Source organism: Maylandia zebra, linkage group LG20, assembly GCF_041146795.1.
Source record: "Maylandia zebra isolate NMK-2024a linkage group LG20, Mzebra_GT3a, whole genome shotgun sequence".
Taxonomy (NCBI): Eukaryota; Metazoa; Chordata; class Actinopteri; order Cichliformes; family Cichlidae; genus Maylandia; species Maylandia zebra.
Genome location: NC_135186.1, coordinates 33,145,534 through 33,277,177, shown reverse-complemented (window position 1 = coordinate 33,277,177; position 131,644 = coordinate 33,145,534). Strand labels below are relative to the sequence as shown.

The 131,644-nt window shown below is 38.7% G+C and overlaps 7 protein-coding genes and 1 long non-coding RNA gene across 16 annotated transcripts; 1 reads left to right on the top strand and 7 right to left on the bottom strand.

Moving 5' to 3' along the window:
* Nucleotides 1-1,690: 1,690 nt before the first annotated feature.
* LOC106674598 (uncharacterized) lies at nucleotides 1,691-5,787 on the bottom strand. 3 transcript variants are annotated; one of them, XM_076878647.1, is made up of 7 exons: nucleotides 5,473-5,787; nucleotides 4,417-4,752; nucleotides 4,058-4,198; nucleotides 3,396-3,497; nucleotides 3,038-3,075; nucleotides 2,818-2,955; nucleotides 1,691-2,369 (listed from the first exon to the last, which is right to left on the bottom strand). In XM_076878647.1, exons 1-7 carry the CDS (start codon nucleotides 5,510-5,512, stop codon nucleotides 2,181-2,183), a joined length of 984 nt encoding a protein of 327 aa, XP_076734762.1. In that variant the 5' UTR covers nucleotides 5,513-5,787; the 3' UTR covers nucleotides 1,691-2,180. The 3 variants fall into 3 exon arrangements, with proteins under 3 accessions (XP_076734762.1, XP_014262886.3, XP_076734763.1); XM_014407400.4 differs by having other exon boundaries at nucleotides 3,396-3,443; XM_076878648.1 differs by having other exon boundaries at nucleotides 4,058-4,141.
* Nucleotides 5,788-19,996: 14,209 nt separating this feature from the next.
* Nucleotides 19,997-28,258, bottom strand: LOC101468633 (uncharacterized). Of its 2 annotated transcripts, none has more exons than XM_076878611.1 (7): nucleotides 27,959-28,258; nucleotides 24,346-24,690; nucleotides 23,979-24,143; nucleotides 23,345-23,389; nucleotides 23,080-23,114; nucleotides 22,851-22,997; nucleotides 19,997-21,221 (listed from the first exon to the last, which is right to left on the bottom strand). In XM_076878611.1, the coding sequence occupies exons 1-7, from the start codon at nucleotides 27,999-28,001 to the stop codon at nucleotides 21,045-21,047; spliced, it is 957 nt and encodes a 318-aa protein (XP_076734726.1). In that variant the 5' UTR covers nucleotides 28,002-28,258; the 3' UTR covers nucleotides 19,997-21,044. The 2 variants fall into 2 exon arrangements, with proteins under 2 accessions (XP_076734726.1, XP_004568185.2); XM_004568128.3 differs by having other exon boundaries at nucleotides 23,345-23,455; nucleotides 27,959-28,254.
* A 251-nt stretch (nucleotides 28,259-28,509) lies between these two features.
* LOC101468161 (uncharacterized) lies at nucleotides 28,510-34,601 on the bottom strand. Of its 2 annotated transcripts, none has more exons than XM_024798218.2 (7): nucleotides 34,561-34,601; nucleotides 32,794-33,120; nucleotides 32,393-32,581; nucleotides 31,529-31,630; nucleotides 30,478-30,515; nucleotides 30,251-30,394; nucleotides 28,510-29,855 (listed from the first exon to the last, which is right to left on the bottom strand). In XM_024798218.2, the coding sequence occupies exons 1-7, from the start codon at nucleotides 34,598-34,600 to the stop codon at nucleotides 29,667-29,669; spliced, it is 1,029 nt and encodes a 342-aa protein (XP_024653986.2). In that variant the 5' UTR covers nucleotide 34,601; the 3' UTR covers nucleotides 28,510-29,666. The 2 variants fall into 2 exon arrangements, with proteins under 2 accessions (XP_024653986.2, XP_024653987.2); XM_024798219.2 differs by having other exon boundaries at nucleotides 31,529-31,576.
* Nucleotides 34,602-39,211: 4,610 nt separating this feature from the next.
* Nucleotides 39,212-48,252, bottom strand: LOC106674612 (uncharacterized). The gene is made up of 8 exons (XM_014407464.4): nucleotides 48,137-48,252; nucleotides 47,392-47,582; nucleotides 46,496-46,546; nucleotides 44,852-45,250; nucleotides 44,289-44,723; nucleotides 41,624-41,737; nucleotides 41,439-41,479; nucleotides 39,212-39,956 (listed from the first exon to the last, which is right to left on the bottom strand). The coding sequence occupies exons 2-8, from the start codon at nucleotides 47,429-47,431 to the stop codon at nucleotides 39,837-39,839; spliced, it is 1,200 nt and encodes a 399-aa protein (XP_014262950.3). The 5' UTR covers nucleotides 47,432-47,582; nucleotides 48,137-48,252; the 3' UTR covers nucleotides 39,212-39,836.
* A 6,992-nt stretch (nucleotides 48,253-55,244) lies between these two features.
* On the bottom strand, nucleotides 55,245-60,046 carry LOC101488078 (uncharacterized). The gene is made up of 7 exons (XM_076878728.1): nucleotides 59,996-60,046; nucleotides 58,667-59,023; nucleotides 58,266-58,472; nucleotides 57,708-57,809; nucleotides 56,427-56,464; nucleotides 56,192-56,347; nucleotides 55,245-55,781 (listed from the first exon to the last, which is right to left on the bottom strand). The coding sequence occupies exons 1-7, from the start codon at nucleotides 60,033-60,035 to the stop codon at nucleotides 55,626-55,628; spliced, it is 1,056 nt and encodes a 351-aa protein (XP_076734843.1). The 5' UTR covers nucleotides 60,036-60,046; the 3' UTR covers nucleotides 55,245-55,625.
* A 7,084-nt stretch (nucleotides 60,047-67,130) lies between these two features.
* Nucleotides 67,131-108,077, top strand: LOC101487806 (uncharacterized). The gene is made up of 50 exons (XM_024806504.2): nucleotides 67,131-67,159; nucleotides 68,214-68,256; nucleotides 68,522-68,554; nucleotides 70,079-70,156; nucleotides 71,171-71,215; nucleotides 71,306-71,444; nucleotides 71,547-71,650; nucleotides 72,567-72,611; nucleotides 72,699-72,837; nucleotides 72,934-73,037; nucleotides 73,244-73,288; nucleotides 73,377-73,515; nucleotides 73,624-73,727; nucleotides 76,038-76,082; nucleotides 76,171-76,309; nucleotides 76,418-76,521; nucleotides 78,730-78,774; nucleotides 78,863-79,001; nucleotides 79,110-79,213; nucleotides 81,423-81,467; nucleotides 81,556-81,694; nucleotides 81,803-81,906; nucleotides 84,149-84,193; nucleotides 84,282-84,420; nucleotides 84,529-84,632; nucleotides 86,842-86,886; nucleotides 86,975-87,113; nucleotides 87,222-87,325; nucleotides 89,535-89,579; nucleotides 89,668-89,806; nucleotides 89,915-90,018; nucleotides 92,228-92,272; nucleotides 92,361-92,499; nucleotides 92,608-92,711; nucleotides 94,954-94,998; nucleotides 95,087-95,225; nucleotides 95,334-95,437; nucleotides 97,646-97,690; nucleotides 97,779-97,917; nucleotides 98,026-98,129; nucleotides 100,339-100,383; nucleotides 100,472-100,610; nucleotides 100,719-100,822; nucleotides 103,065-103,109; nucleotides 103,198-103,336; nucleotides 103,445-103,548; nucleotides 105,299-105,343; nucleotides 105,432-105,570; nucleotides 105,680-105,783; nucleotides 107,904-108,077. Coding segments are annotated over exons 2-50 (4,461 nt in total). The 5' UTR covers nucleotides 67,131-67,159; nucleotides 68,214-68,228; the 3' UTR covers nucleotides 107,906-108,077.
* Nucleotides 68,643-69,285, bottom strand: LOC143414417 (uncharacterized). Its single transcript, XR_013095039.1, has 2 exons — nucleotides 69,010-69,285; nucleotides 68,643-68,912 (listed from the first exon to the last, which is right to left on the bottom strand). It is a non-coding gene; the product is annotated as an uncharacterized LOC143414417 (long non-coding RNA).
* A 1,962-nt stretch (nucleotides 108,078-110,039) lies between the features above and the next one.
* LOC101466171 (scavenger receptor cysteine-rich domain-containing protein DMBT1) lies at nucleotides 110,040-126,679 on the bottom strand. 5 transcript variants are annotated; one of them, XR_013095038.1, is made up of 16 exons: nucleotides 126,602-126,679; nucleotides 122,247-122,324; nucleotides 121,058-121,492; nucleotides 120,430-120,750; nucleotides 119,066-119,485; nucleotides 118,429-118,749; nucleotides 117,933-118,271; nucleotides 116,579-116,998; nucleotides 115,942-116,262; nucleotides 114,577-114,996; nucleotides 113,948-114,268; nucleotides 112,947-113,068; nucleotides 112,649-112,771; nucleotides 111,711-111,824; nucleotides 111,272-111,315; nucleotides 110,040-111,127 (listed from the first exon to the last, which is right to left on the bottom strand). XR_013095038.1 is itself a non-coding variant. In XM_076878724.1 (15 exons), exons 1-15 carry the CDS (start codon nucleotides 126,639-126,641, stop codon nucleotides 111,086-111,088), a joined length of 4,056 nt encoding a protein of 1,351 aa, XP_076734839.1. In that variant the 5' UTR covers nucleotides 126,642-126,679; the 3' UTR covers nucleotides 110,040-111,085. The 5 variants fall into 5 exon arrangements, 4 of the variants coding, with proteins under 4 accessions (XP_076734839.1, XP_076734840.1, XP_076734842.1 ...); XM_076878724.1 differs by having other exon boundaries at nucleotides 112,649-113,068; XM_076878725.1 differs by lacking the exon at nucleotides 117,933-118,271 and having other exon boundaries at nucleotides 112,649-113,068.
* Nucleotides 126,680-131,644: the final 4,965 nt, after the last annotated feature.

Genomic DNA, 131,644 nt, shown 5'->3' with positions numbered 1-131,644 from the left:
AAACTGGTATAAAGTCCACACTTTTTCCGTCAATTTTTCCGTCTGTCCTGCTCACATCTCCAATGGTTGTACACGTTGTCATTAACGTGGCTTCACTCCACATCAGCCACACCGCTTTGCTCGCTAAAACACCGGTGTCGGCGCATAAGGACGCTGTCATAGCCTGTCAACGACCTTGATTGGCTGCATATATAGGCATCATTGGCTGGACTATGGGATAAGGTGGCATCGTTCTAATCCCATATGGGAGCAGCCAGTCACTCACTGACTAACACTGCAAAACAGAATTGTTAAAGTTTTAATTTTAATTTAAATTCAGGTTAGATTTTTTTTGTGCACAACGCAGAATTTATGTGCGCAGAGACCGTGCCAGCAGTGCGCAATTGCGCACGTGCGCAGCTTAGAGGGAACATTGCTTGCATGCCATACAAATGTGATAAACACACACACACACACACACACACACACACACGCACACACACACACACGCACACACACACACACACACACACACACACGCACACACACACACACACTTGCGTTGTATTGTAGTTCTACAGTATGATAACAGGTCCTGTAGTTCCAACAGCTACATTGGAGAATAAATTGCCTTTCAATGCAGACACTGAAGAAATGTGTATCCAGACTTGGAGTATTTTTATTGAGAAAACACATGTTATGTACTTCTTTTGATCGTTCATTTCCTTGAAACACATCAAAATATTCTTACATTTTATTTATTTAAATAGTATAATCCTTCCAGTGAAATATTATTTTACAGCAACACTGTAAAAAATACATTAACATTGTTCAATAAAACATAAATCCATCCATCCATCCATCAATTCGCTTCCGCTTATATTGCGGGGGGCGCTGGAGCCTATCCCTGCTGTCATAGGGCGAGAGGAGGGGTACACCCTGGACAGGTCGCCAGTCACACAGGGGCAGACAACCATTCGCACTCACTTTCCCTCGCACATTCACACCTAGTGGCAATTTGGATTATCCAATTAACCTATCCCCACATATTAAAACATAAATATAAAACCAATTTTAAATAAGAAAACGTATGTGCAAATGCAATATCTCAGAAAAATAATAATGTAATATTATTAAGATTATATAGTAATACGTATTTAGTTACTCTTAGTATGAGTGAATGATATGTGAGCCTTATTTAGACTGATTGGGACCTGATGAATGGAAAATCAAAGAATTACCTGATTATTTTTTTTGTACCTGATTTTTGTTTCTGAGAATAATGAGATCCACATAAGAGGACATTTGTTTTAAATTTCGATAGAACAGCGGCAGTATAATGTCCTCGTAAGTGGATCTCTGGCCCTTGTAGAGCAAAATTGGGTATTTTGGTGTCGACAACCCAAAATGTATTTTCCACATATGTGGATGTCAGGTCCTTGGAGGTTAGAGAATGTATATGAAAGATGGATGTAGCCACCATGACAGCTTGTCAACCACCTGCTTGTAGCAGGTCACAGTTTATTTCTGCTGTGATTTTATACACAGGTAAAAGTTGTTTAGGACCAGGATGGCTTTGGTGAGAGTAAACTGGAATAATAACATAATATAATAACAATTTCTTTGCTTTTGTTTTGTTTTGCAGCTTCCTTAATTTGTTTCTTTTTAGTATCAGTTTTTTCAGGTCTGGTAAAAAACAAACAAACTACTATTTGATTAAAATAAATGCTTTTAAAATGATTAACCATGCACACCGTTAGCCAAAGTTATGGAGCATGAGTTGAGACAGAATGGTCTTGAGGTAAACCTCTATCCAGACTGTTAGCCACAGTAAAAAATACAATTAGGGATCTCTAATAATGCTGCATGATTACAGACACAGGCTTGGTTATAGGATTACTATCTGGAAATCCAACAGCTAAATGCAATGTACTACTCACAGGTCAGTTTGCAGAGCTTTATGCAACTGTTTCATTAAATCTGTCCTACAGAGTTTCTATGGAAATATTAATGGGAATAACAGGATTAGTTTTCTGTTAAGTTAAACTAAACTATCAACTACCATAAAGAAACATTTTTAACCTGAGATTAACTGATTGAAAGCACATTAATATTTGCAATAAACAGAAAAGAACATTCAGTTTTGTCTGAATTATAATCACTTGTTGATCTTTGTGAGAGGTAAAGTGCCATCAACAGCATTAATACTGTTTCTTAACTGCAGAGTACAGAGGAGGTGAAGCATCTGTGGTGAGGTTGGAAGGGCTGGTATGTACCAGAGGTGTGGAATAGACAACTTCATCCGTTTTACTACAGGATGTGTTGTTGGTGGCAGGAATGTTGGAAAAATCCACTTCAGCATAATTAACTTTATTCATGTCGTCTTCAGCCTGAAAGAAAAGTGAGATCAACCTTCAGACCCTTAAAAACGTGTTTGTAATTAAATAAAGGTTTATGGAGCTACAGCCTGAGACATCATTCTTTCTTGTACACATAAGTTGTACCCACATTTTGAGTGTGAAATCTTTAAAAACATAACCCTCAGCCATGTTTTCTGAATTGCTCTTTAAGTTATATCTAAACAAAAAGTAAACAAATGTCTCGTGAATAAAACGAAAGTGTTTGTACCTAATAAACTGGACCCAAATCCTGTGCATTGAATTTGGCCATTTCTAGTCATTGCTATTAGCTGGCAGAAAGAAATGCAACAGTATATCCACAGGGCATAATAATAGTATAATATCCATCCATGACTACTGATGAATTACTTCATTACTCAGACTGGTTTGTCCTGGATTTGGACATCAGAGTTTAAAATAAGAAACGAGTTGTATCTACTTTGTTCTGAGAACAGGTGGTGAGGTTGTAGAGGTCGATGTTTTCAGCTCCATCTGGTTGGGGGCCTTTTGCAGTGGTGTAAATTGAAGACACTTCCACCTTCCTCTGTGGGGCCCCCTCTCTTATTTCTTGCTTGGCCTGGAGAAGGAGAATAAACCAGATGGTGGATACAAATAAAGCGATAATGAAACTCAGGTGTCTCACAGTTCCTAAAACTCACCCGTGTAATGTTGGCATACTCTGTTTCCACAGGAGGTCCTGAAAATGCAGTTCATAAAACAAACATCATTTAACATAATTGATAGTCTGACCTGTTTAAAGCCAGGCTGGAAAACTACTGACTTTGTAAGATATCTCAGCTTTTTCGTTAAGACACAATAGAATTTAAACAAAATGTACATGAGTCAGTTTTTTTATTCTGTCAGCAGCAGAGATCAGTGGGTGTTAAGTTCATACCTGATGACTAGGTCTGCAGCATAAGTTTAGATTAACTGTAATGTCGGGTTAATCTCCAGGAAATTAATGTGTGATGTGCGCTGTAAAGATGAAACACTGCTGTGTGTTTATTGTAGGCTCACCTTTGGGTTTAATGGCCTTCCTGTTCTTGTAGAAAATCAGCAAAGTTGCTGATAAGACGATGATCACAAGAACCAGAGTCAGAATCATGTAAAGCAGCTTATCTGCACCTCAGCAGAACAGAGTTTTAGTGTTACTCTCTTAATCAATAAAGGTTAACTGATGCAACTAAAGACACACAAACTGTTACACTGATACTTGTATAAATTCATGGAAAGAAATCTGAGAAACTGCTGAGTGATGGACCAACAACATCTTTGTCTGCCACTAAGAACTCATGTAGTGAAACTCTAATGAAGTCAGGCATGTTCTCACTCAGCTTTTAATGCCCGGTGGTTTAAACTTCTTGAGTTCTTCATTCAGATGTTGTGCCATACTGCACTACTTTTATTTGATAACTTTGAAGTTTAGCTTAAAATAAAATGACTCTTGTACTTTACTTTTTGTACTTTAATTCTATTTTAATGTGAATACTTTTTTTTCTTTTACTTTTAACAGAGTTGTGTATTTCTTCACCGCAACTGTTTTTAATTATACTTCAGGAATAAATCAAAGTGCTTCTTCCACTCCTGCTGATGTGTCATTAATGGACATGGATGGAGGTTGTTTGATAAACACGAGACTGATTCACACTCACACATTCACACGTGCATATATGATGTACCTGAGCCTGATGATGGTGTTTCAAGAGAGGTTGATGAAGGTGTGAAGCTTCCTGAACTGAAGTGTGTTGTTGTTGTTGTGGAAGCTGATAAGAGAAATGTTGATGTTGATAAAGGCTCATGAGGTGCTGGAGTGTCTGAAGCTGTGAACAAAGAAACAATCAGAATAATAACAATCCTGCTTGAAGCAGCTTTTCTGTCTGCTTGTGAGTAATAGGTGTTAATGTGTATTTACAGCACAACTCATGAAACTAAACGTGTAGTGTAAATATGACACATGTAGGTTATTTGAAAGATATGGAACTGTGATCATTGAGACTTTCACATCTTCAGGGACATGAAGAAGATTTTTTTTACTCACCTCCTGTGATGACAAGCTGGACATCACATGGTTGAAAACTCGTGTCCAGTGTGCAGCTGTACCGTCCTGAATCAGACTTGTTCAGCTGTGTGATGCTGGCATGCACAATATCCTTTGAGAAATAATTTTTTTCATATTTGATGCTGTATCTGCCTCTCTGGGCTGTGTAATCAGCTGTTTCAATGAGAATGTTTCCAGTTTCACATTTGTCTTTGCAGAACAATGTCTTTCTTCCAAGGATATAAAATTTGCATTCGACTGTGATGTTTCCTCCTTCCACTCCTTCATAGACGAGAGTTTCAGCGTTGGCAAGTCCAGTGTTTCCATCCTGCAGGTCTGTAGAAAACAGGAAGAATCAATTCTTACCATCATGTAAAACACTGCAGTCCAATGATAAAGTATTTTAAATAAATAAAACTGGAAACAGATACTTATACACTTTATTATAGTGCAACATTTAAAAGTACATCAGTTAAATTACATTTTTACTTGTCATTAGACTTTGTACAGACTTACACAGACCATCTGCTGAAAAAGACTCAGAATTAATCTCTTGAAAACCAACCTTTCATTTGTTTATGAGTTTATGGCAATTTGACGATGCTGCGTAAGTGTTGCCCTGTTGTTCTTAACTAGCTTAATAAAAACGTCATGGAAAAATGATTGTTGCATTACAAGCTCTGAATAATTCAGAAAGAAGGAAGCAGCACTATTTACTTCCATACAGATATATTAGTATAAGACTACAGTCTGCATTTTAACTGTCTGCGTGAGAAAAGGCAACCTTAAGTTAATTTTTTTAGACATTATAGAAAAAACATTTGACTGGAAACAAACTGAGATAAAACATTTCTGGGCAAGGCAGTGGGACGAAACAAAATTTGAGTGATCTTACACTATGTGTAACCACAGGAACAGAGAAAGACAGAAACAGTTTGTGGTTAAAACGGTTCAACAGGGAACAAAACCTAGAGGTCAACTTTCTTATAAGAAAGCAACCAAATAAACACCGAGAGGAGAGAAAATTAAATATGAAGAAGAAGAAAATTTACTTACGGAGGAAGATGACGCAGAACAAAATGTGACAAACTTTCATACTGATGCTCCGAAGAGTTCAAGCTGATTCTCTCCCTTCTCTATTTACAAGCTAGGAACTTGTCACTTCTCTTATTAATGTGCCCCTTCCTTAAAATAAACACTCCTCCTGTCTGCAGTTTTTCCACAGAGACATGATAAGTGTCTGTTTCCATTTAAATTATCCTCCAAAACTTTACTCTTTTGGTTTTCAGAGTTCTTTTTTATCTCTACCAAAACAGACTGTATGGACTTCAATGACAATTTCTTTTAAATAATTGTCTGACAGTGTACTACTGCTTCCCTCAGTTCCTCCTCCATCCTCTTTCAGCTCACCCCTCCGTTAAGACCAGCCTTCATTTAAGTCAGCTTTCTCCTGATTGGCTTGTAAGCATGAGTTTGTAACGGCAGGTGGGTGGAGCTTCCTGAGCTGTGTGTCAAAGATTGCAACATCTAAAATATCCCCTCTAACTGACGTCATACACAGAAAAGAAAAGAAAAGAAAAGAAAAGAAAAGAAAAGAAAAGAAAAGAAAGACTGTCTATCAAGTGAATGCTTGGCTTTGCTTCACAGTTAGGGTGATCAGATGTTCCTCTCTTTGTGGGACTCGTAAGACTTTTATTATAGTCAGAAGACTTTCACGTGAGACAGTCTAGTGACCTGTCCACCTGTCCACTTGTGTCCCTGTGGGACATGCGAGGCTCAAGAATCCCGGAACCAATGAATAGTGCAAGCAAATTACTATCAGGAGGGGCTATGCGCTTACCTGCTGCTCTCTGGCAGGTAGCTCCATGCCCCCTGGGTTTTAAATCACCTTAGAACACACATGCATCAACACTACATATGAGCGGGTGGAGGGAGGTATGGCGTCTTCACACCCCCGTTTTCTGTTGCCTGTTGGGCGGGGGTGCTGGGAGGAGGAGTTGGCCGTCCGATTGGGGTCTGGAATGTGGGGCCTCCCTGCTGCTGCAGAGTCGGGCGGTCTGCTTCTCTCCACCCCAGGGAAAAGGGTAACACCACCTGGGTCTGGGTGCAGTTTCCCCCTCCAGGAGCAAGGGTAAGTAGACCTGGGGCTTAGAGTACGCGTGGGGAGTGCGATTGTGTGTACAGTGTCTATTTATGTCTGTCTCCATGTTGGGTGAGTGCTGAGTAACTGCATATGAGAGCATGAGGGTGGGAATAGATGTCTGTATCTGTGTGTGCCTGTATGTTTGTGTCTATATGTCAGGTCGGGTATCAGACGCCACCTCTCTGGGGACATCTCCCCCCACCACTCCCCCTGCCATTGGCAGACGCCCTCAGACATCGGTGCATTGGTGGTTCTTTGTGTTCGGGGATGGGCATCCAGGTACGCACCAGCTCACTCCTTGGTGGCTTCTTGTCAGGGCCTGGAGCCTGGGGCTCGCTCGGGCTCCTTCGGGGGTGGGGTGCCCTCAGCCTCTCGACCTGTGGCTCGGTCACTCTGGCACAGCTGAGTGACTGGATGACTCCCCACACCCTCCAGCAGATCATTACATGAAGGAACCTTTTAAATACAAGCGCGCTCATGCTCACAGGTGTACACACGGGTGCTCACACACACAAACTACACCCTTTTTGGCTCCTACCTCAAAGCACACTGTGTTCTGTTGATCTTACGTGCTGCACAATAATATTTAATATTTAGTATTTACTGTTATATTCACATAGATCATCACAATGATGTTGTTTATTATATTGTTCTTTTTTTTGCTTGTTTTCTCTTTTTTCTTTCTCAGCAGGTGATCCAGGTGATTGATATTTGTATTTTCTGTCTGTTTGTTTTGTTGGTTTTTGTTTTTTGCCCTTTATCACCGTCCCTCTTCCCCGCTGTTTTTCTTTCCCTCTTTCTTTCTCCCCTTTCTTTCCCCCAGTCAAGTCTGTCCCGTGTTTAGCAAGTGAAAATAAAATAAAATAATCAATTAAAGCAAAGGTGAAACAAATAGACCAATACGGCAAGGCTGGGATGGTCCATTTGGTAAAGTAAATCCGTTGGACTTCTTTCTTTGCCTTTAGACAACAATTCTGATGGCAAAAGAACCAATCAGGACAGGTGGGAAAAAAAGGCAAATGAATTACATCCAAAATTTTCATGATATTACAGGTTTTATTTTATGTTATTTCATTTTCGATATCTTTGTCCTTTTTGATATTAGAGAGTATAAAGTCACTCCCCTGAGGTTCAGATTTGTCCATTATGTTTATGTTTTACTATCTGGAGGAAAGTTACACAGATTTTAAATACAAAACATTTTGAATGCGTGCTAAGGCTGCTGGTACATCCTTAAAAAACTAGGAATAAATCAAGTGTATGAAAATAAACCAAGATAGTGTTACGAGTTCAAAATTGGGGATGGAGACAAGAGAAAAACCACAATAACAACACTGGTCCGGCCGGGTTAAGTCAAACGATGATTTTAATAGTCACACGCGTGGGAGATGGACACTGATGCAGACAGCCTCAGATCTCCAAATGATGGAGCATTAATCAAACTCTTATAGCCTCTGGTGCCCCCACCTTATCATAAAAGCCTAAACATTCACATGCTTTTCTCTCACACGGCGCCTAAGCTACGACCTTGGCTCCCTGTTTATCTGCTCCTGCTGAGTTGGGGCAGAAAACTCCAGTATGCTCTGTTCTCTTCTAATCAGACAAATAAGGCGATGACTTTCTGCAAACAGTATTTCTTATAACATCATAAAACAATATCATTCATCCACAATAAATCAGCAGTCTAATGTAATGTAAATCAGTTTAACTAATGCAATAGTTATCAGCTTCTTCTAATTCAGGAGAATAATGCAAACTAAAACTACATAATAATTCACAATCTTTAACTAGGGGTATGACATGGCATAAAATAATATTATAATTTTACAATAGTCTCTGACACTACTCCGTTACATTTCCTTGAACTCATAGTTGGTGCACTGTAGAGGAGTTTCCTGTCCTCTGCAAATGACTCATATCTGCCATCATTAAAAGTTGGCAGGCACGTGGACGTCTGCACAAAACCTTGAGCTCAAAGTCTGACGACAAAATCCACGTCACTGAGCCTGGTAACGTAAACAATAGAAGTACTATTGCCATGTTTCATGCAGTCATTCAGTCTGACAGGAGCTCATGTCTGAAAACTGGTTATTGTGTCTGAGTGTAGAGTAGATTTGGTCGTGATCTCTGCTCGCCATATTGAGGCTTTGGTAGATCGAGTCTTCACATGAGGAGACTGGATGATAGCGTTCACTGAGACTAATCTGGGAAAAAAAACAACAATAAATTAACTGAACTGAGAAGAAAAGACAGAAACACAACAATAGCAGTGACACAACAGACCTAAAGTTGATGACATACTACAGGTCTTTAGTGTCAGGATGGAAACAGAAGCTGTGTGTTTTATACTTGCTTAGTATAAAGAGAAGTGGTGTAAGTGGAGTTATTTATTTATTTATTTATTAGCAGTTTTTCAGTTTGCTCAGCTTCATAAAATGAATTTATTGTAACACAGCAGAGTCATTGAAACGCTGCTTTTGTTTTACCAACCAGACCTAAAAAAAAATCAATTTCAAATGTAAAAGTATACGATGGAAAATGTCACTATTTGAATGAAAGCTGATCACTGCTGCCCCTGTGGAGGACAAATATTTATACAACCAAACATGTAAACAGTGAAAAACAGTGAAGTCTTAACTTCTCTGTTTTTATTTTGAGTTTAGTTTCATACATATCCAGAAAAAACACATCTGCTTCTGAAACTACTAAATATGTTACTTTCTTGTAGTGTGTGGTTGCTGTCAGATTTCGTACTTGGGTTGATGGAAACAGCAACATTGTGACTAAAACACTAAGCTGCACGGCACAAAAGACCGAGATAAGCTGAGTGGGATTTAAAAAATCAGGTGATGATTCTTTTGGATTATTAATGTTCAAATTACAAACAAACAGTTTTTTAGTGTAGTATAATGTTAATGCATATTAGGCACATGCTGAAGTGCAATATTACTTAAAAGTTTCCCATTAGATCAGCACATAAACATAAATTGGAAATCCTGATCTTTTGTTTCTTTCCAGCTCAATAGTACAGTTTTTTTTTAAGATGACAAAGAGAGTAAACAAGTAACTGATAAGTCACCTCAGTCTGGCCTTGTTCTGAGTGTCTCCTGCTGTTCAGACCTGTAGAAAAGACAGAAAGTTACTATTAACTTTATTCACTGAATTCTTACATGTTTTTTCAGAACCTAAAACATTTTCAGCAAAGTGCTATGTGAGTGCTTTTGCCTGTTGGATATAAACTGTGACGTAACCTGGGCACGTCAGCAACCAATCAGTGGCAAAAGAAATATTTTGAATTAATGAATATCAAATGTGCAGATAATGTTGGAAGGTAACTCACCGAAAGAGCCACCAGCCCATTTTCTGTAGATAAGCAGCAGAGCAACAGGCAGCAGAACCACCACCACAGTTATACTTACAACCAAATGCAAGGAGAAACCTGGATGAAAGACAAGAGAGGCGGAGACGCACAGTTCCTGGTAAATCCTGGTGAAATATAAAGTGAAATACTATCATCCCTGATCACATGTGTAGCATTTGTGTGTGTGTGCATTTGATGCTGCCTTGCTGTTAGCAGTGATGTAATTATAAACAGTCTTTGTAAATAGTAAATTGTACACACTGATCATAAGCTGTTGCAGACTGGTAGAAGTGAGAGGCCTCATGTTTACTGGTTAAGAGCTTCTGTTAAAGAAATATGATTTATTTTCCTTTTACTCTTTTTAAGGAAGAGCACAATTCAGTAAAAACCTTATTGTTCTGTGTATGGATCATCTGTTAAGCAAATAAATTGCTGCTCCATGTCTTGAATTCTGTTCGATAAAGGTTATCGCTAGGAAACAGAAATACATTACAGGAAATAATCTATAAAATATAAAGTCCTACAGGAGCTCGTGAATCTTTCGTGTTAGACACATGTTTTTAGACACAAACGATTTTTCATGTTGAAATACTATCGTTGAAGTTCGGTGAATTTTCGGTGTACAAAAACAGCTCTTTCTTGACACTTTCATGGTTTAGAACTGAGCACTAATCAGAATAAATGTTCTGAATCCTCTAGATGTATGAGGAGAGGCAGAGCGTAATCAAGTGCTGCATTTCAGTAGGAGTAAATCCTAAAGTATTTTTTTATAGTAGAGTCTAGATTTAAAAAAAAAAAGACCACATTTTATTTTATTTTTTTCCAAATACAGTATCAATATGAGTTGAAGTGAAATAAAATGACACTTATATGGTTTAGTTTTATCTGCAAAGAAAACCTTATAAAGATTTGTGAGAGAATATGATTCCTCTGAAGGCAGCTTTTGCAAAAACAAAAACAAAAACAAAACAAAACCATAAAAAACAAAGAAACCAAATAAGTAACTGTATCTAAACTTCATGTGTATAAGACGCAGTTGTGCTTGAAACTGGTGCTATCTATCAGCAGGATGATGCTTCAAACTCTCTTCTGCTTTTGGGTTCATGCTTGAAAATACAGCCAAAAATAAAATAAGTGTAGTCACTGTTTCAACACCAACAACATGATAGAAATTGCCACAATACAAGAAGATTACATTTTCTAGCTGTAGATGCATATAGCCCTGACAGGACTCAGACCCACACTCACTCACTTGAGCTTTTCCTTTGTCTGTGACTGTTGTAGTGAAACGTGTATAATTATAGATAGAATTTATTTTTATCTTTTATCAAGACCACATGTAGTGATGCTCTGAGAAAGTCCCTCAAAGCTGTTGACATTTCATTTAACTGTTGTGCTGTTCACTTCATTACATCTATGTCATAACTTTTCTTCTTCTATAGTTTCAGCTTAATGTTACGAAATGTAATTTAATCCCACAATCCTAGAAAATTAGAAGCAAGTCCATTTTATAGTTAACAGACGTTAAAGTTAAAATCCAAAAAATATAATGTCCCTGTTTATGAAATAAATTGTATTTTTACTTTGATAATTCTGTTTTAGTGCCAATACTTTCATTTTCTGTTACTTCTAACAAAGTTGTGTATTTTTGTGGGGCGATCGTGGCTCAAGAGTTGGGAGTTCGCCTTGTAATCGGAAGGTTGGCGGTTCGAGCCCCGGCTTGGACAGTCTCGGTCGTTGTGTCCTTGGGCAAGACACTTCACCCTACTGGTAGTGGTCAGAGCAGCAGCCGCGCCTCTGTCAGTGCGCCCCAGGGTGGCTGTGGCTACATTGTAGCTGCCATCACCAGTGTGTGAATGACTGAATGTGTAAATCCTTAGGGACTAGTAAAGCGCTATACAAATACAGGCCGTTTACCATTTCTGCATTTTCAGTAATAAATCAGACTGGTGCTTACACAGCTGTTGATGTTTCATTCATGAACATGGATGAGGTTCTTTGACAGACATATGGATGGATGCACACTCCATTCACACAGACATGCACACATGACGTACCTGAGTCAGGTATTGTTGTTGTTCTTGTTGTTGTCATGGAGACTGAAAAGAGAAATAGTGATATTGGAAAAGGTCGTGAAGTGTTGTTTGATGGTGACGTGATTAAAGCTGCAAACACGGAAGCAATCAAAACTATAAGATTCCTGCTTGAAGACTTTTTGCATGAGAGTAATGGGGGTTAATGTGTGTTTTGCATGTGAAATGAGGATGTGATACTTAACATTCAGAGACTTCAGTGTGTCAACATCCATGCATCTCTTATTATCACAGATATTTTAAAAATGCTGAGAAAACAATGTTTAAATTTAGTTTGTTTAAATATATTTTGTAAATCTATTTTAATCCTCGTTTTTAAGACTAGTTTCACTGCATTGTGGTTGTGACATGGAAGTTCAAATTCTTTCCTGTTTTTGTAGAGCCTGAAAAGAGAAATACTGATGTTGAAGAAAGTTGTGTTTGATGCTGAAATGATTGAAGCTGTGAACAAGCAAGTCTTTTGTCTGATTTTTTCCTTGTTTGTTTGTCTGCATGCAAGTAATAACATATGGAGTTTATTTAAATAGAAAACAAGCTACTACTGAGAAGTAAATGTTGGTTCAGAAACATGAAGAAGATTTTTTAGTAGAGACTCACCTTCTTTGACAAAGATCTTGAAATCACATGGTTGTAAAGTTGTGTCCAGTGTGCATCTGTACCATCCTGAGTCAGACTTTTTCAGCTGTGTGATGCTCACGTGCACGATATCCTTTGAGAAATAATTTTTTTCATATTTGATGCTGTATCTGCCGCTCTGGGCTGTGTAATCAGGTGTTTCAATGAGAACGTTTGCTTTTTCACATTCATCTTTGCAGAACAATGTCTTTCTTCCAAGGATATAAAATTTGCATTCGACTGTGATGTTTCCTCCTTCCACTCCTTCATAGACGAGAGTTTCAGCGTTGGCAAGTCCAGTGTTTCCATTCTGCAGGTCTGTAGAAAATATGAACAGTTACCTGCAGTCTGAATAAATATTTTAAACTAAATTGAAAAGATGTAATTATTTAAAACAAAATAGCTCAAATTAGTTTCAATTCAATTTTACCTAAAATCTCTACTTTTATTTTTGAATTTGTGAACAGAAGTCTTCCAATTCTTCCTTACAGCTGCAAAAAGACATCAGCGTCAGGCTAAGCTCGAAAGCTTAGTTACAGGCTTAGTTTTGTTTGTGATGACTTCTTTATTTGCTTTTTGTGTATTTGTCTGTCAGATGAGGTTTTTGAAATTGTTGTTTAACACATGTTGTAAGGTTTTCAGTTTGTCACCATGAGGTTGTGCTGTTCCTTTTTAGCTTGAAAAAATTGTTGACACATTGACTTAAAAAACATGAATTTTTTAAGGCTTCATAAGGTCTAAATGGTGAGTCATTCAAAAAACTTTGAAGTTCTGTAAAATACTTGTAGCATTTAGTGATTTAAAAATACTGTTTAAGTCCACTTTAATTTTAATGACCAATTTACATTATTCATAATATATATGCTAAAAGTGCATTAAACTGTGTGCCTCTTGTCTTTATCATTTCATTTTTAACAATGCTGCAACTGGCTTGAACTTATTTTCAGGATGAAATATGAAAACAGAACAAAGCTGCCTGCAACTACAGAACAGGTGGTCCTCTCATTACGCCAAAAAGAAAACAGGCAACCAGGTTTTAGAAAACAAAATCAGTACACAAATAAGAGGGAGATGGTTATTTCTGAAGTTAGCATTAAAGATGAAAACATTCTGGAACAATAATATTCTTCAACATATCTGTGGCCTTAGAGAGACTAGGATCTGAGTCTACCGGTTCGTATTTATAGCCAATTCAATGAGTTGAGACAGGTTCCTCAAGATTGGGCAGTCCAGAGAAATAACAAGAAGAAAAATTAAACAGAATTCAACAAGGCTGCCTTGGAAAGATGTTTCCCTTCATAGGATTCATAGGATCATATCATCGTGTGATCAAATAAGACCTGATCTCCACTTCAAGGGACAGAAAATAATAAATAAATAGATAAATAATGATTCTGAAAAGAAATTTGCAATGCTTACATTTTTTAAAATCGAAATATCAAAACATTTTTTCTTCTGGATCTCAGGAGGATGTTTTCAACTTTAAACACCACATTGAAAAAAAAACGCGTGAGTGATGAAACAGTATGCAGACAAAACTGTTTATGAGGAACAAAACTTACAGACGATCTCCTAAAAAACAAAGATAAAGGCCAGCGATGACGAGAACAGAGAAATGAGAGAAATGTGAGGTTAATTTACTCACTGAGGAAGATGAAACAGAGTAAAGCTTGACAGACTTTCATATCGAGGCTTTGGTGGGTTCATGCTGCTTCTCTTCCTTTTTCACTCACAAACAGGAACTTGTGTTTTTTGGGTTTTTTAAAATGATGACACTTCTCCTTCAAACACATCACACACAGATACACAATCTTCCCTTCTTCATTTAAAAAAACATGGTCCTACAGAATCCATTTATTTATCCTTTTGGGTTACTTAGCTTTATTTAGTTTCTACTGTTTGGGTTTAATTAAATTACATGTATGAATTTACTGGATGGCAGTATTGTAGTTTCATCGGGTCAAACAATGAACACAAACCCGTCAAACTGCAAACACTGCCTAGCAACTGTTTTTACTCTACAATCAAAGTTATTCTAAAGCCGTACTCAGCTGGATTTCTGTGAGTCTCAACACACAGTTCCTTAACTGTGCTGTAGGATATAAAATTCTGATATTTATACTGTTCAGCATTAATGGATTTCAATTCAGTCAAACATTTCTTAGAACCAAAGGGTTCTGCACAGAGAAAATTACTCCTGATATAGTTTTAATGAAAGTCTTTGTTTGTTCAAGATATAAATCTCCATATTGCAAAACTTATTGCTAGTTTGAGATGACGGTGCACCGCAGGAGACAGACATGCATGTGGTCAAGACGAATACTAAGACAGGCTGTGACATTAAAACCATGACTTAAGCAAGTAGGCCAACCTTCCCACAACTGCAACACTACCAGCAGCAGCCTCTTGACTTCTGCCCATACCAACCAGAGATTAGGCCGACACCGTGGAGCTGTGTAAATTACACTACTTTTATTTTTACCAGAACTTTAAGCAATATGTGTTGGCTTACCCTTAGAAACCTCTGCTACAAAAAATCTGATTTAACTGCGTGCAGCAGGTAAGAATAAGGACACTTCCTTCTTTTGTGACACGTCTGCTTGAGAATTTTCCTCATTTACTCAATAGCACAACTTTGTGGCAGGAACTTTTAGTCCACAGAGTTCTTATGGATCAGTATTTACATTCAAATTGCAGAGGTTTCTCCAGGGGAAAGCCCTTTTACTCGGCAGCCATACTGAAACATATCTGGGTACTTAGATGGGCAGTTTGGGCAATTTGGGCAGTTATTTGGAATCATTGGACATGAACAGAATATCCAGTTAAATCTGAGAAAAGAAATTACTGCCTTCATACAGGAAAGAAAGAAAATAGAACCGGGTAAACAAGTTTGAATTTATTCTGGATTTTCTACACAACATCAAAAGTATACATACAGACTCAAATATATACTTACACTGACTTTAATTTTTTACCATCCAAGAAGGAGAAATGTATATTTAGACGAACTGGGAAGATCTCTTGGAACCATTTCTAAACAACTGCAGATTCCAAGATTATCAGTTCAAATAACTGTATGTAAGTAAAAGTTATTCGGATGTGTCAGCACTTTGCCAAGTAGCATCATGGTCTGGGGCTGTTTTGCTGTGGTACTGTACATCGCACAAAGTGGATCGAATAATGAAGACAAATGACTACATCCAAATATTTCAGCTTCACCCAAATCAACAGCTCTGCAGTTTAAACTTAAATTAGACTGGGGTGAAGCTTCAGGACCGTGATCCCCAACACAATTCAAAACAAGTTTTGGAAAAAAGCAAGCTAACATTACACTTCTCAAATGACCCTGACCTCAATCCTACCAAATATTAGTGAGGTTATTGTGTACAGATATTATAGCCTGCAGTCTGTCTCAAATGACCCATGTATGGTCCCGTGTCAGACTTTTTCAGTTGTGTGATCCTCACATACAGAATATCAGATGACAGAATACATTTTTTTTACATACTGAATGCTGTATCTGCCATTTTTAGCTGTGTTCTCTGTTGTTGCAATTAGGATATTTGTTTTTTCACATTTTCCCTTACAGAAGAACTTGTTGGTTCCAGAGTAAGAAAATTTGCATTTAACTCTGTTTTCTCCTTCCATTATTCTATAAGTGGGAATTACTCTATTGACTTGACCAAAGTTTCCGCCGTGCAGTGCTGTAGAAATGATGAACAATCAATAGTTAATATGTACCCTGTAATAAATATGTTGTTGAAATATTTTTGTGTACAATATGTGAAAAGTCGTAACTTGTTCAAATTAGTTCAGCTGAACTCCCAATTTCTTACTTTACTTTGAAGGAGGACAGGGACAAGTTGCTTTGATAAACACGTGGATGGATCCACGCTCACATCACACCTACCTACCTGAGCCCGATGAATGACTCTCTGTCATGGTTGAGTCATGGAAGTTCAAATTCTGTGTTATTGTTGTTGTGGAGACTGATGTTGAAAAAGTTGCGAAGTGTTGTTTGATGTTGAAATGATTGAAGCTGTGAACAAAGAAAATATCATCTTTGTCATTTTTGTGTGTCTGCATGAGAGCAATGGGAGGTAATGTGTGTTTTACAGCAGAGCTTCGCATGTGAAATGAGGATGTGTTGCTTAATATTTAGAGACTTCAGTGTGTCAACATCTATGCAGTGCTATTTCTCTCATTATCATTCACATTTTAAAAAAAGTAACATTGTTGCTGCATCAGCTCCAAGCAGAAACCGGTTTGACAAACAGAGCAAATGACATTAACATTTAGTTTATTTAAATATGTTTTCTAAATCTATTTTAATCCTTGTTTTTAAGACTAGTTTCTAAGGTATATTTCAGTGGAATGAAAAGCCAAGTACAGGGGTGGATATTTCATTGGATATTCAACAACAAGTTAACCATTTCTAGGCAGAAAAACGAGCACGAGAACCACAGAAAATAACAATATACATAAGAAACAGAATATAATAACAATATATTTAAAACTATATAACAAATATATTAAAACAGTTTACCATTAAAATGTTTCATCAACCATGCAAAACTTAATGATTAATTAAAAGAAAACTAAATGACAGGGGATTTCTTTAGATCACCCTGTAATTCTTCAGCTAAGACACCTGAGTTAGAAAACACAAAGACTGCAGTCGTTTTTACACGCGTGGGCAGCAACTTCTGAGATCGGCACTCTGCGTCTGCCTGCGTAGTTTATTTATAGGTCTTATGTCTGTGTGTGTGTGTGTGTGTGTGTGTGTGTGTGTGTGTAAAAATAACAACGTCACTCAGAATCAACAGGTTCTTGCCCTTTTCTACAACTGCATGTTCTCGGAAAGAGCTGCGGTTTATCTTCTCTACATCTATTCTCTAAAAACAGGAAGTAACACCCAGAAAGCACAAAATTACAAGATTACAGCGATAAAGCAGAACAAAAAGTGACAGGCTCTCATGTTAAGGTTCTGATGGTTTAATGCTGTTGTCTTCCTTCTTCACTTGTAAACCAGGAACCTTTCACTTCTCTTAATGATGAGACCCATTCGTCAGCTCTGCATTTCTACTTATTTATTTATATTATATCTCATGTTTTCTATACCCTGAAAAGATCTCACGTTGTTATCCTCATCCAAAATCACACATGTACCTGAGTGCTGAAAACTAGAAATTGACTGTATATGTACAGTACAGAGTACTGTACTCTGTACTGTACAGGGGGTTGGGAAGCGCATCTGTAACTGGAAGGTCGCCGGTTCGATCCCCGGACTCTCTGTCCTGGTCGTTGTGTCCCTGGGCAAGACACTTTACCCTACCGCCTCCTGGTGATGGCCAGAGGGGCCGATGGCGCGATATGGCAGCCTCGCTTCTGTCAGTCTGCCCCAGGACAGCTGTGGCTACAACCGTAGCTTGTGATAATGTGAGAGAATGTGAGAGTGAATGAATAGTGGAATTGTAAAGCGCTTTGGGTGCCTTGAAAAGCGCTATATAAATCCAATCCATTATTATTATTATTATTACTGTTTTAACTATAATGATAATTATATCCATAGGAAACAAATGTCATCAGTGATATTTCAGAAAAATACAAACCCTTCATTTGTGTGCATTTTGTACTATTCAAAAATATCTCTGTTTCTGTATATTGAGGCCAATGCACAATGTTACTACGTCCCTTGGCTTATGTGTCATCTCATGGAAATATGATGGACATTTAAAGACACTACACAGGGTAGTTTGTGTGTCAAATGTAGATAAAAATAGTGCAATGACAAAAACAAAAGTAGTAAAGTAAATGGTGAATAATTATTAAACTATTAAGAAGAAATTCTAAAGAAAAATAAGTTAACAAAGGAAGGCGTGATGTGGTTGTGAAGATAAACGTGATTAGGTGGAAATAGCACAGAATCAGCTGATTACGCTGTAGTACAAAAAAGTAGCAATGCAATAGTGAGTTTTGATTAGTCCTTAGCTCTCATTAATAATTTGCTTTTCTGAAAAGTGAACCCAGGGCTAACCTGGATGAGATGAAATCCTGCTTCACAAATTAATCGTTGGGTTTCAGAGAAACTTATTTTAGTGCCAGTGAGCTTTTGTTCTGTTCACCAGATGAAGCGTTACTTAAAATAACAACAAAATAGAAAACATCATGATGCAATCTCATAAAAGTCAAAACTAAATGTAGCCTTTTTATCAAAACAGCTTTTTTTGCCTTCGAGTTGTCACATTCTTCTTATGTTGATGTAACTATATTGGATTTCACAAGGAACGTTGCATTAAAACAATTCCCAATAGGAAGTTTGAATAAGCAGTCATCTAAAAATTTGCATGAAGTGAAAATATTACTCCAAAGAAAAAGGAAAAATATATGAAATTCTCTGATATTAAAGTCACAAACTTATGTGAACAATATAAAAAGTCAGTATAAAAGTCATTGCAAACAACACAGTTTATAATAAATTTTGCTGTCTTGTTGTCTGCACTATTATTAGACAGTGCTGTGGCTTTGTGATGCAGTTTGTAGTTTGACATTTGAAGGCAAACCTTTTTTTTCTCTTGTTCTTTCTACGCAAATTTGAAAGCTTGATTTTTCCCCCTCCTCTTTTTGATTTTAAAAATTAGATTACCTGCACCAAACACGTATTCTATTTTCCAACTTTGCTGGTCTCATTCAGTCAAACTTGTGGTGCAGACAATTCATTTTTGTTAAAATTATGAATGCAGAAAAGGTGTGTTTGCATCCATTCATGAATAAAGATGGAAGTGAAAATTTGTTTTACGACACCACCGTTTCTGAGTTCTCATACATCGCCACTAGGTGGTGCCTTTTTGATCCATCGACTATGATGTAGTGCTTCCTCACTGGGAAAAAATACCAGCGTTGTAGATGCTGGTAAGGTTTATAGCTGGGTTATCACCACATAGAAGAGGGAGGTCTTGCAGTACAACACTGCACAGTCCTCTTCCATCTGATTTCACACAGAACCAGACGCTATACCATAAATACGTTTACAATAGCAATAAAAACTTCACCATGTGTTACAATACAGCTGCAGAGGGGAAAATAACCAGGCACAACAGGACCTGTACTACTACATTTGCACTAGAGGACAGTTTGTATTTATGAATTAATAGCAGAAACATGCATAAGTATAAATGTGTGTAAATGTTGGATGGAAACAATTTAGATGTAGAAAAAAGAATGAATGTCTGTGAATGGGTGAACGAGGCGTGTTGTATAAAGCACTTTGAGTGTTCAAATAGAGTAAAAATTGCTATATAAGAACCAGTCCATGTACCTTTATATATAAAAATATTCTGCAATCAAGACCATACAGTTAAAACTGTTGATGTTCATGTTTATTTTAATTAAGATTTAAAAATCAGGTTGAGCACAGTGAAGCAAACTAAAATAAGAACACAAAGATCCTTGTGCAAATCCAATAACCCACAGAACTGTGATATTGTTAAGATTATAAAAACAATTAACACAGTACTTTCAGTGTCTGTGTCAGTACAAAATTACACAAACAAGCAGGTTTGTGAGCAAAGCTGGGGGCCTATAATTCAATTTGGTGTTTTGCTCATTTATTTGTTTTTTTATGGTGGGTTGCATTTTGTTTCATCTGTGGATTTAGGCATCTTCACATTAAAGTCTAACATGTGGTTGGATTTGCTGGATTTGTTGAACCTTCCAAATCAGCTTCACTTTCAGGCCTGAACAATAAGACTGCGCCATGTATTATAGAGATTATGGGAGCCAAGTATGATCGAAAACACTGGATAATGAGGCAAGAAGAGCACAGTCCCAAAAGCTTTATTAAAAGAATATTTTAAATCAATTCACCCATTTTTTTTTTTGGTTTTTTTTGCTTGTTTACATTGCCAACAGAAAGTATACAGAAACTGTCTCTAGTGAACTTGTCTTTAGGGTTTTCTGACACAATGTTTTTGAGTTTTCTGCAGCTTTTCATGCCATTATTCACTTTTCAGTCTCAGTTTTGTTGGGTTTGGGCAAGAAAGACATCACTTGAGGTAAATTTCTATATGTGAAAGAAGCTGTTTTGCTAACTCCATTTATGGATGTTTCTCCAAGAACAACCTGCTGACTGAGCTGAGACCACTGCATGCTCTCACACAGCAATGGATGTTCCATGTCAGTTGGGTTTTCCTGTATTTGTTAATGGAAAATACTCCAGTTTCCAAGAAGTATGCATGCAATTATCTGTTAAGTTAAAGTAGATATTACTAAGTAATTAAATAAATTAATCCGAGGCTAATAGTTTGAACATTCAGTTCACTTAAATAAGCAGAAAAGAACCTCATTTTCTATGAATTACGAACACCTGTTGATCTTTGTGAGAGGGAAGGTGCCATCGGCAGCATTAATACCGTTTTTAAACTGCTGAGTACAGAGGAGATGAAGAATCTTTGGTGTGGCTGGAAGGGCTGGTATATACCACAGGTGTGGAGTAAATAGCATCAGTTGCATTACGAGATGGAGCGCTGTTGGTGGCAGGAATGTGGGAAAAATCAATTTCAGAGTAATGAAGAGTACTTGAGTTGTCTTCAGCCTGAAAGAAAAGTGAGAACAAACTTTAGTTTCTTAAAAGCAATTTGAAACAAATTATTTTTTATAGATTTATTTAAGATAAGATAAGATAACCTTTATTAGTCCCACACGTGGGAAATTTTCTTTGTTACAGCAGTGGACAGTGCAAAGTTGCATAGAAAAATTAGAGAACAACACTGGAATAAGATATCAATAAGATACTGTACACAATAGAATAGAATAAAATAAAATAAAATAAAATACTACATACAATCGAATAAAATAGAATCCAAATGCTATATACAATTCAGTATAATACAGCGATGCCAGAAAAAGAGTAATGCACTTAGTGTTATTGCTATTGCACATGTGTGGGTTTGTGTGTGTTTGATCAGTGGAAGTCTTTGTTGTGGAGTCTGACAGCAGAGTGGACGAAAGACCTGCAAAATCTCTCCATCCCACATCGTGGGTGCTGCAGCCTGCCACTGAAGGAGCTGCTCAGTGCTGCCAGAGTCTCCTGCATGGGGTGGGAGATGCTGTCCAGCAGGGATGACAGCTTAGCCACCATTTTCCTGTCACTCATGCCTCTGGGTCCAGAGGGCATCCTAGAACAGAGCTGGCCCTTCGGATCAGCCTGTTCAGTCTCTTCCTGTCCCCGACAGAGATGTTGTCGCCCCAGCAGACCACACCGTAAAAGATGGCTGAGGCCACCACAGAGTCATAGAAGGTCTTCAGGAGTGGGCCCTTCACTCCAAAAAGACCTGAGTCTCCACAGCGGGTACAGCCTGCTCTGCCCTTAATATATGCATAAACAGTAAAAATCCACATTTTGTGTCCCAAATCTTTCTAACATCCTCAGTTATTCTCGACATTGTTGCATATACAAAAATGGAGTGTACAAAACAAGCTAGCTACTTTACTGATGCAAAACAAATCCACAGCAACACTAACTACTTCCTCCAAAATCTTCGTAAATTTGATTAATCATCTCTCGAAATACATTTTGAACAAATAGTGAACATAATTTCATCAGTGAAGGTTTCATCAGCTGCACATCTCTTTCCCATTGACATTCCTAAACTCAGTGCAGCGAATGACCCAATTAAAGAAATTAAATGGTGAACAAAGTTTACAGAAACTACAGCTGATCCCAAATGCAACAGTCAGACTTCTTACTTCTCCGGTGGCGCCAGTGTCCGGCAGCCTCGCCTCTGTCGGTGCGCCCCAGGGGCAGCTGTGGCTACAGTGTAGCTTGCCATCACCAGTGTGTGTGTGTGTGTGGGTGAATGACTGAATGTAGTGTAAAGTGCAAAGGGGTCCATAGGGACTAAGTAAAGCGCTGTACAAATGCAGGCCATTTACCATTTACTTCTTACTTAAAACCAAAAATTGAGAACACATGAGCCCTGTTTTAGCTTCTTTTCACTGGTGACCTGTTAATTTGAGAATTGACTTGAAGATTTTTTTTGTGAATTTTCCAAGGCCCTATGTAGCCCCGTCATCAAAACGTATTTCTAATCTGCTGACGCTGTACTTGCTCAGCCATAACCTGAGGTCCTCATTACTTTTTTACTCAAACTGTTACCTAATTTAATATAAAGATCCAGATTTCTGACCTCAAAGCTTAAAATCAGACCACAATTTTACTTACTGTGTTCTGAGGAGGGGTGCTGAGGCTGTGGAAGTCTATGTTTTCAAATCCATGTGATTGGGAGTATTTGGGGTACGTGTAAGCTGAGGACACACCCAGGGGAGGCAAAGTGTCCATTTCTCTGATCTCTTCATAGAGCTGGTTCACCTGTAGAGAAAGAAGAACCCAGGTTATTCATACAAATCAAGCAGTAATGAAGCTCAGGTGTCTCAGAATTCCTGTAACTCGCCTGTGTGATGTCACCATTTTCATTTTCCAAAGGTCCTGAAAAACATGCAGGTCAAAAAATAAGCCACATTTGAAGAATTAAACCAGAAACTCTGTTATTTTCATTCATTTCTGCTTTTAAAAACTTTTTCTTTCTTCCACACACAGACATCTCCGAGGTAGATAAATAATGCATTTTATGTTTTTCGGTACCTTTTAAAACCAGGTTTTCTGTCTGTGTGCGCGCGTGTGTGCGTGTGCGTGTGTGTGTGTGTGTGTGTGTATACCTTTGTCTTTACTGGCCCTCTTGTTCTTGCAGAAAATCAGCAAAGCTGCCGAGAAGAGGATGATCATAATGGCCAGAAACAGACCCACATAAGGAAGCATACCTGCAGCAGCTTAAAAGAACACATTTGTTTTACTCAGAGAGTCTAATGATTTTTTTCATTATCTACTCGGATTGACTCGCAATGTCTCGCCAAAATTTGACTCAGATTGACTGGTTTTCCATGACAGTCAAGTACTGCCTAATGTGCGTGGTCATTGTTATAGCAACATGACGCGAGCATCCCATGATGTAATTATGCAACATGAAGCAACATTGGATGTCAACACACCTGCTGCTTGGTCTGTGGCTTTTCGCCAGAGTCGGGGGACCACGGCATCATTTTTTGTAGCCATTTCCCTCAATGTCGGGTTTCAAAAATGGTGGTTTTGATTTTTGTGAACAAGGTGCTATCATAACTCATCGAGTGATGCCAAGTTCGGATCTCTTGGAAACCCGGCCGAGCAGGTACTATTTTAGTGCCTGGTACCTGAACCGTAACAAGTCTGTGCAGGTACTAATGGAAAAGGGTCTGAATAACCGAGATCATATCTACATCAGTATATTACATATTAAACATAAAATGTATAATGTACCTGAACTTGCAGGCGATCTCTGGGGCTGTTTTGAGGTTTCGGGGGACACTGATGAAACTCCAGCACTTTCTGAACTGAAGACTGAAGTCTCTGTTGTTGGTATTGCTTTTGTTGTTTTTGTTGTTGATGTTGTTGTTGTTGCTGTTTCTGTTTTTGTTGTTGAGCCTGATGACAGAAATGTTAAAGTTGAAGTATACAAACAACATGAACAATGAAACAATGAGATTAAATCTTAAAAATTATGCTTAAAGCAGATTCAGTGTTTGCATGTAAGGTTTAGTTTGTGGTCATCAGTGGAACTTATAAAAACTAAATTTTAAGTTTATGTAAAGCAATGACATAAAAAAATATTTTTGCTGGAACTCACCTTCTGTGACAAGAATGTAAAACTCATGGCTCAGATCACCAAGCCAGGTTTTACTCAAACACATGTATGGTCCTGTGTCCGACTTTTTCAGCTGACCGATGCTCACATACAGAATATCAGATGACAGAACACTTTTTTCTACATACTGAATGCTGTATCTGTCATTTTTAGCTGCGTTCTTTGTTGTTTCAATTAGGATATTTCTTTTTTCACATTTTCCCTTACAGAAGAACTTCTTGGTTCCAGAGTAAGAAAATTTGCATTCAACTCTGATGTTTTCTCCTTCCCTTCTTCTATAGGTGGGACTTCCTCTTTTGACTTGACCAGTGTTTCCATCGTGCAGTGCTGTAGAAATGATGAACAGTCAATGGTTAATATGTACCCTGTAATATGTTATGAATAATACATTTTTGTACATTTAATTTAATTTAATTTATTCACTTTTATTCACTTCATGTGAACGATCATAAATGTTTAGTTGAATTCACTAAATTCTTACTTTACTTGCAAAGTAAAGTAATTTTACAAACAGCAAATGTCATGTTTTTTCCCTAATATCTCCACAAATCATCAGCTGAAGAAGACTCAGAGTTGAAGTTTTGTGTAAAAGCTAGAATATCATCTTGAGTTTTACTTGCTTCAGAATCCATCTTCATCCGCTTTTCCGACCTAAACGTAAAATGAAGATATGTTGTTGCTGAACATTCAGAGACTTCGGGATATCAACACTCACGCAGTGTTGTTCCTTTTATGTTTCATATTTAACAAGTATGGAAAAAATAACATTGCTGTTGCATCATCTTCAAGCAAAGAATGGTTAAACATAATTTACCACCAAACTGATCCACCTTCGTGTTCCCCTTGCCAAATGCTCCTCAATCAAAGATTTCCTCACAAACAGACCTCAGTCAGTCAGACTGCCACCAACTCTTCGCCCAACTGTCACTCAGCATCAAGTCTCCGCAGGGCTGTACTCTCAGCCCCCTAATTTACTCCATGTACACACATAATTGTGCATCAATCCAACCAATGAACATCATCTTCAAGTATGCCGATGACACCACCATGAACAGGCTCCTCTCTAATTGAGATGAGACAGCATACAGGGTGGAGGTAGAGAATAATTCCTGCTGAGGCTCAGAAAATAACCTGAAGCTGAACATCCTTAAAACAAAAGAACTCATAATGGACTTCAGGAGGCACAGACAGATCCCCAACCCTTTGATTCTAAATGTTGAATGGGGGGAATCTGTCTCCCCCTTTCTGGAAACCCACATTTCCACTGATCTCACCTGGACCCACAACACCAGCGTTCAGGTGAAGAAGGCCCAACAATGGCTGCACTTTCTTTGTGTCCTGAGGAAGAACAACCCCCGACGAGAAACTGCTGCTGGCCTTGTAACGCTTTTCTGGAGAGAGTGCTCTACATATGGGCCATAACTGAGAAACAACTTTCATCTGCCACCTCTGCAGGCCATGCAAGCTCCAGCTCACGAAAACCAGGGCCATCACAGGTGACCCCTTGATGCCCACGCACCATCTGCTTGCAGTGGGTCAGGTCAATCAGGTCCCACACCACCACACTCACAAACACCTTCTTCCTGTGGGCCATTCAGACTGTTAACAAGCATCGGTGTTGAACATCAGTGTAGATCACAGGTGTCGAACTCCAGGCCTTGAGGGCCGGTGTCCTGCAGGTTTTAGATCCAACACAGCTGATTCGAATGGCTAAATGACCTCCTCAACATGTCTTGAAGTTCTCCAGAAGCCTGGTAATGAACTAATCATCTGATTCAGGTGTGTTGACCCAGGGTGAGATCTAAAACCTGCAGGACACCAGCCCTCGAGGCCTGGAGTTCGACACCCCTGGTGTAGATGATGCAGCACTACGGATTTGTACCACCTGTGGTCTGTCTTTCAGGAAGTCCAGGATCCAGTCCCATAATGAACCACAGATTCCAAAGCTTCATCGTGAACCTGGATGGAATAATAGGGTTGAAAGTGGAGCTCTAGTCAATAAACAGCTTCCACACATATGTGTTCTTATGGTTCAGGTGGGATAGGGCAGTGTGCAGAGCAGTGCTATTGCGTCGTCTGTGGGTCGGTTTGGCCTGTAGGCAAACTGAAAAGGATCGAATGTAGCAGGCAGTGAAGACATAATACTATGTCTTATAATACATAATACTGTGTCTGTGACACACATGTTGCAGCTCTTCTTTTTGTTGCTGCTTTATCAGGAACAAAATTTAGATCAGGGAGCATTTCCCAGTAGATGGCACCTGGGTTGAAAAGAAATAAGATTGTATGTCCTGCACAACAGTAACAATCATTTGTGTTAACCCTGATTATGCCATCTTTGCAGCAACGCTGAGTGGTTTCTTCCTTATTTGAGCAACGATGCCCACCCTGAAGGTCATGGTGGGCAACCTTACATCATCTGCTATCACCATTAACACAGGAGTACCGCAGGGCTGCGTTCTTAGTCCAGCTCTTTTCACCCTATTCACACACCACTGTAAACCCATCCACCTCTCTTCTAACATCATACATAGTTCTGTATTTGCCAGTTACTGATGTGGTTGTTTTGGAGCGTCTCATGTTCACCTTAAAACTTGCTGTAAGACTCTGATTAAACCATCTTGCTATAACTGGTCCAGCAGAGTCCCATGTAACAAAGACTGGACTCTGGATTTCAGGTGGATTTCTTCTTCATCATCATCTTCAGTTCTTCCTTCTTCTAAAAATCACTGTTGTTGTCTGACAGATAATCTTTCTGTCATCTTGATTGATTAAGCAAAGCTACATGTATTTATTTGTTATGTCCTACCCCTTACTGTCACACACACACACGCACGCACACACACACACACGCACAAACTAGAATAACACACAAACGTTAAGACCAGTTTCCCTTGTTTCCTTCCTTTGTGTTGCAAAGCGGTGAGGTTGAAACAACAGTGTGTACTTGTCAACTATAAATACATCCTTAAAATAAAATAAATAAAAAACAAGTGTATGCAGATATTTGGCTGTATATTCAACAACAATACAAGAAAATCAGGATAATTTCTTTAAAAAAAATTGAAATTATTGAAAAACAAAATAAACTGAAGTCGTGTTTAAATAAAAATGGGGAAGTTAAGTTGTACTTTCAGAGGCTCTTACACCTCTGAACATGTTTAACCACAAACACTCTGACAAAGAAACACTGTTAAACTTTACAATTGTTCATCAAAGGTGCAAAACAGCTCCAACAGTCCAAATGTTAAGTCCAGTTTTTTTAGTTTTCCCAGTGTGTTGCAAAACAGTGATACTGTAAACTGTCGGTTCCCCATAAAAAAACTCAACTATAACACTACTCTTTAAAAAAAAGTATATACGTGGAAATTTTATTAAGTATTGAAGTGCAATACAAAAACATCTGGAGAATTTTTGGAGAAAAAAAAGATAACCTTAGGTAATAAAAAATGGTAACCTTAAAAAAGGTTCCTGCGTGGTTTATATTTGGGGAAGTTACCTCATATTTTTAACAAACGTCATGTTCCAGTAAACATATTTAACCACATAAAGCAATGATATGCAAGAAGGAGTAATAATACAAAAATTTACTCACCGAGAAAGATGAAACAGACCACAGTGCCACATACTGTCTTCATATTGCTCGTCTTACAAACCAGGAACTTCTCACTTCTCTTAATGATGGACTCCCTCCCCCACACACATCATACAGCTCTACACTTCTCCCCTTTGCTTTAACTTCTTGAACTGCAGAGTGAAGGATTCTGTGTTGGTTTAGCTTTTGTGTCTCATCACTTCTAAAGCTGCGTTAGGCTGGATTTACATCCTTGGAGTCTAAACAAGCCAGATGGCTAGCAAGCTCAACACAAGAACGTGACACACTGCTGTAGAAATAATGATGGATGGATATGAATAAAACAAATAATCAAAAGAGAAAGTCACAAAGATTATGAATTCAACCTTTTTTCTCACTGAAGATATTCATTTACAACGAATATTTAATAAAGAATACGTAAGAAAGAATTTATAGATGCAAAGGACAAAAATAATGAATTGAAATAGAAAGAAAGCCAGCAAAAATAAAGATTAAGCAAAGCCTTGAAAATTGGAATACAATTGAGTATTTAGATATATTCATATGTAAAATAGTTTTATTTTTTTCAGTTGCGGTGTCGGTGGTCTTCAACTGTCTGAGAGCAAGGATTAAAATAAAACAGAGTTCAAAATGAAATGCAGAAGAACATGAGATGACAGGTGACTCAACCTTTAGCTGAGTCATCAGCTTCCTGTTTTAAAGAAGGACACCTCTCAATACATTCCTGAAGTTCACAAAAACAAAAAGTAAATAAATGCATAAAATTGTTTGTAACCAGTGGGGGGATTAAAATAAGCATAGTCATTAGGGAAAGAGGATATTTTAAAATGTGTACTGGTAAACTTACACTCATCTTTCAGCAACGGTGAAACCAACATCTGTTGAACTGACTGGTCGTTAGGGAATTATTTCATATCTGATCAGCTCTAGAAGAATACCTGCTCCAGGGCAGGTTAGGTTTAATACCAGTTACCATGGTGATATACCCTGGTAAACTTTAAGAAGTGAAACTTTGTAGTACAGGAAATCCTCTTTTGCACTAGAGGCCTTTAGTAGGAGGCAAAAGTTCAGGAACATAGTGTAACATTCATTAAAGTACTGTGTACTGTGCAAGGTTAAAGAAGTAGCCACCAGAGGGACACAAAGGTCAACATCGATACTCTGTTATTAAAAATATTTATAACTCACCGCAGGTTTATAACAAAAATATTTTGATGACAATGACTGCATATTTTAGATTTAGATAATTTTTTACATAGTGAACATAATCAATCAGATAAACTGGCTTTTGAATTCAGCCCACTGTACAATATGTTTCCTATGAAATAAGAACAGTGAAATAAGAATACAGAACCAAACTGAAAGAAGACAGTATAGGTCGTTTTTCAAATAAAACTACTGTTAGTACAAAACAACATAAACAAACAGCTTTTACTGAGAACAAGCTTCGTTCCAAAAAACTAAACATCCAGTCGGATAAAATTTACTGCATACAAAGTGTAAATAAAACATAAATATTCTGTTCCATCATCACATCATGTGAAGTCTTTTGTTTCACACTGCATTCACCGTGGCTTCCAAGTTAAACTTTGAATCATTTGTGAAAAAACCCTTCTCAAACACTTTGTTACGCCCCTCTGCAACCTCTATTCTCTTTGCAGTGACAGTGCAAGACTCTTCAGGTGTTGCGCTTTTTTCAGTTTGTATTTTATTTCAGTTTTGGTTTTATAGAGTACAGAGGAGGTGAAGCATCTTTAACATGGTTCCTGGGGCTAGCATGTATCTGAGGTGTGGAGTAGACAACATCACCTGATTTTCCACAGAGGGTGCTGTTAGTTACAGAAATGTGGGAAAAATCCACTTCAGTGTAATCAACTTCATCTGTGTCATTTTCAGCCTGAAAAATAAGTGAGGTTAAACTTGAAATGTACTTAAAAAATAAACCCATCCAGCAGATAAAACAGGAGTGGAAAAAAACTTTTTTGCTTTACTAAACTTGGTTTACTGAAACTAAACAAATCACTACAACCTTCAACCTCAGCTACTGCATTAAATTATCACCTCACAGAAGCTGAAAATTATAACGTTTAGGAACAAAGGATTTGTCCTGGACTTAAAAAAAAACTAGCCACGCCTAATAACCCTGAACCAGAGCGTGTTCACTGAATTTGGACATTTTTTATTTTTTACTATTAGCTGGCAGAAAGAAAATATCCTATCGATGATTACTAATGACACTACTCAAACAGGTCTGTTCTGGTTTCTGACCAGTCAGACCGCAGTTCTACTTACTTTACTTTGAGAATAGGTGATGAGGCTGTAAAGTTCAAGGTTTTCAACTCCAGCTCGCTGGCAGGTTTTGGGAAAGGCATCAGCTGAAGACACTTCCGCAGGAGGTGAACCACCGTCTCTTATCTCTTCACACAATCGGTTATTCTGGAAAAAAGAGAACATACTGGCCAACTGATAAAAATCAGAAGGTAATGAAGACTGCGTGTCTCATAATTTCTAAAACTAACCTGTGTGATATTGGCGTATTCTGTTTCTACAGGAGGTCCTGAAAAATGCAGGTGAGAACACAAACTTAAACACCTTCCAGGAACTACAACCAACTACAAAAAAGGAACTAAACTTGGGAACAATATAAAGAATGAAAACTGAATATCTTTCAACTTAATCTTAAAGATGTATTCAGTGCCACAGCCAAGTCACACTTGACTTAATTCATGCCTATTGTAATCTGTTACATCTTGCATCTTTTTTTCCAGCTGTGCAGATGTTGTGCTTCTGAAATTTTCAGCTTTACCGGGACATCTGTCAGCTTTCATATATCCTAACATCTTAATAAGTCAACCCAGTGAGTATCAGTCTAGTACTTCTAGCTTCTAGTGTAGAAGCATCTGAGAGTCACAGACATGGATAGGTCTACTGAAGTTAAAACCTCTGTCACTACATCATTTTTCGTTTTTCTTTTAATGAATTTGAATTTTCCTAAGTCGATGGTTTAGCAATGTATGAAAACTGGTCAATGTGACTCTGTGCTGAACACCTTTCAGTCAAACAATCAAATGTTGTCACAGCAGTTTTTTCCAGATCAGAAATCAGTTTAACAACAATTTTATTTTTCTATAAGCATTTAACCATCCTAAAACTCGACACCAACATTGTACTTTGTGACCTGAATCCAATTTGTAAACTGACTACGCCTGAATTTTCACTTGTTCCATTGGCAGATTTTTTTCACTTAATACAATAAAAAATAAAATAAAATTGTAAGAAATAAGTGAAAAAAAATCTGCAATTGGAACAAGTGAAAATTCTCCAGATCCAAGATGCACTGTCTAAAAACGAGTTCATATATCTCACTGAAATGTTACTGTGTAGCTGATTGTGTCTTATTTTAACTGCGATGAGATATTTTTGACTTGAAATTAGACAAATATACTTGGTAAGTTTTTGAATTTTTGCAGTGCAGCATAAGAACTTAATTAAGGTTAACCCTGAGGTTAATCTGCAGAGTTGCTCTGAAGTGGTAAAAAACAGAGGTTTCTCACTGTGCTACAGACTCACCTTTAGGTTTAATGGCCTTCATCTTCTTGTAGAAAATCAGCAAAGCGGCTGATAAGAGGGTGATCATAATGACCAGAATCAGAATCACATAAAGCGGCTTATCTGCACCTCAAGAGAACACATTTCTTTTTACTGTCACACTCGTAATATTTGGCGATGAATTATGCAACCAAAACACAGATAGTCTGAGTTACATTTCATTTGTATGAAATTACTTTTGGTCCTCCTAATTTATTTTCAGATGAAGTTTCAGTTTCGACTGTTGCACTTGAATCCTCCATCACATGCAGTGCCAACTACTCAAATGAGGCTGTCCTGTGTGTGACTATCAAGTCTAACTTTTTACGTTAAGCTTGCATGCACATCATGAGAAATGTAACGTAATGTCAGGTCGACGTAGCCCACAGCTAATGTGATTGGCCAGTTCTGTGCAGTCTTTTCCCCACTGCATTTTTGTCTACTTTTTGATGGCATAATAGTCATAGGATCACATATAGAACACTGAGATATGACCACACAGTAACAGGTAACGACACAGAAGTGGAAGTCTATAACATCTGTCATCTAGATCTCATGTCATGGTGCTTTAAGGAAGTCAAACGTGGTCTCACTCAGCTGTTCATGTGCAGTTCGTGAGTTCTTCATTTAACTCTTGCACTGTTTATGCACTGCATTTGTTTGAAAACTTTACTCATTTTGTACATTGTGCTTAAAATTTCAAAATCAAATAGCTGACAATGCATCATTAGTTAATGAATTAAAGTTTACACGTTAAGTTTACACTTTAGTAATATGACCGAGCGATGTTTCTACTGCTCTTGAATGTGGTTGAGGTTTTTGATAAATACACAGACGAACCCATACCTGGACCTGCAGGTGTCTCAGAAGGGTTCAGGATTTCAGTGGAGGAGGATGTAGATGTAGCGCTTTCTAAACTGAAGTTAAAACTTTGTGTTGTTGTTGCTGCTGTTGTTGCTGTTGTTGAGGTTGATAGGAGAAAGGTTGATGATGAAAAAGCCTTTGGAGTAGAGCCTGGTGTTGAAATTTTTACAGCTGTGAACAAAGAAACAATCAGTACAAAAACAATCCTGCAGTTTGTATGTCTGCATGCGAGTAATGTAGGTTAACAGGTGTTTTATGGCAACGCTAAGCTTATATTCAAAAAATGACTGAATGGAGATCAATTGAAAGAAATGTTGTTGCCAATGAGATGTGAATATGTTCACATCTTCAGAAATATGAATATAATTTTTGTAGAGACTTACCTTCAGTGACAATTATCTCAAAATAATCTGGGTTCAAAGTGCTGTCCAAAGTACACTTGTACCTTCCTGAGTCAGACTGTTTCAGCTGTGTGATGCTCACATACATAATATCATAACTAAATTTTTTTTTGAAATATTGAATGCTGTATCTGTCGCTCTGAAATGTGTCAGCAGTTGTATTAATCAGAATGTTTCCCTTTTCACATTCTTCCTTACAGAAGAGCCTCCTGCTTCCACTGATAAGGAACCTGCATTCAAGTGTGACGTCTTCTCCTTCCATTTTTCTGTGTCTGGGTGTTTCTGCATTGACAAGACCATCCTGCTGTGCTGCTGAAAAGATTAGCATTCAATAGTTACCATCATCCTATAAAGACAGATCATTATGTGCTTTAATTGTACAGTTAAATTCTTCATATTGTTATTTAAATATTTAAAAAATTAAAAAAAAAACTTCCTGATTCTGACATCTACACAAACATCTGCTGACTGAGAGTTACTTGAGTGTCATTTGCTTCTAATGATGTATTCATCTCCATATTTTTTTTACAGTGTATTGAATAATAATTGTTTCTATTGTGGAAAATGTTTTGGGATTGTTGCTTAACATTAAAATTTTCATTTTTTGAACATGCATGCTGTGGTTTTTCTTGTGAGCCTAAAAAAACCTGACTGATGCCTCATTAGTTCAAAAAAGAGGAACCAGGTGCATGTGGGGTTTCGAAAATGCTCATAGAATTTAGTTGTGTCTAAATATACATTTCCTGCTAGATTGCTTGGATACATTTGTATTTGGCAAAACAGTGAGACTGTCTATACATGAAAAGACACCTGCAAGTTTTAGTATGGGCAACGTTCACAAAAAATACAACAAATAGCCATTTCTGCATATGAGATTAGGATGAACCTAACAAGAACTAAGGAGCAAAATGCAGCTTAAAGAATATTGTTTACGTGATTTTTTTTTTTTATTCTAAGGAGTTTGGAAAGAAAACCGTCTGGACTTCTTTAAGTTGCTTGAAGACGTTTCACCTCTCATCCGAGAAGCTTCTTCAGTTCTAAGGTCAAATGGTGGGGAGTCCCAGATTTAAACCCAGTGGGAGTTTCCCCCCAAAGAGGGACAAAGGACCCCCTGATGATCCTCTACCTAATCACATGAGCCAAGGTGTGAAAATGAGTGTGGGTCACAATCAGCCAGGGTTTCAGGTGAGCTCATTGTGAAACCTGGCTGATTTCCTGAGGTCAGATGGCCCAGGATGTGAGTGGGCGTTAAGGCGTCTGGGAAGCGATATCAAAACCAGATTAACTCCCACTGGGTTCAAATCTGGGACTCTCCACCATTTGACCTTAGAACTGAAGAAGCTTCTCGGATGAGAGGTGAAACGTCTTCAAGCAACTTAAAGAAGTCCAGACGCTTTTCTTTCCAAGCTCCTTAGACTACGATAACCTGGATGACTGAGAACCTTCACAGACATTTTTTTTTATTGTTTTAAAACTTCTATTTTCAGTGACCTGCATGTTCAAGTTACATGTTTCCAGCTATAAACACCACAAAACAAACATGTAAGAGAAGAAAATTAAGAAAGACTGAAACAGTTTGTGGTTCAACAGAAATCAATGATTCAACATGAAAAACCAATAAACAAACAAACCTGGTGATTGATTTTTAATAAACAGACACCATTTTCTGTTTTTAATAAACAGAAAATAAAGATGCAAACAACAAAGAAAGAAAGAGAACACGGAAATTAAAATTTAGAATTCACTCACTAAGTATGATGAAGCAGACCAGAGTGTGACAGGCTTTCATCTTGAGGCTCTGATGGTTTAATGCTGTTTCTCTTCCTTCTTAACTCACAAAACAGGAACTTCACTCAATAATGAGGACACACACACACAAACACACACACACACTCCCCTTCTTCTAAATGTGTCATAGGCTAATTTTCATTTCCATCAACGTGTCTTTTAGACCCCATTCCTACAAAACTGCTCAAAGAAGTCCTGCCATTAATTAATTCTTCGATCTTAAATATGATCAACCTATCTCTAATGATCGGCTATGTACCACAGGCCTTCAAGCTGGCTGTAGTTAAACCTTTACTCAAAAAGCCATCTCTAGACCCAGCAGTCTTAGCTAATTATAGGCCAATCTCCAACCTTCCTTTCATATCAAAAATCCTTGAAAGAGTAGTTGTCAAACAGCTAACAGATCATCTGCAGAGGAATGGTTTATTTGAAGAGTTTCAGTCAGGTTTCAGAGCTCATCACAGCACAGAAACAGCTTTAGTGAAGGTTACAAATGATCTTCTTATGGCCTCTGACAGTGGACTCATCTGTGCTTGTCCTGCTAGACCTTAGCGCAGCATTCGATACTGTCGACCATAATATCCTATTAGAGCGATTAGAACATGCTGTAGGTATTACAGGTACTGCACTCCAGTGGTTTGTATCATATCTATCTAATAGACTCCAGTTTGTGCATGTAAATGGAGAGTCCTCTTCACACACTGAGGTTAATTATGGAGTTCCACAGGGTTCAGTGCTAGGACCAATTCTGTTTACATTATACATGCTTCCCTTAGGCAGCATCATTAGAATACATAGCATACATTTTCACTGCTATGCAGATGACACCCAGCTCTATCTGTCCATGAAGCCAGATAACACACACCAATTAGTTAAACTGCAGGAATGTCTTAAAGACATAAAGACCTGGATGGCCGCTAACTTTCTGCTTCTTAATTCAGATACAACTGAGGTTATTGTACTCGGCTCTGAAAAGCCTAGAAATATGGTATCTAACCAGATTCTTACTCTGGATGGCATTACCTTGGCCTCCAGTAACACTGTGAGGAACCGTGGAGTCATTTTTGACCAGGACATGTCCTTCAATGCACATATTAAACAAATATGTAAGACTGCGTTCTTCCATTTGCGCAACATCTCTAAAATTAGAAATATCCTGTCTCAGAGTGACGCTGAAAAACTAGTTCATGCATTTATTACTTCCAGGCTGGACGACTGTAATTCATTATTATCAGGATGTCCAAAAAACTCACTGAAAAGCCTTCAGCTAATCCAAAATGCTGCAGCAAGAGTACTGACAGGGACTAGAAAGAGAGAGCATATTTCTCCTGTTTTGGCTTCCCTTCATTGGCTTCCTGTTAAATCCAGAATTGAATTCAAAATCCTGCTCCTCACATACAAGGTCTTAAATAATCAGGCCCCATCTTATCTGACCTTGTGGTACCATATCACCCTATTAGAGCACTTCGCTCTCGCTCTGCAGGCCTACTTGTTGTTCCTAGAGTATTTAAAAGAATGGGAGGGAGAGCCTTCAGTTTTCAGGCCCCTCTTCTGTGGAACCAGCTTCCAGTTTGGATTCAGGAGACAGACACCATCTCTACTTTCAAGATTAGGTGTCACAATACGGCTGTGTGCAGGCAAGAGTAGGACCCAAACGCAAACTCACAGAGTCAAAAGGTAAACTCAAAAAACACAGCTTTATTGCTGGCGTGAAGTGGGACACAAAAAAACAATACAAAATAAACTAAACTGGGAAAACTAAAGCACACAGCGCCACAGGGAAAAATCACACAGCTATGAGGGAGGACGCAACACTGACAAAAAGAAACATGGGGCTTAAATACACTGAGGGATAACGAGGGGGAATGAGCCACAGGAGGAGAGCACAGCTGAGAGTAATTAAGCAGGACGAGGCAAGGGAAGCAAAACTAGAAACATTAACATAGAACAGACTGTGAAAGTAAAACAGGAAACACACTGACGGAACTCAAGACATGTGAACTTAACAGACTGGGGGAGACAGAACATAGGTGTTAGGGAGTTAATAGGGACAATAGGGATCTGAAACATGGAACAGAAAGGCACAGTAGATCAACATGAACATAACAACGCCACAGGGGAAGAGTAAAACTGAACACGATGAACACAGAAACACCAGACCTCTTCACAATAAAACAGGAAACATAATGAGACGTAGACATGACAACCCGAACTTCACAATGTAAGACACAGACATGAAACGCATGAAGAGCAGGGGAGATTTACCATAGTTGGAAACACGAGGGGGAAATAATAAGAACTAGAAACACCTAGGCATGATAACAAATGAACTTAGGAACCTGAAGGGCTTACATAAACTAAAACATCAAAATGAACTAAAACTCAAAACACTGGGTCATAAGACCCAGGATCGTGACATTAGGCTTAAATCTTTCCTTTTTGCTAAAGCATATAGTTAGGGCTAGACCAGGTGACCCTGAATCCTCCCTTAGTTATGCTGCAATAGACGTAGGCTGCCGGGGGATTCCCATGATGCATTGAGTTTTTCCTTTCCAGTCACCTTTCTCACTCACTATGTATTAACAGACCTCTCTGCATTGAATCATATCTGTTATTAACCTCTGTCTCTCTTCCACAGCATGTCTTTTATCCTGTCTTCCTTCTCTCACCCCAACCGGTCGCAGCAGATGGCCCCGCCCCTCCCTGAGCCTGGTTCTGCCGGAGGTTTCTTCCTGTTAAAAGGGAGTTTTTCCTTCCCACTGTTGCCAAAGTGCTTGCTCATAGGGGGTCATATGATTGTTGGGTTTTTCTCTGTATCTATGAAGCGCCTTGAGGCGACTTATGTTGTGATTTGGCGCTATATAAATAAAATTGAATTGAATTGAATTGAATTTCATTTTCTGCCTAAAAAGCATCTCATCTGTGTTGCTGTGTTTATGAAATTATGTTTATGCCAAAGTTTAAAGCAGACACTCTTGTGTACGCACTGGCATCTCGCTGCATGTGGCTAATGAGTTTGATGCAGACAGGCTGTTGAATTGGCGTACAAGATATATAATTGTTTTTTTCTCATACAAAACTTTTGCCATAAAGCAGTAAAACAGATGTGATTGCAAACTGACACACAGTGGTTGGAGCACTTGCACGGCATGATGTATATAAGATTCACAAATGCATGAAAAATTCAATCCTTTCTTTTTTCTGAGTAATAAAGATGTTTCTCACAGAGAAAATAATGAATCCTGCAATCGAGGTTCTTCAGATTTTGTCAGCTGGAAATTTCTGTTTCACTGTATCTTTAAAGTGTTCTGGTGATTGAAGCTTAACAAAGTGTTAATGACACCAGTTTGAGATGACTTTTGCTTTGTTGAATGGTGCTTTATTCTCCTGGAAGTCACATTACAAGTTGGTAAACTGACGCACATCATCAGGAAAAAGTACTCAGAAAGGATGTGGCAATAAAACCTTGACTGCTTTGTTATCAAGGTACTTAAACAGTGACCACAGAAGACTCCTACCATGAGAGCATCAGCAGCAGAAGCATGGTGGCTTCAAACTTTGAGTTTGTTGTAGGCAGTGATTACAAAACAAGTAAAAGGGCATTCACACAGGAAGTGACTCACATTGTGCATCACTTTGCCGCTAACATTCAGCCCCTAGTGGAAATTACAGCTTCTGGTTGCCTAATCTATACTGTCATAGGTCAATCATCAATATTTTAATTTCTACTCTCATTGGTGGTTGCTTTAGTTGAAGTTTAACTCATGACCCACTCATTTTGCATCACCAGGAGGTATTTTGCTTGAAGTTACTGAATGTTATTGATGTTCTTTAAAAAGTCAAACGCTTTTTTCTCTAAAAATGATACCTTTACTATCATATTTGCGGTTGCAAAAATAATTGATTTTAACCTTAAACAACATATTTTGTTTTTTTCACTAAATATATAAACTTTGATTTACTGCTGCTGTGTAAATTGCTCAGTGAATCTCATTGTCTGAGGCTCAGTTATCAAGAATTGCCAAAGCTACAGGTGAACATGAAAAACTCCCTACATCGAGCATATTAAAAGGTCCAAAGGTGAACACTGACTTTAAAAAACTTAGCCAACATCTTTTAAACTGATAATGAGAAAAATCCTTCAAATATACCAGTAGGTTAAGTGTTTGTTTAGCTTTGTCTGACCAGAGGGGTACACTATGAACACAGACAGGCTTTCTTTGAATTACCTGGCTCGATGAAAACTAAAACCTCATTTGGAGATAACGGGTATCACATTATCAACTTCCTCTGTAAAAGCCAAGATTTCTGCTTCAGACTTTTTTTTTTTTGAAAATATTTTTATTGAAAAAAAGAAAACAACAGCACTTGCAGTTACCGAAATACAATCAACCTTTCTTCATTTTCCTAAGTAAACAAACATACATATATATATATGAAAAAAAAAAACACAACGCCCCCCCCCCCCCCCCCCCCCCCCCCATCCCCAGTCCCACACAGATCAACACAACCATCAAACATAGAGGAATATAACAGTAACAAAAGTAGATGTAAACAGGCAATACCTCTAGACTAGCAAAATAAGAGATAAAGGGTTAACACTTGTGAAAAAATTTGGCTGTGCAACCTTTCAACGTATATTTAATTTTTTCAAGTTTTAAAAAAAACATGACATCTTTAAGCCACCGGGAAACAGTAGGATACTTAACAGACTTCCAATGCAACAATATTAGACGTCTCGCTAATAGGGATGTGAAGGCTATAATATCCTTTTGTGTGGAATCAAGTGTAAGTGAGCGAACAGGAATCCCAAATACAGCAATCAGAGGACAAGGATGAAGAGTTACCCCAAGAACAGTTGACATAATAGCAAAATACCCTGTCCAAAACCTTGTAGCTCAGGACACAGAAAAAACATGTGGCTAAGGTGACAAGGAGAACCGTGGCATTTATCACATTTATTTTTCACTTCTGGATACAATTCAGAAAGTCTAGACTTAGAGAAATGCACCCTGTGTATGACCTTAAATTGAATAAGTCCAAGACGAGCACAGGAGGTGGAAGATCGTACCCTCGCTATAGCCTGTTCCCAAGACTCCTCATGTATTCGAATTCCCAGTTCTCCTTCCCATGTACACTTAAGCTTAACATTAGTGGTTCAGACTTTTTGTGCACGCACATAAAAATAAGCATTTTCTGTGTCATATGAAATGATCTGAATGCTTTTCTGAAACTGTCTACTTTGAGTGCGTGAGACTGCAGTAAGTTTGGTCTTGGTCGCTGCTGGTGGGATCGAGGCTCTGGTAGATTGAATCGTCACATCTGGAGACTGGACAAAAATTTTCATAGAGGGCAATCTGGGGAAAAAAGAAAGCAAAAAAAATATTTAATTAATATTCAAATGAAAAAAAAGAAAAGAAAAATAGAAAATAACACAGGTGGCTGTAGTTCAGGAGACAGAGCAGGTCTAACAATTGGAGGATTGGTGGTTCAATCCCTGGCTGCTCCAGTCTGCATGACACATATCCCGTGCCAAAGCTGATGGTTTGAGTGCTCCGGTAGAGTAGAAAAGCACTAAAAACTATAAAAAAATTATAACAGCTGTAAGGCCCCTTTTAAGAGATACTAAGGAATCGTGTGTCTGCGGTTGCACAAAAAAGATTAACGTTAATGGGCCAATGCTACCACCTACTGTCTCAAATGTCACCCTACATTGGCTAGGAATTGCAAAGGACTGTGGGTAATCTTCAGAGTAACAGGGGATTCACGCAGAGGTATGTGCTTGTGTGTCATGGACATAAATATGAATGCAATTAGAAGTTCATCTGGCTGTGTTAAATAATAGCTTTTGTGGATTTTTAATGCTTTTGTTCATTCCAGTCTCTCCACCACCATGGGTGAGACCAAAGAGCTGTCAAAGGATGTCAGGAATAACACGGCAGACCTGAACACAGCTGGAATGGCTACAAGACCATCAGAAAGAAGCTTGGTGAGAAGTTCACCACTGTTGGTGCAATTGGTGCACTGTTGGAAATGGAAGCAATATAAAATGACCATCAATCATTCTCAGTGTAACCATCCTCATGGGGTAAGGATAATAACTAGAAAGATAGTGTATCAGCCCAAAACTTCACAGGAGTTTGTTAATAAACTGAAGGCTATTGGGATCAACTGGGAGTGGGGCAAAATTCATCCTGATAAGTGTTTTTAATTTATGTGATTTTAGGTAATTTTTTTTTCTAGATTTTTGGTTGATCTTCAATAAACTGAAACTGCCATAAAATGACTTTAGAGACTGTTCATTTCTTTGGAAGTGAACAAACCTACAAATTTAACAGGGGATCAAATAATTTGCACTGTGGCTAGATAATTCTGATGTGATGCCATCTTTTCCCACAGAGATCACTCCATGCATTTAGAGACATAACCATCCATTCTTGACATAATGTAATTACAGGGGATTGTGAGTAATGGATGATTCATGTAGTGAGCTTACCCTCTGTCCTCGAGAGATAAAATTCTTTTTTGTTATCCTTTGTCATGTAGATGCTGAGGGGTGTTCCTCCAAACTTGACCTGCCTCTTATCATTCATTCATATGCCTCTGACAGATTGTTAATGTTCAAACTACACAAAGACATCTGATACATTCTTGGTATAAATCACCAATTAGGAAAGTGAATTTGAATGTTAATTGTGGAAAACCATTTGTTCCATTAGGTGAGAGAACATCTGTATTTACTAAATAAAAAGCAAAAGCCTGACTTTTTCTGACCTACAAATTCACACTGTGCTTTGTTTTGTTACAGAGTAATAGTAAAGCAAATACAGACGAGTCACCTCAGTCTGGTTGTGGTCTGAGTTTCTCCTTCTGTCCAAATCTAGAAAAAAGATATTGATATTTTACATCATTAGATTAAATTAAGTGTGAGTGAAGTTGGTGTCTATCCTGTTGGATAAAAGGTCTGAAGATAAATAATTTGAATAACTGTTAAAGGTACAGATAGTGGTAGAAGTTTACTCACCAACAGAGGTCTTGGTCCTCCTTTTGTAGATCAACATCAGAACAGAGAACAGCATTAGTACTACCATGACCACAATTATAACAACCAAAAGCAGGGGGAAATCTGGGTGAGAGCCTGGATGAGAGAGGAAAAAAAGAAAGAAAGAAATAATCTAAACTGTGAACCAGTCTTTGTTTATATGACATGCATAATAATAATAGCATTAATACTTTAAATGTGAAATGTCTTCTTCCCAATGAACAATTACATACATTTCAGTAGTCGTGGTAAAAACTATTACTCAAATCCATAAATTGCCTACTGCCAAATCCACGAAGTGACAGCTAAGTCGATCCCCAGCTACATATTCGGGCCTGCATCATTCATCTTCTGTTATATTGGTTTGCCGGCTTATAATAAGATAGTAATTCATTGAAATTTCAGTTAAGCAACAAAAAAGGACTTTAATGTGGTATATTTCTTATTTTCATTGTAATATCAGGAAACTGACCCTCTTAAATTTAAATACTCTTTGTGTATTTATAGTAAACACTATTTGCATATTGCTATAAGGTGTTAGGAGTTTATGCAATGGTCCTGTTAGCAGTATTCTCAGTTTATATTGATTTTCTGGGTGTACTTTAAGTTGCATAGTCTTGATTTTTCAATACATACTGTATTATGAGAAAAGAAAGCAAGGTCTCAGCTACATCAGTATGAATACTTGGCCAATAGGCTACACTCATAACAGGCAGGGCTCCAACGATTCGTTGACATAATCAATGATGTTGACTATAAAAATTTGTTGACATTAAATTTTATTGTTGATGCGTCATATTTTAAAACCACCTAAATGTGTTTTTGTAACTGTAATACATTACAGGAAGCTACGGGGCAGTATCACCTCTCGTCTGCCAACACTGTACTCAATACTAATGAAGAAGAACGTAGCACGACCAGGAGGGCAGAAGAAATTGGAAAAAGACATTTAAAAAAAAAATGTTAAAGTGTTTCATAGAAAACAAAGTTAAATGCAGACTGTACAAAGTGGAGCTTTCCTTCCACGACGGCACTACTACAGTGCACGGCAGCACCTGTGACATCTACTCTGAATAGATCAGTTTTAGAGAGTGCGTTGCATTGATACCTTGTTTATGTTAATGTCTGTACAGTAATGGTTTTCTTAATGTTTCTACAGTAAATTGTATGTTAATATTTGAGATGAGATGAGATGAGATGAGATAGCCTTTATTTGTCAGTTGCAGGTCTTTTGCTCACAACAGTAATGTTTATGTTAATGTTTGTACAGTAATGTTTATCTTAGCTTACCTGTTGGAAACATCTAATAGATGATACTTGCTGAGCAAACACAATTTCAGTTTTGTTAGCTAATGAGAGAAACGTGATAGTAAACCATTAAACAGGAGTAGCCACACTACCAGTCAACAGTTTGGACACACCTTATTTAGTGTTTTTTCACGTAACCATTTACATTGTAGATTCTCACTGAAGGCATTAAAACTATGAATGAACACATAGGGAATTATGTAGTAAATAAAAAGTGTCAAATAACTCAAGACATGTTTAATATTTTAGATTCTTCAAAATAGCCACCCTGTGCATTGATTACTGCTTTGCACACGTTTGACATTCTCTCCATGAGCTTCATTGAGTCTTGAAGGAGTTCCCAGAGATGCTGAGCACTTGTTGGTCCTTTTGCCTTCACTCTGCGGTCCATCTCATCCCAAACCATCTTGATTGGGTTTAGGTCAGGTGACTGGAGACCGGGCCATCTGGCGCAGCACTCCATCACTCTCCTCCTTTAAATAGTCCTTACACAGTCTGGAAGTGTGTTTGGGGTCATTGTCCTGCTGGAACTCTGTGTGGCATTTATCTGGGCTCTAAACTGAGATGCTGTTAACTTGTGATTTCTGAGGCTGGTGACTCTTGACTCTTTGTCATCCTTTCCTGGGGCGGTCCTCACGTGAGTCAGTTTTGTCATAGTGCTTGATGGTTTTTGAGACTGCACTTGTGGACACATTTAAAGTTTTAGCAATTTTCCAGGCTGACTAACCTTCAGTACTGATGGACTGTCGTTTCTCTTTACTTGGCTGACTGGTTCTTGCCATAATATGAATTCTAACAGTTGTCAAATAGGGCTTCAGCTCTGTACCAACTTGACTTCTGCGCAACACAACTGATGGGTTCAAATACATTAAGAAGGGAAGTAATTCCACCAAGGAACACCTGTGAAGTGAAACCCATTTCAGGTGACGACATCATGAAGCTCATTGAGAGAAGACCAAGAGAGAAACTATAATGTACAACCAAATTTGTGATTAGTAATGGTCTTTTTCAAATTCTGTTTTGTTCCGTCTTACTAGGATTAAGCACATGCATATGAATGAATTTGTCCTGAAAAGAGACTCATGCACCTCTCAAATGGCTGAAGTCATTATAGAGAGCGTCTTTAGAGTGATTATTAGCTGCTGGGGACGTCATCTCAAAAGAGTCAAAAGATTAAAAATATAGACTTTATTTCTAATAATTCATGATGAAAAGACAAAATATTTTATGTTAAAATCATGTGGTTATAATACCGTAAAATTCAAAAATATAATATTTCTATAATTGTTAGTGATTGCAAACCTCTCGACTAAACAGACCTCCAGCTGCACAAATTTACCTTCACAGATGACCCCAGCATCCTCATGGTGGCTGCAGTTGTGGGATCCAAACCCTGAGTGATGGCACTCAGAGAGCTGTGTTTCGCTGCCTGAGCATGTGACATTGTCCAACCAGATGTGTCTTTTGCCCTGTTCAAATTCTGCATTTGTTGGTATGGAGAGGAGCCTGCCACAGCCCAATTGTCTACACACCACCTGCGCTTCCCCTAGGCTCCAGGCATCATCACACACTGCCCCCCACTGTCCACCATGGAAGATCTCCACTCTGCCAGAGCAGGAGTCATTACCTCCATTAACCAGGCGGACCTCCCCCTCAACTGCTGTGCTGTTATCCACTGCTGTTGTAACATTGATATGGACCTGATAGGGTGACAAGACCTTTGGTGTTGGAGCAGGTGTGGTAAAAGGAACTGCAGGATCTGTTATGTTCACCTCTGTTTACAATAAATAAAAAGATATTACTGCGTTAGTGTTGAAATCATTTTTGTTATAAACAGCAGAATTTAAGGACAAGGTAGAAAATTTTTTTTACAGTGCAATCTTATTTAAAGCAGAACAATACCTGCACAGTATGCAAGCTGGCATGTGGCTGGCTTCACAAGTTTGTAAACATAGTAGTTTCCATAGCAGTGTTTGACATGGATGATGTGTGACTCAAATTTGCAGCAGTTGCCTTCCCAAGAACTGCACACAGTGCGAGTTAGAATTTCACCCGACTGTGTGGGATGAGGTTGTGTTATCCACAGTGGAGCATGAGTTCCACACCTGTTGGGGTCTAGACACCTCTCTGGAATATGAGCACCAGATTCCCCCAGAAACAGGCGATACCAACCTTGCCAGTCAATGTTTTTATCACAGTGTAGGACCTGAATATCTGTGTTATTCGTTGAACGCCAGTCATCATTCAGTACAGTGTAGTTATGACAGGGGTCAACACACTGGGAATTACTGCAGTCCATCCCTGAAAGACAAAAAAGACAAAGGCTTTTTACTGCAAGCCAAATTCACCCATATTCATACAGCACTTTATTCTGTGCTTCAAGCACTTTTCTAGCATACGCACGGGGGGCTGCACGGCATAAACATGTTAACGAGCTAATCGCGCCAACGCATTGATGGCGTGCAGCCCTCTCACAGGGCGATTCCCGTTAACTCCCTAACGAAGATTTGCTGCCTTAATGCAGTTATAGCGTTAACGTCATTTTAACGAGATTAACGCTGACAGCACTCATTTATATTAAATATCCTCCTATGCTTCTTAGTTTGTTTTTTTCATTAGTTATCTTTAGATTTAATTCCTTTTAAGTTTTATTATTTATCGTATCTTCTATGTAAAATATCTTCTGGGTTCTGTTCTTGTATTTTTTTGACACTAGTCTCCTTAGTGTTTTCTTTTTATTGGATCCCTGTCTCTGTGTTATGGGTTTTTTTCAATGTATTTGTTTAGTTTGGTAGTCTTCTATCTCTTGTGCTCCATATTTACTTTTTCTTCCTTAGTCCCCTGTTCCCTGATAATTCCACTTGTGTTCCCACCTGCTTATTCTTTTCCCTCATTAGGCATTAATATACACTATATTCCCAAAAGTATTCACTCACCCATCCAAATCATTGAATTCAGGTGTTCCATTGCCACAGACATATAAAATTAAGCACCCAGGCAAACAGACTGCTGCTATAAACATTTGTGAAAGTAAGGGTCACTCTCAGGAGCTCAGTGAATTCCAGCATGGTATCGTGAAAGGATGCCACCTGTGCCACAAATCCAATCATGAAATTTCTTTACTACTAAATTTTCCACAGTCAGCTGTTAGTGTTAGTATAACAAACGGGAAGCTATCAGGAGCGACAGCAACTCAGGCACAAAGTGAAAGGCCAGGTAAAATCACAGAGTGGGATCAGCAGATGCTGAGGTGCATAGTGCCCGGAGCTTGCCAACTTTCTGTTCAGTCATTGGCTACAGACCGCCAAACTTCATGTGGCCTTCAGATTAGCTCAAGAACAGTGTGTACAGAGCTTCATGGAATGGGTTTTCCATGATCACCAAGCACAATGCACAGCGTCAGAGGACTCTAGAGCATTAACGTGATCTCCGGAGTGACAAATCACACTTTGTCATTTGGTAATCCAATGAGTCTTAAGAGACACACACGAGCATTCTCCTTCAAGGGATAACAAATCTGCATTCGCTTGTGATGTTTTCACTTACCTGTATGGATGGAACTTTCTGCGTTGGCGAGGCCAATGGTTCCATGCAGGCCTGTGAAAATGATAAATATTATACACTCACTATATTCCTGTAAAATACAGCAATATGTTTTATGTTCGTTAAATTCAAAAGAGATGAACTTCCTGATTCTTCCTGACATGTACCCAAACCATCTGCTGAGGAAGATTTAATTAAGATCCAGCAAGAGAGAAAATGGATTTAATTTATTGGTCTGGGATGACATCTTAATTTCCTTTTAGTGCGTTTCTTTGTCAAATGACATTTTTTAAACTGTTGGCTAGCACTTCAAGTTCTAAGTTTAACACTTGAACGATGTTATTCCCCTTGGTGTTGATAAATATGCATGCAAAAAAAGATTGTTGCTTTGTAAACATTTTCTAAACGGAAGAAAAAGGAGGAGGAACCAACTTTCTGGGTAGTTTTGAAAATTATGGTATCATTTAACTGCTTATAAATATCTGAGCCGAGGTCTCTTTTAAGACTCTTTTCTCTGGTTTGTTATGAAGAAACAGTGCAGTTTAAGTAGTTGTACAAGTTAAACTGCACTTTTTGAAATAGTATGGAAGAAAAACATCTTCATATATTATAAAGATTATTTCTAGGGAGCAAAGTGGGAGGAAACTAACAAAAATAAGCTGCAAACCGTGGTTGTGCTAAAAGATGCTTGTGTAAATTCCACACAGGTTTATATTAAGGAGTTAACGTGTTTTCAGTAAACTGCAGTGTAAGTGTATTTTTGAATCTGAACAACATGCTTAACCACAGGAGATAGATGGAAACTGTTCAACAATGAGCAAAATTTACCAATGAACTCCAAATAAAAAAAGAAAACAACTAACACAGAGAAAATCTGAGAAATAGGAAGATTTACTCACTGACGAAGATGAAGCAGCTCAAAGTGTGATCGACTTTCATATTTAATGCTCCCTCTTTACCGTCTTCACTTGCAAACCAGAAACTATCTTCTCTCAGCAATGTAGTTCTGCCTTCAAATGCGTCACTCTCTGTTCTGCACCCCCCCAATGCAAGAGCTGACCACAGGCTTGGAGGTCCTAGTAGTCAGGGACTGTTTAGGGTTTGGAACAGATTTTGTGTAATTATAACAATATGTAATTTATGACCTTGCAAGAATTGCACAAAATCCCAGTCTCATTACATACTCCGATGCAGGAGACAGAACCAACAGTATGGGTCCATTTTCAGAAGTGTCAAGGAGTTAAATTCCATAAAGAAATACACATTAAATAATCACAAACTATCACAGAGTTCAAAGACGATTTGCTTGATATTTTTTAAGTCACAAATAGATGAAAAGTCAATTATTATTTCTTTTTCTTTAGCATCAAACAGGGTACAGACTGTGAGAGGAAATCATCAATACAGTGAATTCCTCCGGTACACACTGTAATCTGGTACACACATTGAAAAAGTGAAGCGTTAATAGACACAGACAAGAGGCAGAATAAAATATAACGGAGAGAAAGAAAAATCTGCAACAGATAATCAGTAATGATGGGATTTCAGCAGCCAAACCCAACTTGCATAAAATGATTTGTTTGAAGGAAATAGACCGCATACTACTAAGGCTGGCCCCCAAATGGCCACCTCTTAACCACTCACCTCTTAGCCAAATGGATTCACCTGCTGTGTGGATTGGTGAATGCAGCCAGCTGTGCAAAGCAACAGAAAATTTATTGGTTTTGCAAAAATTAATAGCATGCATAAAAGAAAAAAGCAGAAGCTTTAACATGTATTTACTGTATGATGACATACAGTAAATACACCCAGTAACAGTAAGTGAGCCTGGACGGAAACAGAAGTTGTGTGTTTAAAGTGTTTAAGATATGCTAATTATGTATAAAAAGGAAGTGAACCATGCATTTGTGGTGTGAGAAGTTTCGAGGGACATCTTGTTTCCCTTTTCTCTGACAAAATAAGTTATAGAAACACTGGGAAATGTCTTTTAGCCAGTTTGCTGGTGTTTAAACAGCTATTCATTATCTTTGTATTGTACAATGTTTAGTTTTTACTCTACTAAATTAACTTTTACTGTTCAGGTTTTATTCAGATTGCGTTGAGTTGACAAATGCACAACAGACTGAACTTAAACAGTAACAACAAAGAGATAAAAACACTAAATGCTCTATCATCAGTTGTACAGAGGAACCAAAGGTGAAGATAACTGAAAACTGCCTTTACAACAATCCTAACACCCCCCCCCCCCCCCCCCCCCCCCCCCCCCCCCCGACAAGTTACAGACACAAAAAAAGGAAAAAAACATGCTGACTTATAAAAAGGAAAAAGGAAAATTTTGTCCATGTACATGAACAAAAGGGATACTTTTTCTGCTTATTTCATGTTACGAGACAGGCAAAAGAAAAAAAGAAAAAAGAAAGAAAAGAAATTCTTTGATTATTGTTATTCCTGGGTTTGTTTATCTTGTCTTTAGCTTTTCCTGATCCCACGTTTCACATCTAGTCACCCTTGTTCCCTCTGTTACCGAGTCTGTTATGTTGTTGTGTGAAGCTCTGAGTGTCTGTGCGTATGTGTCGTATTTCCTGTTTTACTTTGACAGTGTTGTGTGCTATGTCAGTGTGTCTACTTTTGCTTCCCTTTGTCTCTCCAAAAGTTGAATCTGTTCATCTGGACGTAGCGTTTTGTGGGAGAAATGTTTCGTCACTCATCCAAGTGACTTCTTCAGTCTCAGCTGACTGCAGGTTTCAATCTTATAAACAGTACATTTGCATAATGACTGAAACCAGCCCACATATATTCAATGTCTCCCCAGGACATTGAAAGAAACTCCGTCCCGGGTTTGGTCCGTGGATCGGGTTTCTCCGAGGCGTGGTTTTGTCTTTACTCTATAAGATTCAAAATTATTCTTAAGTAACACTCAGCAATATTCTCAAGTAGCACTTAGATATGCCGTCAGCGGGTTAGTTACGACGTCGGGAGCAGTTAGGAGAACAAAATGATACAGAGACTGTTCAGGTTGCATTCCCAAAATCAACTCAAAGATTTATTCTTTTGTGCAGGGTTTTTGTAGGCGGAAGGGTTCGTGTGTCAACAAGTTTCAAGTTACAACCATATAAGGAAGTTCCCCCTAGCTCTGAAAGGGGCCTTCTATAATCTCAACATACCTTTGACAGGTCCGTTAAACACTAGACAGTTAGAATCCTTTAGTGATATAAGTTTGCACATGGTAGAATACTGCATGTAGTTATTTGCATTAGGAAATGTTTAACCATGTATACCTAGAGGCATATAATCAATTGTGTGTGATCTTTAGCAGGATGCAAGCTTGGTGTGCACTCCAGGAATGCACCTTGTCCTATTGTTCCACGGCAGGATCAACGCAGCTATGCCTGTTCCAGTTTAAGTGCCTTCTTTACATATAGATGAACTGTTGGATTTTCCAGACCAGCAGGCCAAGGGAAGTCGCCCATGGGGTCACACTCTGAACACACCCACACATACACACGCTCAATGGAGCACAAAATAAAGACCAGGGGCAGTGCTCAGCGCGAGTCTGAGAGACTGCCCTTGCTAGCAAGTTCTGTGTTTCTCTTCTCTGAGTCTTTACTGAAGAAGTGTTTTATAATATTTTCCCTAACATTGTCTAATATCATCAAAAAAGGTACCCAGTACATGCTCCCATAATAATAAAATATCTAACAGACATAGCTTACATATTACTGTAATATTCTTGTCTGCTTGTTTCAGAAAAGTGAAGAGACGGGTATATGTCCATTTCAAAAAACAGCCACTCGCTTCAGCCGAGTCCGACATCTTCCGCTTTAGAATACGACTATGCAGCAAACTGGCGCAAAATGACGTGCACCTGCACTGCAACGATGTTAAAGCGGCAGAGTTTACTTCTACGTTTAGAAGATAAATTGTTGAAATTAAATAATGATATTCAGCAAGTTTAATTATTTTACAATGTAACGCAAGTACATTGTAAGTAATTGTAATTAAAATACCTAAAAATGAACAGTAATTAGTTACTCTAATTTTTCAGTGGAAAAGTAATTTAATTACAGTAACGCGTTACTTAGTAACACATTGCACCCAACACTGGTCGGGGGACTCTATCCTTGGGGTGGACCAATTTTTGGCGCAGTGTGTTTTGGGGTTTAAAAGCCACAGAGACCCGGTGTTTAGAAAAAATGTCTCAACTGTTCCGATACTCCTGACACATATGGGATCACTGCAGGTTTTCGCTTGGGCAGCGGTTGTCCTTCTCTCCTGGATCGGCTGGAGCTTTCTTTAGGTGTCTTTCCAGCTTTGACAAAAGTCCAGGTGGGATAACCACATTTACTTAGGGCCTTCTTGATGTGCTGTTCTTCTGCATCCCTGGCCGCTGTGTCATTGGGGATGGTGTTTGCTCTGTGTTGTAGCTTTGAGCATGCAGCGTACTCAACCTCTGGGCGACCACTATGGTTGCAATGCAAGTCCACAAATCACCTGGGATGAGGCAACCGATCCTGGTGGTGCAGGTTTGCAGTTAATCACAATCTAATTTATAAACACAGACAGATTGCCATCATATCGTAATCACCTGGGATCAGTTTGCATGAAGAGCACAGCCCTATTGCTGCATCAAAAAGTGACACAAAACTGTGAGTTACCGTGAGGTTTGTGACAGGTAGTTTACTAAAAATATATAGTTGATATATAGTTACAATGACCATATCTCCGCTGTAGACTGCTCCACTATCTTCCTCTCCCTCAGGAACAGAAATCAGCTGAGGAGGAGTTCACAGGATAACAAAAAGCCTGTTTGATTTGTTTTCTTTCGACTCAACCTTTATGGATACAACTGGGGGAAAAAAACAATAATTTAACAGAAAGTATAAGACAAATAATGCCATGATTGTAACTCTAATGTAATGACTGAATTGGGTTGGTAACATGTTACATTAAATGTTACAAAACAGATGTTTTCAGCAGCACTGAATTATTATTATTAATTACTAATAATAATAATAATTCAGTGTCCAACCTGTATGGCTAATTGGACCATGTACATTGATTTTGGCTTTTTTACATTTTCGAATATTAATGCAATTAATACAATATTTCTTATTTTACTTAGACAGATGTCTGCCCGGGATCCTAAAGTGGGAGCTCACAAAGAGCTAGTGTGTCCTCCTAATTGGCTGGATATGCCTGACATACACGAACACGAACAGTGCACAGGGCAGCCTGGCGCTGATCCCTGCTTCAAGCCCTCAGTGGGAGTTATTCGTAGCCTTTGGCATGAACGCATGGTTGGGCTGGAGGATCACCCCTTTCCTGTCCGGCAACCACCTGCAGCAACGCCTGTGGACCTACGGAGCATGGAGTTCACTAATCTTTTTGGTAGATATTATACCCAGCAAGAAGGCAATTTCAGGGACAGACATTTCAGGTCAGTGTCCTCAAGCTGTTTGAAAGATGGCACTGAGGACAAGGTCCAGGTACCAAGGGGTAGCCAGGGCACAGGTATGTGAATTGTAAGTTGCTGGGCACCCCATCTATGTCAACCATCTTTCATGCCCGTCTCCTAGAGGCATAGAGAGGGATGTCATACGTTTATGAGACATTCGGGCTGCCGTACTCACACAGGGCAAAGACAGCCATAACATAGAAACCAGAAGACAACACACAAACACACTCACTGGGTTTCCCATGTCTCAACGGGTAAGACACGAAGCATCGCCACACCACTGCTCTTATTGTTTATCTTATGGTGTGAATGAAATGCTTGATGTTACATGTTATGAACTGGGAAGCCTGAGACTGAAACTTGCGAGAACAAGCTGGGTTCCTCTAGCAGGCCTCTAGCAGGCCAGAGAAGCTTTTGCTTGCTGAGCTAACGCGCTAGCCACAGCCAGGTCCTGCTGGCTATGTAAACCCGCAAAACCGTGGGCAATACGCCAGGGGATACGACCGGCTGTAGGACCCTAGGCGTGCAACAGTGCTACTGTGCAACCCTCAAGACCGTGAGACAAGGTGCCAGCAACTAGTCTCACTGTAGCTTATAAGCTTTTAACAATCTAATATTTTTTTTTTATAACAGAGACAGGCTCCCAACCACAAAGGTAAACAGACACACCCTGCCTCCTAAACCACACAGTGTGCCACACAAAGTACATGCATGCAACCAAGTGGAGATCAAACAATCACCAATTTGATCTCTCTCTAGAGAGCTAGTCTCGATATGATAACGAACACATTTTCTTTCACTCTACACTGAGCTCACCATCTTGGTAACAGCTCAGCCTCTTTGCTCTTCCTGGGGCCCGTTCTTCGTACGTCGCTTACTACATCCAAGATCAAATGACACATCCAAGATCAAATCATCGCGCTAACCGTGAGCTCGCTAATCCGGTTCCCCGAACACACCTGCTGTTGACGATTACTACAGCTGGACGCAGTAATGTGACATCACTGGGTGTCGTAAAAGGGGCTACGCATCGATAGTAGAAACATTGATCGGCAACCCTCTGATTGGTCGGCGAAAATGTCGACGGAGCGCGCTCGGCTCGGTATTTTTCGGCAGCAGAGCAAGAACTCTTGAGTGAGGGATTTCAGGAGTTTCAGAGTTTAATCAGAACGCAAGGGAACACTGCAAAGGCTGCAAAAGCAAGGAGCGAGGGCTGGCAGGAAGTTGCTGACAAATTAAACTCGTAAGTAATTTAATAATAACAATAATAATGGAGTGGATTGATATAGCGCTTTTCAAGGCACCCAAAGCGCTGTACAATGCCACTATTCAGTCACTCTCACATTCACACACTGGGGGAGGCAGCTACAGTTGTAGCCACAGCTGCCCTGGGGCAGACTGACAGAAGCCAGGCTGCCATATCGCGCCATCGGCCCCTCTGGCCAACACCAGTAGGCGGTAGGGTAGATTTATTATATTACACTATATTATCCAATATTATATTACATTATATTATAATATGTTATATTTTATCCTCTGTCACATTAGAGCCACGACAGGACCCACTAGAACATGGGAACAGGTAAAAGTGAAATATAAGAATATTCTACAGAATGGTAATATTTATCACTTATATTGCTTTTAGTCTCTTGGAAAGAGACCCTGGAATAATCTGTTTGTTTATAACAGCAACCAAGAAAAGGGCAGAGCAACAAAAGACAGGTGGTGGTCCTGCACCCCCTCGTCAACAAGTTGGTTAAGTAAATAATACCCTCACGGGAAAATCGATATCTCTCTATGAGCACACTGTCGCGCTGAGCTAAAGGATCCTGTCTGTCCCGCAATATACGCTGAATTCTGAGGACTCTCCTTATCAATCTTGCACCTTCCGCAATGGGTGGCTCGCGTATACGGACAGGACATGGCTGCGACAGACTTCCCAAATCCACCTTCGCTTTTATAGCCGTGGTCTCTCATCTTGATTACACGAAGTAATTTACAATTACTACTCTGAAATATGAATTAAATCTGTAATAATCACATACATGTAATAGAATGTTAATAGTACATTTCCCTTTTTTAGGAAATGACCTGTGTGAAATCAATAAATGGATCAGGTGCTGCATTGTCTTTAGTTACATTGATGTTATTTATTTATGGTGAAACAGTGGTGGAATATCGCTGTTGCTTTCGTATGAATGACGCGGACATACCTGCGTGGCCGCGATCTAATCCTGTTTACATAAAGTAAACCTGCTCCCGAGCAGGTTTACGCTTACGGCTCTGTTGCTATGACAGCAAGTCCCGGATGAGCTTCGGGGAACCGACTGATCCAGGATCACGCGAAATCGTCAACAATCTAATCCGGCTAACCTACTTAGCGAGGTACGAAGAACGGGCCCCTGGTGTGTAAACAGAATCCAGCTTCACAATAAAATGTGCCAGCGTCATCATTTCTGCTGCCAATGGTTTTTATGTTTAAAACTGAGGCTGCGTCTGCTTAATGTTGTCAGACTGTTTATTCATACGCTGCTCCTAAATACATTTGTATTGCAGGTCTGTGTTTCATAGCAAATGTGGGTGAAACACTTGCATTTACATAGTTTAACACATCGGTGCACCACAGAGCCCCGCATCACACAATGCATTGAAGAAAATACATTTTGTCAAGAATTTTTTTAAATGAAGTTATTTAATTGATGAGTCGTTGCAGCCATAGTTGAAAGTTATGTCCAATTTTTTGGGTGGTCTTTGGCATTCTTCAGTACATTCTGTGCAGTTTACCCAGAGCAAATCATATAAGATGCATGTTAGAGAATGTAACACCACAAATGTGTGAAGAAAAAGTAAAAGATTAAGTATCAATTTATTTCTAATGTTCTGTTTTCAGCACTCCATTCAGCATCTGCTGAAACTGTCACTAGAGATCAACTAATCCCGCCTATTATTTATTTATTGCCTGTAAGGACTGCAGTTCCATCATAAACATACAGCTTAAATTGTGCCCCAATCTGCATATTTACATTTTGCGAACTGAAATCGGCTGTTTTGCTTTGTAAAAACAGCTTACATAAAATGTGTAGGAGATGACATTGCTGCTTGTATGCAAATTCAATTCAATTCATCTCAATTTTAAGTAATAGCCCAAGAAAAAAAAATGGTGAACAAAATACAGAAATTCTCAAAGATTATGTAAAAAACGGGCTTTAATATAAACTTCACTGGAAATGTTATTTATAATTTTACTGTTTTTCTTATTATTTGATAATCATTAGTCATTGAATCATCAGTCAATCATCATTGTGTGAACTACTTTATTACCTTTGATCATTGATTATTGTTCGTGTATTTTTTTTCCTTTGCACTAAAACAGAACTTTTCTTCATGTGCAAAGTTGTGTGAAGTTAGTACCAACTACTTTTAAGTAGTTATCAACTACAGGCTAACTTTCTATAAACTCCTCAGCTAAATACAAAGGTGGACTATCCAATGGACTATGATCAGGTTGCTACAAATCAGTTATGCCTGTTGATCCACTATGAAATCCATTATTTCAGCAGTTGCTTGTTTCCCTGACTAATAAAAATCACAATGGCATGATTAATGGAAGAAAGTTTGTGTTACCAGTTGGTCTGAACAAACTACAACTATCATAGCAATAAGCCTGTAATAACATTACTACTGATGGTTTCCAACAGTAGAATACAGAGGAGGTGAGGCGTCTTTGGTGTGGTTGGCTGTGCTGAAATGTACATGAGGCGTGGAGTACAAAACATCTGCATGGCCACAGGGGGCGCTGTTGGTGGCAGCAAGCTTACTCAAGTTCTCTTCACTCTGGAAGATACAAATCAGTCTTTAGAAACTATTTTCTAAACAAATTAAATTGTACAGATGCACAAAGATTCAAATTTATATAGTACAAATTCACATTTCTTTTTTTCACAGTTTACATCATTTAAAAAAGGGGGTTACACCCAGCTGTGCCTTGTTAGTTAAAAAAAAAAAGGGAAAAAAAAAGAAAAAGGAAAAGAAGAAAAGAAAAAGAAAATAGGTAGAAATCACAGAAATAGATACTATAATGATGCAAAAACAAATTGCAGCAACACAAAGTGCTTCTTATGAAATCATCCTGAATCCTTGACTGTAAGAGGACCATGATCTTTATATGGATGATTCCACAGTTCCCACTACCTGATAAAATCCAAAAATACTCTGGCATGAAACCTGAAAAATCAAGTACTTACTTTGTTCTGAGGACAGATGACAAGGCTGTAGTCATCTGTGCTTTCAACTCTGTTTCCTTGGGGGCATTTGGCAGTGGTGTAAATTGAAAATACTCCTTCAGGAGGTAAATTGCTCAATCTGTCCTCCTCTCTGATCTCTTCATACAACTGACTGGCCTGGAGGACAAAAAAAAGTTAATTGAAATCAAATGAAGCTAAAATCAAGTTCAGGTGTCTTGTAATTCCTAAAACTCACCGTTGTAATGTCAGGGGGCTCTGTTTCCACAGGAGGCCCTGAAGAACATGCAAACAGTAAACATCTGTCTTTAATATGCTGCTCCAACGCTGTTTAAAAAAACCTAAGGGAACACTTTAAAAACACATCAGATGTCAATTAATCTCATTTGGCAAATGTCAGTCAGGCTCCACGGTGCCAGGTAATGAACAGAGGGCCCACTAAAGTACATTGGCAACTCAGGCCACCCTCATGAAGTCTTTTTCTGATTATTTAGTCAGAGACCTTCACACTAGTACACCTTTTGGAGGTCATTTTGCACAAAGTAGCAAATACCAGCCCTGCTGATGTTGCTGAGTTGGACTATCTATGCAACCTGTGTAAGGTCCAGGTATCACCTCATTCTACCAGTAGTGACATTAGTCAAAAATACAGAAGACAAAAGATGGGGAAGGTAAAATTGTCAGTGGTCTCCAGTTGTAAAACGATTCCTGTTTGGGGGGGTTGCCTCATTGTTGTCATCAATTCATTAACACCAAAGGAGTTCAAAGATTATTATCCTGATTAAAATTTTTCACTCATTATTCTAATAAGAAACTGCAAAGATTACTGACTTCACAACTGTCAGGAGTTCAATAACTTGCTGTGACTAGTCACGGTTCTGAATCCTAAATGAACATCTGGTCGTGTGGTTAAAAATAGAGAGGCATAGATGGGTGTTAGAGTTGCATTCACTGCCACAGCAAAATCACAAGCCATGAAGCTGCCACATCTGGCTGCACCTCAGATGTTGTGTTTATGACTTTAACTTTAAACACTCATCAAATATCCAGTTTTTTGATCCCCTTTTACTGTAATAATGAAGTGATGATAAAACTTTGTGGTTTCTTTGGTCATTCAAAGCTATATATATATTTTTACTTTGACTCAATCTTAGATCTCTAAATGTTTGTTCAACAACATAGTGTATAACAGTATCATCATTAGGAGTCTAAGAATATAAGGTGTTAAACAGAAACTTTATGGTAAATATGGCAGAGCGATGATACTGTTATGCAACTTGCGACCCTTTTTTTAAAGTGAGAAAGTTGCCATAAGTCGCCCTCATAAGCCTCAAGCTTCGATTAGGGAGCTGGGGAGGAATCAGGGTTCATGATGCAGAAGCACTTTTAAGAATTACCAGCTACATATATTAATACATTTTTGCAAGGCAGCTTGTTTAAGGTTGGCGATAGACATCAATACCGTGTTTGCTGAAGTGATGAAGACACTGTCTTATGTTCATGTTTACTTTAGGCTCACCTTTAGGTTTACTGGCCCTCCTCTTCTTGCAGAAAATCAGCAAAGCCACTGGTAAGACAGTGATCAGAATAAGAGCCACCACAGGCAGCGTACCTGCAGTAACTTACCACAAGATATTTGTTTTAGTCAAACAGTGTAAATATATGGCCTAAAGGCTTTACTCACTTTTCAGAAAAAACTGCATACACCCAGTGTCATATGGACTGGCATACTTACCACAAATATTGAAACATTCACCAGACAAACTGCTTATCAAGCATGACTGAAACTTTTACAGCTGCTCAGAGCAGTTTAGTGTAATATTTGCCTGATTTTACATGTTTTATTTACACTTATTGAACTTTTTACTTAAAAGAACAGATGCGTGTATACTATTCCAACCATTTACTCGTTTAAAGGACGTGCAGGTGGCTCAGTTATAAACACACTTGAAATTTAACAGGCCCGGAGGACATCCTAGTCCACACACACACACACATATATATATATATATATATATATATATATATATATATATATATATATATATATATATATATATATATATATATAATGTACCTAAATTTGGAAGAGGTGTCTGTGTCTGTTTGGAGGTTGAAGAGGAGGCTGGTGAAGGTGTGGTGCCTCCTGAAATGGAATTTAAACTCTGTGATGTTGGGGTCTTTGGTGATGTTGTCACTGTTGCTGTTGTCATGGGGGCTGATGAGAGAAATGTTGAAACTGGCGAAGGTTGCACAGTAGACTTTGGTTTTGAGGTCACTGAAGCTGTGAAGATGAAACATCCACAATCACAACAATACTACTCAAAGAAGTTTGTATGTGTTCATGCGAGAAACAGTTTGGGGTTGTTCTGTGTTTTACAGAAGAATTTATAAAACCAATTTTGTCTAAATATTATGAGTCACTTGAAAGAAAATAATTCTTCATGTCTTCACAAACATGATATTTAGTCAACTCACCGTCTGTGACAACAATCTCAAATTCTTCATTTGAATCAAATGGCAAAATTCTGTCCAAAGAGCATCTGTACATTCCAGAGTCAGATCTTCTCAGCTGTGTGATGCTCACATTCAGAACTGTCTTATGTAATGGATAAAATCCTTCTTTATATTTAATGCTGTATCTGCCATTCTGCGCTGAGTCATCAGTTGTGTCAATGAGAATGTTTCCTTCTTCACATTTTCCCGTACAGAAGAGTCTCCTTCTTCCAGTTAAAGAAAATGTGCATTTAACTGTGATGCTTCCACCCTCCATTTCTGTATAGATGGGAGTTTCTGCATTAACAAAACCAGAGTATCCTGCATCCTGCAGTCCTGCTGAAAATACAATAAATCACTAGTTACTTTCTTCTCGTAAAATTTTGCAGCCTAAGAAGATATATTAAAATGAAAGAAGACAAATCTTCACTTTAACACAACTTTTCAAGTTAAGTCAGCGTTTTCAGTATGTTTAACTTATGTTTTAGTTATTTGAATTTGCAAACCATGGACTTCCTGGTTTTTGTTGGCATCTACACAAACCTTTTGCTGAGGAAGACTCAGAGTCACAAATTTAATGATAAACAATTCTAATTAATCGAAACAGTGGGAACCGGTTCTTGTTGAGAGCCTCATTTACCTGGCAGGAAACATGGCGCCTAAGCGGCTCAAACGCTCAAAAGTTTGGTTACACTTTACGAGAACAGATGACAACAGGGCAACTTGCAAAGTAGATATTTCATTTAAGGGAGGAAGCACTACGAATATGCAAATTTACAAACTTGCAACAAATATAGACAAATGACTGTGAATTTCATTTATTTATGACGACATCTTAATCTGCTTTTTGGATGTTTACAGGTTAAAATTGTCTTTTTTGTTGCTTAACATCCAAAGCTTTCAGGTTGTCAACACTTGTTCTCTAATGTTTTGCTTCACAAAAGATGAGAATGGTATAGCAAACAAGGAACCAACTCTGAGTACCTTTCGAAAATGATGGTAACATTTAACTGCTTTACCTATCATTTCAAGGGTTTCTTGTCTTTGCTAAAGCAGTTTTTAGTTCTTCACAGGTTTAGTTGTACTTCCAGTGAACTGCATGTTTGACTGACTCTTTCCAACTCTGCATTTAACCACAGAAACCAATAACATGTAAGAGGCAGAAGAAAATGAAAAAATGCTGAAACAGCTTATCGCTACAACTGCTCAACAAGAAGCTTAAACTTACTGATCAACTAGAAATAAAAAGGAAACAAAGACAAATAATACTGAGAATAACAAAATTAAAGAAATATAAATAAATTGACCCACCAAGAAAGATGAAACAGACCAAAGCACGGAAGACTTTCATACTGAGGTTCTGAGGCATACTGATATTCAGGTGGCTTCTCTTCTGTTTTCACTTTCAAATGAGGACGTTTTCACTTCTCTTTTATGATGTGGTCCCTTCTTCAAACAAACCTCACTCACACACATGCATACACACACACGCACACACACATACACTTTTGGTAAAGTTGTTAGTGAACAGCTGCTTATTTACAGAGTCATAGACCCAATGGAATTACAACTGTGTGAACTCCAAGTAACTGGCTCTGGTAGGTTGAGTGTTGATGTTTAAAGAACAATTCATATGACAGTAGACTTCAAACCAAGTAGTTCTATGTGCATTTTTACTTGCCTTTCCTATTTGAAAATTGTCAGTTAAACTCTCAACATCACAAAAGTACCAGATGAATAATGAAGGCGTCATGGCCTTGAACACAGTTTAAGGTACAACTACATAACAATAAGGCAGAGGTCGGGAGAGTTGAAACAGAAATTTTCCATCATCGTATATTTATTTTGAATCATTCCATCAAGACCCTACCATAACACAGAGAAAACCCCTACAACCAGACGACGCACCTATGAGGAACCACTTGGCAATAGTGGGAAGGGAAAATTTCCGTTTTACCAGGTAGAAACCTCCACAAACAGAACCAGGCTCAAGCAAGGGCAGCCATCAGCCATGGCCCATTGGGAGTGAGGGGAGGAAGACAGGACAAGAGACACAATGTGGAAAAGAGCCAAAAATTAATAATAACAAATGAATAAATACAGAGTGGTGCATAAAAACAAAGAGTGAAAAAAAGATCAATGAAGAAGAAGAAAGATGCAGTTGTCATAGTTTAAAATGGAGCTGGTTTCTGTCTACACATAAATGACGAGGAGCAAAGAGGAGAGAGAAGCCATTACCAAAGAGTTGAGGTCAGCTGTCTGTGCGTGTGCATGTGTGTGTGTACACAAGGTAGCCCAGGAGATAGAGCTCCGGGCTCCAATCTGCATGCCTAAGTATCCTCGAGCAACATACTTAAACCCAAGGTGCATTCATTAGAGTGTGCAAATTTTAGATAGAAAGCATTTATTTGTAGGAAAAGGTGCATGTATGAATGGCTGAATGAGGCTTCTTACACAGAGCGCTTGAATGCTCAAGTAAAGAAAGAAAGTCCATCCATCCGCTTCCGCTTATCCTTTTCAGGGTCGCAGGAGCCTATCCCAGCTGTCATATGGCGAGAGGCGGGGTACACCCTGGACAGGTCGCCAGTCTGTCGCAGGGTTAACACACAGGGACAGACAACCATTCGCACTCACTTTCATTCGCACATTCAGACCTAGTGGCAATTTGGATTATCCAATTAACCTATCCCCACAAGTTGCATGTCTTTGGACGGTGGGAGGAAGCCGGAGTACCCGGAGGGAACCCACGCAAACACGGGGAGAACATGCAAACTCCACACAGAAAGACCCCGGCCTAATGTTGGAATTGAACTCAGGACCTTCTTGCTGTGCGGCAACAGTGCTAACCACCGTGCCACCGTGCTGCCCAAAAACCAGTCCATTTACACACATAGACAGTCAAATCTGAACATGAATATGAAAAATACCATCTGCTTTGTGGAAGCAGCCATGTTCAAACCTGTAGAAAAGAAGAAAGTTGACAAATGTTTGTACACCACTATTTTTACTTAGTAATTCTGAAAACGTCATACTAACAAACATAGCTTGCAAAAAAAAATTCCAATAGCCCAAATACAATACAGATTACTATCTAAGACCAGATAGATCTAAACAAAGGAGTGAGTACGGATGGGAATCGAAAACCGGTTCTTGTTGAGAACCGGTTCCCACTGTTTCAATTAATTGGAATTGTTTATCATTTTTGCAAACGATTCCCTTATCGATTCCAGTCACCTCGACGTTGCCACGTTGCAGAGCCTCATTTACCTGGCTGGAAACATTGCGCATAAGCGGCTCAAACGCTCAAAAGTTTGGTTACACTTTACGAGAACAGATGACAACAGGGCAACTTGCAAAGTAGATATTTCATTTAAGGGAGGAAACACTACGAATATGCAAAAGCATTTGCTCACAAAACACACGATGACCTTAAATGAATGTCGTGTTTTTAATTCCGCTCCTGACTCGTGAATCTCAACCCAGCAGCAGCGGTAACGTTTGCACGTCTTCTCCCGTTAATGCGGCAGGTAAAGAATCAACTAACATTTCATATTACGTTAGCGCGATCTGCCTTATTAGAAAACCTGCCATTACTGTGCATTTAGGTGACCAAGATGAGAGAGACAGACAGAGTCTGGCTGGCTCAGATGCTGGCAGTTCTCGCTGCAGTCTACCGGTAGCGTCTCCTTTTAGTCCAGGATAGACGAATGTCACCGAGCAGTGACTAAGTTTGTGGTCAAAGGCTTGCACCCATTTGCCACAGCAGATGCCCCGATTTTCAGTAAGTGTTTAATTGTAGGCAGGGACATTACTGGATATTCTTGTGTAATTGCTACAGAATAATTTATGTTATACTTTGTTATTGCTACAGAAGAATAATTATTTTATTAATATTTTACATTTACAATTTTTTTTTTCTGGGGACCCTGTGACACCCCACTGAAGAGCCGTAGGCTGTGGATCTCTTAAGATCTTACTGTTGGGTTTGTAAGGCCATGTTACTTCTAAATTTCTATCTTGTTCAAAGAGAAGATATAAAACAAAGTTCTAAGCTAATCAACCTTAGTGTTCTCCTTTTTTAAAAATAAGAATCGATAAGAGAATCGATAAAGAATCGAATTGTTAAACAGAATCGAAAATGGAATCGGAATCGTGAAAATCTTATCAATTCCCATCTCTAGGAGTGAGGCAGGATCAAGACAGTAGTGTATCCCAGATGTGTTCAGAGCAATTATGCTTTGGTTTTAGCTAATTGCTGTTTAACACTAGGGTGGCTCAGCTAAGTTTTACATGGATCAAAGCTACAGTTTATATTTTGTGTGCACCTTTGTTGTGCTTACCTAACATTTACACAACATGATGATGATTTTTTCTTTTGCACACAGGACAATATTGTTTCCTAGACAATCTTTGTCATTCAGTGTACAAGGAATTATTTTTTGTTGCAGTTAAACAACAACATAAAAATATAAATACTATTGTGGCAGCACGGGGGTTTAAAAAAAGAGTGATTCAGTACTTTGCCCTTTAAACTCACTGTTGTCACGATAGCTAGGACAGCCAAAGGTTGCCAACAACCACCACACTAGCTGTGTGTTCTGTTGCGAGTGTTGCGAGTGTTGCGTCTCCTGCTCCAGTTTAGTATTTCTTTTCCAGTGTTTCAGTCCTCGGTTCCTCTGTTCAGTTTGTTTGGCTTTTGGTGAGTTTAGTTAGTACGAGGTTTTTCCCAGCAATAAAGCTGTGCTTTAAGTTTCACTTCCGTGTCTGAGTTCTGCATTTTGGGTCCACCTCTCCTGCTTGCTCGCCTGCCACACAGCCAACCATGACACATACTCCATATAAGAGTTGTGAAAGATAATCAATCAGAGGTGATCGTGTTGATGGAAGAATAGTTTTAAGGGAACAGGGATGCACTTCTCAAACAGATGAAGGTTTTTCATAGTGGAGTACAGTAACCAAGACACTGGTGTCAGCCCCTGGAATTCTTTGTGTTAGCTCATTTGTCTTAGATTATATGCACATAATAACCACAGGCTCTGTGGTCGGCATTAAGCTGGACACTCTGGTGACAGTGGCAGAGAAAAGGACATTAAAGAAACTGCTGGACATTATGGACAATGCTGGGCATCCTCTGCACACAATCATAAACAATCAGACGAGCCTATTAAGCGACAGGTCGCTTCTCCCAAAGTCAAAAACCAACAGACTTAAAAATTCCTTTGTCCCACTCGCCATCAGACTGTTTAACTCCTCACTGGAGGGGACAGGGAGGGGAAACAGGGTCAAGGGAGGGCGTAAACAACTGAGCTGTAGTGCTTATTTACACTCAATATTTTTTTCTTAAATTCAATTGTGCAATAATCACTGTGCAATATACTCACTCAAATGTTCAATCCTATTTATCCATATTATATGTTCTGTATTTATATATGTGTATATATGGTATATTTATGCTTACTCTCATTCCCCTTATTGTATCTGTAACATGCAACTTCTGTCGGTGCTGTGCTACTGGAAACTGAATTTCCCAGAGGAACCCACCCGAGGGATTAATAAAGTTTCATCTTGGGAATAGTTAGGCACCTGTTTATTTACTTAACTCGTGGCCCAAAAGTCGTTGTTTTTTAACTATGAGGCAAAAAAATTTAATTTCTCATTAAGTAATTGCAGGAAGAGGGAAGATGCCAAATGAATTTGCTCAACAAATGAGGGTTTTACACGATATAAGTGGAAAGCCACTGAACTATGTCGTTTTTTGCTATACACAGGTCCTGTGGTATTGAAAACTGTTGTCCCCTAAAAGATGCAAACATTTCTTGTCCTTGACTGTATCCATGTCGATAATGCTAGAGTCAGATGAGTGGATTTGAAATGCTTATCGTCAAACTTTTTGTTATGTGCTGTGGTGACCTGACAAGACCTTTCCTATAAACAGTGTACATGGAGTAATTCATCTCCATGAGGATGCCAGCCACTTGAACTGTTCCTTAAATGGCATTTCCTGTTTCCTATTTGAAAACTACCTGCAACAAATCAATAAACATGTGAGGAGTGTGAGAAACCCCCTGGAACAAGTAACCAGGTGTTTGTCTGAAACTGAACATTCAGAAGTGGACGATACCCAAATACACCCGAAAGTGCTTGATTCTGTTAAAGAAAGGGACAGTTGTTTTCTTTTGAGCAAAACAGCTTTTGTTTTGCTCAACAGAAAAATGCAGACGGGCCTTTTGCTTGTAAAATTCTGTGCAAGCGTCACACTTCACCACTATTTCACCAACCATGTGGTTCTGGACATTTGAATAGAGTGTGCATGTCAGGATGAAAAACTACTGTCAGGATGCACTACTGCTAGACAGGGATCTGTTCCGTAGGGTGGCCTGCCTCCCACAAGAAGCTGGTGGTTTTGTCCTCCAGGGATCATCAACTGATCGTCTTTTCCATCTGTCTGTTTTCTGTATCTTTCATTGTGACTCCTGCATGTCCTTTCTCACTACATCCATAAACCTCCCAGGGCCTCTGTGTCTTTCCTCTTGCCACAATATCCTACCCCCAGTCTAACCCTCATCGCTCTTCTCTGCATGTCCAGACTCTCTCAACCTCTCCCCTTTTACTCGATCCATTAGCTAAACCTGTACTGCCTCTCTAATGTAGTTATTAGCCACTCAAGTCGCTTATTTATGTCTGTCACCTCCACCTCCGCATTGTCTCTTTTAACATGACAAACTGTGATTGTTGATTAGGGTTTGTGTCATTTTCTCTGCAATTGAACTATTTGCTTTGTATACGTCTGCTACATTGGTACTCAAAATGGGCTCCCTGTGCTATTGTAATGTATTCGGTTCTAAATTGGATGCTAACAGGTTTGTAACTGACAATGTAAAAATGGAAGGCATCGAAGGCGTTTGGAAAGGGAGGGGGGATGAGTGTGTATCAGTGTATGTGTATGTGGGTGTGTAGAGTGTCCTTCGCCCTGCCAGGCTAAGTAAACAGTCTTCCAGCCTACCCAGGTGACATGTGTGCGTGCGTGTGTGTGTTTATCCCGTATTCAGCTGAGAGAAAGCGTCACCACGCCCAGTTAAGCAAAGGTTCACAGTCTTCAGTGGACCCAGGAGGCCTTGAAGGAGGGACAAAGAGATCTGACAACAGTCCTGTTTTCATAGGAGAATTTTTGTTGTTCCAGTCAGCTTCGACCTTGTCAGGCCTTTAGCTGACGCCAATGGGATAGCTGCATTAGTGATCATGGTAGTTGTTTTGGTTAGTGCGAACAAACTGCATCCAGTTTTACAGTTTTGTCTAATGTCCGTCACTGGTCACCAGGTGTCAATTCCCGTTCTTCTTCTCCAAGATCTTATCCATAATGCCATAATGGCACCGGTTCTGACATAAACAGTAGTAACCAGACCGAAAAGCAGCGCACATTTCGGTGCTTTATTTCGGTCCTTTTTTTTTCCTGAGATGTCATACACTTCAGATTCTAGCTAATCATTTTACGTTTCCAAGGATAGTAGGCGGGCCCAGGTGCGTATGTTCTTTTAGAGCAGAGCTACAGATTAAAAATGCCCAAGTCCAAGCGGTCAAAAGTCTGGCTGTACTTCACAGCTGCATGTACTGCATGTACTTCACAGATGCAAACTCAGCAGCCTGCAACAAGTGCTTTAATGTGATACTGTGCAAAGGAGGTAACATCTCGAATCTGATAAAACACCTGGCGACGCATAGCGTCGCGATCGTGGCTCAAGAGTTGGGAGTTTGCCTTGTAATCGGAAGGTTGCCGGTTCGAGCCCCGGCTTGGACAGTCTCGGTCGTTGTGTCCTTGGGCAAGACACTTCACCCGTTGCCTACTGGTGGTGATCAGAGGGCCCGGTGGCACCAGTGTCCAGCAGCCTCGCCTCTGTCAGTGCGCCCCAGGGTGGCTGTGGCTACAATGTAGCTTGCCATCACCAGTGTGTGAATGTGTGTGTGTGTGAATGGGTGGATGACTGGATATGTAAAGCGCTTTGGGGTCCTTAGGGACTAGTAAAGCGCTATATAAATACAGGCCATTTACCATTTACCATAGCGGGTATAATTTAAAGGCAAGAAATGCACCAAACCTACTACAGGTGTGGTGCTTGTTATCGGTACCGGAGTTAGCAACATCCCCCAAGAACCCGAAGAGGAGAGTCCTGGCCCCTAGCCCTGCCAGTGTAGCACAATCGATGACGGATGATGATGGCAGCAGCAGCTTTTCTTCTCTGCGTGAGTAGCTCAATGTTGTTCGTGTGTAATTTACATTGAGTAGGCTAACCACGTTAATACATTAATGCATGCTACAGTTAAACTATTTACTAGTTAACACCCTTGTTTTCTTAACTAATATTTACTTAGTTGCATCCGGGTATGTCATCCGGATATGTCATCATCCCAAAAAGGTACTCATAAACGCTGCGTGTCCCAGATACTGGCTGTGCATCTTTGCTGGATCGTTCTAACAAGGTAACGCTTAACTTCTTTGTTCGTATCACAGCATAAACAGAATAAATAATTTTCTACTATAATTTGTGTATAATAGTAGATGTTGTGTATAAATGCAATAATTATAGTGCGTGAATTTAAAAATATAGTTGAAACTGCATTTTGTGTGTCATAAAACTGAACATTGAATCATATTCCTTAATAATATTTACATTTAAAACTATTAATCTAATTTTACTTAAAAATTCTCAAAACTGTTACTGTTGTAAATTAGCTATGTGATTATTAGCATATGAGGTTTATTTGTAAAGTTTGTGTCAGGATTTAGTGTTCATCAGAAACAGCAGCTACATTATTTATATGTCGCTTCCCTTTGGTAATATCTGTAGAAAACAGTAAAAAAAAAAATCATATTAATGGTCTGATAAAACAATTATTTTAGATTATAAGATTAGTTCAACTACAGGCATGGGTTAAACACATGAAAGTGACTATGGATGCCCTAACTTCGGCTTCCAGTGAGAAATATGTAGAGCTGACTTCTTTCGTATACACATTACTGCTAAAATAAAAAACTTTGCGTCTTGGAGTGATGTTGAAAAACAAGTTGATACATCTGTTAAAAGCATGAAATTGTTTTTGGAAAACCTACCCGAAGTGCTTTCAAGTTCATCCAAAATACCACAATGAGAGTACTAACAGCAACCTATACATTTTTGCCAGTGTAAGTTTTCAGTCAGCTAAGCCACAGAAATCTAAGGAGCTTGGAAAGAAAAACGACTCGACTTGTTTGAGTTTCTTGAGTTTCTTCTCGACTCAAACAAATCCAGTCGCTTTTCTTTCCAAGCGCCTTAGATTATTCCTTTTCCTTCACGTTTTTATAGTTTTTGTTTTTTATGGTTCATATTTTAGTATGGTTACATGTAATCTTTCAATTATTACTTTTTAAAAAAATATTTGTGACGTCTGATAAAGCAAATATTTTCATTTTTGCATTGTGTGTTTGTCTTGCATGCACATAATATTTCTTAGCCAAGCAGTAGAAATACACAGGTTCTCTGTTTTATCTGCTCAGCTCTTCACTAACATCATGCTCTCTGGACTCAGCAGGATGTTCTGTGAGTACAACAGACTGATTATTTAAATATAGAGTTTTTCATAAAGTCAGAGGGAAAGATTAAGTGTCACTCTTCTTAAGCTTTTTATCTTTAAGAGGTACTTGAGATGAGGTGCTTTCTAATCTTCCTTTATAAAAGACTTCAAACTTTTCAAATCTAATTAAATGGGTTATTAATTATTTACAAGTTACTTGTAACAACTTTTAGGTTGGATTTTAAATCATTCAAACTCAATAATAGTATTTTTTTCTTTTCTGATTTTCAGTTCTGGGAGTAACATGTTTACTCATGAGTTCAGGTAAATACACGTTTCAGTCACTTTTGTCCTAATGTGCCAGTTTTTAACTTTATGTAGCCTGGCTAAATTAACCAGCCCAGAACACAGATTATCTTTGGGGTTCTTTTAATCTGAATGATAAAGTAAGTGCTCAGAAGAAAATAACAAGGTTGTAAAAATAAAGAAATAAAATTGTTACAGACAGCTCCTATCCAGTAACAGCTTTGTGCTCTGGTAACCCACTGCTACTGCAGGTTATTTCCCCAACTTTATCAGCATCTGGAACTCAAGGACATCTAGCGTCATTTCGTGTCTGATATAAACCCAAACATAAATAAAACAAAACTTAGCAGTGCAAAAATAACTGTAGTGGCTTCTCCTGCATAGATACAGAGCCAAGATTAAACAGTTAACACGGTACATTTCCCTCTTACCCACAGAGATAGTATAATACAAGTGTGAACTCAAATACATACAGTGCATTAATCCAGCAGAAAACGGAATATGGATCCCTCTGAGACGAACGGCGAAGTTGGTGGCAGCTACTCCTGGTGCCTTAACTGTTGCACACTTTGCGTTCAAAACAGATCACGCAGCGAAAAAAGGCATTGCACACCCACATAACACCAATGCAAGCTAGCACTCGTGCATGTCTCCGTAGATCCCCATGATCCCTTCCGCTCTCAGAGGTACCCCAAAAGAAAAACAGTGCCATCCAGTGGCATGTCCCATAATATCGAACTTCCACCCGGCTACATTTATATTGCCACCTTGATCCGATCTAATAGATTTGCTGAACTTGTGCTTTCACTCTGATTACATGGGACCTTTTATTTACATCCTGTCTGTTAATTCTAAACCATGTAAGAAACCCTGAGTGTAAACACAAGCATCAAGCTGTTACGTGAAATTGCGCAGGAAGCTGCCTGTGTTAACTGTGACTATCACCAATAAACGTGAACGTGTTTCCTGAATCAACAGCAGGCCTTACCTCCTTTGTCGCTGGATTCTGGATTCTGATACCAAGTACTAATACTGATAACGATTTGCAGCTGATGGATCCTGTCCTGATTTAAGACGTGAATCTGTCATCAGATTCACGTCTTTAATGTTTTTTAATTACAACCAAATGATGTGATTGGGTGTCAACTTGTATTCTGTGAAATGTGCCATACAAATAACTGACAGTAAATGACAGTTAACACAAGATGGTTATTATGCTCATGTCATACGCTGTGTGGCAGGATGTAGGACCCAAATGCAGGACTCGCAGACACGAAAGGATGAACTGAAAACGGCAGATGTATTGCAGTGTTGCAAAAACATACTAGAAACCAAAAGCGCTTTTCTACTGTAAAGCACTTTGGGTTTTCAGTTACTATATATAACATTTATTTACTATTGTGTAAGTAAATAGGTGGATTGTTTATTTGGATATTTATTTGCTTAAAAAAGGCAGGAACAACTAAACTATTAAATTGTGACTATAAAATTAGCAATACAGCACTTATTAATACAGCAAAGACTCATTATTTTAAATTTCAGGCTATACCAGAGCTGAGACCACCGTGTCCCCACAAAGAAAGCCCCCCTGTGACAGCCAGATCTGCCGCTTGAGCCACGGTAAGAAAAGCATACTCTGTATATGAAAGATGTACAGACCTCCTGGGTTAGAAAAGTGGAGCTAATATGGAAGTGCCTTAAGCCAGCAAAAGAAGTCCATGTTGCTTGAGTCTAAGCAGAGATGCTCAGACGTTGGGTCCAAATTTGTGCTCGTAAGTTCAAACACACACACAGCCAGGGAAGTTGAGTGCAGAGTTTTACAAACACAAATCTTTTTACACACACACAAATTCTCATCTATAGATACACAAACATAAAAATTTTCACATATTTTGGTTCACAAGGTTACAAAACCCAGTTCACAAGTACACATTTGATTTACAAGTACAAAATATTACTGACCAAAATTTGAGCCCATACCAGCAGAGTTCACACAACTGTAGACACTGCATTAATCCCTGTGTCAACTACTTCTCCCCTTTTCCCTCACTTGGAAACAAGACCCAGAGTTACTTAAACTCCTCCTACTAGGGGTCACCTGTCCCATTGAACCAATCAGCCAAAAAGCCAACGCCCATAATAATGGAAAATTTATGCTTTCATTAAGCGTTTAAACTGGTCTGTTAAAAAAAAATTAACCTCACACATATAATTGTTTTAAAAAATTGTTATTTAAATAAACAGTAATAGAGACCAAAACAGTTTTACTTCTGCTGCCATGTAAAGGTGGACCTTTTATTATGGCAGTGACTCACTGCGGGAGACTCCGGTGGATGTTCAGGGAACTGCAGGTTTTAGGATTTTAGCACTGGCTTCAACTTTTAAGGTTAAACTTTCTTTTTTTGTTTTGTTTTGTTTTGTTCATCACCTCTGTCCAAATAACAAAAAATAATAAATTTAATCTACTAATAAATACTGATTCGATATCAAAGACAGATGTTAGTCTGTGCCATTGAGCTCCACTGTTAGCACTGAACTCTTAAAATCACATTTGTAAGTGTTATGTCACTTCTTTTTTGTCAGAGAAATTCAAAAAATTGCTGAAAATTAAACAATTTATGTCTCTTCTTTTAGTCCAGAGTGTAACATGCGAAGGATTTCAGGCAAACCTGCAGTGTGGTGAGGGTTATTTTTTGTTGGTTTGTCTTTTTATTTTTGAAATAATTTGTTTGAAATGAAAACATGGTTATAGTTTAATGTCTCCCTCAGGTGAAGGGCAGGTTTTAGTCATCCACGGAGCTAATTATGGACGCCGTGACAAAACCACATGCTCTGCTGGACGTCCGGCCTCTCAGCTCCAAGTTGTCCAGTGCTCAAGTCAGACAAGCACCAATGTTGTAGCTGAAAGGTACAGATTGGTTGTCTTTGTTTAGTTTTACTTTTTTTTCCAGATTACACAATGTGCAGTATGTTAAACATCTGCTGACTCACTTTTTATCTGCATTCAAAGCTGTAATGGGAAGAACAGCTGTACTATCTCAGCGAGCAACTCTGTGTTTGGAGACCCCTGTGTGGGCACCTACAAGTACCTGGAGGTGGATTATACTTGTCAGTGTAAGTACCTCAAACAGTAGTGCACATACAACTCCAAAAAAATGCTAGCAAACAATATATTCACAAGAACCATCAACTTTAATTTCATCCAGCGGAGTCAAACCTCTGTACCTTAAACAGTAACGTACACATGCTAGCGACCAAAGGACCATTCTTTTTGATTTCACTTAGTGCATAAATACACATTTCGATTTAATTTTTGGATTTCAAGATTGTGCTCCAGAATCAAACTCAACTTTATTCCACTTTTAAAAGCTAGAAGGTGAACAATCAAAAATTTAAAAATGTGAGGTGGAAAACACAAAATCAAATCCAAACCAAGAAGGAAAACGTTGCAAAACTTACAAATTAAATCTGTGATCATGAAATAATATTTAGTGTGAGAATAAAGAAATTATTTTACTGCTACAATGTAGCTTTCATCATTAATATTGCATTAAAATGTTTATTAAAGCTACTGGCATCATATTAACCTTTTTATTACAGGTGCAGCTATAATCATTGTATACACACATTTTATGTTGCGCTCATTAAAAGAGTTGATGTTCGGTTTATTTAAGGTCTTAAGCTTCGGTGGGCGCGATGTCCCAGCCGATCTATTATGTAAGTGACTTGGACCAATGGAAGGTTAAAACAGCATTCACGCTTACAGACATATATGATTTAAACATAGGCCAGGCCGAAGGCCAGGAATTCATTTAGCTTCTAACTGCATTTGAGCTTGCCTAGTAACAAGTGACAGAAGAAGAGTCAAGAAAGTGTAAATCCCCCGGGGAGTATTCGGAGAATGAGTTTAATTACCATGTATGGAAGAATGATTAGAAAGAGAAATGTCTCTGTCTATTTTAGCTATTTTTCTCCACATTAATTTTTAAAGTTTGTGATTTAATGAATGTGATTTACGCTTTTCTCTCAGTCCAGACTGTAACATGTGAAGAATCTGAGGCAAACCTTCAGTGTGGTGAGGTTTTCTTTTTTGTAACTTATTGAAAACATTTCATTGAAATGCAAACTTGTTTATAGTTTAACGCTGTGATCTCGTCCTCAGGGAAAGGGCAGATTTTAGTCATTCACAGAGCTGATTATGGACGCCATGACCAAACCACGTGCTCTAACTTACAACCTCACTGTAGGCTCAGAGATGTCCAGTGCTCAAGTCCAGAGAGCATTGAAGTAATAGCTGCAAGGTAGAGATGGTTACTGTCTTTTTTCAACTTTTAATTTTCTCCCAGATATGCAGTATGTCAAACTTCTGCTGACTCACTTTTTATCTCCATTCAAAGCTGTAATGGGAAAAACAGCTGTAATATCTCAGCGAGCAACTCTGTGTTTGGAAACCCTTGTTTTGGCACCTACAAGTACCTGGAGGTGGATTATACTTGTCAGTGTAAGTACCTTATTACAGAGGAAAACAAGTATAAAAAATCATACTACGTTTTTATTTTATTCAAAGACAGATTGCAGGATGCAGAAACGATGAAACAGGAGGAAAAGGATGCAAAAGAGTTCAACTTACGAATTAAATCATGAACTAATAATCAGTCTGCACATGAATTATTACACTTTCTAATGTGTTTTGTGTTTTTCTCTCAGTCCAGAGTGCAACATGTGAAGGATCTCAGGCAAACCTTCAGTGTGGTGAGGTTTTCTTTTTTGTAACTTTGTTGAATTTCATTTATTGAAATGTAAACATGGTTATTGTTTAATGCTATGATCTCTTCCTCAGAAAAAGGACAGGTTTTAGTTATCCACGGAGCTGATTATGGACGCCATGACAAAACCACATGCTCTGCTGGACGTCCGGCCTCTCAGCTCCAAGTTGTCCAGTGCTCAAGTCAGACGAGCACCAGTGTTGTAGCTGAAAGGTACAGATTGACTGTCTTTGTTTAGTTTTACGTTTTTTCTTTTACCAGGCTACACAACGTGCAGTGTGTTAAACCCTTTGCTGACTCACTTTCTATCTGCATTCAAAGCTGTAATGGGAAAAACAGCTGTACTATCTCGTCGAGCAACTCTGTATTTGGAGACCCCTGTGTTGGCACCTACAAGTACCTGGAGGTGGTTTATACTTGTCAGTGTAAGTACCTTAAACCAGGGCTGTCCAGCTCCAAACCTCAAGGGCCGGTGTCCTGCAGGTTTTGGACATCACCCAGGGTCAACACACCCAGTGTAAGTGCCTTAAACAGTAATGCACATACAACTCCAAAATAATTCTGCTAGCGTCCAAAGCAGTCTCAGGGACCATCCTCGTTGATTTCACTGAGTGGGGTCAAACCTCTGTGTCTGAGGCTTTATAATGGACATTCACATCACGATAACCAATAGGACAGATTCTTTCTTATACTTTTTTACTTTTGTACAAAGAGATTTTGGAGAATTCGCAGCTAGTACTTCTTGTTCAAAATATCAGTGTATTGTGTTGACAAGCTGAAGTTGAACTTTGGGCTAAGTTACCCTTTGTATGCCAAGGCAGTGCTGCAAAATCAAACGAAACTTTATTTGAACTTTAAAAGTTTAAAGATGAACAAACAAGAAACAAAAAATGTGGAAATGCAAAAAAAAAAAAAGGCAATAAAAATATGGCATTGGACAGAAAAATAGATTTTAAACATGGATTCAAAGACTCAAATACAGATTACAGGACATGAAACAATTTTAAAAAAGATGAACTTCAATAGCTGATTTGAAGATTCACAAAAAAGTCGGGTTTTTTTTTTTCCTTTAGTGGATAGAGACGGTGTTGATAGACGTGAAAGCAGGATGAGAAAGGAGAAGAGATGCAAACCTGGGCCTATTGCTCTCCAGCCATACGGAATACGGTTGCCTGCTCACCCACTGAGCTAAACCGGCACAAGGTTTTTTTTTTAATTAGTTGTTTTAATTTGCAAACAGAGGGTTAAGTGGGAATTAGACACCCCTGAGCAACAAGACATGGGTGCATGTAATTAACACAGCTGAGGACAACCAAACAGTAGCATATCAAAACCCAAATAAAGACAGAACTAAAAAAGGCAATGAGCAACCAGTACTAAATCAAGGAGACATTGAAACATGAAAATAAATACTGAAAATGGACTTGAATGGAGAAATTAATGGAGAACAGAGTAAGGGAAGGTTATAAGAGTGTGGACAAAAAGCAGAGAGGAAGGCAGCAAAACTTGAACTTCAAGATATTAAAGAAAAGTTTACTTTAAAGTAGAGATGGACCGATCCGATATTACGTATCGGTATCGATATTACGTATCGGTATCTGATATTACGTATCTGATATTACGTATCGGTATCTGATATTACGTATCTGATATTATGTATCGGTATCTGATATTACGTATCTGATATTACGTATCGGTATCTGATATTACGTATCTGATATTACGTATCGGTATCTGATATTACGTATCGGTATCGGTCCGATGCTGACGTAAATTACTGGATATCAGAGAGAAATAAAAATGTAATCCGATCCATTAAATATCAAAAAAGCACCTCACAAAACTTGCGACACGGCATAACTCGGCTCATAACGACGGAGCACGTTGGAGCAGTGTGCTCACCTGATAGAGCGGCTGTGTGTATTTGGAGCCTCGCTACCAAACCAGCATTTCATCTCCGAGGAAGTGATCCCAGAGAGAAGTAAAGCAAGTGTGTAAGTTCATCTCTGAATGTTTGTAAAGCATTCCCGCGTTAAGCTTAACAACCGATATAAGGAGCGAGTGCCTCTTCTCTCTCCCTCCCTCTCCTGCTGCTACTTCAAACGTGAAACTGATCAATGATCAACTGATCGCCTTTTCTGTCGCGAGTCAAACCTCTGTGACTGAGGCTTAATAATGGACATTTAGCCACTGAATCATGACATTTTACAGAACATCCTCTTTTTATTCTCGTTTTCTTTAAAAAACAAACAAACATCAATATAATGTGGAGCATTCGCAGCTAGGACTTAATCCGAAACATCTGTTTATTGTGTTGGCTTAAATACACCTTTGTTTTTAAGGAGGTTCTCCAAAATAAACTAGTTTTCTCTTTATTTTTGTAGGGTCTTTAAGGGTATGAAATGCCTTGACGTGACTGCTGATTTGGCAATATTTAAATAAAACTGAAATTAATTTTAAAAAGGTAAAAAATGAACCAAAAGGAAACTGGGGAACATGTGAGATGCAAAACATAAAATGACAGTAAAAATTCAAATGGACAGAGGAAAACAAAAACAATAAAATCATACTACGTTTCATATATATTATTCAAAGACAGATTGGAGGATGCAGAAAAGATGAAACAGAAGGAAAAGGTTGCAAAAGAGTTCAAGTTACGAATTAAATCATGAACTAATAATCAGTCTGCACATGAATTATTACACTTTCTAATGTGTTTTGTGTTTTTCTCTCAGTCCCGAGTGCAACATGTGAAGGATCTGAGGCAAACCTTCAGTGTGGTGAGGTTTTCTTTTTTGTAACTTTGTTGAATTTCATTTATTGAAATGTAAACATGGTTATTGTTTAATGCTATGATCTCTTCCTCAGAAAAAGGACAGGTTTTAGTCATCCACGGAGCTAATTATGGACGCCGTGACAAAACCACATGCTCTGCTGGACGTCCGGCCTCTCAGCTCCAAGTTGTCCAGTGCTCAAGTCAGACGAGCACCAGTGTTGTAGCTAAAAGGTACAGATTGACTGTCTTTGTTTAGTTTTACGTTTTTTCTTTTACCAGGCTACACAACGTGCAGTGTGTTAAACCCTTTGCTGACTCACTTTCTATCTGCATTCAAAGTTGTAATGGGAAAAACAGCTGTACTATCTCAGCGAGCAACTCTGTATTTGGAGACCCCTGTGTTGGCACCTACAAGTACCTGGAGGTGGATTATACTTGTCAGTGTAAGTACCTTAAACCAGGGCTGTCCAGCTCCAAACCTCAAGGGCCGGTGTCCTGCAGGTTTTGGACATCACCCAGGGTCAACACACCCAGTGTAAGTGCCTTAAACAGTAATGCACATACAACTCCAAAATAATTCTGCTAGCGTCCAACGCAGTCTCAGGGACCATCCTCGTTGATTTCACTGAGTGGGGTCAAACCTCTGTGTCTGAGGCTTTATAATGGACATTCACATCACGATAACCAATAGGACAGATTCTTTCTTATACTTTTTTACTTTTGTACAAAGAGATTTTGGAGAATTCGCAGCTAGTACTTCTTGTTCAAAATATCAGTGTATTGTGTTGACAAGCTGAAGTTGAACTTTGGGCTAAGTTACCCTTTGTATGCCAAGGCAGTGCTGCAAAATCAAACGAAACTTTATTTGAACTTTAAAAGTTTAAAGATGAACAAACAAGAAACAAAAAATGTGGAAATGCAAAAAAAAAAAAAGGCAATAAAAATATGGCATTGGACAGAAAAATAGATTTTAAACATGGATTCAAAGACTCAAATACAGATTACAGGACATGAAACAATTTTAAAAAAGATGAACTTCAATAGCTGATTTGAAGATTCACAAAAAAGTCGGGTTTTTTTTTTTCCTTTAGTGGATAGAGACGGTGTTGATAGACGTGAAAGCAGGATGAGAAAGGAGAAGAGATGCAAACCTGGGCCTATTGCTCTCCAGCCATACGGAATACGGTTGCCTGCTCACCCACTGAGCTAAACCGGCACAAGGTTTTTTTTTTAATTAGTTGTTTTAATTTGCAAACAGAGGGTTAAGTGGGAATTAGACACCCCTGAGCAACAAGACATGGGTGCATGTAATTAACACAGCTGAGGACAACCAAACAGTAGCATATCAAAACCCAAATAAAGACAGAACTAAAAAAGGCAATGAGCAACCAGTACTAAATCAAGGAGACATTGAAACATGAAAATAAATACTGAAAATGGACTTGAATGGAGAAATTAATGGAGAACAGAGTAAGGGAAGGTTATAAGAGTGTGGACAAAAAGCAGAGAGGAAGGCAGCAAAACTTGAACTTCAAGATATTAAAGAAAAGTTTACTTTAAAGTAGAGATGGACCGATCCGATATTACGTATCGGTATCGATATTACGTATCGGTATCTGATATTACGTATCTGATATTACGTATCGGTATCTGATATTACGTATCGGTATCGGTCCGATGCTGACGTAAATTACTGGATATCGGAGAGAAATAAAAATGTAATCCGATCCATTAAATATCAAAAAAGCACCTCACAAAACTTGCGACACGGCATAACTCGGCTCATAACGTCGGAGCACGTTGGAGCAGTGTGCTCACCTGATAGAGCGGCTGTGTGTATTTGGAGCCTCGCTACCAAACCAGCATTTCATCTCCGAGGAAGTGATCCCAGAGAGAAGTAAAGCAAGTGTGTAAGTTCATCTCTGAATGTTTGTAAAGCATTCCCGCGTTAAGCTTAACAACCGATATAAGGAGCGAGTGCCTCTTCTCTCTCCCTCCCTCTCCTGCTGCTACTTCAAACGTGAAACTGATCAATGATCAACTGATCGCCTTTTCTGTCGCGAGTCAAACCTCTGTGACTGAGGCTTAATAATGGACATTTAGCCACTGAATCATGACATTTTACAGAACATCCTCTTTTTATTCTCGTTTTCTTTAAAAAACAAACAAACATCAATATAATGTGGAGCATTCGCAGCTAGGACTTAATCCGAAACATCTGTTTATTGTGTTGGCTTAAATACACCTTTGTTTTTAAGGAGGTTCTCCAAAATAAACTAGTTTTCTCTTTATTTCTGTAGGGTCTTTAAGGGTATGAAATGCCTTGACGTGACTGCTGATTTGGCAATATTTAAATAAAACTGAAATTAATTTTAAAAAGGTAAAAAATGAACCAAAAGGAAACTGGGGAACATGTGAGATGCAAAACATAAAATGACAGTAAAAATTCAAATGGACAGAGGAAAACAAAAATAATAAAATCATACTACGTTTCATATATATTATTCAAAGACAGATTGGAGGATGCAGAAAAGATGAAACAGAAGGAAAAGGTTGCAAAAGAGTTCAAGTTACGAATTAAATCATGAACTAATAATCAGTCTGCACATGAATTATTACACTTTCTAATGTGTTTTGTGTTTTTCTCTCAGTCCCGAGTGCAACATGTGAAGGATCTGAGGCAAACCTTCAGTGTGGTGAGGTTTTCTTTTTTGTAACTTTGTTGAATTTCATTTATTGAAATGTAAACATGGTTATTGTTTAATGCTATGATCTCTTCCTCAGAAAAAGGACAGGTTTTAGTCATCCACGGAGCTAATTATGGACGCCGTGACAAAACCACATGCTCTGCTGGACGTCCGGCCTCTCAGCTCCAAGTTGTCCAGTGCTCAAGTCAGACGAGCACCAGTGTTGTAGCTAAAAGGTACAGATTGACTGTCTTTGTTTAGTTTTACGTTTTTTCTTTTACCAGGCTACACAACGTGCAGTGTGTTAAACCCTTTGCTGACTCACTTTCTATCTGCATTCAAAGTTGTAATGGGAAAAACAGCTGTACTATCTCAGCGAGCAACTCTGTATTTGGAGACCCCTGTGTTGGCACCTACAAGTACCTGGAGGTGGATTATACTTGTCAGTGTAAGTACCTTAAACCAGGGCTGTCCAGCTCCAAACCTCAAGGGCCGGTGTCCTGCAGGTTTTGGACATCACCCAGGGTCAACACACCCAGTGTAAGTGCCTTAAACAGTAATGCACATACAGCTCCAAAATAATTCTGCTAGTGTCCAAAGCAGTCTCAGGGACCATCCTCGTTGATTTCACTGAGTGGGGTCAAACCTCTGTGTCTGAGGCTTTATAATGGACATTCACATCACGATAACCAATAGGACAGATTCTTTCTTATACTTTTTTACTTTTGTACAAAGAGATTTTGGAGAATTCGCAGCTAGTACTTCTTGTTCAAAATATCAGTGTATTGTGTTGACAAGCTGAAGTTGAACTTTGGGCTAAGTTACCCTTTGTATGCCAAGGCAGTGCTGCAAAATCAAACGAAACTTTATTTGAACTTTAAAAGTTTAAAGATGAACAAACAAGAAACAAAAAATGTGGAAATGCAAAAAAAAAAAAAAGGCAATAAAAATATGGCATTGGACAGAAAAATAGATTTTAAACATGGATTCAAAGACTCAAATACAGATTACAGGACATGAAACAATTTTAAAAAAGATGAACTTCAATAGCTGATTTGAAGATTCACAAAAAAGTCAGGTTTTTTTTTTTCCTTTAGTGGATAGAGACGGTGTTGATAGACGTGAAAGCAGGATGAGAAAGGAGAAGAGATGCAAACCTGGGCCTATTGCTCTCCAGCCATACGGAATACGGTTGCCTGCTCACCCACTGAGCTAAACCGGCACAAGGTTTTTTTTTTAATTAGTTGTTTTAATTTGCAAACAGAGGGTTAAGTGGGAATTAGACACCCCTGAGCAACAAGACATGGGTGCATGTAATTAACACAGCTGAGGACAACCAAACAGTAGCATATCAAAACCCAAATAAAGACAGAACTAAAAAAGGCAATGAGCAACCAGTACTAAATCAAGGAGACATTGAAACATGAAAATAAATACTGAAAATGGACTTGAATGGAGAAATTAATGGAGAACAGAGTAAGGGAAGGTTATAAGAGTGTGGACAAAAAGCAGAGAGGAAGGCAGCAAAACTTGAACTTCAAGATATTAAAGAAAAGTTTACTTTAAAGTAGAGATGGACCGATCCGATATTACGTATCGGTATCGATATTACGTATCGGTATCTGATATTACGTATCTGATATTACGTATCGGTATCTGATATTACGTATCGGTATCGGTCCGATGCTGACGTAAATTACTGGATATCGGAGAGAAATAAAAATGTAATCCGATCCATTAAATATCAAAAAAGCACCTCACAAAACTTGCGACACGGCATAACTCGGCTCATAACGTCGGAGCACGTTGGAGCAGTGTGCTCACCTGATAGAGCGGCTGTGTGTATTTGGAGCCTCGCTACCAAACCAGCATTTCATCTCCGAGGAAGTGATCCCAGAGAGAAGTAAAGCAAGTGTGTAAGTTCATCTCTGAATGTTTGTAAAGCATTCCCGCGTTAAGCTTAACAACCGATATAAGGAGCGAGTGCCTCTTCTCTCTCCCTCCCTCTCCTGCTGCTACTTCAAACGTGAAACTGATCAATGATCAACTGATCGCCTTTTCTGTCGCGAGTCAAACCTCTGTGACTGAGGCTTAATAATGGACATTTAGCCACTGAATCATGACATTTTACAGAACATCCTCTTTTTATTCTCGTTTTCTTTAAAAAACAAACAAACATCAATATAATGTGGAGCATTCGCAGCTAGGACTTAATCCGAAACATCTGTTTATTGTGTTGGCTTAAATACACCTTTGTTTTTAAGGAGGTTCTCCAAAATAAACTAGTTTTCTCTTTATTTCTGTAGGGTCTTTAAGGGTATGAAATGCCTTGACGTGACTGCTGATTTGGCAATATTTAAATAAAACTGAAATTAATTTTAAAAAGGTAAAAAATGAACCAAAAGGAAACTGGGGAACATGTGAGATGCAAAACATAAAATGACAGTAAAAATTCAAATGGACAGAGGAAAACAAAAATAATAAAATCATACTACGTTTCATATATATTATTCAAAGACAGATTGGAGGATGCAGAAAAGATGAAACAGAAGGAAAAGGTTGCAAAAGAGTTCAAGTTACGAATTAAATCATGAACTAATAATCAGTCTGCACATGAATTATTACACTTTCTAATGTGTTTTGTGTTTTTCTCTCAGTCCCGAGTGCAACATGTGAAGGATCTGAGGCAAACCTTCAGTGTGGTGAGGTTTTCTTTTTTGTAACTTTGTTGAATTTCATTTATTGAAATGTAAACATGGTTATTGTTTAATGCTATGATCTCTTCCTCAGAAAAAGGACAGGTTTTAGTCATCCACGGAGCTGATTATGGACGCCGTGACAAAACCACATGCTCTGATGGACGTCCGGCCTCTCAGCTCCAAGTTGTCCAGTGCTCAAGTCAGACGAGCACCAGTGTTGTAGCTAAAAGGTACAGATTGACTGTCTTTGTTTAGTTTTACGTTTTTTCTTTTACCAGGCTACACAACGTGCAGTGTGTTAAACCCTTTGCTGACTCACTTTCTATCTGCATTCAAAGTTGTAATGGGAAAAACAGCTGTACTATCTCAGCGAGCAACTCTGTATTTGGAGACCCCTGTGTTGGCACCTACAAGTACCTGGAGGTGGATTATACTTGTCAGTGTAAGTACCTTAAACCAGGGCTGTCCAGCTCCAAACCTCAAGGGCCGGTGTCCTGCAGGTTTTGGACATCACCCAGGGTCAACACACCCAGTGTAAGTGCCTTAAACAGTAATGCACATACAACTCCAAAATAATTCTGCTAGTGTCCAAAGCAGTCTCAGGGACCATCCTCGTTGATTTCACTGAGTGGGGTCAAACCTCTGTGTCTGAGGCTTTATAATGGACATTCACATCACGATAACCAATAGGACAGATTCTTTCTTATACTTTTTTACTTTTGTACAAAGAGATTTTGGAGAATTCGCAGCTAGTACTTCTTGTTCAAAATATCAGTGTATTGTGTTGACAAGCTGAAGTTGAACTTTGGGCTAAGTTACCCTTTGTATGCCAAGGCAGTGCTGCAAAATCAAACGAAACTTTATTTGAACTTTAAAAGTTTAAAGATGAACAAACAAGAAACAAAAAATGTGGAAATGCAAAAAAAAAAAAAGGCAATAAAAATATGGCATTGGACAGAAAAATAGATTTTAAACATGGATTCAAAGACTCAAATACAGATTACAGGACATGAAACAATTTTAAAAAAGATGAACTTCAATAGCTGATTTGAAGATTCACAAAAAAGTCAGGTTTTTTTTTTTCCTTTAGTGGATAGAGACGGTGTTGATAGACGTGAAAGCAGGATGAGAAAGGAGAAGAGATGCAAACCTGGGCCTACTGCTCTCCAGCCATACGGAATACGGTTGCCTGCTCACCCACTGAGCTAAACCGGCACAAGGTTTTTTTTTTAATTAGTTGTTTTAATTTGCAAACAGAGGGTTAAGTGGGAATTAGACACCCCTGAGCAACAAGACATGGGTGCATGTAATTAACACAGCTGAGGACAACCAAACAGTAGCATATCAAAACCCAAATAAAGACAGAACTAAAAAAGGCAATGAGCAACCAGTACTAAATCAAGGAGACATTGAAACATGAAAATAAATACTGAAAATGGACTTGAATGGAGAAATTAATGGAGAACAGAGTAAGGGAAGGTTATAAGAGTGTGGACAAAAAGCAGAGAGGAAGGCAGCAAAACTTGAACTTCAAGATATTAAAGAAAAGTTTACTTTAAAGTAGAGATGGACCGATCCGATATTACGTATCGGTATCGATATTACGTATCGGTATCTGATATTACGTATCTGATATTACGTATCGGTATCTGATATTACGTATCTGATATTACGTATCGGTATCTGATATTACGTATCGGTATCGGTCCGATGCTGACGTAAATTACTGGATATCGGAGAGAAATAAAAATGTAATCCGATCCATTAAATATCAAAAAAGCACCTCACAAAACTTGCGACACGGCATAACTCGGCTCATAACGTCGGAGCACGTTGGAGCAGTGTGCTCACCTGATAGAGCGGCTGTGTGTATTTGGAGCCTCGCTACCAAACCAGCATTTCATCTCCGAGGAAGTGATCCCAGAGAGAAGTAAAGCAAGTGTGTAAGTTCATCTCTGAATGTTTGTAAAGCATTCCCGCGTTAAGCTTAACAACCGATATAAGGAGCGAGTGCCTCTTCTCTCTCCCTCCCTCTCCTGCTGCTACTTCAAACGTGAAACTGATCAATGATCAACTGATCGCCTTTTCTGTCGCGAGTCAAACCTCTGTGACTGAGGCTTAATAATGGACATTTAGCCACTGAATCATGACATTTTACAGAACATCCTCTTTTTATTCTCGTTTTCTTTAAAAAACAAACAAACATCAATATAATGTGGAGCATTCGCAGCTAGGACTTAATCCGAAACATCTGTTTATTGTGTTGGCTTAAATACACCTTTGTTTTTAAGGAGGTTCTCCAAAATAAACTAGTTTTCTCTTTATTTCTGTAGGGTCTTTAAGGGTATGAAATGCCTTGACGTGACTGCTGATTTGGCAATATTTAAATAAAACTGAAATTAATTTTAAAAAGGTAAAAAATGAACCAAAAGGAAACTGGGGAACATGTGAGATGCAAAACATAAAATGACAGTAAAAATTCAAATGGACAGAGGAAAACAAAAATAATAAAATCATACTACGTTTCATATATATTATTCAAAGACAGATTGGAGGATGCAGAAAAGATGAAACAGAAGGAAAAGGTTGCAAAAGAGTTCAAGTTACGAATTAAATCATGAACTAATAATCAGTCTGCACATGAATTATTACACTTTCTAATGTGTTTTGTGTTTTTCTCTCAGTCCCGAGTGCAACATGTGAAGGATCTGAGGCAAACCTTCAGTGTGGTGAGGTTTTCTTTTTTGTAACTTTGTTGAATTTCATTTATTGAAATGTAAACATGGTTATTGTTTAATGCTATGATCTCTTCCTCAGAAAAAGGACAGATTTTAGTCATCCACGGAGCTAATTATGGACGCCGTGACAAAACCACATGCTCTGCTGGACGTCCGGCCTCTCAGCTCCAAGTTGTCCAGTGCTCAAGTCAGACGAGCACCAGTGTTGTAGCTAAAAGGTACAGATTGACTGTCTTTGTTTAGTTTTACGTTTTTTCTTTTACCAGGCTACACAACGTGCAGTGTGTTAAACCCTTTGCTGACTCACTTTCTATCTGCATTCAAAGTTGTAATGGGAAAAACAGCTGTACTATCTCAGCGAGCAACTCTGTATTTGGAGACCCCTGTGTTGGCACCTACAAGTACCTGGAGGTGGATTATACTTGTCAGTGTAAGTACCTTAAACCAGGGCTGTCCAGCTCCAAACCTCAAGGGCCGGTGTCCTGCAGGTTTTGGACATCACCCAGGGTCAACACACCCAGTGTAAGTGCCTTAAACAGTAATGCACATACAGCTCCAAAATAATTCTGCTAGTGTCCAAAGCAGTCTCAGGGACCATCCTCGTTGATTTCACTGAGTGGGGTCAAACCTCTGTGTCTGAGGCTTTATAATGGACATTCACATCACGATAACCAATAGGACAGATTCTTTCTTATACTTTTTTACTTTTGTACAAAGAGATTTTGGAGAATTCGCAGCTAGTACTTCTTGTTCAAAATATCAGTGTATTGTGTTGACAAGCTGAAGTTGAACTTTGGGCTAAGTTACCCTTTGTATGCCAAGGCAGTGCTGCAAAATCAAACGAAACTTTATTTGAACTTTAAAAGTTTAAAGATGAACAAACAAGAAACAAAAAATGTGGAAATGCAAAAAAAAAAAAAAGGCAATAAAAATATGGCATTGGACAGAAAAATAGATTTTAAACATGGATTCAAAGACTCAAATACAGATTACAGGACATGAAACAATTTTAAAAAAGATGAACTTCAATAGCTGATTTGAAGATTCACAAAAAAGTCAGGTTTTTTTTTTTCCTTTAGTGGATAGAGACGGTGTTGATAGACGTGAAAGCAGGATGAGAAAGGAGAAGAGATGCAAACCTGGGCCTATTGCTCTCCAGCCATACGGAATACGGTTGCCTGCTCACCCACTGAGCTAAACCGGCACAAGGTTTTTTTTTTAATTAGTTGTTTTAATTTGCAAACAGAGGGTTAAGTGGGAATTAGACACCCCTGAGCAACAAGACATGGGTGCATGTAATTAACACAGCTGAGGACAACCAAACAGTAGCATATAAAAACCCAAATAAAGACAGAACTAAAAAAGGCAATGAGCAACCAGTACTAAATCAAGGAGACATTGAAACATGAAAATAAATACTGAAAATGGACTTGAATGGAGAAATTAATGGAGAACAGAGTAAGGGAAGGTTATAAGAGTGTGGACAAAAAGCAGAGAGGAAGGCAGCAAAACTTGAACTTCAAGATATTAAAGAAAAGTTTACTTTAAAGTAGAGATGGACCGATCCGATATTACGTATCGGTATCGATATTACGTATCGGTATCTGATATTACGTATCTGATATTACGTATCGGTATCTGATATTACGTATCGGTATCGGTCCGATGCTGACGTAAATTACTGGATATCGGAGAGAAATAAAAATGTAATCCGATCCATTAAATATCAAAAAAGCACCTCACAAAACTTGCGACACGGCATAACTCGGCTCATAACGTCGGAGCACGTTGGAGCAGTGTGCTCACCTGATAGAGCGGCTGTGTGTATTTGGAGCCTCGCTACCAAACCAGCATTTCATCTCCGAGGAAGTGATCCCAGAGAGAAGTAAAGCAAGTGTGTAAGTTCATCTCTGAATGTTTGTAAAGCATTCCCGCGTTAAGCTTAACAACCGATATAAGGAGCGAGTGCCTCTTCTCTCTCCCTCCCTCTCCTGCTGCTACTTCAAACGTGAAACTGATCAATGATCAACTGATCGCCTTTTCTGTCGCGAGTCAAACCTCTGTGACTGAGGCTTAATAATGGACATTTAGCCACTGAATCATGACATTTTACAGAACATCCTCTTTTTATTCTCGTTTTCTTTAAAAAACAAACAAACATCAATATAATGTGGAGCATTCGCAGCTAGGACTTAATCCGAAACATCTGTTTATTGTGTTGGCTTAAATACACCTTTGTTTTTAAGGAGGTTCTCCAAAATAAACTAGTTTTCTCTTTATTTCTGTAGGGTCTTTAAGGGTATGAAATGCCTTGACGTGACTGCTGATTTGGCAATATTTAAATAAAACTGAAATTAATTTTAAAAAGGTAAAAAATGAACCAAAAGGAAACTGGGGAACATGTGAGATGCAAAACATAAAATGACAGTAAAAATTCAAATGGACAGAGGAAAACAAAAATAATAAAATCATACTACGTTTCATATATATTATTCAAAGACAGATTGGAGGATGCAGAAAAGATGAAACAGAAGGAAAAGGTTGCAAAAGAGTTCAAGTTACGAATTAAATCATGAACTAATAATCAGTCTGCACATGAATTATTACACTTTCTAATGTGTTTTGTGTTTTTCTCTCAGTCCCGAGTGCAACATGTGAAGGATCTGAGGCAAACCTTCAGTGTGGTGAGGTTTTCTTTTTTGTAACTTTGTTGAATTTCATTTATTGAAATGTAAACATGGTTATTGTTTAATGCTATGATCTCTTCCTCAGAAAAAGGACAGGTTTTAGTCATCCACGGAGCTGATTATGGACGCCGTGACAAAACCACATGCTCTGATGGACGTCCGGCCTCTCAGCTCCAAGTTGTCCAGTGCTCAAGTCAGACGAGCACCAGTGTTGTAGCTAAAAGGTACAGATTGACTGTCTTTGTTTAGTTTTACGTTTTTTCTTTTACCAGGCTACACAACGTGCAGTGTGTTAAACCCTTTGCTGACTCACTTTCTATCTGCATTCAAAGTTGTAATGGGAAAAACAGCTGTACTATCTCAGCGAGCAACTCTGTATTTGGAGACCCCTGTGTTGGCACCTACAAGTACCTGGAGGTGGATTATACTTGTCAGTGTAAGTACCTTAAACCAGGGCTGTCCAGCTCCAAACCTCAAGGGCCGGTGTCCTGCAGGTTTTGGACATCACCCAGGGTCAACACACCCAGTGTAAGTGCCTTAAACAGTAATGCACATACAGCTCCAAAATAATTCTGCTAGTGTCCAAAGCAGTCTCAGGGACCATCCTCGTTGATTTCACTGAGTGGGGTCAAACCTCTGTGTCTGAGGCTTTATAATGGACATTCACATCACGATAACCAATAGGACAGATTCTTTCTTATACTTTTTTACTTTTGTACAAAGAGATTTTGGAGAATTCGCAGCTAGTACTTCTTGTTCAAAATATCAGTGTATTGTGTTGACAAGCTGAAGTTGAACTTTGGGCTAAGTTACCCTTTGTATGCCAAGGCAGTGCTGCAAAATCAAACGAAACTTTATTTGAACTTTAAAAGTTTAAAGATGAACAAACAAGAAACAAAAAATGTGGAAATGCAAAAAAAAAAAAAAGGCAATAAAAATATGGCATTGGACAGAAAAATAGATTTTAAACATGGATTCAAAGACTCAAATACAGATTACAGGACATGAAACAATTTTAAAAAAGATGAACTTCAATAGCTGATTTGAAGATTCACAAAAAAGTCAGGTTTTTTTTTTTCCTTTAGTGGATAGAGACGGTGTTGATAGACGTGAAAGCAGGATGAGAAAGGAGAAGAGATGCAAACCTGGGCCTATTGCTCTCCAGCCATACGGAATACGGTTGCCTGCTCACCCACTGAGCTAAACCGGCACAAGGTTTTTTTTTTAATTAGTTGTTTTAATTTGCAAACAGAGGGTTAAGTGGGAATTAGACACCCCTGAGCAACAAGACATGGGTGCATGTAATTAACACAGCTGAGGACAACCAAACAGTAGCATATCAAAACCCAAATAAAGACAGAACTAAAAAAGGCAATGAGCAACCAGTACTAAATCAAGGAGACATTGAAACATGAAAATAAATACTGAAAATGGACTTGAATGGAGAAATTAATGGAGAACAGAGTAAGGGAAGGTTATAAGAGTGTGGACAAAAAGCAGAGAGGAAGGCAGCAAAACTTGAACTTCAAGATATTAAAGAAAAGTTTACTTTAAAGTAGAGATGGACCGATCCGATATTACGTATCGGTATCGATATTACGTATCGGTATCTGATATTACGTATCTGATATTACGTATCGGTATCTGATATTACGTATCGGTATCGGTCCGATGCTGACGTAAATTACTGGATATCGGAGAGAAATAAAAATGTAATCCGATCCATTAAATATCAAAAAAGCACCTCACAAAACTTGCGACACGGCATAACTCGGCTCATAACGTCGGAGCACGTTGGAGCAGTGTGCTCACCTGATAGAGCGGCTGTGTGTATTTGGAGCCTCGCTACCAAACCAGCATTTCATCTCCGAGGAAGTGATCCCAGAGAGAAGTAAAGCAAGTGTGTAAGTTCATCTCTGAATGTTTGTAAAGCATTCCCGCGTTAAGCTTAACAACCGATATAAGGAGCGAGTGCCTCTTCTCTCTCCCTCCCTTTCCTGCTGCTACTTCAAACGTGAAACTGATCAATGATCAACTGATCGCCTTTTCTGTCGCGAGTCAAACCTCTGTGACTGAGGCTTAATAATGGACATTTAGCCACTGAATCATGACATTTTACAGAACATCCTCTTTTTATTCTCGTTTTCTTTAAAAAACAAACAAACATCAATATAATGTGGAGCATTCGCAGCTAGGACTTAATCCGAAACATCTGTTTATTGTGTTGGCTTAAATACACCTTTGTTTTTAAGGAGGTTCTCCAAAATAAACTAGTTTTCTCTTTATTTCTGTAGGGTCTTTAAGGGTATGAAATGCCTTGACGTGACTGCTGATTTGGCAATATTTAAATAAAACTGAAATTAATTTTAAAAAGGTAAAAAATGAACCAAAAGGAAACTGGGGAACATGTGAGATGCAAAACATAAAATGACAGTAAAAATTCAAATGGACAGAGGAAAACAAAAATAATAAAATCATACTACGTTTCATATATATTATTCAAAGACAGATTGGAGGATGCAGAAAAGATGAAACAGAAGGAAAAGGTTGCAAAAGAGTTCAAGTTACGAATTAAATCATGAACTAATAATCAGTCTGCACATGAATTATTACACTTTCTAATGTGTTTTGTGTTTTTCTCTCAGTCCCGAGTGCAACATGTGAAGGATCTGAGGCAAACCTTCAGTGTGGTGAGGTTTTCTTTTTTGTAACTTTGTTGAATTTCATTTATTGAAATGTAAACATGGTTATTGTTTAATGCTATGATCTCTTCCTCAGAAAAAGGACAGGTTTTAGTCATCCACGGAGCTAATTATGGACGCCGTGACAAAACCACATGCTCTGCTGGACGTCCGGCCTCTCAGCTCCAAGTTGTCCAGTGCTCAAGTCAGACGAGCACCAGTGTTGTAGCTAAAAGGTACAGATTGACTGTCTTTGTTTAGTTTTACGTTTTTTCTTTTACCAGGCTACACAACGTGCAGTGTGTTAAACCCTTTGCTGACTCACTTTCTATCTGCATTCAAAGTTGTAATGGGAAAAACAGCTGTACTATCTCAGCGAGCAACTCTGTATTTGGAGACCCCTGTGTTGGCACCTACAAGTACCTGGAGGTGGATTATACTTGTCAGTGTAAGTACCTTAAACCAGGGCTGTCCAGCTCCAAACCTCAAGGGCCGGTGTCCTGCAGGTTTTGGACATCACCCAGGGTCAACACACCCAGTGTAAGTGCCTTAAACAGTAATGCACATACAGCTCCAAAATAATTCTGCTAGCGTCCAAAGCAGTCTCAGGGACCATCCTCGTTGATTTCACTGAGTGGGGTCAAACCTCTGTGTCTGAGGCTTTATAATGGACATTCACATCACGATAACCAATAGGACAGATTCTTTCTTATACTTTTTTACTTTTGTACAAAGAGATTTTGGAGAATTCGCAGCTAGTACTTCTTGTTCAAAATATCAGTGTATTGTGTTGACAAGCTGAAGTTGAACTTTGGGCTAAGTTACCCTTTGTATGCCAAGGCAGTGCTGCAAAATCAAACGAAACTTTATTTGAACTTTAAAAGTTTAAAGATGAACAAACAAGAAACAAAAAATGTGGAAATGCAAAAAAAAAAAAAAGGCAATAAAAATATGGCATTGGACAGAAAAATAGATTTTAAACATGGATTCAAAGACTCAAATACAGATTACAGGACATGAAACAATTTTAAAAAAGATGAACTTCAATAGCTGATTTGAAGATTCACAAAAAAGTCAGGTTTTTTTTTTTCCTTTAGTGGATAGAGACGGTGTTGATAGACGTGAAAGCAGGATGAGAAAGGAGAAGAGATGCAAACCTGGGCCTATTGCTCTCCAGCCATACGGAATACGGTTGCCTGCTCACCCACTGAGCTAAACCGGCACAAGGTTTTTTTTTTAATTAGTTGTTTTAATTTGCAAACAGAGGGTTAAGTGGGAATTAGACACCCCTGAGCAACAAGACATGGGTGCATGTAATTAACACAGCTGAGGACAACCAAACAGTAGCATATCAAAACCCAAATAAAGACAGAACTAAAAAAGGCAATGAGCAACCAGTACTAAATCAAGGAGACATTGAAACATGAAAATAAATACTGAAAATGGACTTGAATGGAGAAATTAATGGAGAACAGAGTAAGGGAAGGTTATAAGAGTGTGGACAAAAAGCAGAGAGGAAGGCAGCAAAACTTGAACTTCAAGATATTAAAGAAAAGTTTACTTTAAAGTAGAGATGGACCGATCCGATATTACGTATCGGTATCGATATTACGTATCGGTATCTGATATTACGTATCTGATATTACGTATCGGTATCTGATATTACGTATCGGTATCGGTCCGATGCTGACGTAAATTACTGGATATCGGAGAGAAATAAAAATGTAATCCGATCCATTAAATATCAAAAAAGCACCTCACAAAACTTGCGACACGGCATAACTCGGCTCATAACGTCGGAGCACGTTGGAGCAGTGTGCTCACCTGATAGAGCGGCTGTGTGTATTTGGAGCCTCGCTACCAAACCAGCATTTCATCTCCGAGGAAGTGATCCCAGAGAGAAGTAAAGCAAGTGTGTAAGTTCATCTCTGAATGTTTGTAAAGCATTCCCGCGTTAAGCTTAACAACCGATATAAGGAGCGAGTGCCTCTTCTCTCTCCCTCCCTCTCCTGCTGCTACTTCAAACGTGAAACTGATCAATGATCAACTGATCGCCTTTTCTGTCGCGAGTCAAACCTCTGTGACTGAGGCTTAATAATGGACATTTAGCCACTGAATCATGACATTTTACAGAACATCCTCTTTTTATTCTCGTTTTCTTTAAAAAACAAACAAACATCAATATAATGTGGAGCATTCGCAGCTAGGACTTAATCCGAAACATCTGTTTATTGTGTTGGCTTAAATACACCTTTGTTTTTAAGGAGGTTCTCCAAAATAAACTAGTTTTCTCTTTATTTCTGTAGGGTCTTTAAGGGTATGAAATGCCTTGACGTGACTGCTGATTTGGCAATATTTAAATAAAACTGAAATTAATTTTAAAAAGGTAAAAAATGAACCAAAAGGAAACTGGGGAACATGTGAGATGCAAAACATAAAATGACAGTAAAAATTCAAATGGACAGAGGAAAACAAAAATAATAAAATCATACTACGTTTCATATATATTATTCAAAGACAGATTGGAGGATGCAGAAAAGATGAAACAGAAGGAAAAGGTTGCAAAAGAGTTCAAGTTACGAATTAAATCATGAACTAATAATCAGTCTGCACATGAATTATTACACTTTCTAATGTGTTTTGTGTTTTTCTCTCAGTCCCGAGTGCAACATGTGAAGGATCTGAGGCAAACCTTCAGTGTGGTGAGGTTTTCTTTTTTGTAACTTTGTTGAATTTCATTTATTGAAATGTAAACATGGTTATTGTTTAATGCTATGATCTCTTCCTCAGAAAAAGGACAGGTTTTAGTCATCCACGGAGCTGATTATGGACGCCGTGACAAAACCACATGCTCTGATGGACGTCCGGCCTCTCAGCTCCAAGTTGTCCAGTGCTCAAGTCAGACGAGCACCAGTGTTGTAGCTAAAAGGTACAGATTGACTGTCTTTGTTTAGTTTTACGTTTTTTCTTTTACCAGGCTACACAACGTGCAGTGTGTTAAACCCTTTGCTGACTCACTTTCTATCTGCATTCAAAGTTGTAATGGGAAAAACAGCTGTACTATCTCAGCGAGCAACTCTGTATTTGGAGACCCCTGTGTTGGCACCTACAAGTACCTGGAGGTGGATTATACTTGTCAGTGTAAGTACCTTAAACCAGGGCTGTCCAGCTCCAAACCTCAAGGGCCGGTGTCCTGCAGGTTTTGGACATCACCCAGGGTCAACACACCCAGTGTAAGTGCCTTAAACAGTAATGCACATACAACTCCAAAATAATTCTGCTAGTGTCCAAAGCAGTCTCAGGGACCATCCTCGTTGATTTCACTGAGTGGGGTCAAACCTCTGTGTCTGAGGCTTTATAATGGACATTCACATCACGATAACCAATAGGACAGATTCTTTCTTATACTTTTTTACTTTTGTACAAAGAGATTTTGGAGAATTCGCAGCTAGTACTTCTTGTTCAAAATATCAGTGTATTGTGTTGACAAGCTGAAGTTGAACTTTGGGCTAAGTTACCCTTTGTATGCCAAGGCAGTGCTGCAAAATCAAACGAAACTTTATTTGAACTTTAAAAGTTTAAAGATGAACAAACAAGAAACAAAAAATGTGGAAATGCAAAAAAAAAAAAAGGCAATAAAAATATGGCATTGGACAGAAAAATAGATTTTAAACATGGATTCAAAGACTCAAATACAGATTACAGGACATGAAACAATTTTAAAAAAGATGAACTTCAATAGCTGATTTGAAGATTCACAAAAAAGTCAGGTTTTTTTTTTTCCTTTAGTGGATAGAGACGGTGTTGATAGACGTGAAAGCAGGATGAGAAAGGAGAAGAGATGCAAACCTGGGCCTACTGCTCTCCAGCCATACGGAATACGGTTGCCTGCTCACCCACTGAGCTAAACCGGCACAAGGTTTTTTTTTTAATTAGTTGTTTTAATTTGCAAACAGAGGGTTAAGTGGGAATTAGACACCCCTGAGCAACAAGACATGGGTGCATGTAATTAACACAGCTGAGGACAACCAAACAGTAGCATATCAAAACCCAAATAAAGACAGAACTAAAAAAGGCAATGAGCAACCAGTACTAAATCAAGGAGACATTGAAACATGAAAATAAATACTGAAAATGGACTTGAATGGAGAAATTAATGGAGAACAGAGTAAGGGAAGGTTATAAGAGTGTGGACAAAAAGCAGAGAGGAAGGCAGCAAAACTTGAACTTCAAGATATTAAAGAAAAGTTTACTTTAAAGTAGAGATGGACCGATCCGATATTACGTATCGGTATCGATATTACGTATCGGTATCTGATATTACGTATCTGATATTACGTATCGGTATCTGATATTACGTATCTGATATTACGTATCGGTATCTGATATTACGTATCGGTATCGGTCCGATGCTGACGTAAATTACTGGATATCGGAGAGAAATAAAAATGTAATCCGATCCATTAAATATCAAAAAAGCACCTCACAAAACTTGCGACACGGCATAACTCGGCTCATAACGTCGGAGCACGTTGGAGCAGTGTGCTCACCTGATAGAGCGGCTGTGTGTATTTGGAGCCTCGCTACCAAACCAGCATTTCATCTCCGAGGAAGTGATCCCAGAGAGAAGTAAAGCAAGTGTGTAAGTTCATCTCTGAATGTTTGTAAAGCATTCCCGCGTTAAGCTTAACAACCGATATAAGGAGCGAGTGCCTCTTCTCTCTCCCTCCCTCTCCTGCTGCTACTTCAAACGTGAAACTGATCAATGATCAACTGATCGCCTTTTCTGTCGCGAGTCAAACCTCTGTGACTGAGGCTTAATAATGGACATTTAGCCACTGAATCATGACATTTTACAGAACATCCTCTTTTTATTCTCGTTTTCTTTAAAAAACAAACAAACATCAATATAATGTGGAGCATTCGCAGCTAGGACTTAATCCGAAACATCTGTTTATTGTGTTGGCTTAAATACACCTTTGTTTTTAAGGAGGTTCTCCAAAATAAACTAGTTTTCTCTTTATTTCTGTAGGGTCTTTAAGGGTATGAAATGCCTTGACGTGACTGCTGATTTGGCAATATTTAAATAAAACTGAAATTAATTTTAAAAAGGTAAAAAATGAACCAAAAGGAAACTGGGGAACATGTGAGATGCAAAACATAAAATGACAGTAAAAATTCAAATGGACAGAGGAAAACAAAAATAATAAAATCATACTACGTTTCATATATATTATTCAAAGACAGATTGGAGGATGCAGAAAAGATGAAACAGAAGGAAAAGGTTGCAAAAGAGTTCAAGTTACGAATTAAATCATGAACTAATAATCAGTCTGCACATGAATTATTACACTTTCTAATGTGTTTTGTGTTTTTCTCTCAGTCCCGAGTGCAACATGTGAAGGATCTGAGGCAAACCTTCAGTGTGGTGAGGTTTTCTTTTTTGTAACTTTGTTGAATTTCATTTATTGAAATGTAAACATGGTTATTGTTTAATGCTATGATCTCTTCCTCAGAAAAAGGACAGGTTTTAGTCATCCACGGAGCTAATTATGGACGCCGTGACAAAACCACATGCTCTGCTGGACGTCCGGCCTCTCAGCTCCAAGTTGTCCAGTGCTCAAGTCAGACGAGCACCAGTGTTGTAGCTAAAAGGTACAGATTGACTGTCTTTGTTTAGTTTTACGTTTTTTCTTTTACCAGGCTACACAACGTGCAGTGTGTTAAACCCTTTGCTGACTCACTTTCTATCTGCATTCAAAGTTGTAATGGGAAAAACAGCTGTACTATCTCAGCGAGCAACTCTGTATTTGGAGACCCCTGTGTTGGCACCTACAAGTACCTGGAGGTGGATTATACTTGTCAGTGTAAGTACCTTAAACCAGGGCTGTCCAGCTCCAAACCTCAAGGGCCGGTGTCCTGCAGGTTTTGGACATCACCCAGGGTCAACACACCCAGTGTAAGTGCCTTAAACAGTAATGCACATACAGCTCCAAAATAATTCTGCTAGTGTCCAAAGCAGTCTCAGGGACCATCCTCGTTGATTTCACTGAGTGGGGTCAAACCTCTGTGTCTGAGGCTTTATAATGGACATTCACATCACGATAACCAATAGGACAGATTCTTTCTTATACTTTTTTACTTTTGTACAAAGAGATTTTGGAGAATTCGCAGCTAGTACTTCTTGTTCAAAATATCAGTGTATTGTGTTGACAAGCTGAAGTTGAACTTTGGGCTAAGTTACCCTTTGTATGCCAAGGCAGTGCTGCAAAATCAAACGAAACTTTATTTGAACTTTAAAAGTTTAAAGATGAACAAACAAGAAACAAAAAATGTGGAAATGCAAAAAAAAAAAAAAGGCAATAAAAATATGGCATTGGACAGAAAAATAGATTTTAAACATGGATTCAAAGACTCAAATACAGATTACAGGACATGAAACAATTTTAAAAAAGATGAACTTCAATAGCTGATTTGAAGATTCACAAAAAAGTCAGGTTTTTTTTTTCCTTTAGTGGATAGAGACGGTGTTGATAGACGTGAAAGCAGGATGAGAAAGGAGAAGAGATGCAAACCTGGGCCTATTGCTCTCCAGCCATACGGAATACGGTTGCCTGCTCACCCACTGAGCTAAACCGGCACAAGGTTTTTTTTTTAATTAGTTGTTTTAATTTGCAAACAGAGGGTTAAGTGGGAATTAGACACCCCTGAGCAACAAGACATGGGTGCATGTAATTAACACAGCTGAGGACAACCAAACAGTAGCATATCAAAACCCAAATAAAGACAGAACTAAAAAAGGCAATGAGCAACCAGTACTAAATCAAGGAGACATTGAAACATGAAAATAAATACTGAAAATGGACTTGAATGGAGAAATTAATGGAGAACAGAGTAAGGGAAGGTTATAAGAGTGTGGACAAAAAGCAGAGAGGAAGGCAGCAAAACTTGAACTTCAAGATATTAAAGAAAAGTTTACTTTAAAGTAGAGATGGACCGATCCGATATTACGTATCGGTATCGATATTACGTATCGGTATCTGATATTACGTATCTGATATTACGTATCGGTATCTGATATTACGTATCGGTATCGGTCCGATGCTGACGTAAATTACTGGATATCGGAGAGAAATAAAAATGTAATCCGATCCATTAAATATCAAAAAAGCACCTCACAAAACTTGCGACACGGCATAACTCGGCTCATAACGTCGGAGCACGTTGGAGCAGTGTGCTCACCTGATAGAGCGGCTGTGTGTATTTGGAGCCTCGCTACCAAACCAGCATTTCATCTCCGAGGAAGTGATCCCAGAGAGAAGTAAAGCAAGTGTGTAAGTTCATCTCTGAATGTTTGTAAAGCATTCCCGCGTTAAGCTTAACAACCGATATAAGGAGCGAGTGCCTCTTCTCTCTCCCTCCCTCTCCTGCTGCTACTTCAAACGTGAAACTGATCAATGATCAACTGATCGCCTTTTCTGTCGCGAGTCAAACCTCTGTGACTGAGGCTTAATAATGGACATTTAGCCACTGAATCATGACATTTTACAGAACATCCTCTTTTTATTCTCGTTTTCTTTAAAAAACAAACAAACATCAATATAATGTGGAGCATTCGCAGCTAGGACTTAATCCGAAACATCTGTTTATTGTGTTGGCTTAAATACACCTTTGTTTTTAAGGAGGTTCTCCAAAATAAACTAGTTTTCTCTTTATTTCTGTAGGGTCTTTAAGGGTATGAAATGCCTTGACGTGACTGCTGATTTGGCAATATTTAAATAAAACTGAAATTAATTTTAAAAAGGTAAAAAATGAACCAAAAGGAAACTGGGGAACATGTGAGATGCAAAACATAAAATGACAGTAAAAATTCAAATGGACAGAGGAAAACAAAAATAATAAAATCATACTACGTTTCATATATATTATTCAAAGACAGATTGGAGGATGCAGAAAAGATGAAACAGAAGGAAAAGGTTGCAAAAGAGTTCAAGTTACGAATTAAATCATGAACTAATAATCAGTCTGCACATGAATTATTACACTTTCTAATGTGTTTTGTGTTTTTCTCTCAGTCCCGAGTGCAACATGTGAAGGATCTGAGGCAAACCTTCAGTGTGGTGAGGTTTTCTTTTTTGTAACTTTGTTGAATTTCATTTATTGAAATGTAAACATGGTTATTGTTTAATGCTATGATCTCTTCCTCAGAAAAAGGACAGGTTTTAGTCATCCACGGAGCTGATTATGGACGCCGTGACAAAACCACATGCTCTGATGGACGTCCGGCCTCTCAGCTCCAAGTTGTCCAGTGCTCAAGTCAGACGAGCACCAGTGTTGTAGCTAAAAGGTACAGATTGACTGTCTTTGTTTAGTTTTACGTTTTTTCTTTTACCAGGCTACACAACGTGCAGTGTGTTAAACCCTTTGCTGACTCACTTTCTATCTGCATTCAAAGTTGTAATGGGAAAAACAGCTGTACTATCTCAGCGAGCAACTCTGTATTTGGAGACCCCTGTGTTGGCACCTACAAGTACCTGGAGGTGGATTATACTTGTCAGTGTAAGTACCTTAAACCAGGGCTGTCCAGCTCCAAACCTCAAGGGCCGGTGTCCTGCAGGTTTTGGACATCACCCAGGGTCAACACACCCAGTGTAAGTGCCTTAAACAGTAATGCACATACAGCTCCAAAATAATTCTGCTAGTGTCCAAAGCAGTCTCAGGGACCATCCTCGTTGATTTCACTGAGTGGGGTCAAACCTCTGTGTCTGAGGCTTTATAATGGACATTCACATCACGATAACCAATAGGACAGATTCTTTCTTATACTTTTTTACTTTTGTACAAAGAGATTTTGGAGAATTCGCAGCTAGTACTTCTTGTTCAAAATATCAGTGTATTGTGTTGACAAGCTGAAGTTGAACTTTGGGCTAAGTTACCCTTTGTATGCCAAGGCAGTGCTGCAAAATCAAACGAAACTTTATTTGAACTTTAAAAGTTTAAAGATGAACAAACAAGAAACAAAAAATGTGGAAATGCAAAAAAAAAAAAAAGGCAATAAAAATATGGCATTGGACAGAAAAATAGATTTTAAACATGGATTCAAAGACTCAAATACAGATTACAGGACATGAAACAATTTTAAAAAAGATGAACTTCAATAGCTGATTTGAAGATTCACAAAAAAGTCAGGTTTTTTTTTTTCCTTTAGTGGATAGAGACGGTGTTGATAGACGTGAAAGCAGGATGAGAAAGGAGAAGAGATGCAAACCTGGGCCTATTGCTCTCCAGCCATACGGAATACGGTTGCCTGCTCACCCACTGAGCTAAACCGGCACAAGGTTTTTTTTTTAATTAGTTGTTTTAATTTGCAAACAGAGGGTTAAGTGGGAATTAGACACCCCTGAGCAACAAGACATGGGTGCATGTAATTAACACAGCTGAGGACAACCAAACAGTAGCATATCAAAACCCAAATAAAGACAGAACTAAAAAAGGCAATGAGCAACCAGTACTAAATCAAGGAGACATTGAAACATGAAAATAAATACTGAAAATGGACTTGAATGGAGAAATTAATGGAGAACAGAGTAAGGGAAGGTTATAAGAGTGTGGACAAAAAGCAGAGAGGAAGGCAGCAAAACTTGAACTTCAAGATATTAAAGAAAAGTTTACTTTAAAGTAGAGATGGACCGATCCGATATTACGTATCGGTATCGATATTACGTATCGGTATCTGATATTACGTATCTGATATTACGTATCGGTATCTGATATTACGTATCGGTATCGGTCCGATGCTGACGTAAATTACTGGATATCGGAGAGAAATAAAAATGTAATCCGATCCATTAAATATCAAAAAAGCACCTCACAAAACTTGCGACACGGCATAACTCGGCTCATAACGTCGGAGCACGTTGGAGCAGTGTGCTCACCTGATAGAGCGGCTGTGTGTATTTGGAGCCTCGCTACCAAACCAGCATTTCATCTCCGAGGAAGTGATCCCAGAGAGAAGTAAAGCAAGTGTGTAAGTTCATCTCTGAATGTTTGTAAAGCATTCCCGCGTTAAGCTTAACAACCGATATAAGGAGCGAGTGCCTCTTCTCTCTCCCTCCCTCTCCTGCTGCTACTTCAAACGTGAAACTGATCAATGATCAACTGATCGCCTTTTCTGTCGCGAGTCAAACCTCTGTGACTGAGGCTTAATAATGGACATTTAGCCACTGAATCATGACATTTTACAGAACATCCTCTTTTTATTCTCGTTTTCTTTAAAAAACAAACAAACATCAATATAATGTGGAGCATTCGCAGCTAGGACTTAATCCGAAACATCTGTTTATTGTGTTGGCTTAAATACACCTTTGTTTTTAAGGAGGTTCTCCAAAATAAACTAGTTTTCTCTTTATTTCTGTAGGGTCTTTAAGGGTATGAAATGCCTTGACGTGACTGCTGATTTGGCAATATTTAAATAAAACTGAAATTAATTTTAAAAAGGTAAAAAATGAACCAAAAGGAAACTGGGGAACATGTGAGATGCAAAACATAAAATGACAGTAAAAATTCAAATGGACAGAGGAAAACAAAAATAATAAAATCATACTACGTTTCATATATATTATTCAAAGACAGATTGGAGGATGCAGAAAAGATGAAACAGAAGGAAAAGGTTGCAAAAGAGTTCAAGTTACGAATTAAATCATGAACTAATAATCAGTCTGCACATGAATTATTACACTTTCTAATGTGTTTTGTGTTTTTCTCTCAGTCCCGAGTGCAACATGTGAAGGATCTGAGGCAAACCTTCAGTGTGGTGAGGTTTTCTTTTTTGTAACTTTGTTGAATTTCATTTATTGAAATGTAAACATGGTTATTGTTTAATGCTATGATCTCTTCCTCAGAAAAAGGACAGGTTTTAGTCATCCACGGAGCTGATTATGGACGCCGTGACAAAACCACATGCTCTGATGGACGTCCGGCCTCTCAGCTCCAAGTTGTCCAGTGCTCAAGTCAGACGAGCACCAGTGTTGTAGCTAAAAGGTACAGATTGACTGTCTTTGTTTAGTTTTACGTTTTTTCTTTTACCAGGCTACACAACGTGCAGTGTGTTAAACCCTTTGCTGACTCACTTTCTATCTGCATTCAAAGTTGTAATGGGAAAAACAGCTGTACTATCTCAGCGAGCAACTCTGTATTTGGAGACCCCTGTGTTGGCACCTACAAGTACCTGGAGGTGGATTATACTTGTCAGTGTAAGTACCTTAAACCAGGGCTGTCCAGCTCCAAACCTCAAGGGCCGGTGTCCTGCAGGTTTTGGACATCACCCAGGGTCAACACACCCAGTGTAAGTGCCTTAAACAGTAATGCACATACAACTCCAAAATAATTCTGCTAGTGTCCAAAGCAGTCTCAGGGACCATCCTCGTTGATTTCACTGAGTGGGGTCAAACCTCTGTGTCTGAGGCTTTATAATGGACATTCACATCACGATAACCAATAGGACAGATTCTTTCTTATACTTTTTTACTTTTGTACAAAGAGATTTTGGAGAATTCGCAGCTAGTACTTCTTGTTCAAAATATCAGTGTATTGTGTTGACAAGCTGAAGTTGAACTTTGGGCTAAGTTACCCTTTGTATGCCAAGGCAGTGCTGCAAAATCAAACGAAACTTTATTTGAACTTTAAAAGTTTAAAGATGAACAAACAAGAAACAAAAAATGTGGAAATGCAAAAAAAAAAAAAGGCAATAAAAATATGGCATTGGACAGAAAAATAGATTTTAAACATGGATTCAAAGACTCAAATACAGATTACAGGACATGAAACAATTTTAAAAAAGATGAACTTCAATAGCTGATTTGAAGATTCACAAAAAAGTCAGGTTTTTTTTTTTCCTTTAGTGGATAGAGACGGTGTTGATAGACGTGAAAGCAGGATGAGAAAGGAGAAGAGATGCAAACCTGGGCCTATTGCTCTCCAGCCATACGGAATACGGTTGCCTGCTCACCCACTGAGCTAAACCGGCACAAGGTTTTTTTTTTAATTAGTTGTTTTAATTTGCAAACAGAGGGTTAAGTGGGAATTAGACACCCCTGAGCAACAAGACATGGGTGCATGTAATTAACACAGCTGAGGACAACCAAACAGTAGCATATCAAAACCCAAATAAAGACAGAACTAAAAAAGGCAATGAGCAACCAGTACTAAATCAAGGAGACATTGAAACATGAAAATAAATACTGAAAATGGACTTGAATGGAGAAATTAATGGAGAACAGAGTAAGGGAAGGTTATAAGAGTGTGGACAAAAAGCAGAGAGGAAGGCAGCAAAACTTGAACTTCAAGATATTAAAGAAAAGTTTACTTTAAAGTAGAGATGGACCGATCCGATATTACGTATCGGTATCGATATTACGTATCGGTATCTGATATTACGTATCTGATATTACGTATCGGTATCTGATATTACGTATCTGATATTACGTATCGGTATCTGATATTACGTATCGGTATCGGTCCGATGCTGACGTAAATTACTGGATATCGGAGAGAAATAAAAATGTAATCCGATCCATTAAATATCAAAAAAGCACCTCACAAAACTTGCGACACGGCATAACTCGGCTCATAACGTCGGAGCACGTTGGAGCAGTGTGCTCACCTGATAGAGCGGCTGTGTGTATTTGGAGCCTCGCTACCAAACCAGCATTTCATCTCCGAGGAAGTGATCCCAGAGAGAAGTAAAGCAAGTGTGTAAGTTCATCTCTGAATGTTTGTAAAGCATTCCCGCGTTAAGCTTAACAACCGATATAAGGAGCGAGTGCCTCTTCTCTCTCCCTCCCTCTCCTGCTGCTACTTCAAACGTGAAACTGATCAATGATCAACTGATCGCCTTTTCTGTCGCGAGTCAAACCTCTGTGACTGAGGCTTAATAATGGACATTTAGCCACTGAATCATGACATTTTACAGAACATCCTCTTTTTATTCTCGTTTTCTTTAAAAAACAAACAAACATCAATATAATGTGGAGCATTCGCAGCTAGGACTTAATCCGAAACATCTGTTTATTGTGTTGGCTTAAATACACCTTTGTTTTTAAGGAGGTTCTCCAAAATAAACTAGTTTTCTCTTTATTTCTGTAGGGTCTTTAAGGGTATGAAATGCCTTGACGTGACTGCTGATTTGGCAATATTTAAATAAAACTGAAATTAATTTTAAAAAGGTAAAAAATGAACCAAAAGGAAACTGGGGAACATGTGAGATGCAAAACATAAAATGACAGTAAAAATTCAAATGGACAGAGGAAAACAAAAATAATAAAATCATACTACGTTTCATATATATTATTCAAAGACAGATTGGAGGATGCAGAAAAGATGAAACAGAAGGAAAAGGTTGCAAAAGAGTTCAAGTTACGAATTAAATCATGAACTAATAATCAGTCTGCACATGAATTATTACACTTTCTAATGTGTTTTGTGTTTTTCTCTCAGTCCCGAGTGCAACATGTGAAGGATCTGAGGCAAACCTTCAGTGTGGTGAGGTTTTCTTTTTTGTAACTTTGTTGAATTTCATTTATTGAAATGTAAACATGGTTATTGTTTAATGCTATGATCTCTTCCTCAGAAAAAGGACAGGTTTTAGTCATCCACGGAGCTAATTATGGACGCCATGACAAAACCACATGCTCTGCTGGACGTCCGGCCTCTCAGCTCCAAGTTGTCCAGTGCTCAAGTCAGACGAGCACCAGTGTTGTAGCTAAAAGGTACAGATTGACTGTCTTTGTTTAGTTTTACGTTTTTTCTTTTACCAGGCTACACAACGTGCAGTGTGTTAAACCCTTTGCTGACTCACTTTCTATCTGCATTCAAAGTTGTAATGGGAAAAACAGCTGTACTATCTCAGCGAGCAACTCTGTATTTGGAGACCCCTGTGTTGGCACCTACAAGTACCTGGAGGTGGATTATACTTGTCAGTGTAAGTACCTTAAACCAGGGCTGTCCAGCTCCAAACCTCAAGGGCCGGTGTCCTGCAGGTTTTGGACATCACCCAGGGTCAACACACCCAGTGTAAGTGCCTTAAACAGTAATGCACATACAGCTCCAAAATAATTCTGCTAGTGTCCAAAGCAGTCTCAGGGACCATCCTCGTTGATTTCACTGAGTGGGGTCAAACCTCTGTGTCTGAGGCTTTATAATGGACATTCACATCACGATAACCAATAGGACAGATTCTTTCTTATACTTTTTTACTTTTGTACAAAGAGATTTTGGAGAATTCGCAGCTAGTACTTCTTGTTCAAAATATCAGTGTATTGTGTTGACAAGCTGAAGTTGAACTTTGGGCTAAGTTACCCTTTGTATGCCAAGGCAGTGCTGCAAAATCAAACGAAACTTTATTTGAACTTTAAAAGTTTAAAGATGAACAAACAAGAAACAAAAAATGTGGAAATGCAAAAAAAAAAAAAGGCAATAAAAATATGGCATTGGACAGAAAAATAGATTTTAAACATGGATTCAAAGACTCAAATACAGATTACAGGACATGAAACAATTTTAAAAAAGATGAACTTCAATAGCTGATTTGAAGATTCACAAAAAAGTCAGGTTTTTTTTTTTCCTTTAGTGGATAGAGACGGTGTTGATAGACGTGAAAGCAGGATGAGAAAGGAGAAGAGATGCAAACCTGGGCCTATTGCTCTCCAGCCATACGGAATACGGTTGCCTGCTCACCCACTGAGCTAAACCGGCACAAGGTTTTTTTTTTAATTAGTTGTTTTAATTTGCAAACAGAGGGTTAAGTGGGAATTAGACACCCCTGAGCAACAAGACATGGGTGCATGTAATTAACACAGCTGAGGACAACCAAACAGTAGCATATCAAAACCCAAATAAAGACAGAACTAAAAAAGGCAATGAGCAACCAGTACTAAATCAAGGAGACATTGAAACATGAAAATAAATACTGAAAATGGACTTGAATGGAGAAATTAATGGAGAACAGAGTAAGGGAAGGTTATAAGAGTGTGGACAAAAAGCAGAGAGGAAGGCAGCAAAACTTGAACTTCAAGATATTAAAGAAAAGTTTACTTTAAAGTAGAGATGGACCGATCCGATATTACGTATCGGTATCGATATTACGTATCGGTATCGGTCCAATGCTGACGTAAATTACTGGATATCAGAGAGAAATAAAAATGTAATCCGATCCATTAAATATCAGAAAAGCACCTCACAAAACTTGCGACACGGCGTAACTCGGCTCATAACCGTAGCACGTCGGAGCAGTGTGCTCACGTGATAGAGCGGCTGTGTGTATTTGTAGCCTCGCTACCAAACCAGCATTTCATCTCCGAGGAAGTGATCCCAGAGAGAAGTAAAGCAAGTGTGTAAGTTCATCTCTGAATGTTTGTAAAGCATTCGCGCGTTAAGCTTAACAACCGATATAAGGAGCGAGTGCCTCTTCTCTCTCCCTCCCTCTCCTGCTGCTACTTCAATCGTGAAACTGATTAATGATCAGCTGATCGCCTTTTCTGTCGCCAGTCAAACCTCTGTGACTGAGGCTTAATAATGGACATTTAGCCACTGAATCATGACATTTTACAGAACATCCTCTTTTTATTCTCGTTTTCTTTAAAAAATGAACAAACATCAATATAATGTGGAGCATTCGCAGCTAGGACTTAATCCAAAATATCTTTCTAATGTATTTTGTGTTTTTCTCTCAGTCCAGAGTGCAACATGTGAAGGATCTCAGGCAAACCTTCAGTGTGGTGAGGTTTTCTTTTTTGTAACTTTGTTGAATTTCATTTATTGAAATGTAAACATGGTTATTGTTTAATGCTATGATCTCTTCCTCAGAAAAAGGACAGGTTTTAGTCATCCACGGAGCTAATTATGGACGCCGTGACAAAACCACATGCTCTGCTGGACGTCCGGCCTCTCAGCTCCAAGTTGTCCAGTGCTCAAGTCAGACGAGCACCAAAGTTGTAGCTGAAAGGTACAGATTGACTGTCTTTGATTAGTTTTACGTTTTTTTCTTTTACCAGGCTACACAATGTGCAGTGTGTAAAACCCTTTGCTGACTTACTTTCTATCTGCAATCAAAGGTGTAATGGGAAAAACAGCTGTACTATCTCAGCGAGCAACTCTGTATTTGGAGACCCCTGTGTTGGCACCTACAAGTACCTGGAGGTGGATTATACTTGTCAGTGTAAGTACCTTAAACCAGGGGTGTCTAGCTCCAAACCTCAAGGGCCGGTGTCCTGCAGGTTTTGGACATCACCCAGGGTCAACACACCCAGTGTAAGTGCCTTAAACAGTAATGCACATACAACTCCAAAATAATTCTGCTAGCGTCCAAAGCAGTCTCAGGGACCATCCTCGTTGATTTCACTGAGTGGGGTCAAACCTCTGTGTCTGAGGCTTTATAATGGACATTCACATCATGATAACCAATAGGACAGATTCTTTCTTATACTGTTTTACTTTTCTACAAAGAGATTTTGGAGAATTTGCAGCTAATACATCTTGTTCAAAATATCAGTATTGTGTTGACAAGCTGAAGTTGAACTTCGGGCTTAGTTACCCTTTGTATACCAAGGTAGTGCTGCAAAATCAAACGAAACTTTATTTGAACTTTAAAAGTTTAAAGATTACGGAGCCCTGCAGGGGACATGGGAGAAAAAAAAACTAAGACGGACTTTTGCGAGATCTCGCAAAACTATCTCGGGATCTCGCAAACGTTTTGCAAGATCTCGCAAAACAAACTCGGGATCTCGCAAAAGTTTTAGCCGCATTCTTCGGACGCCCGCTCGAAGCCGACCGGGAGGTCGAGACCTCCCTTTAGCTTCGAGCTAACGGGAGGTCGAGACCTACTACAGCCGGAAGGAACACCGCTTTCCCCGCAAAACAAACTCGAGATCCCGAGTTTGTTTTTCGAGATCTCGCAAAAGTTTTGCGAGATCCCGAGTTTGTTTTGTAAGTTCATCTCTGAATGTTTTTAAATCATTCCCACGTTAAGCTTAACAACCGATATATGGAGCGACTTCCTCTTCTGCTGCTACTTCAATCATGAAACTGCTTAATGATCAGCTGATCGGCTTTTCTGTCGCGAGTCCGTCTCTCTTGTTTGTTTTTGGCCCACTTTGCACCAGAAAGAGGAAACCAGCAGCTGAACAACCGCAGCACGTTTAACCTTGATAAGCTGTTGTTAGAATTTATTTAATATTACTTTCTACACCAGGATCTTTTTCTACGCAGCTGACGGCTGGTAACTGTGCAGGGGCGGATCTAGCAAAGTTTAGCCAGGGGGGCCGATAGGGCATGAACAGGGAAAAGGGGGCACAAAGACATACTTTTCTTTCTTATTCTCATTTAAAATGTCTAGCTTTTAATAAATAATTATCTGAATCTTACACCCAAAGTTTTAATCTTATGTAAAATGTATAGAAGTCCATTACTGTATATAGTAACTGTTAAGTCTAATATACCCTAGGTAAGCTATAGTACTTTTTCCTTTGGGAAGATACCATCTGTGCAGTCTGCAATTCTGTTGAAGAAAGATGTTGAATCTATTTAATTATTCTTGAAAAATAATTTATTTCTGTGCATTTTCCCCCACACTGCATCAAATTAAAGTTGATTACGTCAATTAAGTATCATGAGGTGGAGGGTGGGGGGTGGTTCCCTATTTTTTTTGCTGGGAGTTTGCAACCCTATTAGTTAGGTTGCTTAATATTTCTGCTAAGTACTCTTTAAAATACCAGAATAGGGAGGATGGAGCAGGTTTAAGTTTATTAGATTGATCAGTATTGCTGAACTATGAAATATTTTGGGTGCAGTGTATTTTTTACATACAGGTATAACAGAATAGCTTTAGTGTTGTTGTTTATTTAAACTTGAGTATGAACTTATACAAAATGCAGCAATATATTAAAAAAACAGTTTTATTGATTAAAACACACGATATCAGATTCATATCGGTATCGGCAGATATCCAAATTTATAATATCGGTATCAGACTTAAAAAAGTGGTATTGTGCCATCTCTACTTTAAAGTAGAGCAGGAGATATACAAAATACAACTGACAATGAGGCCCAAACACTTGGATGAGACAGAAGGAACATTCAGGGGGCTAGAAGAACTAAACATAAGTAAAATAAATGAGTTAAGGTTTAAGCTAAGGCTTCAAAGTTAAAAAAAAAAAAATACTCATCCATTGCATGTCAATCAAAACAAGAAGCAAAATGTAAAAGAAGATATAAAGAACTGAAGCTTAATAAAAAAAAAAAAATTCAAAAGCAACTTTAAATCTTTTGTTTCTTTTCTAGGAAAAGATTATATCATCAACACATCGTGTAACATCTGAATGTCACATCCCCTCTGTTGATGTCACTTCCACCAGCATGTCAAGCCTCGATGACATCACTGCTGGAACGTGTTAACAAATATGATTTTATTGGAAATAAACACAAATAAACATACATCCTGAGCATCAAACAGTCTTACCTGTTTTTCTTTTTCATTTTATTTTCATATTTTGTTTGATTTATTGATGAAGATAAGAAAATGCAGTAAAGTCACACACGTAGGTGCCAGTCACATTCAAAAACACTTGTACATCTAGACGGTATACACAATCAAAATACTGTCAGCATGATAAAGAAAAACAGACTCAAAGGATATCACATGGATAACATACAGCTCCATTAGATTCCCTGTTTTTATTCCCATCAAATTTCTTACAGAATCGCTTGGATAGTGTTGTGTCTGTCTTGATGCCACAGTTCAGTCCACAGTTTCAATATCTGACTGCTTTTAAAGTACTCCGGTATTTTTTTGTTAGTTAAGCCACTTAGCACTCATCTATGTATTAGTCAAGCATAAAAATGCTCCTAATAGCACAGTCTGGCAGACGTAAATAGTAATTTTGTGCCAACGAGGTGATTCCTAAAGACCTATTAGCTGAAATATGCCAAGTGTCTTAAAAAAAACTATGCAAAATCAACAAACAAGAGGAGGCAGGGTGGAAGGGTGGCTGTGGAGAAGCCATTCCTAAGGAAGGGAAACTACTTGAAAAGGCTTGAAAAGACAGTTTACACAAAAAACAACAAAAAATGTTGTATGTATGGAGGAGGTCAGGAGAGAGGTACAACAATGAGTGCTTACAGCCATCTGTAAAACAGGAGAGGTAGAGATGAAGCCTACTTAAAGAGAAAGCCTGCTTATAAGGCTGTACTGAAGAAAGCTTCATGTGTATGGAGGGTGAAGAACCTTTCTCTTTTTAGTATAGTCTTTAAGTTATCATTACTTTCACCACGACAGGTTAATTTTCTTTAATTATATTATTGTATGACTAGCATGAAGCATTTTCAAGAATAAAGTATAATCAGTAAGCTGTGTATTTTATCTCTTTTTGGCAAATGAATTATACTCACAATAAGAATGAAGGGTGGTAGAGAGAGAGTCTACCACTGGCCTTTCTTATGTTCATATGTTGAGGAGCAGGTATGCTGTATAAATCTGTGCTAAAATACAACTGTGTTGCAGTGTTGTATGGACTCAGGACAGTGCAGGGACTTTGATGGGTTGTTTCATATGCACATACTGGAGTTTATTCTATAGTATGGTGTTAGATGAGGCTACAGATCCAACAATAGACTATATAAATTGTTGTAAGAACAATATAATCCTGAAAAAAGAGGCTATTAATTTCCCAAATATTAAACCACGTCACTAAAAAAGTTAGAGATTGCATCAATAAAAAGTAGAGACTTACTTGGTGATTCTGATAGTGTGAAAATTAATTTGAAGCCATTTCAGTTGGTTCTCAGAAATGTTTGTGACTGATGTCTGCTTCTTTATTGAAACGCTGCTCGGTGAATTAACCGATGCACGGTGCCCTTTTTTCCCAAACGTCACACAGTTTGCAAGTTATGGTGAATATCTAAAATCATTCTTACACCAGAGGTAACATGTCTGTAACACATCCTATTGAGAACAAGGACTTCAGGGATGTTGCCACTAACATGTGTAGTGATGAAGTGTTTTAAGAAAATTATTTTGAATATGATCAAACCAAAGATATCTTCAAGTCTAGACCCGCATCAGTTTGTAAACAGTGAAGGATGCTATGATAAATATCATTCATTTAATAAAGGAAGCATTCAGAAGATCCAAAAGCCTATGATCAGATTCTATTTGTTGATTTTAGTTCTGCATTTGATTGTTCGTCCATACCTGCAGGCCCAAAACTCTTAAATGTGCCTTAATTATCAAATGTTTTTTATCCCTCTTGACTAGCAGGTGACAACAAGTTAAATGATTCAATTTTTATGACTTCCCCCTCTCCTTTTCACCATGCATGCTAATCACTATAGTGATAACTGCACTAATAGTTGGCTGTCAAATTCTCTGATGATAAAACTATTTTAAGTCTTCTGCACGCAAATGACTGTGCATCAGCAGTGGTGTCATCATCATCGTTTTATTTTGAACACTGATAAAACTAAAGAAATAACATTTCACCCTAAGGGAATATGGGAAGTACATGTAGATTTATTTTTTTACTGACAAATAAGCTCGGATTCAATTTTCTTCAACGGCTCAAAATGTTTGAAGTGAGATCTAAGGATTTTTTTTATAATACAATGCTTGAAAGTTTGATTAGATATGGGATAGCAGTTGGTGTGGCTTACTTACAGTAAAGTCAAAAGTGCTATGACAATGATAGGAAACAAAGAGCACTAGTCTCACCAAACAAAATATTACAAAATTGTTGTTTATCAGGCTCCTAAAAGTTTTAATGATTCATCCCTTATCCAGTTTTTTCAGAGCTTGAGTTTTTACCCTCAGGGACTGTAAAACAAACTGCTAAAAGCTCTCATCAATCCCAGCATCTTTTGCACATAAGGACTCAGTGCACTTTGAAAGCTCTGGAGCCACATCATCCTGTACTTAAATGTTTCCTGGAGTTTAATTATGGGAAACTATCAGTGATGAATGAATGAATTATTAACATATTTATTAATTGAATTTTGGTGCTGGCTTTATTGTGTGAATACTTCTATGCACAGCACTATTTGTACAAATTAAATTTCACATGTGGGATAATAAAGTTTATTCGTATCTCTTATTGTAGCCAACCATCCATGTTCGTTTCTGCGCAGGCCACTGTTGATGGCCATTATTAATGCTGTGGAGAGGATAACAATGACAAGCCTAACAAATGGATTCTGAGTCAACTCATCCTTGCTTTTATGTATGTTTTATGTGCCTGACTGGCCAGTGTCAGTGTTACTGGTCTGGCCTAGTAAGGGCAAGGGAAGTGACATGGTTAGTTCTTACAGAACAATTGACCATGGTTCTAGATAAGACATCAAACCCCCAAACACATTTCTATTCATCGGAAGGAATGTATGATAATTTGCTATTTAGTGTGTGTGACAGTAGAGTCCAGTAGGTTTGGTCCTGGTTCCTGCTGGCTGGATCAACGCTCTAGTTGGTCGAGACTTTACGTGTGGAGGACTGTAGAATATTTTTCAGTAAGAGCAATCTGGGGAAAAAACAAACAAGCAAAAAACAACAAAATTCAGAATTCTGAACCTTTTATGAACCAGTGAAATGTGTTAATTTCTTCACAGTGCAGCATAAAGAGCCTACAAATGACAGTGAAATTAAACAAATATAAATGAATCACCTCAGTTTGGCTTTGGGTTGAGTTTCTTCTATACCTAGAGAAACCTATAGAAAAGAGACAAAGACGTGTTATGTTATAGCTTTGCTCATTTTTGTGGTGTTAGGTCGGATCTTATCCTGTTGGAAAAGAAGTGGGGCAGGTTAGCAGTCAAACAATTCCACGAGAATACTTAATTAAAAAAAGAAATACTACTTTTGTCTGACCTCTTGTTCAGAAGGGGCCACAACAACAGGAAGCTGCACATGTTTAATTTGTCAGTTTTTACACTAGATGCCATTCCCAACACAATCCCAAGAATGATTTGTGACTCCGGCTGGAGTTGAAGTAGTAACCTTTCCCTTGCTGAACAATGGTGTAAACCACTACACTGTGGAGCCACATAAAATCCTTTTGATTAATAATTCTTTAAAAAAGCATATAAGGCTGGATCAGAACTCACCACGATAGCCCGTTGCCGTCTTTTTGTAGATGAGCAAAAGAACAAGAAGTAACAGAAGAACTGCCACTACCACAGATACAATAACCAAAATTCGAGAGAAACCTGTATGAGAGACTGAAAAAAATGGGACAATTAAATAACGTCACTTATAAAAGTTATTGGTTAAAATTACATAGAAAAAACATCAATATAAATTTTGAAAATGGCAGAAAGATTTTGAATATGAGATGTTTTCTTATAAAGAGCAACTACATATTAAAATGTAGCATTTTAATTAATTACTGTTTTTAAGAAATCTACTCTGCAGACTAAACTCGCTTAGTGAGAAGAGAGCCATAACCTTAAATTCAGTAGTCTCGTTAAAACTGATGTTGGGGATGGGGAGCTGATACGATTCAATGAAAAGTGAGCTGAAAATAACCTGAAAGGAGTAAATCGCAGCTGAGATGTAAATTTCATCTCAAGATTAATTTATATAAATAACAACAGTAAAAGAAGCAGGAACAAAAGAGCTGTGAAAGAAAAAACATTTAATGCAATAAAACTTGTAGATAAACCTTTAACCTCCTAGGACCTGGCGTCCACATATGCGAACATCACTTTTTGGGTTATTTAGACCAAAATACTAAATTTTGCTCTGCAAGGGCCATTTACATATCCACGAACAAGGACATTATACTGCTAGTATTCTATCAACATTTCAAACGAATATCCTCAGATATGGCTCTTACTTTTCTTAAAAACAAAAATAAGGTAAAAAAAATAATAAAAATCTGCTAATTCTTTATTTTTGCATTCATCGGGCCCCGATATGCCTAAATATCAAAGAGAAATTAAAAATGCATGCCGTGGAAGAGTTCGGGTCTTAGGAGGTTAATGTAGATCAAACATAATATTTCCATATTGGTAAAATAAACTCTCCAGCTGCTCAAATTTACCTTCACAGATGACACCAGCATCTTCTTTGTGGCTGCAGTCGTGAGATCCATACCCTGAGTGGTGGCACTCAGGCAAGTTGGCTTCTCTTCCCGTGCATGACACCTCATCCATCCAGATGGGCCCTGTGCCAGCACCAAATTGTGTATTAGTTGGCATGGAGAGGACCCTACCACAGCCCAGCTGCCTACATACCACCTGAGCATCCTCCAGGCCCCAAGAATCATCACACACTGTCCCCCACTGCCCACTGTGGAAGATCTCCACCCTGCCAGAGCAGGAGTCGTAACCCCTATTTACCAGGCGGACCTCCCCCTCAACTCCTGTGCTGTTGTCCACTGCTGTTGAACCAGTGACATTAACCGGAAAAGCTGGAGAGGTCTGTGTTCTTGAAGCAGGTGTGGAATAAGGAAATCCAGGGTCTGTTTGCAATTAAAAAAGAAATACAAGTAAATAATAATTGTAGAGCTGTGAAACAGTTTGAGAACAACATTTTAAAAATTTGTTAGCGTGTATTCATACTTAAAATGTATCAATTCAGAGACAAATTTGACATTACACATTTGAGTTTTAACAGTTTTATGTGGTGTTTCAAAGTAAAGACATTTGCTGTACTGCTCAAATAAAAAGTCTCAAATAAAAAGTCTGTAGATGAAACGAATGAAAGATTATCTTGATTTCATTAAATGTTCTGCAGGATTTTCTTAATTGAAGAGACAATAATGGAAACATCAGTATAATATCAACTTAAATTAATAGGTGGACGTCCTGCCAAAGAAGTATTTTTTTTGTTTTTCAATAATAAATGATGCATCTACATTTCATGACTTTAACTAAAATGCAGTGATTGGGTTGTTTCAATGAAATATTTCAGGAGAACCAACAGAATCATGGAAGTTTCAACAGAGTTTTATGAATATTCCTTCTCCCTTAAAAATAGCTTCATGTTTCATGGTGAATTGTCTGCCACAAGAGGACATGATTATATGAAAACCCTTATTTTTTGCATTCAAATGAAATCAAGGTAATTTTTCTGACCACATTTGAGATGGATGTAGTCAGCTTCTGAGGAGGAGTATGCTAAAGTATATAACATGATATGTTCTCTTACATCTAGGTGGCGCTCTAACAATTTACAAATATTGATGTTTAATGACAAAATATTTAATATAACAAAACCTGTGGGTAGCACAGTTTGAAGTAAACAAAACATAGTATTTCTATTATTGTATAATAAACTTTACAGCATAGACACAGAGTAAAAAAATGTAACCTCAGTGATGCCACCTTCTCAAATTTACCTTGACAGATGACACCAGCGTCTTCATTGTGGCCACAGTTGTGAGATCCTAACCCTGAGTGTCGACACTCAAACAGGTTGGATTCCCGGCCTGTGCATCCAACCTCATCCATCCAGATGGGCCCTGTGCCTTGCCCAAATTGCGCATTAGTTGGTGCAGAGAGGACCCTACCACAGCCCAGCTGCCTACATACCACCTGAGCATCCTCCAGGCCCCAAGAATCATCACACACTGTCCCCCACTGGCCTCTGTGGAGGATCTCCACCCTGCCAGAGCAGGAGCCATAATTGCCATTAACCAAGCGAACATTCCTTTGAGTTTCTGTGATAAAAGGGATTACATACAAAAAATAAAGAAATGCAAGAATACAATGATAATTTTAGAATGAGCCCCTATGAACTGCAGATTACATTGCAAATTACCCAGTTTAAACTCCACTTTCCTTCAACTTTAAATGTTTAACAAAATTGAAGCATTCAATGTCAAAGAGCCTGTAGGTAAAATATTTTAGTATAAAGTGAATATAAATGTGTAATAGTTGGTCACTGAAAACCTCTCAGTTAAAATTTTATCAGGGACAAACAGTCAAACACGTACAAACTTGAGTCCATCTGCCTTCTCAAATTTACCTTCACAGATGACACCGGCGTCTTCATTGTGGCCGCAGTTGTGAGATCCAAACCTTAACTGGCGACACTCGAATAGGTTGGATTCCCTCCCTGTGCATGACACCTCATCCATCCAGATGGGCCCTGTGCCTTGTCCAAATCGTGCTTTAGTTGGTGCTGAGATGACCCTACCACAGCCCAGCTGCCTACATACAACCTGAGCATCCTCCAGGCCCCAAGAATCATCACACACTGTCCCCCACTGCCCACTGTGGAAGATCTCCACCCTGCCAGAGCAGGAGCCATAAATCCTATTTACCAGGCGGACCTCCCCCTCAACTCCTGTGCTGTTGTCCACTGCTGTTGAACCAGTGACATTAACCCGAAAAGCTGGAGAGGTCTGTGTTCTTGACGCAGGTGTGGAATAAGGAAATCCAGGGTCTGTTTGCAATTAAAAAAGAAATACACATAAATAATAATAACAGTGCAGCTGTGCTGAACCAATTTCGTTAAAAACAGTTTGAAAACTAGATTGGTTTTTAATTAATTTGTTAGCGTGTACTCATATTTAAAATGTATCAATTCAGAGACAAATTTGACATTACACTTTTGGGTTTTAACAGTTTTATGTGGTATTGCAAAGTAAAGACATTAGCTGTACTTTCACAGAGAAACCCTCCCAGTAAAAACGCAAATATAAAGTCTGTAGATGAAACGAATGAAAGATTATCTTGATCTTTTTAAACGTTCTGCAGGAATTTGTTAATTGAAGAGACAATAATGGAAACATCAGTATAATATCAACTTAAATTAATAGGTGGACGTCCTGCTGGGCCGAGGTTATTGCCAAAGAAGTATTTTTTTTTGTTTTTCAATAATAAATGATGCATCTAAATTTCATGACTTTAACTAAAATGCAGTGATTGGGTTGTTTCAATGAAATATTTCAGGAGAACCAACAGAATCATGCAAGTTTACAAACAAGTTTTATGAATATTCAAGTTTTCCTTCTCCCTTAAAAATAGCTTCATGTTTCATGGTGAATTGTCTGTCACCAGAGGACATGATTATATGAAAACCCTTATTTTTTGCATTCAGAGGAAATCAAGGTAATTTTTCTGACCACATTTGAGATGGATGTAGTCAGCTTCTGAGGAGGAGTATGCTAAAGTATATAACATGATATGTTCTCTTACATCTAGGTGGCGCTCTAATGATTGACAAATATTGATGTTTAATGACAAAATATTTAATATAACAAAACCTGTGGGTAGCACAGTTTGAAGTAAACAAAACATAGTATTTCTATTATTGTATAATAAACTTTACAGCATAGACACAGAGTAAAAAAATGTAACCTCAGTGATGCCACCTTCTCAAATTTACCTTGACAGATGACACCAGCGTCTTCACTGTGGCTGCAGTCATGAGATCCTAACCCTGAGTGTCGACACTCAAACAGGTTGGATTCCCTGCCTGTGCATCCAACCTCATCCATCCAGATGGGCCCTGTGCCTGCACCAAATCGTGCTTTAGTTGGTGCAGAGAGGACCCTACCACAGCCCAGCTGCCTACATACCACCTGAGCATCCTCCTGGCCCCAAGAATCATCACACACTGTCCCCCACTGGCCACTGTGGAAGATCTCCACCCTGCCAGAGCAGGAGCCATGTCCTCCATTAACCAAGCGAACATTTACCTGAATTTCTGTGTTAAAAAGAAATACTTACAAAAAATAAAGAAATGCAAGGACTCAATAATTATTTTGGGATGATTCACTGTAAACTGCAGATCAACATTGCAATTCACCCAGTTTAACTAACACTTTCCTTCATTTTTAAATGTTTAACAGAATGGAAGTATTTAATGTCAAAGAGCCTGTAGGTAACAAAATTTAGTGTCAACAAAACACTATTTTTTTTACAGTAATTGTTTGTGGCTTAAAACCTCTCAGTTAAAATTTTATCGGGGACAAAAGGTCCAACAGGTGGACACCTAAGTGAATCCTACTTCTCAAATTTACCTTCACAGATGACACCGGCGTCTTCATTGTGGCCACAGTTGTGAGATCCTAACCCTGAGTGTCGACACTCAAACAGGTTGGATTCCCAGCCTGTGCAATGCACATCATCCATCCATATGCGCCCTGTGCCTGCACCAAATCGTGCATTAGTTGATGCAGAGAGGACCCTACCACAGCCCAGCTGCCTACATACCACCTGAGCATCCTCCAGGCCCCAAGAATCATCACACACTGTCCCCCACTGGCCTCTGTGGAGGATCTCCACCCTGCCAGAGCAGGAGCCATGAATGCCATTTACCAGGCGGACCTCCCCCTCAACTCCTGTGCTGTTGTCCACTGCTGTTGAACCAGTGACATTAACCCGAAAAGCTGGAGAGGTCTGTGTTCTTGACGCAGGTGTGGAATAAGGAAATCCAGGGTCTGTTTGCAATTAAAAAATACAAATAAGTAATAATAGTGCAGCTGTGCTGAAGGAATGTTGTTAAAAACAGTTTAAGGACAATATTTTTTAAAATTAATTTGTTAGTGTGTATTAAAATTTAAAATGAATCAATTTGAAGAAAACATTAAGATTACACATTTGAGTTTCAACAGTTTTATGTGCTATGGTAAAACACAAGGACATTTGCTGTACTTTCACAGAGAAACCCCCACAACAATAACTCAAATAAAAAGTCTGTAGATGAAACGATTTAAAGATTATCTTAATCTTTTTAAATATTCAGCGGGAATTTGTTAATGAAAGAGGCAGTAATGGAACCACCAGTATAATATCAACTTAAATTAATAATGGCGTACATCCTCTTGGGTCTACGTTATTGTACAATTTTTTTTTTCTTTTTCAATAATCAACGAGGCCTCTGAATTTCATGACTATAACTAAAATGCAGTGATTGGGTTGTTTCAATGAAATATTTCAGGAGAACCAACAGAATCATGGACGCTTCAACCAAGTTTTATGAATATTCAAGTTTTCCTTCTCTCTTAACAATAACTTCATGTTTTGTGGTGAATTGTCTGCCACTAGAGGACATCATTATATGAACACCCATAATTTTTGCATTCAGAAAAAAGCTTAAGATCATTTTTCTGACCACATTTGAGATGGATGTAGTCAGCTTCTGAGGAGTATGCTAAAGTATATAACATGATATGTTCTCTTACATCTAGGTGGCGCTCTAACGATTGACAAATATTGATGTTTAATGACAAAATATTTAATATAACAAAACCTGTGGGTAGCACAGTTTGAAGTAAATAAAACATAATATTTCTATTATTGTATAATAAACCTGGCAGCATAGACACAGAGTAAAAAAATGTAACCTCAGTGATGCCACCTTCTCAAATTTACCTTGACAGATGACACCGGCGTCTTCACTGTGGCTGCAGTCATGAGATCCTAACCCTGACTGTCGACACTCAAACAGGTTGGATTCCCTGCCTGTGCAATGCACATCATCCATCCAGATGGGCCCTGTGCCTTGTCCAAATCGTGCTTTAGTTGGTGCTGAGAGGACCCTACCACAGCCCAGCTGCCTACATACCACCTGAGCATCCTCCTGGCCCCAAGAATCATCACACACTGTCCCCCACTGGCCTCTGTGGAAGATCTCCACCCTGCCAGAGCAGGAGCCATAAATGCCATTTACCAGGCGGACCTCCCCCTCAACTGCTGTGCTGTTGTCCACTGCTGTTGAACCAGTGACATTAACAAAATTTAGTGTCAACAAAACACTTTTTTTTTTTACAGTAATTGTTTTTGGCTTAAAACCTCTCAGTTAAAATTTTATCGGGGACAAAAGGTCCAACAGGTGGACACCTAAGTGAATCCTACTTCTCAAATTTACCTTGACAGATGACACCGGCATCTTCACTGTGGCTGCAGTCGTGAGATCCTAACCCTGAGTGTCGACACTCAAACAGGTTGGATTCCCGGCCTGTGCATCCAACCTCATCCATCCAGATGGGCCCTGTGCCTTGCCCAAATCGTGCTTTAGTTGGTGCAGAGAGGACCCTACCACAGCCCAGCTGCCTACATACAACCTGAGCATCCTCCTGGCCCCAAGAATCATCACACACTGTCCCCCACTGGCCACTGTGGAGGATCTCCACCCTGCCAGAGCAGGAGCCATAATTGCCATTAACCAAGCGAACATTCCCTTGAGTTTCTGTGATAAAAGGGATTACATACAAAAAATAAAGAAATGCAAGGACTCAATAATTATTTTGGGATGATTCACTGTAAACTGCAGATCAACATTGCAATTCACCCAGTTTAACTAACACTTTCCTTCATTTTTAAATGTTTAATAGAATGGAAGTATTTAATGTCAAAGAGCCTGTAGGTAACAAAATTTAGTGTCAACAAAACACTATTTTTTTTACAGTAATTGTTTGTGGCTTAAAACCTCTCAGTTAAAATTTTATGGGGGACCAAAGGTCCAACAGGTGGACACCTAAGTGAATCCTACTTCTCAAATTTACCTTCACAGATGACACCGGCGTCTTCATTGTGGCCACAGTTGTGAGATCCTAACCCTGAGTGTCGACACTCAAATAGGTTGGATTCCCTGCCTGTGCAATGCACATCATCCATCCATATGCGCCCTGTGCCTGCACCAAATCGTGCATTAGTTGATGCAGAGATGACCCTACCACAGCCCAGCTGCCTACATACCACCTGAGCATCCTCCTGGCCCCAAGAATCATCACACACTGTCCCCCACTGGCCTCTGTGGAAGATCTCCACCCTGCCAGAGCAGGAGCCATGAATGCTATTTACCAGGCGGACCTCCCCCTCAACTCCTGTGCTGTTGTCCACTGCTGTTGAACCAGTGACATTAACCCGAAAAGCTGGAGAGGTCTGTGTTCTTGACGCAGGTGTGGAATAAGGAAATCCAGGGTCTGTTTGCAATTAAAAAATACAAATAAGTAATAATAGTGCAGCTGTGCTGAAGGAATGTTGTTAAAAACAGTTTAAGGACAATATTTTTAAAAATTAATTTGTTAGTGTGTATTAAAATTTAAAATGAATCAATTTGAAGAAAACATTAAGATTACACATTTGAGTTTCAACAGTTTTATGTGCTATGGTAAAACACAAGGATTTGTGTTTGTTGTACTTTCACAGAGAAACCCCCACAACAATAACTCAAATAAAAAGTCTGTAGATGAAACGATTTAAAGATTATCTTAATCTTTTTAAATATTCAGCGGGAATTTGTTAATGAAAGAGGCAGTGATGGAACCACCAGTATAATATCAACTTAAATTAATAATGGCGTACATCCTCTTGGGTCTACGTTATTGTACAAAAAAATTTTTTTTTTCTTTTTCAATAATCAACGAGGCCTCTGAATTTCATGACTATAACTAAAATGCAGTGATTGGGTTGTTTCAATGAAATATTTCAGGAGAACCAACAGAATCATGGACGCTTCAACCAAGTTTTATGAATATTCAGGTTTTCCTTCTCTCTTAACAATAACTTCATGTTTTGTGGTGAATTGTCTGCCACTAGAGGACATCATTATATGAACACCCATAATTTTTGCATTCAGAAAAAAGCTTAAGATCATTTTTCTGACAACATTTGAGATGGATGTAGTCAGCTTCTGAGGAGTATGCTAAAGTATATAACATGATATGTTCTCTTACATCTAGGTGGCGCTCGAACGATTGACAAATATTGATGTTTAATGACAAAATATTTAATATAACAAAACCTGTGGGTAGCACAGTTTGAAGTAAATAAAACATAATATTTCTATTATTGTATAATAAACTTTACAGCATAGACACAGAGTAAAAAAACTGTAACCTCCGTGATGCCACCTTCTCAAATTTACCTTGACAGATGACACCGGCGTCTTCTTTGTGGCTGCAGTCATGAGATCCTAACCCTGAGTGATGACACTCGAATAGGTTGATTTCCCCTCCTGTGCATCCAACCTCATCCATCCAGATAGGCCCTGTGCCTTGTCCAAATTGTGTATTAGTTGGTGCAGAGAGGACCCTACCACAACCCAGCTGCCTACATACCACCTGAGCATCCTCCAGGCCCCAAGAATCATCACACACTGTCCCCCATTGCCCACTGTCGAAGATCTCCACCCTGCCAGAGCAGGAGCCGTTTCCTCCATTAACCAAGCGAACATTTTCTTGAATTTCTGTGTTAAAAAGAAATACATACAAAATATAAAATCCGGGACTCAATAATAATTTTTGTGATAAGGCACTGTATACTGTAAAACAACACTGCAAACTACCCAGTTTAAACTATACTTTCCTTCCACTTGAATGTTTAACAAAATGGTAGTATTCAATGTCAAAGAGCCTGTAGGTAAAATATTGTAGTGTAAAGTAAAAATAATTGTATAATAGTTGGTCACTGAAAACCAGTGACCAGTTGAAATTATATCAGGGACATACAGTCAAACAGGTGGAACCTCAGGCTTGCCACCTTCTCAAATTTACCTTGACAGATGACACCAGTATCTTCACTGTGGCGGCAGTTGTGAGATCCAAACCCTGAGTGGCGACACTCAGAAAGCTTGGATTCCCTCCCTGTGCATGACACCTCATCCATCCAGATGGTTCCTGTGCCTTGTCCAATTTGTGCATTAGTTGGTATGGACAGGACCCTACCACAGCCCAGCTGCCTACATACCACCCGAGCATCCTCCAGGCCCCAGGAATCATCACACACTGTCCCCCACTGCCCACTGTGGAAGATCTCGACCCTGCCAGAGCAGGAGCCGTAACCCCTATTTACCAGGCGGACCTCCCCCTCAACTCCTGTGCTGTTGTCCACTGCTGTTGAACCAGTGACATTAACCGGAACAGATGGAGAGGTCTGTGTTCTTGAAGTAGTTGTGGATAAACCAAAGCCCAGATCTGTTGAGTTCACTTCTGTTTGACATTAAAAAAGAAATACAAATAAATAATAGTATTTCAGCAATGATGCTTGAACCATATTTTTTATAAACAGTTTATTTTATTTTGACCAGTAATAGACACTCTGGTCCATAGCGTTTATGTCATGCTTTGCCTCTTGCAAGCATGATATTGGTTGTATGAATTATCAAATTACGCACCGAATATCACCAAAATAGCAATTGCAGCAATTGCCTTTCCAAGGACTGCACATTTTGCAAAATACTGGACCATAGGATCCACACCTGTTTGAGTTTATACATCTCACTTTTATTCTTTGCTTTAAGCACATTTCTGACTATCACGCACTTTCACATTATGATGGTGCATTGGTGGCAATTTGGAGTACAAGAGTGTGTGAAGCCTGGGACAGATTTAACAACATAGATTCCAAGGTTTTCTGGCAAAAAATAAATTAATTAATTAAAAATCGTAAGATGAACAATTTAAATTTTCCAAGGTGTTGAACTGACCGCAGATCATTTTATAAAATCTCAAGTAGAAATCTGTAAAAGTAAAGTATCAGAAAATTGCTAAAATTCAGCCAAATATCATAATAATAATAATAATAATAATAATAATAATAATGAACACAAACAAGAGGAAGTGAATTTTACCCATTCCCCCAAAAGCAGAAGATCCATAAAAGATATCAATAAAGAAAGGAATGGGCACTCAGGGAATGCTTGTATATTGGGCCCTGAGTTCTGTGCTACAGCCCAATATCCACCTGTGGTGTTTCGTCCATCCATTTCTGTATGGTTGGGAGTTTCTGGATTGGCAAGACAAGTGATTCCATCCTGAAGATCTGTTAAAAAGATAAGCAATCAGTAGTTACTGTCCTGTTAAATACACATTAAAATATAATATTTATACTTTAATTGAATATTTACTTTATTTTATTGTGATAAAGTTTTAAAATTAGTTGTTAAACTTGCTATATTTTCACTTAATTATTTGAATTTGCAAAAATCAAAACTTTGTGATCCTTCCCTACACAAACCATCTACTGATAATGATTATGTTAAAAGGTTGTGAAGAAGAAATTAGGATTTGAGTTTGTTTGTGATGACATCTTCTTCAGCTTTTTCTACACTTGTTAAATTAGGCTTTTGAACTTGTTTAAACATTTGAAATTGGGTATTTATTTATTTATTTATTTTTGTTGTGTTGCAGCTGGATAGTGTAGTGGTAAGACTACATGCCTTTGGAATGGGAGTCGTGGGTTACTGTATCCTGTAAGCGTCCCTAGGCTAGACCCCCGCATGCTAACCAAGAATGAGCGAGAGACAGAGTAACCAGGACACACTGATGAGAAGTGGGCTACTAGAAGAAGATGGTATAAGTGCGCAAGAGATGAAAATTGGGCGCTGTTGGAATGCTACTGCGCAAGTAACCCCAGCAGAAGGGGTTACATGAATAGGACAAGGGACCTATGGAATCTTCGATACCCAGCATCCAGATTGATGATGAAACAACTAGTAGCTCAGTGTTCTAAAATTTGGAAGAAGGTACTGCTCTCATGGCTAGAGATTGATGAGGTACAACACAATGCTACGGCAAGCGGCACCAGGATGACAGGTCAGGGAGGAGATATCATCATCACCCCCACCCGAGTTTGGGTACCAAGCCCCAAGTGCGATGGAAGACGACGCATTGTGAGAGGAACTGACCTGAAAGATGGCATCATGGCAAAACTTGAAACCTGGACCCTCCGTAGCCTATTACCAAGGCTACGTGAAGTACCCCCTGAGGATCTACTAGATGATGTGAATGCAGCGCTGCCACAATTACCAAGACTAACCAGTTGACCAAAGCAGCAGTGATCAGTGAGTGATCAGCCACAAGGAGCAGTACCCTCCATGGAGAAGGAGACTAGACTGCAGAAAGGTAGAATGAAGAAGGTGCCTAACAAGTACAGCACGCTGTGAAACTGCCGAGCAAAGAGGTATACCAGAAAAACAGAAGGCAGGAGAATAAACCAGTTGTTCTCCACAGAACCATCCAAGGTGTAGTCGTAGTGGCACGGGAATATAAGAACAACACCACCAAGGCTAGAGACATAGCAATACTGGAGGTGCATATGTGATAAGCGCACAACACATAACTGCAAAGCTCATGAGCACTGCCATTACTGGACCCGAGCATGGTCCAGTAACCATCACATTGGCAGACATCCAAGAAAGTGTCTCCAGAATGAAGAATTGGACATCACCAGGCCCCGACATGATTCACAATTACTGGCTGAAGAATCTGCTTGCACTCCATGAGCGTCTCGCAGTACAAATGAACCAGCTGCTAGTTAATAAGAGACACCAAGAATGGCTAACTGAAGGCCTGACAGTCTTGATCCCCAAGGGTCCGCCAGAACCTGCCTCAGTACCAGATGGAAGCTCCTGTCAGGCATCACAGCGGCTAAGATGAACAGGCACATTCCTCAAAAAGACACATAAAGGAATTGGGAAGAATACCAGAGGAGCAAAGCACCAGCTACTGGTAGACAGAGCACCACCAGGATACACAGCAACGAAATTGGAATGCAATTCGGATTGGAGAAGTGTAGTTGTAAGGTAGTCAGAACTGAGGGGATTGTACTACTAGATGGTAACATTGGCAACATGTATCTAGGAATCCCCACAGGAAAATAGGAACCACAAAGAGGCCGCAGGTAAGCTGCAACCACCAAATACCTGCGGAGGGTCAGGCAAGTCCTGAGAAGTCAGCTGTAATAGAAAGAACAAGATTCGGGCAATCAATACCTATATCCTGCCCGTGACCACATACCCTGCTAGGATAACAATCTGGCCAAAGGAGGAGATAGAAGCCACTGACATCAAGATAAGAAAGGTTCTAGATCATGGATGGAGGGTTTCTGTCACAGTCTGGCAAGGGCAGACTGTATGAATTGAGAAAAGGACCCAAAACGCAGACTCCAAGGAACAGGGAACAGAACTTGAAATGTTAACAAAAGGCGAGCCGTTTAATATGGCTGGTAGAAAAGGTACAAACAAAGGGCAAGGCAAACTGAAGCAAAATTAACACAAACCTAAACTGGGGAATCTAAACAAACAATAAGAAAAACCTAGACAAGAAACTTGGAAGCATGGCATGGCATAGGAAACATGGCGTGGACAACAGACAACCTGACAATCACACACTGAAAACAGAGGACTTAAATACACAGCAGGTGATTAGGGGAAGTGGGAACACATGGAGGAACAGCTGACTGACATGAGCCTAATGACAGGACAAGGGAAGTGAAACTAAATACAATGAACAAAGAACACACGACTCCTTCAAAATAAAACAGGAAACATGAGACAGACATGATAATACAAACTTGATAACATAAGACACGCAGCATGAAACACGAAGGTTGAGGGGAAACTTAAATACAGGGGAAGAAAACACAAGGAGTCTAATAACCAAATGAACTTAGATAACCTAATGAACAAAATAAACTCAAACTTAAAACGCTGGGTCAAAAGACCCAGGATCATGACAGTTTCACCCCAAGACGGAAGGAAGGAGGCCAAGGACTGGTGAGTGTCAGAACCGCTGTTCAGGATAAGACAACAAATATCCACGAGAACATCAGGAAGATGGCCATAACCAACCTTGTGCTTAATGAATACCTCAGCAGTGTTGGGAAGGTTACTTTTAAAATGTATTCCACTACAGATTACAGAATACATGCCCCAAAATGTATTTTGTAACGTATTCCGTTACGTTACTCAATGAGAGTAACGTATTCTGAATACTTTGGATTAGTTCATATATTATCATGCTTTTTACAATTACACAAATGTATTATTGCAGGGTGATTTATTACTATTACTTAAGGTTATTCGCCATATCAATACTAACTAATGTCACGGTACTTTTGGGTCTCATTTTCACACTGGCGCACCCTGCCGTGACAACAAAATTTTTAAATCTTAATATAAAATGAGTAACAGTAGGGTGGACATTGGGTAAGGCTCCACTTTTTTGAAGCGATCTCGCATAGAAAACTATATAAAACAGGTTTGAGGCTCCGAACCGTAAAGCCGTAAAACCATAAAGGGACCTCTGGCTAATACGTCGAGTTCCGTGTCTGGTTCCGTGTCCAGCTCGTAGCTAGATTCTTTAGGGCTATGCCTGTAACGCTCTGCCTATTGCTTCATATTAAATCATTTTTGGAATAACTTTTTAAAATATTTCTTCACGTCATTATGCGGGCCGCAAGTAGGGGTGACATGGGCTGTCAGATTGAGACACAGGCCTTAGAGCCTCTTAATGCGTGTTTGGTTTGGGTTTCCAATGATGTGGAATTACCAAAAATAGAATGGGCATAGCCTAATATATGAAACAGGAAAAGACCGCCGTGTAATCCATTTATTACAACAAAGTAACTGTATTCTGAATACCACCCTTCTAAATGGTAACTGTAACGGAAGACAGTTACTCATATTTTGTATTTTAAATACGTAACGGCAGTACATGTATTCCGTTACTCCTCATACTGTAGAGAAGAGGCACAAGGAGAAGAACCATCATGAAAGGACAGACCCCTGCATGGTATGTAGCACCAGCAGATAGAAGAAGTCAAAGCAGCTTAAACTGATTAATATACCCCACTGCTACTTAACTAACCAGATTAATAAGCCAGAGCTTTAATTAACTTGATGCTATACTCGAATTAAAAGTTTTTTGAGCAGTGGAAATTGTTCTGAGTTTTTCTTTTTATACTGGAGGAAAAACACCAGCGATCTGAAAAATAATTTCTGGGGATGAAACAGGGATGAAAGAACACACCATAAGTAGCACATAGCAGTTGTGCTAAAAGAAATGATATGAACTTACTCCTGGCAGGTTTATATTTATTTATATTAAGTTATCTTTTACTTTTAATGTACTTGGAAGTGGTGTATGTCGTGGTTCACTGCTGACCTATTTTCAACGCCGAATAAATAAAATGAAGAAAGGCTGAATACATGAACTGCTGAAGCAGTTAGTGTTTAAAAATTAACAAAGTTTAAGGATTAATTCATGAGAAAAGAAAAGACAAGTAACACTGAATATTAGAGATGAGAATTTACTCACTTAGGAGGATGAAGCAGATCAAAATGTGATAGACTTTCATCTTGAGTCACTGATGGGTTAATGTTGCTTCTTTTCTTTTTTACTTGCAAACCAGGAACTTCTTACTTCTCTTGTTCTTATGTCCCCCTCCTCCTGACTCCTCCCCTCTGCTTAAGGGTTTACCAACTGCACTGTCAAAGAATAACTGTGTATGAATTAAAGTTATATCTTTTCAAGTTATCCCTCAAAACTTAAATATTCTTTGTTTTCCCTCATTTAGTCGCTACTGAAAACAGGCTGTTTGTGTTGTATTGAATTGCAAAATATTAATTTATCATCTTGTAGTACTGTAGTTTCAACATGTCAAACAGTGAAAACACTTCCTGTCCATTTTCTGTCCAAATCAGCAGTGATTAAAAGATATACCAAGCTGTGGACAGGCACACAGAGAGAAGTTTTGCACCAATGTCGAATTCAAAGATTCAAAACTGAGGACATAAAGGGATGCACAGGATCAGGAAGCGCTCTCAGGCCGACTCATTAGTTATCAAATACCTAAAGTGTGCCAAGAAAACAAGCTGCGGCCACCTACTGACTTCAAATTATGAGTCTTAGAGACTGCTTCTGAACCAATGACCAAGTCAGTAAATCTGCTTTCAATATCTTGTCTCTGTGTTTGGTGTGCAACTATTAAACACTTTTCACTTCTGCTTTTTACTTTCATCTATGGAATAGATGTGAACTTTGACTACTGCTGTGTGTATTGCATGGTAAATTTAGCTGATCTGATTTTTTGATTGAATCAAAGTTGATAAGTGTGAACAGCAACAATAAAACTAATGAAATGAGATGAAAGATACTAAACATATTTTTATTCTCTCTCTTCTTTCTCTGTAATTCATTTTGCATAATATTATGTGTAAAGAAGCAGGTAGATATGTGCCTTGCTGTGGGAGAGGACGGGCTGAATGTGCATATTTAGCCCACTAGATCAAGGTACTTGCAAACTGTATTGTGCAATTTACTTAAATTTGTTTGTTTGTTTTTTGGAGGGGAGGGGATCCCACTGATGATGCTGAAGTCTGAAAAACTGACAAAAACACACGTATCAAATATGACACACTAGCGTCAGGGGTGTTCGGCTCCAGGCCTCAAGGGCCAGTCTCCTGCAGGTTTTAGATGTGTCTTTGATCCAAAACAGCTGATTTGAGTGGCTAAATTACGTCCTCAATATGTCTTGAAGTTCTCCAGAAGCCTGTTAATGAACTAATCATTTGATTCAGGTGTGTTGACCCGTGGTGTGATCTAAAACCTGCAGGACACCGGCCCTTGAGGACTGGAGTTAGACACCCCTGCACTAGGTATTAAGGCTTTACACTTTTATGCACCAGTGAAAAAATTACTGGATTTCAAGCTGACCACAGCAGCCAGGCTCAGAGGAGCACTGATTTACACAGAAACAGAGACACAATAGCATCATTAATGAATTTCTTATAACTTTTTTGTTTTTTTTGTCAGTATAAACAAGTACAGTATTTGTATCTGGCTCTTTGACTACTCAGTACTTGACTTTGAAATGTGTAGTGTGCTCTTTTATTATGATTTTTATTTATTTTTTTGTTATAACTGAAAAAATTTTGATGAAAGCATTGTGTGGGAAAAAAGTAAAAAGAACAAATGGAAATCTGAAAGGCACTAAAGCCTGCAAGGAACTTTAAGAGACAAAAAAGCCAGATGATAATTCGTATAATGATAATGTGATGATAGTTATTATTACAAGTGTTTCAGGGGAAGAAGAAACATTGGTATGGGCAGAAATCTGTGCCATCAGAAACTGAATTTGAATAAGTTAAATTTGAATTTGAATTGCTCAGACTGAATCTGAATTGTAACTTGAATAAATGCTTTTGAAAACCGAATTTGAATTAGTCTAATTTGAAATTGAATTTATGGTTTGAAAATGATCATCACTAAATTGAAATGGAATTTTATATTTTGAAAATGAATTGATTTGCTTTGAAACTGCATTTTATCCTTTAAAAATTCAGCTCTTGAATAATTTCAGTTTCACTTCTCACCATTCAGTTTCAGTTCTACAATTCAGTTTTTTGGAACTTACATCCGGTTCCGGTTCAAGCGCAGATTAATAGAACTTTTTTTTTTTTTTTTTTTTTTGGCCTGTCCCGTTTGGCTCTTTTGCCATCAGAATTGTTGTCTAAAGGCAAAGAAAGATGCCCAACGGATTTACTTTACCAAACTGACCATCCCAGCCTTGCCGTAATGGTCCATTTGATTCACCTTTTATTGTTTATTTTATTTTCACTTACTGAATACGGGACAGACTTGACTGCAGATTAATAGAACTACGTTTTACTAGCGGACCGAAAGTGTTACCGACGGGAATCTACAGCGTCTTTAGCTGAATTAAGACTTCAGTGTCACGGTCCGCTGTGACGGACCGAGTGGAGAATGCGTGTAATGGACCCAGGTGCGTACACAAGTGAACAGACGGGAGTGAGCTTTAACAGAAGGCGAGCCTTTAATATGGCTGAAAACAAGGTGTGTGCAAATACAGCAGGGATGGCGTGGCTAAACAAAAACCTAAACTGGAAACAAACTATGGTGAGGCTATGGCTTGGAAGACAACAGACCAGGCATGGAAACACGGAGGGTGGGAACACAGACGACGCGACACAGACTGTAAGAAACACAGAGACTAAATACACATGAGGGATGATCAGGGGAAGTGGCCACACATGGGAACGCAGCTGACACACATGAACTTAACGACAGGACAGGAGGAGTGAGCTGAATACACAGACAGTGAATGCAGGCCTTCAAAGTAAAACAGGAAACATGAGACATGAACCGGGGAGACGTAGTACAGGGGGAGGTGACATAACTGACAGCATGAACTTGACAGTACAAGACACACAGACATAAACACACGAAGGGCAAGGGAGACGTAATGCAAGGGTAACATAATTACAAAAAGGGCTGGACTACCTTAAAGAACCTAAGCAAACAATAAACATCAAAATAGGTTAAGCATAACACACTGGGTCACACGACCCAGGACCATGACATTCAGAAGTCATTCGTCATGTCGAATGACCAGCGGATAAACTCTCAGGTTGGTAATAAATGTATTACATGTATAAGAACAAGCGTCATGTTAACAAATGATAGCCGTAAGGTAACTTTTATGCTTATTGTAGCTGCTAGCTAAAAACGCTAATTTAGCGTAGTTTGCCCTGAATTCAGCTTTGACAAACAAATATGATCGACTGTTTCTAGTAGAATTCCAAAGTTGTCATCTTGTCCCCTCTCAGAGTACCCCCTCTGTATGCTTGCAGAGACCCCTACAGTAGGGAAACATGCAAAACGGTGTCCAAACCTTTTGTATTTTAGCTTTATTTATGTCTTACACAGCATCCCAACTCTTTAGCTAACTTAATAACTTTAGCTAACTTAATAACTTTAGCTAAAGTGAATAGTTAGTCTAATTCATTAGTGCAGCTACTGGATCACCTGTTTGAAGTGATATAATATGATATACAACTATCACTGTGTTTAACTACCATAATAATTCTACTTAATTAGATTTTTTTTTTTAAAACATACTGCTCCATTAATATGTTTGACAAGCTGAAGTTGTCGGGTCACCTCTTAAATCGACCATCTTTTACAGGTGTTTTGTGCCAGAAATGGAGTGTCCACTGAAGACTGAAGATACTGAATCTCTACGCCTTGCCATCCATCCCTCTTGTGCCTTCATCTAGACAAGAGACAAACTTAACCACTCTCATATGCTCTGTACCTACATCACCTTCCCTGACAGTCGTAGCTTGGCTCATCTGAGGGTGAAATTATAAGAATGTGTTATTTTGCAAAGTGCTCTCTAGGGTTCCTAAATAAAATATGGCATTGAGGTCTTTTGAATTAATCCCTTCTTCTGAAATATAAGAACCTCTCCTGGTTTTAATGGCACTTTGGATTTCCTTACTTTCTGTTCCACTCCCAACCCCAAATAGATGCTGACAAGCTGCCACAGTAACATGGAAGAGGGAAAGAAGTTGGAAAGGACTACTACAAATAAACCTAATGCCTAACAATGAAAAGTGTAAAATAAGAACAATAATAAAGATAAGATGAAGTAACAAGTTTTTAGTTTTTTGTTTATTCCAAATGATCATCCAGATGTCTGTGACATGTGATGACAAACACCATAATGGAAGGCCTTAGTCATCACATGCTTAAACTCATATACTTTTGCATATGCTGAACAGGCAGTCAGACATGCTGTAACTGTGGGTAGAAAACAGCATAAACACCATACGGCAGGGGTCTCAAACTCCAGTCCTCGAGGGCATGGAAAAGTTGCATGACACTGGCCCTTGAGGACTGGAGTTTGAGACCCCTGTCATATGGAATATGACAGGTGTGGTTGAACTGCATGAAGACTCTGAAGCTTCTCTTCTCTTCTCACAGGACAGGAATGTGGCCTTGTCCTGTGAGCCACTGTAAGGATGTACTTAGAGTAGAACTGGACTGTCACCGGCCTCAGGCTCTTCACCCTTTTCAAAGACAAAGCAGTCATTTAGATAAAATATTAGATATTGTTTTCCTGTAAATGCACAAAGTAAATTTAGAAATGTAATTATTGTTAAGAGTGAACAAGCACTGATAGTGTAATCTACAGCTGTGGCCAAACGTTTAGAGAATGAGAAGTGTTGTTTGCTTATTTACAAAGTTTGCTGTTTCAGTGATAGTTGTATATCATATTATATCACTTCAAACAGAGATGATCCAGTAATGCTGCACTAATGAATTAGACTAACTATTCACTTTAGCTAAAGTTATTAAGTTAGCTAAAGAGTTGGGATGCTGTGTAAGACATAAATAAAGCTAAAATACAAAGGTTTGGGCACCGTTTTGCATGTTTCCCTACTGTAGGGGTCTCTGCAAGCATACAGAGGGGGTACTCTGAGAGGGTCCAAGATGACAACTTTGGAATTCTACTAGAAACAGTCGATCATATTTGTTTGTCAAAGCTGAATTCAG

Coding starts and splice junctions, on each gene's coding strand:
- LOC101468633 (XM_004568128.3), bottom strand. CDS start 28,001: ATGAAGACAGTATGTGGCACTGTGGTCTGTTTCATCTTTCTCG. Junction 24,691..27,958: donor GGTCTGTTTCATCTTTCTCG/GTGAGTAAATTT, acceptor TCATTTCTACAG/CACTGCACGATGGAAACACT. Junction 22,998..23,079: donor AAAATGGTGACATCACACAG/GCGAGTTACAGG, acceptor CTTTCTCTACAG/GTGAACCAGCTCTATGAAGA.
- LOC101488078 (XM_076878728.1), bottom strand. CDS start 60,035: ATGAAAGTCTTCCGTGCTTTGGTCTGTTTCATCTTTCTTG. Junction 56,348..56,426: donor AGCCCCCTGACATTACAACG/GTGAGTTTTAGG, acceptor TTTGTCCTCCAG/GCCAGTCAGTTGTATGAAGA. Junction 55,782..56,191: donor TCATCTGTCCTCAGAACAAA/GTAAGTACTTGA, acceptor TGTATCTTCCAG/AGTGAAGAGAACTTGAGTAA.
- LOC106674612 (XM_014407464.4), bottom strand. CDS start 47,431: ATGAAAGTCGATCACACTTTGAGCTGCTTCATCTTCGTCA. Junction 46,547..47,391: donor GAGCTGCTTCATCTTCGTCA/GTGAGTAAATCT, acceptor TCATTTTCACAG/GCCTGCATGGAACCATTGGC. Junction 45,251..46,495: donor AGAAAGTTCCATCCATACAG/GTAAGTGAAAAC, acceptor TTTGTCTTTCAG/GGATGGACTGCAGTAATTCC.
- LOC106674598 (XM_076878647.1), bottom strand. CDS start 5,512: ATGAAAGTTTGTCACATTTTGTTCTGCGTCATCTTCCTCC. Junction 3,498..4,057: donor AACACCATCATCAGGCTCAG/GTACATCATATA, acceptor GCTGAGGTGCAG/ATAAGCTGCTTTACATGATT. Junction 2,370..2,817: donor CCACCTGTTCTCAGAACAAA/GTAGATACAACT, acceptor CTTTTCTTTCAG/GCTGAAGACGACATGAATAA.
- LOC101468161 (XM_024798218.2), bottom strand. CDS start 34,600: ATGAAAGCCTGTCACACTCTGGTCTGCTTCATCATACTTA. Junction 31,631..32,392: donor TGAGACACCTGCAGGTCCAG/GTATGGGTTCGT, acceptor CTTGAGGTGCAG/ATAAGCCGCTTTATGTGATT. Junction 29,856..30,250: donor TCACCTATTCTCAAAGTAAA/GTAAGTAGAACT, acceptor CTTATTTTTCAG/GCTGAAAATGACACAGATGA.
- LOC101487806 (XM_024806504.2), top strand. CDS start 68,229: ATGCTCTCTGGACTCAGCAGGATGTTCT. Junction 84,194..84,281: donor TGAGGCAAACCTTCAGTGTG/GTGAGGTTTTCT, acceptor TCTCTTCCTCAG/AAAAAGGACAGATTTTAGTC. Junction 92,273..92,360: donor TGAGGCAAACCTTCAGTGTG/GTGAGGTTTTCT, acceptor TCTCTTCCTCAG/AAAAAGGACAGGTTTTAGTC.
- LOC101466171 (XM_076878724.1), bottom strand. CDS start 126,641: ATGAAAGTCTATCACATTTTGATCTGCTTCATCCTCCTAA. Junction 116,999..117,932: donor CGCCGGTGTCATCTGTCAAG/GTAAATTTGAGA, acceptor AATTGCAAACAG/ACCCTGGATTTCCTTATTCC. Junction 114,269..114,576: donor CGCCGGTGTCATCTGTGAAG/GTAAATTTGAGA, acceptor CTTTTATCACAG/AAACTCAAAGGAATGTTCGC.